Genomic DNA, 144,179 nt, shown 5'->3' with positions numbered 1-144,179 from the left:
CAGATTGTGTGTTTGTGGTTTGTTTGTTTGTTTGTTTTTGCCATTTTCTTCTCCAATGCATGAGTTCTATGAGTTCCTTATATAACTTGGATATTAACCCCTTATCAAATAGATAGATTGCAAGTATTTTCTCCTATTCTGTGGAGTGACTTTTCATTTCCTTAAAATAAAGAATTTCCTTTGGTGGTGTCACGGTTCCTTGATTTTTCATGATTCATGTGGCCTTACACTGGTGTCTGTATGTTTGAGAGGGTAAATGACTCTCAGTTTTTACGAACTGGCTTGGCAGGCAAAGCCCTAACCCGTCAGCCTGTCCAGAGATTCTGGTTGGGCCATCTGGTGGTCTGGATGGGCATTCTTGCTGCTAAAGTCCTTGGACAGGCAAGTCTGGTGCCTGTCAGTAGGTGGGCAGGCCTGGTACATGGGCACAGGGACCAGCCTGATGACTGGGTCCATGGAATAGGCTTAGTGCTAGGCCTGCACAGGAGCCTGGGTTCACAGGGGCTGATTGGGAACCTGGGGAACTTCCCAGGGCCACAGAGGCTGGGAAGTCCTGGGATATGCCAGAAGCCTAGTGGCATGAGTGAGGCCTTGGCAACCATCCAGTGCCAGAACCCAGCTGGGAGCCTGGTAACGCAGGGGTTATACAGGAACCTGAGTTTTCAAGAGCTCTGTAACCACCAGGAGCCTGGAGCTAGGGATGCTACCTGGGACTACAGGAGACACCTGGAGCTGCAGTAGCTGCCAGAGCCAACAACATGCACCAAAGTGGGGTGGGGGCTGGTTTCCCAGGAGCCTGCTGGAAGCTTACAGCAATTCTTCAACTGTTGAGAGAAACAAGCAGGTCAACCATGAAGCAAAAATTCCCTGACCTCAAGGACATTCATGTAGGTGTCCTTGTTCATTAATTAGCAAATACTGAGTGCCTCTGTGCCAGGCATTGTGCTGGGGGCAGTGGACCCAATGGTGGGCACAGTCAAGGGCAAGACTCAAGCCTCCAACAACCTCCCCATCCAGCAGACACACTGTTCACATAGCAGAGGAGTTAGTATAAGTGATCACAGTGCCACAAAAGTGTATAAAATAGGAAAGCATCCTAGTCAGAGAGGTCAGGGAAGCCTTCCCTGTGATAACATGAAATCTGAAGGATGAGTAGGAGGTGAAAGGGAAGGCAAGTGGAGCTGCAGAAAGAGCTTAATATGAGTGTATAAATAACTGTAATGCAAATGAGAATGAACAAGCATGGTAATAGACACACATAAAAGCACAATAGAACCTTTGGATCTTTTTCCTTTTTATTATATAAATCACCTGAAATTATCGTATTTCAAGCATGAACCCAGAAACCCTTGTATTAAATCTGGAGTTGCTCTCAAAGCCTGGAACACAATAAGACAAAAAATCTGCAGGACAGGAATTTGAAATAGTACTTTCAAATCAGCATATGTTAGAAGGATTCAAGATATCAAAGTGAAAAATAAAATAATGGTGTCTACTATTTCTGGAGAAAACTAGCAACAAAAAAGGAAAAAGAAAAGACCCTAAGATACTAAAATCATCACTCACAGAAAGTATTACTGCTACACTGTAGGCCAGAATCCTCTCATTCCGCACCCCCCCCAACTACTGCTGTCCTTAGTTCTATCAAAAAACTAAGAGCATCCCATTAGGCCAAAAGACCATGCAATATATGAAAAATATGGTTAAGGGCAAGTTCTCAGATTGCCCAACTGCCTCAGAATAAATCCAGGTACAAAAAATAAATATTAAACCAGCTCCACACCACCTCCTGATATGACCACCTTTCAAACTTCTCTCTATTCACCACAGTCAACCAATGTGCTCTTTTGAAAATGTAATTCTGTCCTGGGTTGCAACCCCAACCAAGAACCTTTCAATGACATCCACTGCTCACAAGGTGAAAATGCTGCTGCTGCTAAGTTACTTCAGTTGTATCTGACTCTGTGCGACCCCAGAGACGGCAGCCCACCAGGCTCCCCCATCCCTGGGATCCTCCAGGCAAGGATACTGGAGTGAGTTGCCATCTCCTTCTCCAACACGGTGAAAATATATCTCCTTAAATTAGCCTGCAGGTGTGGCCTGGTCTCGCTCCTGCCAACCTCTCCAACCCTATGCTGCACCCAACTCACTTTCTCTTTGTGCTTCCCCAATAACAGTCTTCTTTCAGTCTCTCCCACTGACCATGCTCCATGCTAACTCACAGACTTTGCACATGCTGTTTCTTCTAACTAGAATGTTCTCTTCATTCTGTCTTTCACCTACTCAGTTCCTACTCATCCTCTAGCTCTTAGCTCTTGGCCCCTATTCAAGACAAACCATCCCTGGTCTCCTTGACTACATCAACTTTCCCTATTACAAACCCAGGTAACTCTTCCTCCATGGCACCTGCAAAGATGAAATTGTATATGTGTGCATGCTAAGCTTCTTCATTTGTGGCCAACTCTGTGCAACCCTATGGACTGTAGCCTGCCAGGCTCCTCTGTCAATGGGGACTCTCCAGGCAAGAATACTGAAGTAGGTTGCCATGCCCTCCTTCAGGGGATCTTCCCAATACAGAGATCAAACCTGTGACTCTTATGTCTACTGCATTGGCAGGCAGATTCTTAATTATTTGATTAATATCTGTCAGCTCCTTAAACATAAGGGCAGAAATTTTACATGGTCTTGCTGCCTTTGTATACACGGTCCAAAGCATACTTTTGACTCATATTAAGGGCTTCACAAATATCCATGATATGAATAAAGAGGTTTCATGGAACTTGTCAGTGCCTATGGATCTTTGGTTAGCATACCACTATGCTTCCAGATCACTCTCATAAGAACAATGTATAAAGCAAATACATTTTTTAAATACCAGTATATTATATCCCTGTAAGAGGCGAGAAGGAAGGCAAACAAAAGTTGAGGAAGATTTGGTACTCTAGTCAATTAGCATATTCTAACCATCTTGGTTACTCACAAGTACAGTCCAAAGTCTTACAGTGGAAAAGAGAAGGAAATACTTATTTAGTTGTTTTAACCAAATGTTAATCAAGAGGCTTTTTAGTTCTTCTTCACTTTCTGCCTTAAGGGTGGTATCATCTGCATATCTGAGGTTATTGATATTTCTCCCAGCAATCTCAATTCCAGCTTGTGCTTCTTCCAGCCCAGCATTTCTCATGATGCACTCTGCATATAGGTTAAATAAACAGGGTGACAATATACAGCCTTGACAAACTCCTTTTCCTATTTGGAACCAGTCTGTTGTTCCATGTCCAGTTCTAACTGTTGATTCCTGACCTGCATACAGATTGCTCAAGAGGCAGGTCAGGTGCTCTGGTATTCCCATCTCTTTCAGAATTTTCCACAGTTTATTGTGATCCACACAGTCAAAGGCTTTGCATAGTCAATAAAGCAGAAATAGATGTTTTTCTGGAATTCTCTTGCTTTTTCGATGATCCAACAGATATTGGCCATTTGATCTCTGGTTCCTCTGCCTTTTCTAAAACCAGCTTGAACATCTGGAAGTTCATGGATCACATATTGCTGAAACCTGGCTTGGAGAATTTTGAGCATTACTTTACTAGCATGTGAGACGAGTGCAATTGTGCGGTAGTTTGAGCATTCTTTGGCATTGCCTTTCTTTGGGATTGGAATGAAAACTGACCTTTTCCAGTCCTATGGCCACTGCTGAGTTTTCCAAATTTGCTGGCATATTGAGTGCAGCACTTTCACAGCATCATCTTGATGAAAGTGAAAGAGGAGAGTGAAAAAGTTGGCTTAAAGCTCAACATTCAGAAAACGAAGATCATGGCATCTGGTCCCATCACTTCACAGGAAGTAGATGGGGAAACAGTGGAAACAGTGTCAAAATTTATTTTTTGGGGCTCCAAAATCACTGCAGATGGTGATTGCAGCCATGAAATTAAAAGACGCTTACTCCTTGGAAGGAAAGTTATGACCAACCTAGATAGCATATTCAAAAGCAGAGACATTACTTTGCCAACAAAGGTTTGTCTAGTCAAGGCTATGGTTTTTCCAGTGGTCATGTGTGGATGTGAGAGTTGGACTGTGAAGAAAGCTGAGCGCCGAAGAATTGATGCTTTTGAACTGTGGTGTTGGAGAAGACTCTTGAGAATCCCTTGGACTTCAAGGAGATCCAACCAGTCCATCCTAAAGGAGAACAGTCCTGGGTGTTCATTGGAAGGACTGATGCTAAAGCTGAAACTCCAATACTTTGACCACCTCATGAGAAGAGGTGACTCATTGGAAAAGACCGTGATGCTGGGAGGGATTGGGGGCAGGAGGAGAAGGGGACGACAGAGGATGAGATGGCTGGATGGCATCACCGACTCGATGGATGTGAGTCTGGGTGAACTCCGGGAGTTGGTGATGGACAGGGAGGCCTGGCATGCTGCGATTCATGGGGTCACAGAGTCAGACACAACTGAGCGACTGAACTGAACTGAATTGAATTAATCAAATAATACTCTACCTATAACTGGATGTGACAGGTTTTTCATTTAATCATAACATGTCTGAGGAATCTTTTTTCTGACATGAGAAAATACTAAGTTCTTCCTATAAAGGACAAAGAAAGTAAAGAAGATAACAGTGGGATTCCAGAAGGGCCTTTGCTGCTAATAATTTACATTTTAGACTAGTGTTTGTTTTCCTCTTTTATAAAATTAAACATAATTATCTGTAGTCCTCACCTGTCCCATTGGGAGTTTGGTGGAATTAATGAGATGATGTTTGTGAAGTGCTCAGAGCCCCTTAGATACACTATTATTAGAACTGTTCAGCAAAACATTGCCTCTGATAATCCATGGGGTGACTTCCAGATGAGCAAGGCTGACACCAGAAAAAAACAAAAGTGAAACATTAAAGGCAAAATTTCTATTTGGTGATTTTTCAGTAATGAAAATCATCGCTTCTTTCTGAACTCCTAATAGCACTCTAATCCAATAGCCACTAGCTACCTATGGCCATTTCATATAAACCAAGGAAATACATTTTAAATTAATTTTTTTTTGAAGGTGAGATTTTATTTATTTTTTTATAGTTTTTCTTAATACATAATTATGATTTTAATAGATTTCCTCTAGTTTTTTCTTTTTTTAATTTTATTTTATTTTTAAATTTTACATAATTTTATTAGTTTTGCCAAATATCAAAATGAATCCACCACAGGTATACATAAAATGGCAATAACCTCATGTGCATCTTCCTCATCGGCTAGTACAAATGTAGAACATTTCCATCATTGAAGAAAATTCTGTTGGACAGAGCCATGAATCTAGGAGGGTTGTTTCCTTTCAACTCTTTGCCTGGGACTCCTGTTATTTCACACTTTTTTAACCCTTAACCCAGAGTAGTGATTTGGAACTTTATCAGCCAGAAGAGACATTACTCCTAAAGCTGAAGAAAGATCATTCTTGAAAGACAAATGGTTTCCTTTCAAAATCATTTGTTTTACCTTTTTTTGTGCTGCCATTGCCTGGTTAGTGCTAAGACTATCAGCAGAGTAGGATGAGTTAAATGTTGCTCATTTTCCCCTCTCATATTTCTCAGTGTCCAGAGAGGACAATAAGTGCTGAAGTCTAGGTAGAGAGTCAACAATCTGAGTGACCATGAAAACAGAGTTTCATAGCTAGAACCTGCTATGTTTGGTTATCCATAAGCTAAAATACAGGTCACTAACATGTCCTCATAAGGAACAAATCCCCTCTTGCATGAAATGTGGCAGCCTTTCATTTTTCTCCGTATACTATTTTAATCTTGTTGGATTGGGGGGTGGGGGTGGGGTAGGGAACAGAAATGAGCCCAATGCATTCTAACTTTGTGTGGGTGTCTCTCTCTGGCTTGGTTACCAAAGAAACCATTATGTTCCATACTATTCAAATAATGGCTTTACTAGTGCTCTAAATACTTTCTTCTTTTCTAACCTGACTGCACTGCAGATTTAGAGTCACCATCTGTTTGGTAGCCAAAGAGAAGGGTTTCTGGAAATGCTATGGCCCTTTCCACACTGTTTTAAACCTGGGTCTCAAGATTCCAACCTGAGAAGTCGGCTTCCAAGGCCAATATTTCCCCAGCAAACCCAGGCCAGCGTCTCCATGCACCACTGCACTGCCAAACTGCGGAAGTGAGAGGTATTTGCCGATGTCCCATTAGGCTGCCAAGCCTCCGGCCACCCATGCTGTGAGGTTCCTGTCTTGCTGCAGTTACAAGAGCAGTGCAGCTCTGGCCCAGAAGTGTGGAGGGGAGCTGGTTGTCACAAATGTCTGTCTGTCACTCTTGGCACTGGACTCAATCATGTCTTCCACCCATGGATCTGATTTCCAGAGTAATCAGTGCATAGAGCAGCTGAGGCCACCTCTCCTCTTAGCTGCCAGGTTGTGACCTCCAGAACCTCTAATGCCACAGCAGAATTCCACAAGGAGCCCAGGAAGCTTATGCCCTCGTGAGGGGTTTTGTAGAAAAGTACTTGGTTTTTACCCTCTATCGACATTTGCCCTTCCCCACCCATATTTTCCCCTAAGTTTATTGAGATGTAATTGACATAACACTGGGTAAGTTTAAGGTGTGCAATGTGATGATGTACATGTACAACAATATGTACAACATGTACATATTGTGAAATGATTACTGCATTGTTAACACCTCCATCACCTCACATATGTAAACTTTTGGGGAGATGGGGGCATGAAAACATGTAAGATTTACTCTCTGAATAAATTCCAAGTATATAATACAGTATTGTTAACTATAATCATCATGCTATACCCGAGGTCCCCAGAGCTTATTCATCTTATGACTGCAAATTTGTATCCTGTGACCAACTCTTTATGTGGATAGAGGCACAATGCATTTAGCAAATTTCCTATGAATCTGATGCAACCAGAAACTAAGGAATGAGGTCTTCTTGCAAATCTCCAGGTCTTTGCAACAAAGGGTTCTAAGTTTCTCTTCCAAGCAGCCTGGCTTCGCTTTTGGAGATTTTACATAGATATTAAAGGGCTTCCAAATTTCTCTCCCTTGGGCATCCAAGTATAAATCTGGTGAAATTTTTTAGTTGGTCCAACCACAAGAGTGTTATTGATTGCAAATTAAAAATACGCAAGCTTGAGGCTTTCCCAGTGGTCCAGGAGCTAACACCCCACACTCCCAAAGCAGGGGGCCTAGTTTCCATCCCTGATGAGGGAACTAGATCCCACATGCTGTAACTAAGAGTTTGCATGCCTCAATGAAAATTGAAGATCCCATGTACTGAAACAAAGACCTGACACATCCAAATAAATAAATAAATATTTGCTTTAAATAAAAATAAGCAAGTTTTCCTAAGGCTAGTAGCTATTTCCACTAAGACTAGTAGTTATTTCCACTAAGACAAACCCACACTACCACCACCCCTTTCTAAAAGAGTAATTTAAGCCAGGGGTCTCCAAACTACTTGGATCAAGCATACAAAAATTGTTTACACAGTGTGGGCTTCCCTGGTGGCTCATCTGGTAAAGAATACACCTGCAATGGAGGAGACCTGGGTTCAATCTCTTGGTCAGGAAGATACTCTGGAGAAGGAAATGGCAACCCACTCCAGTATTCTTGCCTGGAGAATCCCATGGACAGAGGAGCCTGGTGGGCTATAGTCTTTGGGGTCGCAAAGAGTCAGACATGACTGAGCAACTAACACTTTCACTTTCAAGTATGGTGGTGGTTTAGTTACTAAGTCATGCTTAAGTATATGTACCTTTATTTATAAAGTACTTATACTAATATATTATCACATTGCAAAGCAGGCTCCCAAAATGTAAATATTAAAAGAATTAAAAATGAAAATGCAATGTTATTTTAAAATGAAGCTCAATTTTGTTTCATTTATTAAAAGTACAAAAGTTGCTTTTGCTATTACTGGGAAAATATGAAAATTTGGGGAGCAATATGATCAAGCACGCTTTTAAACTTTTTTTTTAATTTAGCTTAGTTCAAAAGTCTTGTGTTGAGTCCAGTTGATTTTGATACTTGGATTTTAAAGCTATGGCAGCTAAAAAAGAAGAGAGAAAGAGAAAGATTCAAAAGAGATACATAGATCCAAAGGGAAGAAATAAGAGTAACTGTATAATAAAACTTGATAATACATGCTTTTTTTTTATTTTATTTTTAAACCTCAAACACTGTATTAGTTTTGCCAAACATCAAAACGAGTCCGCCACAGGTATACATGTGCTCCCCATCCTGAACCCTCCTCCCTCCTCCCTCCCCACACCATCCCTCTAGGTCGTCCCAGTGCACCAGCCCCAAGCATCCAGTATCGTGCATCGAACCTGGACTGGCAACTCATTTCATACATGATATTTTACATGTTTCAATGCCATTCTCCCAAATCTTCCCACCCTCTCCCTCTCCCACAGAGTCCATAAGACTGTTCTATACATCAGTGTCTCTTCTGCTGTCTCGTACACAGGGTTATTGTTACCATCTTTCTAAATTCCATATATATGCGTTAGTATACTGTATTGGTGTTTTTCTTTCTGGCTTACTTCACTCTGTATAATAGGCTCCAGTTTCATCCACCTCAGTAGAACTGATTCAAATGTGTTCTTTTTAATGGCTGAGTAGTACTCCATTGTGTATATGTACCACTGCTTTCTTATCCATTCATCTGCTGATGGACATCTAGGTTGCTTCCATGTCCTGGCTGTTATAAACAGTGCTGCGATGAACATTGGGGTACACGTGTCTCTTTCCCTTCAAAAATCTAATAACTTTATAATTAAATATGTATAATAATAATACATTTAGAAAACAGATAATATCTGTAAATCCCTTAACAAGGTACATATAAATGTCAGTAAGTGACAACTCCTGAAAAAACATACATGAATCATGGGACCACTCTCAACTCCTCTTTCCTTTCAGGACATATGACAAGTGACCAAGTAACATATAGGCAGAGTGTGGGCATCTATGTCCATTTAGATATTAAATACTAGTAGAGTTGTCATATTTTGAATATAAAATTGTCAGGTGCCTAGCTAAAGTTGAATTTCAGATAAGCAACACAACTATTTTACCCCATTGGGACTTGTTTATACTAAAGAATTATTGTTTATCTGAAATTCAAATTTAACTGAGCATCCTATTTTATCTGGTAACCCTGTGTGTGTGTGTCTGTGTGTGTGCATGCGCACACGCATGTGCATGCGTGTTAGTTGCTCAGTTGTGTCCAACTCTTTGCAATCTCATGGACTATAGCCCACCAGGCTCCTCTGTCCATGGAATTCTCGAGTGGATAGCCATTCCTTTCTCCAGGAGATCTTCCCGACCCAGGGATCGAACTCAGGTCTCCTGCATTGCAGTTGGATTCTTTACCATCAGAGCCACTGAGGAAGCCCATCTGGAAACCCTAAATACTAGGAAAGCTTAATTTGTTTCTTCTTTTTTTTTTCCTTTTTTACTAGAAGTAAATAGAAATAGGAGTTCTAGCAATGGAGATCACTTCTAAGAAGCAATACCACCAGAACAAACCAGTTACCTTCCTCAAATAGCTAATACAGCCAAGTGCTAATAAGAAAAACACACCCTCCTTTCATTTAAGTTTCTAAAACTACTCCCTTCTCAATCCCTTCACTATATTTTAATAAAATCCCAGGTCAGTGGTATCACAGAAGCTTGAGCAACATGTGAGGGTACATGTGTCCTCCCTGATCCCTGACCTACATCTGGTTTACAAGGGTAGCAGCAGGCACACTCTGTCCTCTCCACCCCCACCACTGACATCCAAGATATTATCAACATTGATGGAGATCACTCTAGGAATGCAGTGATTATGGCCTGGAAAGTTAAATAGAACACATGGTTGGACAATGTGTCTTTGTGCCCTTGTACTATAAAATTCTGAAAAGTAAATTTGACATGAGTGACTTATTCACACTTTTCTGCATAGTTTGAATAAGTCTGTTCAGCATCAACAAAGATGGTACACAACATCTGACAGAGTCACTGGAAGCCAATATTTATGGCAGCATGACAGCTGATGCAGCATCATGGGTAAGGAAATAGCCAGCATTAAGGAAAGGGTTCTAGGGAGGGAACTACAGGCCAATAAGATCTAAGTTGTTCCAGTATAAACAGGTTCCAAAGAATCATGGCACTCAGAGTCTCTCTTTCTCATGAAGGGAGGAGGAGGATGGGAAGGTGATATTATCCAGACATGGTGTATCTGACAATAAAACACACTAATAGATGGTACCTAGACCTGAGCAAGTGGAGATTATAGCTGGACATGAAAAAGAATCTTCATGCATATTGATTTGACAATAAGCAAATATGTATATACTCCATTTCTACTCATTATCTTAAGTCTTCACCAATAAACTGCTATAGCTCACATGGGCCTATGAATTTTTTAAATGCTTTACTCTTTTTAAAATTTTTTACTTATTTATTTATGGCTGCACTGGGTCTTTGTTGGTACACGCAAGCTTTCTCTAGTTGTGGCGAGCGGGGGCTACTCTTTAGTTGCAGTTGAACAGGCTTCTCATTGCTGTGCATTCTCTTGTTGAGGAGCACAGGCTCTACAGTGCTCAGGAGTTGTGGTGCACGGACTTAGCTGCCTCACAGCACGTGGAATCTTCCCAGACCAGGGATTGAACCTGAGTCCCCTGCATTGGCAGGTAGATTCTCACCGGCTGGACCACCAGGGAAGTCTGGGTCTGTGAATTTTTATAAGTACATTTTACACTGAATCACTTACATAAATAGAGGTCCCCCACAAAATATCTGTCAGGGCCCCACACACTTTATGGGGGACCCTAGTGCCAGGTAGTCTCGAAATTCTCCTGTGTTGCTCCACTGTGTAACCTGGAAATGGCACACAGCCTCAGGACATTCTCATCTTCCACATTCTAAGGGTTAATACTTATTGAGTGCCAACTTTGTGCCTGGATTTGGGCTCGGGGCTATGCATACGTTAACTCATTTTATAATCTCATTAAATCATGGGAAAGAATAAGTTGCTTTCTTTTAAGCTACTACATCCCAGAATAGTGTTAAGCAAGCAATATATCATTGAAATAGGTTAATTTGAGTTTTTTGTTTGATTCATTTCCCCCAACTGCCATGCAGCAGGCAGATCTCAGACCTTTTCATCTCCCTTTTACAACTGCAATAATTGAGTCCTAAGAAGGAACAGGTGGAGAAGGCAATGGCACCCCACTCTAGTACTCTTGCCTGGAAAATCTCATGGACAGAGGAGCCTAGTAGACTGCAGTCCATGGGGTCACTAGGAGTCGGACACAACTGAGCGACTTCACTTTCACTTTTCACTTTCATGCATTGGAGAAGGAAATGGCAACCCACTCCAGTGTTCTTGCCTGGAGAATCCCAGGGACGGGGGAGCCTGGTGGGCTGCCGTCTATGGGGTCGCACAGAGTCGGACATGACTGAAGCGACTTAGCAGCAGCAGCAGCAGCAGCTATAAGCAAACCTGCCAATGTATTTTAGCCAGAATGTGACTTCTCATAATAAGACTAAGCTTTTTTTAACCAACTTAAAAGAATGGCAATTAGCCATATAGCCCAGGAAAGAAGGAGGGTAAGGTGGAAGGAGTGTTCCAGTCTACTAAATGGGCACTTTCTGTTTAAATAAGGTGATTCATAGATCAGTAGCACAACTGTGGAGCCCCTGGTACCTATGGGAGCCTATGGTTAAAGCTTTAAAGGACAGTGCCTCCAAGAGCAAGGTCACCTTCTCCCCATCACTTGGATCAATGCCCCACCCAGTTCCTATTTTGTCTTTCATCACGTCACTGACTCTGAATTTTTAAGGAACCCTAAAGTTCCCCGTCCAACACTTGAATCCCCCATCAACATTCCAAAAAGATTTCCATTCAGGAGTTCACACTAAAAACCTAGGAGTAATATGGATTTCTCTTTCTCTAATGACACCCAACCTCCAAAAAGCATTCACAAAACATCATTTCTTTTCCTCCTGGTATATAGCTGGATTACCATTAGGAGGGACTGGATCATTAAGTTCTTGATAATGAAATGTTAATGGAAGTGATCTATACCACAAGACAGAAGGGAACTAGATCCCTGAACAACTGAGTGGAGAACAGTCACCAACACTCCCTACCTGAGTTGGAATGTGACATGAGTGAGAAATAAACTCTCGAAGTAAGCCACTGAGATTTTCTAAATGGTTTGTTTTGACACTTATCCTATCTTGATTTATACCGAGAATAAAATAAAGACCTTGTGATACTAATACTGTTAAATTTTCAAAGACAGACAATTCAACTTTCGGCAATCTCAGCCATTTTGGGCTGTTACAAATTATGTAGTTTTAACATCAGTGGGTGACAAGCAAAAAGCTAGCGGCTTCTTAGATGACATAAACATACTGTATTTGCTTTTCAAGTGCTGGAAATGTTTCTAACTAAAACATGAAAGAAATATCTTAACAGGCTGACTTGGGGAAAATGTTCAACATGAAGAGACCAAAATGTTTTCTAAAAAGGGAAACAACTCAATATGGTCCCAAAGCCCTGCCCGGGCTTTAATAGAGGGGCATCCAAAGTAAAGTAAAATAGCTGAAACTTAAGGGAAATTTTCTCATGAGGGTAGGATGTTATTATCATTTAATTTAATATTTATTTTTCTAAAGTGATTTTTTTTTTAAATTAAGGGAACTCTCCAAAGTCTCTATCGTGACCTCCTGGGGATTCATAGGATGAAACTGAATCACTCTTCTACACCACCACCCTTCAGCTATTTCTTGCTAACACTATGTATTCAGGCCATTACATCTTCCTAATAATCAGGAGACATTTTTTTCTGTGTAATTTTAGTTTTTCCTACCTTGGATTCCTCTCTATATATTAAGAAAAGTAGTAATTAACGGTAATACTAATGGCATCTGCAGTGGACATTATACTTGACAGAAAGCTTTCACCTCCATTATCAACTTATAATACTTGGTAATTCTCAAAATAATCCATTTCTTTCTATAGTCTACATGTGGCATTTATAAAATTGCAGTTTCCCGCTTCCTAATGTTCCCTGAACTACCACAGTCCTACTAATTATATACAGTAGTTAGATGCATTATAATGTATTTTATTTGTAAAATATGGATATGTTTTACCAGAAAAACAAAAGGATCAATTATCTCTAACAAAACTGAACTTGGACTATTTTCTAAACACACTCATCACAATCCTACAGATCCATTTCTTTAAATCTTTTGTTTCTCTTATCATTTTCATTATGCCCCATTCTCTCATGCAATAGTCTCAAGTTTCCAGGTTTCCAGCTTCATGGATTTCTGGTTTGAAATCCACGGCCTGTAAATGTTTTAACTAAAGCAGAACTATAGAAAAATATACTAAATGGATACAGATGAGAAGATTGTCTTTGGGTAGTGTGATGGCTTTCTGGTAAGTGTTCATCTGGGCTTTCTAAGTTTTTGGCATGGAGCATATAATTCATTTTGTAATTAGAGAAAAAGTGAAAAATTAACAGACATAAAGTATTTCTTTCAGTCATTTAGCTTTTGATACATAATTATATATAAAAATGGGTTTTGGTTCATAGTGGTTTTAGGAGTCTCTTGTCCTCAACTTCATATTGAAAACAGTGATACAGCAAAATGCACTATATCAAGTGGAATTCTTCCCCTCTAAAGAAGACTGTTTAGAAATGAACATCTTCTTGAGGCACCTGTTCCCTTTCAACGGGGATGACAGATAAAGTTTGATCGAGAGAAATGCCAATTGTGTTATGAGGCAGATGGATTAACTTTCTAATGTTTCTTTCCTGACAGTAAATCTCCAGTTTTACTCCTATGCTTAGCAAAATATTTTTAGAAATATCATTTGTTCAATAGAGATGATGCATTTTACTACTTCTTAGAGCAAATCATTGATCCCTATCACCATGGCATTAGGTAGGCCTCACAAATCACCCAAGCATGTGCTCTTAGCCTCAAATAAATCACTGACAGAGCAGTAAAGAAAAAGGAAATGCCAGTCAGAACTAGGTCCGAGTCAAGAGGAAAAGATTTTACGCTATCTCTATTTATGACATTTCCTTTCTCTTAAAGACTTTGCTTATTCTAATTTTTTTTTTTTTTTTTTTTTTTGCAATTTCCTCTTGAGGATCTCCCTCATGAAGTGTATTTTAGCCTAGGACAAATTTTCCTGGCAGGTTCTTGAAAAATTCTATGTTGAATATCATCCAAGGTGTCTTTGAAATTAATAGGTCAAGCAATGATAAAATGTATAAAATATACCCACATACACACACACACACACACACACACACACATATATATACCTACACTGGTGGGCTTCCCTGGTGGCTCAGAGGTTAAAGCGTCTGCCTGCAAGGCGGGAGACATGGGTTCAGTCCCTGGGTCGGGAAGATCCCCTGGAGAAGGAAATGGCAACCCACTCCAGTATTCTTGCCTGGAGAATCCCATAGACAGAGGACCCTGGTGGGCTACAGTCCACGGGGTCGCAAAGAGTCAGACACGACTGAGCGACTTCACTTTCACTTTCATACCTACACACCTCTCAGCATGTAATGATTCAATTTTAAAGTTCCTATTTTGAAAAACTATCAATTCTCCAACCTAAAAATTCTCATCTACTTTGTTTACATTCATTTTATTATCAAGGAGAAGAGATCCAGCTGAAGTTGCAATCTTTCTCACCCCCCACTAGTACCTTGCTGTTGAGACTTCCTTACTAAGCTGGTGGCCCTCTTGGAGGATATCAACAAGAAAGTTTATGTTCTAGCCATCTTCTGTGGTACCCCCTCAGGTACAGAGAAAGGCCAACACTCTTGTCATGCCAAAGGGTGGGAATGCTGGCTGCACTTGACACTCTGCCTCTCAGTTCCAACTTTTCACCCTTGCCATTACTGTGTGCCCAGAAACAGCAGCCCAGCACATCATGCACCCTGCCAGCTGGGTGGCTCAGCAATCTTGGTACAGCAGATAATCTTATAGTCAGATTTGATAGCAGTTCTGCTACCTTCAATCTTGTAGAAGGATAGATAAGTTACATGCCCCACAGGAAGGGGAGGGGGAGGGGATGATCATCACTCCATGAATCTCTAATCCTCCCCCACAAGATGGCTTCACATTCTATAGTCACACTGTACTTGAAGGAGGGGGAGGCAAGCACATGGGGAGGAATGGTGGTGCCTGTTATGCTGAAATGGTACCTCTCAGCAGGCAGGCTCAGGAGGGATATGACTGAGCCTACAGATTGGCAATTCTCTGAACTTAAAATGCAGGGGACTTGCGACTTTTGTTCTCAGATGTGAGTTCTAGTCAAAATTTCATGCAAAGCCTACTTTGCACTTCACACCATGACTCTAAAATGATTTCTTTGTCAACTGAAGCTTTGACATTTTGGAGCATTTTAACTTGATTTCTGGCTGCCTAATCGGTGGGGTATCTCCGAAAGAAAGATAACATTCCCTTATCAAAAACACTAACTATTCTGGACATATCATTTCTACCATCCCATCCAGGAAAATCACAGCAAAAAAACAAAATTTAGAGCATTTTTACTCTTGAAGTCTTATCTGGGATAAATGTAGAAACTGCTATGTATTTTCCATGTGCTTAGCATGTGCTTAGAAATGATATGAAAGAATAGCATTAAAACATGTATATTACCATATGTAAAATAGATGACCAGTGCAAGTTTGATGCATGAAGCAGGGCACTCAAAGCTGGTGCTCTGGGACAACCGAGAGGGATGGGGTAGGGAAGGAGGTGGGAGAGGGGTTCAGGATGGGGGGACACCTGTACACTCGTGGCTGATTCATGTTGATGGTGAAAACCACCACAACACTGTAAAGTAATTAGCCCACAATTAAAGTAAATACATTTTTTAAAAAAGAATGAGTCTCATTTTATAGATAAAGAAAATGCTTAAGGAAATGTATTTGTTTAAGTTTACACAGCAAGTAAATGTAATAATCTGTTTTAAAACTTAAAAAAAAGAAAATGTCATTGAATTGAGCTAAATTATTTTGAAGAAATGAGGCTTTTAATTGCTCTATATAATTTTACTATCAACTCTCCCCACCGCCAGTCCTTTGGGAAGATACTTGCTTTAAAAATGTGTTAATACTTTGCTCCAAAATAGGGTCTAGGAAACCCCAAGTGGGGTCCAAAATCTGAGGGTCTAATCAGAATTTCTTTGGGAAATGCCCATTTTATAGAATAACATGGAATGGAACAGATAAACACATCCCTTCCACATAGACACACAATATATTGGGTTGTCCAAAAAGTTAATATGTATTTTTCTGTACAATGTTACAGAAAAATCTGAATGAACTTTTTGGCCAAACAAATACATGCATTCATATATTAACAATAGTTCTCTGAGTAGTAGAATTCTGTTATTTTAAGCTTTATGGCATTTCATATCTTATGAATTTCTATAATTAATATATATTAATAATGAGATGAATATTGGTAACATTTATTAAATTCTTATATTTGTCCATCACTGTGATGCACTTTTTACATATCTCTTGTTTAAACCTCAAAACAGGACAAAAAGTAGAAAAAACGATTCATTTTACTTTACTGATGGGAAAGCTACAACTTGGAGGTTTTTCACTGCACACCTGAAAAGATGGAACAACTAAGAGGGGGAAAAGTCTGTATACGAATCCATGTCTATCTGAATCTACACATGCGTTCCTGCCACTACACCATGTGATATAACTGATATGGGAGAACCTTCACTGGTCCACACATCAGAAGTGCCTCACTGTGATCAACATGTCCATGCTGATTTTCATGAGTTGGGATGTAAAATGTTGCCCACCATCTGAAGGCAGAGCAGCAGATAGGCAGAAGGCGTGTTTCCCCTAGCAAGCATATAAAGCAATGTGGAGTGAAGGGAGAGAGATGAATTCAGTACACACTCAAGACTACACGAACGCAGTTATGAATGGGAGGCCAACAATTCAAGAAAACCTCAACCCAGAGGTCCAGCTTGCAGCAGCCTCAACCAGCTGTAACCAAGGGGACCCCAAAATTAAAGGACATTTGGGTTTCACTGATACCTCAAAGAGCTATGAAGGCAATAATATTAGAAATATGTACAGATACTACTGGTCTCCTCCAGATAAGCATATGTATGAAAACAACAATGGACTAGATACAGACCACACTGAGAGCTAAAGAAAGTCTACCAGTGGCAAGGAATAAGAGATTAGCACAAAAAAATAAATAAATAAATAAATAAAAAATAAAAAAAAAAGAGATTAGCACAGAGGCAGAACAAGCAAGAGTGTCCAAGCAGAGCAGTTGGGTGAAGGTGGACATTTGGTAGAGGGACCATCTGAGTCCTCCAAGCTTCAATGGCCCCTAAAGATACTGCAATATTAGGTAAGAAAGGACACTGGAGGTTATTGACAGTCACCTTAGGACATCCCCCCCACCATTATTTGACAATGGAGTTGATAAAGTGACAAAACTACTGCTGCTAAAAATTATAATCTAAGATCATTAGGAAGAAGTAAGGATCATGTCAAAATACTATGTGTAAGAAGGCTATGGGAGACTTCCCTGGTGGCCCAGTGGCTAAGACTCCCCACTCCCAATGCAGGGGGCACAAGTTTGATCCCTGATCAGGAAATTGGATCCTGAGTGCTGCAAGACACAATAAAGCCAAATAAATACTTTTTTTAAAAAAAATTTAAAGAAGGCTACAAAAAGTAAAAATAGATGTAATGCCATTTACCCATTCAGTTCAGTTCAGTCGCTCAGTCGTGTCCGACTCTGCGACCCCATGAACTGCAGCATGCCAGGCCTCCCTGTCCATCAACAACTCCCAGAGTTCACCCAAACTCATGTTCATTGAGTCGGTGATGCCATCTCATCTTCTGTTGTCCCCTTCTCCTCCTGCCCTCAATCTTTCCCAGAATCAGGGTCTTTTCAAATGAGTCAGTTCTTTGCATCAGGTGGCCAAAGTACTGGATTTTCAGCTTCAGCATCAGTCCTTCCAATGAATATTCAGGGCTGATTTTCTTTAGGATGGACTGGTTGGATCTCCTTGCAGTCCAAGGGACTCTCAAGAGTCTTCTCCAACACCACAGTTCAAAAGCATCAATTCTTCGGCACTCAGCTTTCTTCACAGTCCAACTCTCACATTCATACATGACCACTGGAAAAACCATAGCCTTGACTAGACGGACCTTTGTTGGCAAAGTAATGTCTCTGCTTTTTAATATGCTGTCTAGGTTGATCATAACTTTCCTTCCAAGGAGTAAGTGTCTTTTAATTTCATGGCTGCAATCACCACCTGCAGTGATTTTGGAGCCCAGAAAAATAAAGTCAGCCACTGTTTCCACTGTTTCCCCATCTATTTGCCATGAAGTAATGGAACCAGATGCCATGATCTTAGTTTTCTGAATGTTGAGCTTTAAGCCAAATTTTTCACTCTCCTCTTTCACTTTCATCAAGAGGCTCTTTAGTTCTTCTATTTTCAAAAAATGTTCTTTGTGAAATATCTTATTCTCTGATGAGGTCAGATATATTTGTCATTATGATAAAACCTAGTAATAATATTAGTGGAGGACATTCAGTTTTTCTTGGTTTACCATCTCTTTTCATACCCTCCCTATGAAATTGTCAAGATAAGTATTTGGTACAATTATCCTCACTTTACAGATTTGTCTCAGTGAAGCCATTTAAGGTTGGCAAAGCCACTATTAAAACCTGGAACCTCCTAATTCACAGTTCTGGGCACTTTCTTCCATGTTTCATTGCCTGCAAGCTTCTGAGGAGATATGCTATAAAAAATAAATATCTAAGAACAGGTGGCTATGTAATATCATTTATATACTTATTTTTTTCAACAAATCAATTAGCCATTGCCACAAAAATACTAGAAAAAACACCCCAAGCTAAGTGGCTTTAAACCACAGTCATTATATTGTCACAAATTTATGTGCTGGTTTAGGGATAGATAATTTAGGACAGGTTCTTCTGGGCAGTTCTGCTGGTCTCGGGTATGGACTAACTGACCTAGCCAGGGCTTGGCTGTGGTAGTGGTTGATACAGCTCTCCTCCATAATTTTCATCCTCCTTTTGGGGCTGGAGAGCAACCCCAGGCACATATCTCTCATGGCAATAGTAGAGGTACAGGAAGATAAGCCTCATTTCCAAGTTCTTTCCAAGCTTTTGGTCTGCCCTCCAAGCCTTTGACCCACAAATATTCCATTGACCAAAGTAAGTCACATAACCAAAGTCAAAGCCAAGAGGCAGGAAAAAAGTATTCTTTGTCTTTAATGGGACATACTGCAAAGTCAGATGGAAAAGGATATGGATATGGGAGGGAAGAACTGAGCCCATGAATGTCATAGGTAAGTTTACAGTCAACCTGCTCAGTCCAGGCACTGTGCTAGGCACTGGGGAAACAGTGCTGATCATGATGGGAAACTGGCCTCCTGAAGCTTACAGTCAAAAATTCACAATTAAACATCCATCCACAGACTTCACTGCAGTCTGCTACAACTATAATCAAAATTTAACAGGGAAGGTAAATCTGTTATCCTTGTCATATCTTATACTTTTAGGAGGATTAAGTGCTTGGAGAGATTATCCATTATCCTGAAATCCTTTCACCATTGCTCCCCTTCTACTGTCATGCATATATTATATGATATATTCTTTCAAGAAAATCATTGAATTGATTTAGAGAACCAATGGAATGGCCTTTCTATGCTCTTCTAGCTATGGGTCTGTATGAGAATCTGTAGGTAGGATGAAAAACTCTTAGTTTAAGAAGCTGAGAGGAGACTTCCCTGGTGATCCAGTGGCCAAGACTCTGCACTCCCAGTGCAGAGTGTCTGGGTTCAGTCCCTGGTCAGAGAACTAGATCCCACATGCTGCAACTAAGAAAGATCCTGCATGCCACAATGAAGATAAAAGATTCCGCATGCTGCAACTAAGACTTTGTGTAGCCAAATAAATAAATACTTTAAAAAAAAAAAAAAAAAAAAAGAAGTTGAAGACCTGCATTCTTGGGCTTCATCCCTTACAAGCATCGTATTGAAATCACAAAGTTGTGACTTAATTCCAAAACATTTACTGAGAGCCATCTATGTACCAGGCTCAGTGATCAGGGTTGTTCCATTTAATGATTCATCTAATCCTCAAGATAATGCTGTGAGTAAAACTAGTAGAAAATGCTCCCTATATTCAACAAATGGTTATTAAAGCACCAATTATATGCCAGGCACCCAGCCTGCCACATGAAAAACACATATATTTCTGGCCTTCGGAGAGACAGACGTGTAAATAATACAATTAAAATATAATAAGGTAAGAGCCTTTACAGGAGACAATGCACTTTAAAACATTATGCAAATATACTGTATTATAATTAAGCATAGCTGTAGGTCTCAAAGACCGCATCCCATTTTCAGAAGTGCCTAATTTATAAACAGGGAAATCTGTGGCACTGAGATGATTTGAAGTGAATGGAGGAATATCCTGACCCCATGTGCCACCACTGTTTCCATCATCCTGAGAAAATCCAATTAAAAGAGGGGGAAAGCATGATATTTGCCAGCCCAGCAGTAAAGTAAGAATCTTTGCAGATTCAAAAGAATACTGAAGAAATATATGTGCCCAGGACAGGAGTAAACACTTCAAAATTTATATAGATAGAGGGAACTCAGGGCATAAACGTAAACACTGAGAGTGTGGAGTGATCTTATTTAGGCATTGGTTCCAACTGCCTTGATATGAAATCAATGTCCATGAGTTCCAGACACAAAAAGAGTTTATCAGCTTCAGTACTTCACAAAAACTTGTTTAAGCAGATAATTAACCTAAATATGTATCCATCTCCCTATAAACTTTTTCTCTACTTCCTTCCTTCCCCAAATATTTTCTAAAGTGGAAGTGAAAGTAGCTCAGTCGTGTAGCTCTTTGCAGTCCATGGAATTCTCCAGGCCAGAATACTGGAGAGAGTAGCCTTTCCCTTCTCCAGGGGGATCTTCTCAACCCAGGGATCGAACCCAGGTCTCCCACATTGCAGTCGGATTCTTTACTAGCTTAGCTACCAGGGAAGCCCATTTCCTAAAGTAAAGCATGCTAAGTTCTGGAAGGCACATGATGACATCAGCCACTGAGTTGGCTTATCTTACCAAAACTTTCACTGACAAATAGAAAATATTTTTCATAAAACATGTACCCTCAGACATAAAAGGAGTTATTTATCACAAATTTAAAAGCCCCATAAAGCCCAATCACTGATGACTAGAGATGTTATTGTACTTAGAATATCAGGACCTTGATCTCAATACTGCTTTCATTAAATGCTTTAGCCAAAGCTATGAAACCTTCATAATTCCATGAAAAATGGGTGTCTCTAACAATACCATATATAATTAAGTATATATTGCTGTGCAGTTGGAAAATTCCATTGTCACCTGCATCAGCCTCAAAGACCAATTTGCATACACAGATCAAAGGGACCCTTACAGCTTGCTGGTTCATTTAAAAGTGAACCAGAACAATTTTAAGACCTTATTAAATCCCTCAAATTAATCAGAATAAGAATGCTTTGACATGTAAACAGCAAAGTACTTTATGAGGGATTATGAAGGAGATGTACTCATCTATTGCTTGAGTTGAACTTTTCTGATGTGTTCATTTTCATTCCTGGTCTCTCTCAAGCCTCAGTATTCTTGAATCTTGTTTCACATTCATGATATATTTTAAAGTCAAATCAAATTTGTATTATTCTATTCAATTAAACATCCAAAGCTTGGGCTGGTCCTCCAGCAATGCAGGAGTGGAAAAAATATTGTTGACATAAAGTAGAAACCGAAGCCCCTCACATCTTCATGTTGTACAACATCCTTCCATGGGGACCAAGCAAGGGACAAGCCAGGCTGGGGAGTTCTTCATGGCCAGGATAGAGGGAGGGAATGGAAAGCAGAGACCAGGGTCAAGGACAAGGGCCCACTTCTATGGATGATAGAGGGACACTGGGACTGTCCTCTACCTATTGTTCCTCAGCTCTAAGATCACCTTTCTGTGAACCTGGAGCTTTGAAAACCACAGTTTCCCAGATCCCTTGCTAGCTGGCTTCCTGTCCAGTTCTGCCAGTGGGAGACGATGGGACAGGAGCTTCTGGAGAAATATAGAACGTGGGAGGAGGAGAAAGGGGACTTCCTACTTCTTCTCCAGTGTCTATCAGCATCACTCCAACAGCAGCCTCACCCTGCACCTTCAGAGGTGGCAGGAGCGGCTGGAGGATCAGTCGTCTGTGCTTTGTCACCCCCTGGGCCATGCTACTCTAGGCTATCAGAGCACCCAGAGGACCATCCCCTGCCTGGCCAAGTACCAGAGGCAGTGGGGCACCTGCTCCACAGAGGTCCAGGCACCAGTCCCGACCTGTTTCCTTTTCCATGCCCCTGGCTCTAAGCCACCCCTTCCCCCTCTTGACCTCCCACCCGGGAACTGCTCCTGAAGCTGTTCATCTCAAGCCTTCCAGGCTTCTTCTTTCGCTCAGTAGCCTTCCAAACCCCACGTAACCAATTCCTGTATCAAATCCCTTCCAGTTAAATTCCTAGTGAAGTTTCTCTTTTCTTGCTGCTGCTGCTAAGTCGCTTCAGTCGTGTCCGACTCTGTGCGACCCCATAGACGGCAGCCCACCAGGCTCCCTTGTCCCTGGGATTCTCCAGGCAAGAACAGTGGAGTGGGTTGCCATTTCCTTCTCCAATGCATGCATGCATGCTAAGTCACTTCAGTCGTGTCCAACTCTGTGCGACCCCATGGACAGCCTCCTATCAGGCTCCCCTGTCGACAGGAGTCTCCAGGCAAGAATACTGGAGTGGGTGGCCATTTCCTTCTCCATCTCTTTTTTTGACTAGATCCTAATTGATATTCTCACCAAGGCAGCAACTGTCAATGAAGAAAGTGGATTTTTCCATCGCTGGCGAGGGATTGGGGAAAGGATCGATATGTTATTTTTAGAAGTTGTAGAGGTGATTCTGATAATATCACCATTTCCCACCATTATTCTTCCTGCCGTTCCTCCTCTTTTAACTGTAATGTGATTTCTGAGCCATCTTACAAGGGCATATTGTGTACATCTAAAGGCAGTTGCAGTAGAAGAGATCTATGGGAGTCTTCATGGAGTCTCTTTATCTATTAACCCCATCGGTAAATCCACCTACCACACAGGTGTCAACAGTGGTGATTTGTAATGATGCTAGACCATGTACCACCATACTTCTATCACGATTCCTTTTAAAGGCTGCCCTTCCTAGCCAGACATGGGAGGGGCACACAAGTCACCAACCTTCACAAGAATTATAGGTCACATATGTAATTGTGTCTGTGCTCCAGGACGAGGACACAGTCAACCCCACAGAAGAGTCAAGTAAACAGAACCTCAGCCCAGGGCTTAGAAAAAGGTTCCCAACCCTTGACATTGAACAACCTCACCAGTGACAGCATTTTCTAAACCAGACTAAACATCTTCCAGAAATAAATTCAAGCTAAAAAAAATCATTTCGAAAACTGGAAACTCTTTAGCATTGGCTTTTACACATGAATGCTATAATTATGTTCTTATATCTGTAGGGTATCTTTATTTCTCTAGTGTTTTGGTTGCATTGTATTTTGATTAAATATTAACCAACAAATATTTCAATAAATGGAGGAGGATGATTCCCTAAATAAATAACTTTGGTTTTCAAAAAGATCACTTCTAGAAATTAATGCAATGAATCAAGGTGCGTGCTTTAAAACCAAGTTCAGGCAGATGTTGACTGCAGCATTCAGCTTCCCTTTCTGAGCATCACTGAGCTCCTCATGCCCAGAGCTAATATGACCTCAAGAAAATGAAACCAGTCTTTGGCTGAGTGATTTAGAAGCAGCGGGGGGAGTTGGGAATAACTGCTAATGGTTTTCAGTCAAACCCAAAGCAAAATACAAGCCAGCCAAAGCAAATTTTTTTTTTTCTTATGCTGTCAGCTGACATTGTGTGGCAGGATAAGGCCTTACCCTGATAAATAATTTTTTGAGTTAACAGTCCCTGCTTCAGTTTACCTGTCACTGGGGGAAAAACACAGGAAATCATTGGAAGCAAACAGGATAAGATGGGTGTTTCAAAACAGTTCTACTATATTTACCAAACTCTTAGGCTAGCTGCTAGCTCATCTTAAATTTTGGTCTTTACCTCCACCTAGTCTCCACCACACAGGACACACAGCTCCTTCACAAATCAGTATTTTCTCCATTATTTACTAGTATTCTTCCCAATACTTCTTCATTATATGCCTCTTAAGTAGGGCTGGTATCATAAACCCTTGTGTACATTCAGTGTAACAGCTCTTAAACTTGTGTCAAACAGCAGAAAAAAATATTTTTGATAAGTCTATCAGTTTAAATCCACTCATCTTTTCCCTATTCATTGCTGGGAAGTTGTAGGTAAAATATGTCAAGATAAGGATGCACATTTTTCTGACAACTGTTTTGTAATGTCTTTGGTATTTCTTAAATTTGCTCCCTGCCCCCAAATCCCGCAAGTTTATCTAAGTGGCAAAATATACCAGTTTGCATTCAGAGTACACTCCTTCTTAATGTATCTAGTTTAATGTTTGTAGTTGCTGAAGATATGCCTATGCCCTGAACATTTACTACATATGATATATCCCTTATATCTGCCTTCCCTGATAGCTCAGTTGGTAAAGAATCCGCCTGCAATGCAGGAAACCCCACTTCGATCCCTGGGTTGGGAAGATCCCCTGGAGAAGGGAAAGGCTACCCACTCCAGTATTCTAGCCTGCAGAATTCCATGGACTGTATAGTCCATGGGGTCACAAAGAGTTGGACACGACTTGCTGAGCAACTTTCCCTTTTACTTTATATCTGCCTGAATTATCATCAATTGGAACCTATGAGCCTCCAGCAAAACATTACTTTCTTTTTGCCACTCCTAGCAACATGGCATAGCCGATATGGCAGAAGCTGGCTGGCACCCTGCCCACATCCTCTTACCATCCATTATTCTTTGCTTTCAATGCAAACCCCTGCCGCCCGCTGCCTGAAAGGCCCCTCTAACCAAGAAGCAGGCTCTGTCCATGCGTGGGGAAGGCCTGAAGGTCCAGGAGTTAACACCACCCCCAGTGGCTGTCAATCAATGAAGGATGAGAGTGGACGGATTCACACCCCAGCTTCCTTGTCTCTCTAGTGGAATGACTCTGAGGCATGTTGCACACAATCTTGCAGAACTGACAGTCAGTCACCTACAACACTAAGGCTCTTGTGAGCTCATCTCTTTATTGACTTCCTTCCCTTCCCTGTCTCACTTTGCCCCTTTTCTATCAGAGCTTTCTGGAATGGCTCCCAAATAAACTACTTGTATCCATATCTTGTCTTGAGGTTTGCTTATGAGGCACCCCATGTTAAAACAACTCAGCAGACGTTTTCAGTGATATGTATGGGTCTTTCTGCCCCCAAAACTTGAAAAATCAAAGGTCTCATATTTGGGAATGGAGGAATAAAAATGACTTTAGAGCTTTTTTTCTAAATACAATACTCATTCCCCCATAGGAGGTATGGACAGACACCAAAATCATACTGCATATTACTCTCAGTATCATCTTGCTTGTGACCTATAGGCTAGTGAAGCCTTTGCTAATGAAACACCTTGACTAAATCAGGGCCTGCGCCGGTAGAATTGAGCCAAAACTCTGGTAATACTGGTGGAAAAATGGTTCCTGCTTCTCAGCCCATGGATCAATTTACACCCAGGAATTAACACAGAAGCAGAGGAGTCTCTTGAAAAGAACAATGTAAGATTCCAACCCATTATGTGTGGGTTTCAACGTTATTAAAGCCACTTAATGACCCTGACCAATGGCAACCCACTCCAGTGCTCTTACCTGGAGAATCCCAGGGACGAGGGAGCCTGGTGGGCTGCCGTCTATGGGGTCGCACAGAGTCGGACATGACCGAAGCAACTTAGCAGCAGCAGCATGACCCTGACCATGACCAGATAACAGAAAAGTGTAATAAGGCCATGAGGGTGGCTGAGAGTGACAACTTGACTGGAGTTAGCAGCTAGGACTCATGATTGAAGTTGATGGTCCCTTAGAGTCCTCTCAGAGGCTGGCACTGAAATTTAACTCCACCCATAGTCCACTCCTGCTTGAGTCTAACCTGGGGGAAGACACATTCACCATTGCATCAACAACTACTCTCGTGCTTGGCAAGGCACTGGAGATTCAAAGGCGAGCAAAAGAGACATGTCCCTACCTTTGTAGAGTTTATAGTAGAGAGCAGAAGACAGATATTCAGTGAGCAGGAAAACAGGCAGACACCTACAGAAAGTGTATTTTAACAATATCAGTATTTCAGGGTGAAGGGAGCATGCTGGAGGAAATAGCATATGTCAAGGTCCTGAGGCAGCAGAGAAGGTGGGACTTTTAAGGAACAGAAAGAATGTCAATGCAGCTAAGGTGAGGGAGAGACAGGGGTAGAGGGAGAGAGAGAGAGGGAGGGAGAGAGAGGAACAGAAAGGGAATTTGGTGAAGGACAGGGAAGCCTGGCATGCTGCAGTTCATGGGATCGCAAAGAGTCAGACACAACTTAACGACTGAACAACCAATTTAACTGGGGATCTCAAACCTAGCTGCTCATTATAAATAATGATTCTTTCACATCCTCCAATCAATCAAATCAAAATGCTTAGGAGGTATGATGTGAGCCTGAGTATGTTTTAAAGCTCCCCAGTTGCTTTTCTGTGTGGCCAGCTTGAAGAACCAGGCCAACATTTCAACGTGATTTAGTTTATTACTGAACAGCTAGCCAGTCTGTCCCCAGCCCAAATGGGTTACAAGAGAGTTAGACTGAACTTGAAGTTGGGATGGGTTTGCAGAAAGCCTGCTTTGATATGGGCATTTTTCATACATTGTGCTATTCAGTATCAAAAACTTTAAAAAAAAATTTTAAGGGAATTCCCTGGCAGTCCAGTGGTCAGAACTGTACTCTTTCACCGCCAGTATGTATGTATGTGTATGTGTTAGTCGCTCAGTCGTGTCCAACTCTTTGAGACCCCATGGACTGTAGCCTGCCAGGTTCCTTTGTCCATGGGATTCTCCAGGCAAGAGTACTGGAGTGGGTTGCCATTCCACCACCAGGGTCTGGGTTAAATCCCTTATCAGGGAACTAAAATCCTGTAAGCTGTACGGTGTGGCAAAAAAAAAAAAAAAAAACTTTTTTCAAATTCAATGAGATGACTCTTTTCATCCCATTTCATAGAAGAAAAAGAACTGATACTCAGAGAAGCAAGTTGCCCAGGTCACACAACACGTAAATGGTGGGCGGGGAGGGGGGGGGGTGGTGGCCTGCAGGATTCAAGCTCCAGCCCCTTCATGTTCCAAACCCTACCATCTGTCTACTACCCCTACCTGCTTTCCAAGACAGAGGTGGATGATTGCAGCCTTGAGAAGCCAAAAAGGAGTCCGAGGAGGGGGTGGCATTGAGAAGGGTCACAGAGGGAAGAAGCAGAGGCCACAAGACAGACTTCCCATAAGTCACTCTTTTTCCCAAAGGACTGCAGACAGTGAAAAGTGGGAGAAGGTTTGAAGAAGACAGAAGGCTCCTACCCTGTTTTGGGGAATGCAAATTGGTAATAGCCAGGATAAAGGACACTATGGAGGTTCATCAAAATACTTTTAAATTGGGTTACCCTAGGACCTGGCAGTCCTCTCAGCAGTCTCCGCTCTCTCAGAAACTTCTCCCCGGGTTACTGAGGAGTCATCCCTGAAGCCACACTTTCTCTCACACCCTCAACTAACTCATCAGTTCAGTCCTACTAGCTACACTTTTAAAAGAGCTCCAGGAATCCAGCCATTTCTCACTCTCCATACCGCTACAACCCTGGACACAGTGGGCATGACTAGGAGCCCCTGTGAGCTATGGTCAAAAAGAGAAAGGAAAGCAGAGTGTGCTGATCAAGCAGGTGGCTCCCCTTCAAACCCTCCAGGGCCTTCCTATTTCCACCAGACCACAATCCTGACTCCTCACCAAGATCTGGGGGCCCTCCAAGCTCTGGGCCTGCCTATGTCATTTCTGGATCCACCTCCTGCAAGGCCCCCTGGCCCTCGCCCCAGCCTCCCACCTGTCCCGCAAGGATTGCTGCCCCTTGGGCAGCCCTACACACCATTTCTTCCCTCTGAGAGGCTGTTACCCAGACTTCTGCAGGGCTGCCTGCTTCTCCTTGTCTAGCTCTTCAGAGAAGCCTCATCTGGCCACAGGAGCAAAGGAGGGCTCGATCCACCCCCACCTTGCTGCTCATGGGCCAGGAGTTCAACAACCACTAGCTCACTGGCGTCCATGCTTTCAAAAGTGTAACTAACTGTGTCCAGGGCCAGCGGGATTGCAATTCTTTCTGGTCAGAAATTCCATTCATCACACTCTGTCTGACGAGCTCGTCAGCCTTGAACTCATTGCCTGGTCTCGTTCTCTATTTGCAAAATGAGAATAATGGTGAATGTGAGTCTTGAGGCGACCTTCTGACTGAGGATTCAACGTGTGTCAGCAATTAGATTCCCAGTACTGTGTTCCAAAAAGAGGGACAACCCACAGCCAATCCTTATCTCCTACTTCCCTTTGTGGCTGATGTTGGCTTTTCGTTTGCATTTAGCACATTCAGGGAGGAGGCAAATAAACTTTCCATTGGCTGACACTCTGTGAACACACAGCACATTCAGCCATGGCCGGAAGGCTGGGTGCAAACCGTCCCCAGAAATCCTCATGGACTTGGACCAGACTCTAAATCCATTAATCTCCTGCAAGATAACCAAGTCCACTGCCAATAAAGAATTAACAGCACCATTTCCTGGACTTGGCGTTATCTAAGAGTCCACACAGACCCAGAAAATGGAGTGTGGCTTCTACTCCAGGCCATTCACAAAAGGATGGATAGTGCCTGGAACAGGAACAAAGCTGGCCCCATGATGAGTGTCTGGGCCCCTGCTTACTCTCCCATCAACCTGCTTTTCTCCTCTTTGTGGTCAGAAGTTCTAAACCTGTGGGCCCCCATGAGGTATATGGGTAGATTTCAGGGGGTCCATGATTTGAATGGGAATATTTTTATCTTTTTGTTTTCAACCTCTTAACTGTCATGTTACATTTTGGTTGTAGAAGAGCTCGAAATACTGCGAGTGTCCATCACTACTTCAAAATTACAGCAGTTATTAGACCTAACACTAGATCTTGTTATTTCCCACATTAATAAAGAAGCACATGTACTACTCTAGCAAAATTCTGGGGTTATTTTTAGTATTCTGATAGCAGTATTTCAACATAATTGATTTCCTTTGTTATCCTATATATTTCACGTATTTAAAAATATTTTCTGAGAGGAAGGTTACAAGCTTCACCAGTCTTCCAAAGCCTAGCTCCCACCTTAGATCCTATATTAAAGTAGCCAAATCCTTGCACTGATCCTTAGAGAAGTTTTTGCCTGAGGCAACTCTGCAATGTAGATAAGTTTGTCTTTCTTGTCTCCACAATACGCCCTACTCTGCCCTGTGTCATTGTCCCTAGCAGTGTTTCTTAGCTTCTGTGGGCCGTGCCACCTTTTCATAAACATTCATGCCCACCTTTAATGCCTTCTGAAGTGCAGGACAAATTAAACACTGTGATTAGAAACCACTCAGTGGGGCAAAGTGCTGCTTTGTTTTAAATCATCACATCTACTTCGCCAGAGATCCAGATTTCTCAATCGCAACAACTGTTTAAGAGGATACCCTTGTGAGCGGACACACACTGAGAAGGCACCCTCACCCTTGACTACCCTCTCCAAGGTATTTGCCTCACTAGCACCCTTCCCCTACCAGAATCACAGGCTCAGACAGGTTGGCTTCTCCCACTCCGGGCCCAGAACATTATGAACAGGATCTCATTGGTATGATGTGGGCAACTCCTCTTTTCCTTTTGTTTTGAGATGATAATGGTAGGGTTTCTGGAAATGTTTACTAAGACACTAAAGGGAAGGGCAGAAACCATGTAGAAAATGCAGAAGTTCAGAATCGAACTTGTCTTCAGAGAACAGATTTCTTATCCCAGGGTGACTGCAGTCTGGCTTCACACTGACTGGCCTGGCATCGACCATTGGGCACTCAAGCCCCTGTTATTTTCCTCCTTTCTATCTGGCTGGGATGTGAGACTTGGCAACTCTGAACCCTACTCAGAGGGAGCTCATGGTTGGCACAGCTACCAGGCCTGGCAGGAGTCAGGCCTTGCCAATGTCAGCTTCCTGACTTGTCGCCAGGTATGAGCAGAGTGAGAAAAGAAGGGGGCCAATGACAGAATAGACAAGAAAGCCAACATTTGAGGGACAGGGCGGGGATCTGGATTCAGGGGAGCAGTATAGAAGCAACAATGGTGGAGAGGAGCCACCCCAAACAGTCAAGAAATGAGCAGTGTGGGGCCCAGCAAAGTGTTCTTCTCTTTGGTTCCCCCTTGAGGCTATTACTGGTACTGCACCTAGTCCTGCACCAGGGCACAGAAAGCCCTGCACAGGCCTGCAGGCATGCGCTTGCACACACACACACACACACACACACACACACACAGAAACCCTAGTTCCTGCTTGGTCTTCCCAACACATATTTCCTATATCCTCCATTTTCTGACAGACTTAAAACCCTAATCGCTTTCCCAACCTCTCTTGATTTTAGGAATAGTCATGTGCTACAGGTCTGACCATTCAGACATAGGGGAAATTTGCTGGGGTGCTTCTGGAGAAAACATTACTTTCTTTATTAAAGGAACAGACATAACTTTGCCCCTTTTTTCTGTCCAAAATGCATATCTCATATCCAGAATTGGGATAGTCGCATTTCAACCCTAAGGCAATAAATACAGAGGGCAAGCCAAGAGAAGGGCAGAGATGCCATCGCTAATGTTCTTGAACCACTGAACCAACACTCAGCAGCTGCTTCCAGATTTTGGATTATGCAGACAAAATCAGTCCTTTTGTGTGAAAGCCATTTTTAGTTGGGTTTTTTTTTTTACTTGTAAACAAAAGCATTCCTAACTCATAAGGCAGAATAGCCTCCTCCTTCCAATATCTACCCATCAACTCAAAGTAACAGCCCTGCTCCATTCTCCAACTCATCTGTTGTAAGGCCTACTCCCTGGCAAGCCCTGAGACTACTCAAATACTGATGCCACAGATGAGAACCCTTGGATAACACTAACTGGGTTCAGATTTAAGGCCAAATCCTTCTCTTCCGGTTAATCATATCTATCTCCTACTTAAACTAGATCTCGGGCTTGTCTTATCGCCCAATGCCCTATGCATAGCTGCAGACAGGTGAGGCATGCGCGGTTCTTGACATCAACTTTGGCTTAAACCCCACTCCTTCATGAAGTCCTTCCTCCTCACCCCAGCATGAGTAGCCTCCCCATCTTTGAATGCCACTTACACTCGCACCACGCATTTTGTGCTAAACAGTTATAACACTGTTATGCATTGGTCTTAATTATCTTCCACATCCAGGAAGCCTCCCTAACCCTCTCAGTCTGAGTTAGTCACCTCTAATACCAACTCTTGCAATGGCCTATGCATTCCTTTATTAAAGTCCTCACCAGGCTTTTGTCACCTTCTGTCACCTTCTCTACATCCTCCAGTACACTATGACCTTCTTTAGATAGGGATGGTATCTTACTCACAACATTTATTAGTTCTCCAGGTGGACAGAGGACATATTAAGTGCTTAACAAATTGATACTGAATAAATGAAGCATCGCATCTCCCCACCAAGATACCAAATTCACTGAATCTGCATTTGTGCCTCCTTCCATCCCCCTAGTAATACACATGGTGGACTTATAATAGATATTTGGTCACAAATTTGTATACAGAGACAACCATGTTTTACTTCAATAACTTCTACTTGACAACCAAGGAACATGATTTTGTTTGTATATGCACATATATTAACATGTAATTATGAACATGTATCTACACAAATATGTACAAGAGGTATATAGCTAAGAGGTGTTTAGTGAAAGCTTGACCTGACAACTTTTTTCTACCAAATTGGCTTAACTCAACCCTTCAAATGGTCCTCTATCATGTATACATTGCCTCTATTATTTTCTTACTAAAAGCTTTGCAACAAAAACAATCACCAATTAAAAGGAGCTGTTTTGTCTGTAAATGCGGTTGGTTATTGTTCTATTACCACACTGACTGGATTGACAGGTGGGTTTTGGCATCATAAGGCATAGCCCAGACTCTTTTGAGTACCAGGAGACCAAGCCAGAGGTTCTCAAATGAAGAGGTTCTCATAAGAAGCAGAGCAAGAAGAAAGAGTTTATCATAGCTAAGAGCAAACTCTGGGAAATGGTGAGGGACAGGGAGGCCTGGCATGCTGTAGTGCATGGGGTCATAAAGAGTCGGGCACAACTGGACTACTGAACAACAACAAGAACAAGTTGCCCTCTAAGGCCAGTTTTACATTGATACAAATATCCTGTGACATCACTTAGAAAAAGTCTACCAGAGCACTGCTAGTGATGTTCTCAGGGAAGAAATAACCTTACAAAGCATAATCCAACACTCACATCAAGGGCTTTCCACTTGATGGTTCTAACCTAGGCATTTAAGATATTTAAAAGGATGACCTTCAGCTCCTTTCTTCCAGATGGGAAATGGTAGCCAAGTGATTCCCACAAATCCAAACAGAAAGCCACCCAAGGGAGAGGAAGGGGTAGATGATGGCCATGGTGCTGCATGAGGAATGGGGACATTGGCAGGTAAACAGGCAACTAAGGCACATGTTTTCAAGTAAAGTAGAAGGGAAGACTCTGAAAGCATATTTGTTAAAGATATGAAAATTCACTGGGGGAATGCCTCTTGTGGGAGAGATAATTTTATAAAAATAAAAAAAGAAAATATTCATGAGTCATCTGACACAAAACTTCAAGTTGGACTGGAAAATATATAAAATATACAAAGTAGGAATTTTCTCGTGTTATAATTTTCAAGTCAAGGGGAGACCTAAAGCACTTCCAAAAAACATGGGAGAGTCACCAAAGTTTCTCTTGGACTCCAAATATTACAGTAACTTTTAGTCCCGTTCTCTCACATGTGGAGAGGAGGCATCAAGAGGGCAAGAAATGCAAAATGAGTATTTTATGTCCTTAGTGTCTAGTTATCAGTATCTAGTTATACAGCAGATTTCTACTTTGCCCTGATCTTCACCCTGAGCCACCCTATCAAAGAGCTCACAAAGACATCTGGGCCTCTGTGGAGGTGGTATTAATCTCTGTACCCTAACAGTAATCTATACTACATGTGACAGGCTGACCAGTCCACCTCCCTCCATATATTAAAGGCCTAACCCCTCAGTACCTTATTTGGAAGTAGGGTCACGGCAGATGTCATTAGTTAAGATAAAGGCATACAGAATAGAGCAGGCCTCAAATTCAACATAACTGCTGTCCTTATAAAAAGGGTGGAATCTAGAGACACACACAGCCAGCGGGATGACACTCCCCTCAGGGGTACCAAAGGTCACCATCACGCCACCAGAAGGAAAAGAGCATGGAATAGATTCTGCCGCACAGCTCTCAAAAGGAACCAAACCCTGCCCGAGACACCTTGATCTCAGACTGGCAGCCTCCAGAACTCTGAGATAGTAAATCTCTGTTGTTACCAGGTCCCCACCTCTGGGATCTAATGCCTGATGAGCTGAGATGGAGCTTATGCAATAATAATAGAAATAATGTGTACAATCAGAGTACTGTGCTTGAATCATCCTGAAACCATGGTCCCTCTCCCTGGTCTGTGGAACAATCATCTTTCATGAAACTGCTCCCTGCTGCCAAAAAAGTTGGGGACCATGGGTTTAAGTCATGCAGTTTTGGGTGTTTTGTTACAGCGACCCCAGGAATTTAACACAACAGATTCATCACTGCAGGCTCCAGTGGGTGAGCTCCCAAGGGTCAGCTCCTCCACATACTATCTTAACCACCACTAAAGAACTAACACCACCACAGTTTTCAGTTATCTTTAATTTGCCTTCTGCCTCTGGTCCCTTCTTATATATTTACTTCCTTACCATGGTTAGAAAAATCTGTGTTTACTAATTTCTAAGATGGGACTGAGGCAAAGCCATCTGTTAAACGAGAAAAATTTCCGTATATATGAGATAATCAACAAATATGGTTCCAATTAATGATTTTTAAATTACCATTTAAATATTGACTTGGACTGTGCCCATATGATATCAAAATAACCGATTTGCATGTGAATATTTCACTCAAACAATTAACTGTTTTGTCTGTATAATGCCAAGTAAATGTGGTTGGTTGTTGTTCTATTACAATATTGACTGGTGGATTTTGGCATCATAAAGCAGAGCCCAGATTCTTTTATGAGTACCTAGAGACCAAGCCAGAGATATAAAAAGGTATTTCTTTCCTTTAAACTCCCAAGGACTATTAATAATGAAATATTACAGTGGAGGGAATTTTTCACCAAGAAAGCATCACTTATTAACATGAGTTAATAGTCTTTCCTGTGGGATTCTGTCATCACCTTATTTCACCTTTATTATTCTATAGGGGAGTTCATTACCATGACTTAGGTAATACAACTGCTTTATGGAAACCAAAGTGTTATTACTTCAGGTGAGGCAAATTAAACAGAATGCCCACCAGGCTGATAATAAATAGGGAGGTGCAGAAGTAGAGGAAGGGTCATGAACACATATGTTCATATTATTCTCTTTTTCACACTCCTTGATTTTCCTCACCACCCACAGGCCAGATTGATGGGGACTGGATGGATAAATGTAGGGTAGAACTGGAAGGAGTAAATTGGGGTTAGTAGTTTCAACTGGAGAAAGGGCAAGAAGTGAATTTGACAAGTTTCCAAGTAGATTCAAACCAGACCCACTATGGTACCTCAGGCACTAATGCCTCTGGCTACCTTCAGAGCTATAAAGAATAGTTGGCACATTAGGTCTTTATGATCTCCCCACAGCTCTCTCTGAGTTTTTTATCTTCTTTTGGCCTCCCTTCTTTCTTTCTCCTTCTGATTGTAAAATGAGAGAGCAAAGATAGTGGCCCCAACTGCCATCTTTGCTGTTCCATGACTTAAAGGAATGCCCTCAGATTGGAGATTCTGTGGAGGTTTGGGCATCCCTGGTAAGATGTGGCCTGCACAATCTGAAATTCAAAATCCCCAAACAATGAGCTTCCACGTGTATCTAAGTAATACAGTAGTCCAATCTAGTGTATTTTCTAGACAATCTCATTATTTGAATTTTTCTTATGATATCATGGGGATTTTCAAGTAACATTTTGAGATGTAAAAAAAAAAAAAAAAAAAAACTCTTTCACCAAAAAGGGAGAATTTAAAAGACAGGCAAATCCAGAAAGAAATTGCAAAGGTTTTGTGAAACTACCATCTAATAATGGTCTTCCCTTGTGGCTCAGATGGTAAAGCGTCTGCCTACAGCACGGGAGACCTGGTTTCAATCCCTGGGTTGGCAAGATAACCTGGAGAAGGAAATGGCAACCCACTCCAGTACTCTTGCCTGGAAAATACGATTGTCAGAGGAGCCTGGTAGGCTATAGTCCATAGGGTCACAAAGAGTCAGACACGACTAAGCAACTTCACTCACATTCACTCACCATCTAATAAGTAGAGAAAAAACTAGCATAAATAATGATTAAAACAAACAAGCAAAGAAACAAAAAAACATTGCTGGTGCTAACGTAAAATGGTTCAAGCCCTTTGGAAAACAGTTCAGTAGTCCCTCAAAGTGTTAAGCATGGAGTTACTACATGACCCAGCTATTACATTTCTATATGTAACCAAAAAAAGAAAGAACACACATCCATACAAAAACTTGTACACAAATGTTGATAGAAGCATAACTCATAATAGGATTAAAAATATTTCATTAATATTTACAGTGCCCCCATACAGACATCAGTAAAAGAATGAAGGTCTAATACTGTAAAATATTGGTGTCTATTCTCTTCAATGTGATTGCTAATTGTATAAATTAAAGTACCCACATGTTGCCTACATGTGCATTTCCTAACAAAAATATAAGTTTCCACCAAGGAATGGGGCCTTATATTTAGGGTATGGTCTTTGGTCACCTTCAGGGATGGGTTCTAAAAGGTTATCAGAGGGGAAATCCTCAGGGGTGCACTACAAAGAAGAGAACTTAGATGAACCAAAGAGGGAGGTTTCTGGGAAATTTCACTCATGAAAGCCATATATTTTACTTTCCTCCCCACCCCCAGCACCTCCTCCTTATTTATCTCCTTTTCTTTCTCCCTGCAATGAAGTTGTCTCATTTAAGCAAACTGGCCTTAGGATATAATTCAATCCACATGAATCACCACATTATGGATTTGACCTAATTGACTTTAGCCTCCACATTGTCTCCTCCAGGTTACTGACCTCTCTTGTCCAACTCTTATGTCCAAACCATTACATTCAATCCCTACTTGGTGTAGCTTAGAGTTTAGCACAGTCCATTTTTCCCTTCTTCCCTTACCCTGGCAAGAAGCTCTGTTCTCCAAAAGAATTTGGCAAAACAAACTAAAAGTTCTAAGGTTGGATATAGTTTAGACTAGCTCTTTGGAATGAAATTGTCTTCAAAACTCATGATGCAGTGACTTAGCTCCATTCTGCAATCACATCAGTCCTATCAATTCTATCTCCCTAAAAACGTATCACTCCTTCTCTTACTCTCCATCCCACTAACCTCCACCTTACTTCAGGCATTAATCTCTTCTTGTCCTAATTATTATCATGACCTCCAATCTTGCTGTCCCTTTATCCACCTTCCACGTGGCCACTGGTATAACTTCATAAAGCATGCTGCTGCTAAGTCGCTTCAGTCATGTCCGACTTTGTGTGACCCCATAGATGGCAGCCCACCAGGCTCCCCCATCCCTGGGATTCTCCCGGCAAGAACTCTGGAATGGGTTGCCATTTCCTTCTCCAATGCATGAAACTGAAAAGGGAAAGTGAAGTCGCTCAGTCGTGTCTGACTCTTTGTGACCCCTTGGACTGCAGCCTACCAGGCTCCTCCATCCATGGGATTTTCCAGGCAAGAGTACTGGAGTGGGGTGCCACTGACTTCTCCATAAACCTAGCCATAAACTTTCCTGTTTAAAGCCCTGAAATGACTCCCCAAGACCTTCAGAATCAACACAAAGCTCTTCATCTAGGCTTATAAGTCCTTTTTTAACCCAGCTCCTCTCTACTGTTGCAAACTACTGCCCATCCATCTTGAACTATCTGTAGTTCCCACAACAGGCTATGCTTCAAGGTGAAGGAGACATAAAAACTTTCTTAGACCAAAAAAATGACAATTCACTGCCTGCAGAAGCTAAACTCTCTATGGCCACCCTTATCATTGCAAATGTTATTCTCTCTGCAGGAAATATTCTTTCCCTCCATAGTAGGTTGGCCAATTCCTTTTTTTTCCAAACAGATTTACTAAAGTATAATTTACGTACCATAAAATTCACTAGGCTTGACTAACTGCTAACCTTTGAGATTCCATTTGGATGTCATCTCCTGTTCTCAGATGGGTTCCCTCAAAGACAGATCCTGAAACCAAGATGTGGGGGTGGGTGGTTTATTTTGGATGGGATTTTCAGAAAACAGAGTGAGGGGGTGGAAAAGGGAGATAGAGAAGAGAGAAAAGGCAGTAAAGGGTGTGTTCACAATTGGGTTCTTACTGTGGGCAACTGAGGGAGGGGGTCAGTTCACTGCAGTGTCTTTGAGAGCCTGTGTGAAACACCTCTCTGAGCTGTCCTACAGAGCCTAAGACATTGGGGTATTTTTTTCCTGTCCCTCATTAATTGAGGGTCACTCCTAGAGGTGTTGGCTCTCTGGCGCTTCCAGTGTGCCTGCCGTGGTCAGAGAATATCTCAGCCAGAGAGAGGAAGCCATCAGCATATATAGGAACTATCTAGAGTGAACTTCTAGAGCAGGCCAAGAGGGTAAGCATGGAGCACCAGAGAGCAGCTCCACACACACACTCTTTGCAGCCTTTCCAAATCCTACCTCTGCCTTTCAGATTGGATTAGAGGAACCTTCTCACTGGTCCCATAGCACCAATATCCTTGCCACACTACACAATTTTCTTGTTTCACTAGTTGGCCTCTGGCCACTGTAATATAGACATCTCAAAAGCAAGGTCTTTATATGTCTTCATTCTCCATATTTAGCAAGATACCTTGGACTTATCAAGCTCAATAATGGGTATGGTTGTTTCAAAGCACTTCATATTCATTATCATGTTTTATACCCAAAAATCTCCCTGCTCTGGAGACATCATCATCTTTATTATTCTGATTTTTATGTATAGAAATCTGAAATCCAGTGATGAGACAGAGCTAGATGGAAGACCATATTTGCTGATGGCTAGGCCAGTAGCCAAACAACTTCAGTTTCTGCTGAAGGTGGACCACAGGAGGTAATGGCATTCACCCAAGGCTAAACCTTTCAACTTATGGTAGAAAAGGCTTTTCACATCTAGAATAGTCCCCTTTACAATATTCAGAAGATGCCTAAAGGTGGAAGCAAAGCAGCCCTAGAAATGCCAAGTCGTGTGCTTTGTCTGAAAAAGGATTCTTTGATTTTCTTTTCTTCTCTCATTTACACTCTCCTAGGAACTGCCTCCTGATGTAACTTTTCTACAATTCTAATATTTGTGAATATGTAAATCAGATTTTACTATTAATTCACCAGCATCATGCCATTCACTAGAAGGAAGTGATCAGCCATGGGGAACAGAATGCCTTGTAGCTCTGTATTTTTAAAAAGCAAAGTACACAAAGCAAGAAGTACACAGTTTTAATAACAGAAGGGATGAAGTGCTTTGTTCTTAGGTTATGCTCTGGAGTCCAATTTTTAAAGGGATTAAGTATATAAACATCAAAGAAAGACTTCCCTGAAGCTAAGAACTGTATCAGGAAACCCCCTGCTTTCTTATGTCCCCTATGCTCATACATAAGACAATACATCTGGTGATTATAATGGTCTCTGTTCACTTTATACAGCAAAGCAAAGGAAGAGAATTAAAGAATCTTTCCCTTTGCAGTCTAATGACTAGTGGTGAACTACTAAAAAATGGAAGAATTTCAACAGGCATAAGATCAGAGTCTTTTTGGTTGCTTTTTCTGCTATGTATTTTGGAAACCACTTGACAGTTTTCCATTTTAATATTTGAGGGATTTTCCTTGGTAGAATCCAGACAAGGACTGCAGAAGTTTTGCCATCTGCAAAAAGAGTGGGTTGCAAACACTTTGGGTTCCATAACAATATTTTTGTTGGTCCACAGAACTCCTCTAAGGAGTACCAACATCAGAAATGAATACAAACACTGAAAAACTGATTAATGGATAAGCCATTGATATTGCCACTTTACAACACTATTAAATGAATGGCAAATACAGAAAGAGCATCAAATTACTTATAATATTCAGGGCACATTATATTATCTGATTACAACGTTTCTGACTGACAGTATGATATCAAGTAAAGGTATTTTAGAAAAGGAATGAAGTGATTTTCTGCTTAAAAGAATGATTCAACAGAAAAACATGGATTTTTATATCAGATAGGCCTGAAAAGTGAAGTCGCTCAGTTGTGTCTGACTCTTTGCGACCCCATGGACTGTAGCCTACCAGACTCCTCTCTGCATGGGATTCTCCAGGCAAGAGTACTGGAGTGGGGTGCCATTTCCTTCTCCAGGGAATCTTCCCGACCCAGGGATCAAACCCGGGTTTCCCACATTCCAGGCAGACACTTTAACCTCTGAGCCACCAGAGAAGCATTCAGACAGGCCTGGGTTCTATTTATACTTCCATTACAGTACAACACTGCACAAGAGAGTTAATCTCCTTAATCCTCAATTTGCTCTCTTTAAAATGGGTTTGACAATACTTAATAGCTCACAGAGTGATTTTTGCAAATTACATAGGCTAAGCTAGGGGAAAGTGCCTAGGGTTAAACTGCACATAAAACACAGGAAAATATTTTTTTTCCCAATTTTCTATCATTCCTGTGAGTTTTCAGAATAATCACTGCTAAACTTCAAAAGATTATATTTTAGAATTAGTTCTAATGTTTTCCTTTAAATGTTACCCCTGATACAAACATATCACAAATAAATATATTATTAGGCACAATTTTAAATATGATCATATTGAATTTAGCTGTCTGTTTAAATTTATTTCCATTTTAAGTAACCTGGTTTAGAAAAAGTTATCAACTCCCTGATTATGTTAGTTCAAAGAAACTCTTTAGCTCTATAATTTCCTTAAAACCAATATGGAAGTGATAGAGGCTTGAAAAGGGAGGAGTAACTCGGTTTGAATGGATCTGTCCATGGTGCTGAAAATGAATAAAGTACCTAAACTCTCATTTAGATATAGTGGAAGGAAAGCTAGTTTAACTTAAAGAAAAACCTGAGTTGCACTGAGATTTCAACAAAGTGGCATTACTCAGGAATTCCCAGAATGAGAAGTGGTCATCTTCTTTGACCAAGCTCAAAACTTTAGGACCATTCCAAGGGAAGAGAGAAGGGGACGTCTATCAGCCTAGCCCAGCAATCAAAAGCCTATCAAAAACTCACATAATATTTACATCTCATCAACATGTAGATATCTATAACACTAGATAACAAAGAAGCTCAAAACAGCAAGATGTTAACTCTGCTGCTGCTGCTGCTGCTAAGTCGCTTCAGTCATGTCCAACTCTGTGCGACCCCATAGACGGCAGCCCACCAGGCTCCCCCGTCCCTGGGATTCTCCAGGCAAGAAAACTGGAGTGGGTTGCCATTTCCTTCTCCAATGCATGAAAGTGAAAAGTGAAAGTGAAGTCGCTCAGTCGTGTCTGACTCTTAGCGACCCCATGGACTGCAGCCCACCAGGCTCCTCCGTCCATGGGATTTTCCAGGCAAGAGTACTGGAGTGGGGTGCCATTGCCTTCTCCATGTTCACTCTAGGCTAAAAGTATTCTAAGACTGGAGACCAACTAGATATCATCTATGTCTTTTTGGTTGTGACCTCTCCTCTAAACATTTCCCTTACTCTGTTTCCTATTTTAACACTCAGTATATTTATTCAACCCATTAGACTAAAAATTTCATAACAGCAGGGAATCCCTTGCTCAGTTTCTCCTAGCTGTTGGCCACAGTAGAAACTTTCTCACTGAAATAATTCAAATAAAATTGTTCAATTGAGTTAAATTAATCAACGTTGTTTTGGCAGTCAGAAAAAGCTTATTAGATACACAAGCTAGGATTTTAAGAGAACCATGAAGGACGGAAGAATTTTGAAAGATAGAGAAAAATGTTAAGGCCATGCTTTCAGCTTTTTAGGAGGAAAAAAAAAAACGAAGCAAAGATCTGGAACCTACTGATGACATAGTGAGCCCAGACACCCAAAGAGTGTCTTCCAAAATGTTTCTTCCTGAATCAGTGCATGAAATATCATTCATTTCCTTAGCCCTGAGTCCTATGTTTATTCAAAAAAATAATTTTGCATGACTTTTTTCTTTCGTCATGATTGATCATTTTTCTAAAAGACTCATGATAGGAGAGACTACTGAGTTGGCAGGATATCCTGAAAGACTCAGATATTCAATCAGCACACTTCTGAGAGGGGATCATCTACACACAGCAGTGTACCTCTTTATCTTAAGCAACCTATTAGGACATGCCACACACAGGTTCTCTCTTCAGCTGCAAGTTTAAACTCTCTTTAGAAGTCCCCCTTTGTGTAAACTTTCTGTGAATACAGTGTTGCTTTACATAAAATTATTTTTTGGTCAAAACAGGGCTGAGTGCCAGTAGATATTTTATACAGGCATCCTCACACATACACCCACAAAACAAACAAACAAAAAAAAAAAACCTGATGTTTGCCAGGGGACATTCCAGACTCTGAAAAAAAAAGTTAGACTTTTTCCTTCCCTGCATGTGTTCCCATTCTCCAGAAATCTTACCTGGATGGCATCTTTTAGGATGGCAGAAGCACCCAACACTTAGAAATCTATCAGGGTTATTGAGATTAGGATAGCATAAAGTGATGATAAACACACTATGCTAAGAACCACCCTAAATTGCAGCCACCCAAATATCGTTTGCATGACCCTGCTATGCACAATGATTTCATGGGTGACAGAGATCAGTTTAGGTTTAAGATATATATTAATACATGAAAATATTTTGTTGTTTCTCAGGCAGAAAATGGTGGTGTGATTATTGAAAGCTGCTGCTGCTGCTAAGTCACTTCACTCGTGTCCGACTCTGTGTGACCCCATAGACGGCAGCCCACCAGGCTCCCCCGTCCCTGGGATTCTCCAGGCAAGAACACTGGAGTGGGTTGCCATTTCCTTCTCCAATGCATGAAAGTGAAAAGTGAAAGTGAAGTCGCTCATCGTGTTCTACCCTCAGGGACCCCATGGACTGCAGCCTTCCAGGCTCCTCCGCCCATGGGATTTTCCAGGCAAGAGTACTGGAGTGGGGTGCCATTGCCTTCTCTGATTGAAAGCTAGTGCTTGACATACTTGTTTCTAACCTTTTCAAACCAAAAAAACTTTTGTTTTGGGTCCACATTCCCTCCACACCATGGTCAATCCCTCTAGCATCTCTGAGCAATAGTGAGCCAAGAGACTGATTCCAGAATCTGTAGCAGATGACAGAAATTCCCAACCTTGCCCTCCAAGCAGGAATTCTTCGCTTATGTGAGCAAGGAATTTAGCTTCCCAGGTGGTTCATGGTAAAGAATCCACCTGCAAAGAAGGAGACTCGGGTTCGATCCCTGGGTCAAGAAGATTCCCTGAAGCAGGAAATGGCAACCCACTCCAGTATTCTTGCCTGGGAAATCCCATGGACAGAGAAGCCTGGCAGGCTACAGTCCATGGGGTCACAAAGAGTCAGACACAACTTAGCGACTAAACAACATGGTGTTTCCAGTAGTCATGTATGGATGTGAGAGTTGGACCATAAAGAAGGATGAGCACCAAAGAACTGATGCTTTCAAACTGTGATGTTGGAGAACACTCTTGAAAGTCACTTGGACTGCAAGGAGATCAAACCAGTCAATCCTAAAGGAAATAAATCCTGAATAATCATTGGAAGGACTGATGCTGAAGTTGAAGCTCCAATACCCTGGCTACCTGATGTGAAGAGCCGACTTATTAGAAAAGACTCTGATGCTGGGAAAGATTGAAGACAGGAGGAGAAGGGGATGACAGAGGATGAGATGGTTGGATGGCATCACTGACTCAATGGATATGAGTTTGAGCAAGCTCCAGGAGATGATGAAGGACAGGGAAGTCTGGCATGCTGCAGTCCATGGGGTTGCAAAGAGTCAAACACAACTGAGTGACCAAACAACAACAAACATTGCATATGCCTTGGCAAATCTCTCCTGCCAAAGACCACCAGGACCATGCCAGTAATTGCACAAGTTGGTTTCATATTTCTTTGCAGCCATGGAGAACTTGCACCATGGAGAACTGAAGGGCATCTCAAGAAGTAGTTGTTAGAAAGGACTTATTAGCAGATTTGAGCTCATGTTAAAGATTTGGGATAAAGTTTAAGGCAGTGGGGCTTGTTCTGGTTTCAGTGCTCTTGGGAAATTGCATAGTTTTATCACTGTGTATCTTACTGAATCTTTATCTGGAGGGACAGAAGACTAGAGCAAGGCTAAAGCTATAATGTGTTTTTCAACATGCCACAGTAGTCTCTCATATTAGCCAGGGTAGAAACATGTTTGATCATTTCTGTGGCTTGGATAAAGTTCCTGTTTTGTCCATGTTCAGACATGATTATGGAGTGTTTCTAATTTTGCCTAGATCTATCAGTTACAAAATGACCTTATCTGCCATTAGTGTTTGCGGGAATTGATATTGCTCCACAGAACACCAAAGCTTAGCTGTGAGTATCAGGACAGGTCCTAGTAACCCCAAGTCCCAGCAGATTATACCAGGCCAACTTGTGGATGGCAGGGACTGATTTTCTTTTTCCCACACGCACATATTCAGTCAGAAAAGACTAGAATGTAACAAATATCATTTACTGTTTGTGATACTCCAGCACAGTGTTAAGTGCCCTACATCTTTAATCTATTTAATCTTCACAGTGACTCTATGGAGTAAGTACAACCAATATTCCCATTTTCCAGAAGTGAAAAGTGTGGCATAAAGAGGTTAAGTTATTACCCAACATAAGCAATAGAGCAAGAATTCAACTTAGCGGCTATAGACCAACAGCTTTAACCTCTCTACCTATTGTAGAGGTTATTGTCTATGTGTACAATAAATTCTGAGCAGAGATTACCTTTTAAAGACGATGGGAGTACAGGGATACAGGTGCCTTTTTCTCTTCTCTTTCTTGTCCTTATTTTCTATATTATCTACAATTAATATGCATTCATTTTCAATCAGAAAAAGGAATAATTTACGAGTGTACTTATGGAAGCTCTGTACCCAAGCCAAGGTCACCATCCTAAGTCTTGGGTGCTGTCAAAGCTCCCCTGAATGTCTGAATCAAAAGAGAAGACATCAAATGGGGAGGAGGCAACGCCCTCTCTGCACACACGCTTTCTCTCTCTCTCTCTTACTCCAACTCAATTACTCCAACTCAATTTAGATCACATTAACTGGATTTCCCGCATTAAGAAGTGGCAGGAAGACCCACTCTGGGGCCATTCCATGTCTCTGAATTAAAGCCGGGAGAGTGGAAGTCCCCCAACATGCCCCATATACAGAAGAACAATTAGGAATTGAATTGGGAGGACTAGAACCAAATACCTTGGTCTCCAAGAGAAGACCCTTTCCTGGTGGGAGAACAACACTCCCACTCGTCAGGTGAGCTCTGCTGAGTTTGTCCCGCTCTAGGACGCAGCCCAGGCACTGAGAGCGGGACGCCAGCACTGCAGCCTGCGTGAGGGCTTACATGAAAGGGCTGAAAATTCTAGGGAGGGCAGTGAACCGAGGTTAGGCGGGAACCATTGAGAGGGACAAAGACTTCAGAATGAAAAGAGCTCTGTGGAAATGTTAAAGGCTCCCGATCAGACCTGTCGGCTGCTTTCCCTTCTCTCACTGCGCTGGCGGCAGAGCACACGAAACATCTTTGTTTGCTCCCCGCGCAGAGACCGACTTTAGGCCTCCTGAGAGGTGCCCACCCACCAGCTGCCCCTGGCTCGGCCGCAAAGAACTGGGCTCGCAGTCATTCCCGCTGCCATCGGACCCCCACCCCCCACCCCACTCCCCCGGCCCTTTCCTTCTTTCCGTCTGCCCCGGCCGAGAGCCACGAGAGGCAGCCTCCCTGCCATTTAGCACCTCGGCTGCGCAGTGGTGGGTGGTTTCCCAAAACGTGTGCCCTCGCAGCCGCTCGCGCTCGAGTCGCCGCTTGCAGGGGCACAAGTCAATGAGGCTTTTCCCTCCGCGATCATCGTGAATCAGCAAAGCGCTGCAGAGCCGCGGCGTCTCCGCGGGCAGAAATTAAGATGATGGGGGAAGGGCACAAGTGGAGTGTTGCAGGGGAATTTCTAGCCCCTCCCGGGAATGGCAGTTCGGGGTTGAAGGGTGCGTGGGGCGGGGGGGGCGATGTCAGCTGGAAGCTGCCAGAGGGAACCTTTGGAAATCGAGAGCGGTGAACCGGAGGGAGCCTTTGGAAACAGAGAGCGGTGTGGGGAAGAGTGAGGCTAAGCTGAGAAAGTGGACGGGAGTCTGGCTAGGCAGGAGGACCCCGGGAGCGCAGGCTGAGCTGAGCCGGTGCGCCCCCGGGGTAGGCAGCCCGGCCGCTGCAGGTGTTGCTGAGGGAATATAGGATGGAGGGTCTGGAGTGGGGGAAGGGAGGAGAGGAACCAAAAAAAGGAGGATTTCCCGGCCCACGACTTCCTGTTTCTAACGTGCAAGTTCCCAAGTTCAGTTGGAGAAGTGGAGGGCCGATAGGCATTTGGGGAATCTGCGATGGGAACGTTAGGGAAATACCTCCCTCAGTCGCGTTCTCCCATCCGTTCCCCTGTCCCTCTCTTCTTTCTCCTGTCTCTCTCTCTCTCTCTCTCTCTCTCTCTCCCCGGCTTCTTCCTCTTCCTCGTCCTCCTCTCCCTATCCCGTCTTCCTTCAGCTTTGATTAATATGCATGTCCATGCTCAATAGTGCGGGCCACACTCGAGGGACCGCGCCTCCTGTCACCGCCGCCTTTCGCTAGACCCTTGGCACCAAGAGGCCAAGCGGGAAAGACTGGAGGCGTGGGATGAGAAGACCGAGTGCTCAGAGCGCGAAGCCCGGGGACCCCTCTCCGCGCCCCGGTCCCCACCCCTCTAGCTGGACAGAGCGCCTCAGTGGCCCAGACACGCTCGGTCTGCGTGGCAATGGATGGATCCCGCGGCTTGGAGCGCGCAACAAACCGCGCTAAATTGTACCTGTGCGTGGCCGTTCCCGCCGCCGCCGCAGGTCTATCCCGGGCCCGAAGCCGGCGCCCGCCTTCTCGGGGAATTCTCTGGAGGGGGTGTGCGAGGGGAACCACCGTGGCCGCCTGCTAGCTCACGCCTGGCGCGCACAAGCACACGCCCAACTTTGCCGAGCTGTCGGCGCGCCCCCCCCCCGGATTCCCCCGCGCCCCCTGCGGCTCAGCACTCTCGGAGACCAGAGCTCTCCAGGTCTGAGATAAGGTGTCCCCCACTCCCACACTCTCGCATTTGACGAGAGGGCAGGGTGGAGCAGAGAAGGGAAGTAACGCTACTGACTCCCTGACCAGCTGTTCGCAAACACTCTACGCCCGCAGGGGCGTCCGCTCCAGCCCCGCCAGTTCCCCCAGACCCGCCAGTGACGACAAAGAGAGGAGGAGGAGGCAGTGCGGAGAGGCGGGAGTCCGGCAGCACCAGAGCCCTGGCGACCGGCGGCTCCACGGACTGAACACCATTATCAGCCACTTTTATTACTGGGGTCGGGGTGGGGAGGTTGAGGGGCGCACAGCAGAACTGTCTAACCCACTCTGGAGAGACCCTCATGGAAAACGAGGAGACTCTCTACAGGCGCCTTCGGAGTGGACGTGTCCCAGACGCACAAGCGGACTCTGGTCCCGCGGAAGCTGCAGTGTTGGGGATATTTTAAATGGCTCTTACTTGAGAGGAGGCGTGATTTCCACGTTCGAGCGTCTTCGCTCCCCACCCCCTCTCCGCACCAGCCAGTGCGCGCCACCACCTGAGCCTGGCGAGAGCCGGGGCGCACGCAGTCTTCAGCCTCCTCCTTTCCGCCTCTGGGGGGGATTCGGCTCTGAGCCCGTCCGCCCGACGCCCCCCGGGACAACTCTTTACTTTTTGTTTGGAAAATCAGGGCCATTTCTTTATTCGTCTCTGGGTCTCCCCGGAGGAGGACAGGGGAGGGGAGGGCGCGCGCGGCGGGCCGGGCCAGGGGAGGGGAGTGCTGGGAGGGGAGGGGACTGGGTGTAGCCTGGAATTCTCCGTCCTCGTGTTCCTAGGCTGGCGCGCAGAGTCTCCCCGCGATAGCGCCGCCGCCGCTCCCCGCGCCACGCCGTCGTTGGCTTCGGGGGTCGGGTGAGTGGGGTCATGACGCGCCGCGGGGGCCGCCCCGGGCCCCTCCCGCGCTGAGCCGGGACGCTGCCCCGCCGCGCGGAGCCCCTCGGGCGGGGAGGCGGCGGGGGGTGGGGAGGGCGCACGGGGTAGGGCGGGGTGGGGGCGGCGCGGAGGCCGCCAAGCTGGGGGGCTCTCCGGGCGGGCGCGGCCGCGGGCAGGAGGGCGTGTCTCCGGCCCGAGGGGACCCTCCCGAGGCGCGGCGCGGGACTCCCCGATGGTGGTGCCGCGGCTCCGGGAGAGCACAGGGTCTCGCCTCCGCCGCCGCCGCCGCCGCCGCCGTCGCCGCCGCGGGCGCCACCACCGCCGCCGCCGCCGCCGCCGCCGCCCGAGCCCGCGCCGAGCGTGCGCCTCGCCCTCCTCCCGCGCCCGCTCTGCTCTAGGATGCTGCGGCAGGTTCTACACAGGGGCTTGAGGACGTGTTTCTCCCGGCTCGGCCACTTCATTGCCAGTCACCCTGTCTTCTTCGCTTCGGCGCCGGTGCTCATCTCCATCCTGCTCGGCGCCAGCTTCAGCCGCTACCAGGTCGAGGAGAGCGTGGAGCACCTGCTGGCGCCCCAGCACAGCCTCGCCAAGATCGAGCGCAACCTCGTCAACAGCCTCTTCCCGGTCAACCGCTCCAAGCACCGGCTGTACTCGGACCTGCAGACCCCTGGGCGCTACGGCCGGGTCATCGTCACCTCCTTCCAGAAAGCCAACATGCTGGACCAGCATCACACCGACCTGATCTTAAAGGTGAGAGGGGGGCGGGCGCAGGCAGCCTCTGCCGGCGCCGCTGCCGCGGTGGGGCTGGCTGTGCGCCGGGGTCCGGGCTGAGAGCGCCGCCTCTCCCATCCCAGGCGACTGCCGCAGGGGCTCTGCTGCACCGCGCGCCCCTCGAAGGCCGCCCGGAGCCTCCCAGCCTCCCGGACGGGTAGTGTCCGGGCCCGGCCCGGCCCTGGCCGCCGTCGCCGCCACCCCAGCAGTCGCTGCAACAGTTGGGGCGGCGGCGGCCACCGTGCTGTGATCGGTGCGCTTGTTTTGGATGCAGTGGTCTTGGGGGCGGGGAGGCTGTGGGGTAACTGGGCCAGAAGGAGCCCAACTAGAGAAGACATTCTAGAAAGTCCTGCTACTTGAAAACAAAATACTCTCTGGGAGGGGGCCGGGGGGCGGATTCAGAGAGCCTGCTCCCCTGTCCTCGTTTCTTCTTCCTTGCTCCAGTCGGGGAGTGGAGTGTCTTGGAAAAGGCTGCTCCGAGGGGCTGTGAGTGGGCCGAGGAATGTGAAGCGGGATGGTAAAGAAGAAGTGTGTTCCCGGAAAGCAGGGGCTGCCCTCTTCCCCTCTTCCCCGGGCGAGGTGGCCATCTCTGTTTTCCCGAGTGGGAAATGATGTTTGTAATTCGCAGTCGGTTCATATTTCACAGTAGCTCCCCTCCTTCAAGATGCAAAAAGTTCTCTGGGAAAGGGGGTGGGTGGTTCACTGATTCACTTGTATGTGGGTGCGTTTGGGGGTGAGGGTGAGGGTCAGAGCAAAAGAGTAAGGACAGAAGCCAGGGCTGCGTGGCCATGACAAGAGCACAGTAAGCCGAGCAGCTGCTTAAAGGGTGACACTGGGAGAAACAGGTTGTGCCACAGCCCTAGGTGAGAATTTGGTGTAAAAAGTGAGGTCAGTGGTGATAACTTTCAGGAAGTTCCCAAGAAAAGCAGAAGAGTGAGGACTAGAGATGGAAAAGTGAATACCTTAGGAAAGAAAAGCCAAGATAGGTTAGAATGTTCCATCCCAGTCCTGGTGGGGATTCTGGGTCTTGTTTACTGAAGGTCCTCCTCTGGGGAGGGCACACAGGAACCAGTCTGGCTGGAGCCCTGGGGTGGAGGGGTGGAAGGTGCTGGTCTTGTGTGGGTCCAGATCTAGGATTGGAGGCTGGGTAGATTTCTAATCTACTTCTCCCACCAGGAGTCAGCCAGTGAGCCCAGGGAACTCTTTCCTTTCTTCTCTTTCCCTCTGCAGGCAACCCCCTAGAGACAAGCTCTTTTTCCTCTATAGTTCTCCACCGTCTTTTGTTGATATCAATCAGTAATTAGTAGTGAGGGGAATCTGAGTAGAGACTCAATGGAATTAGGACCTTCCCACATTGGGTGGCTTGTGATATTTTTAAGGACACACACATCATCACACATACTCATCACAGAACCTTAGTAACATCAGTCCTGAGTTGTTTGCTTTTCTGATGATTACACTCCCAACATCAAAGTGTTTCCCCCCGCCATGCTTCAGTTAATGTATTTTGACACACACATAAATACTGCTACAAATGCTTTTCCCAGAAAATATGGAATAATTTCACCATAGGCTTAAGGAAACTATACTTTAGCCAGTCCTGACAGTTAGAAAACTGCTCCATTTTTTGATATATGATCTATTTAAATGATGTTTCTCTTCGTTTTTATTTTATTTTTTGAGGTGATGGTTCCACTGGCTCTTTATTTCCCCTAACAATCCATCACGCAACCGTGATGGGCAGTCACCAGTTACGTTCACTCTCAAGGTTAATGAGACATCAACAGGCACGTCAGATCTCTTTTCAACTGGATTGTTTCTCTCGGATTTGATTTTGATCTGTTCAGGACAGAAAACCGTATTAGACGAGAAAGTTGGGAATGGAGAGACAGGGAGGCTGGCTTTGCTTCATACCTAAAGGGCAACTTTAAAGGACTGCGGTCTTGTGAGTGAATTGTTTTAAGAAATTGGGTGTTTTTTCATGCTGTAGGTTTCTGGGGAAGATCAGTCCAAGTAGACTAGTGGTGAGAACTCATTTCTAGCTGATGGCTCTCTGGTGAAAATGAATTCACAGAGCTTATGAAAACCCAGACTCAGGCAACTGAGGGAATTGCCTTCAATTTTATATATCCATTGTTTTCTTCTTATATCCAACCTCTCTATGTGATAGGTGTGGAGCCAGGGGCCAGAAAAATGGACCCTTGGTAGTCATGGTAATGTAAAGTGTAGGAACAAGCACTCACTTTCTTCCTCTCTTTTTCTATAAGAGACATGAAAGATTAGTCCTTTACAAAAGGTGTTAGGAGTGAGAGTCACCGTTTTCTACCCTTTCTGGTGTTTCTCTGATACTTTGTTGCTGCCATCAAGGAGACCTGACACTTAACATTGTACACACCACCAGCTGGCCCCTGCCTGTTTTATCACATCACAGGGGAAGTAAAGTGGACAAAGCAGAACCAGGCTTTGAGGCTTTCTCAGGCCCCATGACAAAACTGAAGAAGTAGCTCCCAGGGTTGTGTCATTTACTCCTCCTCAGGCTCTGGGGGTGTACCTATGCAATGAAGGCGAGCCTGCTTGGAATATTAGTCCAGCTACTTTCTGATCCAAAACAGACTGAGGAAGGGATGATGACAAACAGTGAACACCCGTTTGATGTTTTTTAAAATATTGGGCTGGCCCATAAGTTCATTTGGGTTTTCAGCATGCTACTACAAGAAAACCCAAATGAACTTTTTGGCCAACCCAATATAATTGGGAGTATCACAGAAAAAAAAAATAATCCACATTTGCAAATTCAGCTCATCTGCCTTGGAGGAGCTTTCTCAAATTCGTGCAAGTGACATGACTTGCATACACTGACCACTGACCTCTGCAGTGTAGAATCTGATCACAAACTACAAGAAGAGGGATTCTCCCTAGCAATGGTTTCCTCTGAAGGCTACAAAGCAAAGATGTAATTTGGGGTGAAAGTAGGTGGGGCCTGATAATGCTGGTAAGAGGCCAGCCATTAATTTTTGAACCCTTTTAAATACATGTTGATCTTCAAAAGTCTTCATTTTTGCTAGAAGATTAAATTTAGCTCATTATTATATCTTAACAGAAAATCCAGGATGTTCATCTCAGAGCAAATTTCAGAGTAGTGCCTCACAGGCTTATATGGACATGCTTCTTTCTGATCACCTAAAGTGAAGTGTGAGCAAGACCTAGTTGATAACTGATCTGGCTGTGACTACGACAGTACTTGATTTCTTCCAGGATCATCTGTGTAAAGAACCAGTTCAGCTTACTCCTTCTAATAATGATATCACCTTTATAACAGCTTAGTTATAAACCTGTAATACATTTAAATACAGCAAACACCAAAGGGTAGGCAGGCAGGAAAAATGGTGTGGTTCCATTATATAGTTGAGAAAACTGCTCCTTAGAAATTAACTGACATACTATAGAAAAAATAAAAAACTAAGGACAGAACCAGGACTGTGACCCAGGGTTTTGACTCCCAGCCCACTGCTCTTCTCACTATCATATACTAAACTCCTTGAGTGATTTAAAATGTACATTTTTGGTATCCAAATATATTTGATCAAAATCTCATCCCCATCTAACAGCAACAGTAGAATCATAAGGACATTCTCTTGACTGACACTGCCCGTGTCAATGGAAATCCACTAATAGAAAGTCCATGTGCCCAAAGTAATACATTTATCATTAACAATATACAAAGAATATTTTAGGGGAAAAAATCTCTGGATGATTGAACAGCGATTTCCTGTTTGAGTGCTGTCCACAGGCCAGGTCAGGGTGGATTGAACCCCAGTGCTCACTAACACAGTCCCCAGCACATGACAGACCTTCAGTAACTGTCTAAGGGATCTGCCCCCATCTGCTCAGACGTTTACGTGATGGGCAAAGACAATGCCACCAGAACTACTCTGAAAGGTATTTTCAAAATGACATTTTTATGTTTACAACTTTATAGGCAGCTTCCAAGGCTTTTCTTCTTCCAAGATACCATCCTTCCTTTCTCTTTTTCCAAGATCACCCGTGTAGTCATATCAAAAACCATCTCAATTTTGAGATTGGGTAGGGGCGTCTCCTTCACATCTTGTCCTCTTCTTCAGAAGAACCTCATAGGCTGTTTGACTCCAAACCAAGGGGAGGTCACGTACTCACTCTGCAGACATTCTTTCTTTTACTGGGGAATCTCATTTTGTTCAAATATCGAGTGTCTATGTTATGTAAACTTTTTATGTTTAAATATACTAAGGAGAAAAAAAGTTGTGAAATGAGATTAACAGAATTTAACTTGGAACTGTTTAACTCAAGCTTTCCACGAAGGGCAGCACAACTGCTAGCTCAGGGTCACAGAGACCTGGTAGCTGGATCAAGATCTCAGTTTTTCCAAATACTGTCTCAGCACTTTCAATCATTACAGGAAGCGCCATCATTTCTTTCTCTCCAGTCTAAGGATCGGCAAATGCCAGCCTTTTTTTGAGCTTAGGCATTTTTACATTTTTAAAAAATTGTAACAAAAACAAAGAATAATATGAGACAGAGATAGTCCATGTCTCTCAAAGCCTAAAATATTTACTTATAATATTTACATAAAGAAGTTCCTCTACTGTATTCCAAACCTTCTATACTGTATTCCAAATCTCCCTGACTGGAAAAATTTCAGAAGTTAATGCTGTTAAATCATCTCTAAGGCAGTGGTTCTGAACCAGGGGGTACTGTGCCCTGCAGGGGACATTTAGCAATGGTTGGAGACATTTTAGCTCACATCTAGGGGTGACTTGCTCCTGGTGTTTAGTGGGTGGAGGTCATGGATGCTGTTAAACATCCTCTGAGTGCAGAATAGCCCCCCACCACTTCCCACAGCAAAGAATGATTTGGTCCCAAGTCCTGCCTGAAAGGGTTCATTTGTATATTTCTTTTGTTCTGTCAGGATTTTTTCATCTGCATTGATTATGTAAAATGAAAAAATGCCAAAGAGACGTTCACATCCAAAAATTTTATAGAAGTTTGACTGGGGACAAATAGTACAACCTCTGAGGACATGCTCGTATGGGTGGTGAGGCAAAGACCAGATTTGCCAGCGTTAACATTCCCCAAGAGACAGCTATCTTGCTCTCGTACAGCTCTGTCATTTATGGTCCAAATTCCACTCCAGAGGAACCCAGGAAACTGAATACAGTCTAACTGCCTGAATGGTAAAGCTGGCCTTGAAACTGGTCAGAGTGTCTATTACTGGCAGGCCTGGCCCCCAGTCCTGGCCGTCACCCACTAGGCCCGGCTTCTCCTGATGGTACATAAGCTCCCACTGTAAGCAGTGGCCTGCCGAGGAGGCAGAAGGTGGCACTTTATTGCCTGGCCTAGCTGCTTTGCTTTGCTGAACATTAAGTGACAAAGGAAGGGCTTGTATCCAGAGGACAGAGATGGAAGACCCTTGGGTTTGGAAAGCACCTTAAAGGTCACCTCCACTGACACTGGAATGTACTCTTAGAATCTCAGGGTGCTTTGTCTGGTGACAGGTACTACGATGCTTTGGGTAGCCCAAGTCCCTTCAATGAGTGACCCAAGTGGCAGGTACTCTTAGAGAAGACTGAGGCCAGGCCTGAAAGAGTGTTGTGTGTGTGTGTCGGCTGCACCAGGAGCAAAGTAAGGGGAGGGTGAGATCTCGTTTCATTCTCTTTGCATTTCATAGAAGGTGCATCCAAAAAATCCAAGTTCAGTGTCATTCTAGGGTTGTCTGACTTCTAAGCACATGTCATGTGTGTGAATAGCATCCTCCAGTGCCCACGCTGTTTGTCTCATTTAGATTTGAGGTGCCATCTTTTACTCTCCTGTGTAGATAAGCATTGGGGCCAAACTTTGGGTAAACTGCTAATTTAAACTGGAATTTAAATATAAAGCTGTCATGTGAGAGGAAGCCCACCTTTTTAATGGCTCAGAGTATCTTGACAGATGCCACATTAGAGTTAGAGAAGGAGGCTTTTTTTTTTTTTTTTTTTTTTTTAACAAACACAAAGACTGAACCTCTCAGGATTCACCAGACTTACAACCCTACTATAGCAGCTGAGCATTTAGCCGGTGACTTCCTATGATAATAACTAAGAGAAGGAGAAGAAAGCTAACAGAAGTTATTTGCTTCCTGCCTGAGAGGTTGCAGCATCCCTGGCACACGAGCTCGGGGATCTAATCAGCTGTGACTCTGTGGTATATGCCATCTGGTACCTGACTTTGGGGCTCAGTGTGAGCCCCAAGTGATACCTGAGATAGGCTTGAAGCAGACCTTTGAAGTCACCTGCTTGCTAGCACATCACAGCAAGCAGGCCTGTCTGCAGCCCTGCCTGTGCTGCCGCCACATGCCCGGAAGGCCACAGAACTTCCGAGGAATCCTGCCAGACTGATTTAATGACCAGCAGGGGAGGTGAGTAATCTCTAACCTTTAAAAGACAAAAAAAAAAAAAAAAAAGGAAATCAACACCAGTTGTTATTTCATATGGGAAGCCCTGAATAATATGTCATACCTTCGACTCCAGAAGTCATATTTTGAACAAAAGAAGGCAGTGAGAGAACAGGGAAGCTATTTTTATCTTCGTGCTCTCTAAGAAGTCCTCCTGAGAATATTGTTTTTGGGTATTTTGAATGAGCCTCTTTGTTAGGTCTTCTACTTTAGGTTTACCCTGTGGGCTTCAGATACGGTCAAGGTGAGGACTGGAGTGCTGCCTTGGGATGCGATATCCCAAAACATTGGCAAAGAAGTGAGGACATGAAGTAGAGAGTAGTGGGAAGCCAGTCAAGGGAATGTTCTCAAACAAGCATCCACTGTGAGCACCTGGTGCCCAGCCTCACTGGGGAACTCTGGGAGATGCTGGATAACTTCTGTACAACTTATCCCAGCTATGGGTAAAGGACCTGGCTGTTCACCACCCTCCCCCCATCCCCAGCCACGTCTCCAGCCACCATTAGTTGATCTGGGACATGAAATAGTCTCTAGCGATCCCAGATGCCACATGTGTCCCTGTAATCAGAATTGTTTTTGTGGTTGCTCTTTTATGAAAGTGAAAAGAAAGTGAAAGTGAAGTCGCTCAGTCATGTCTGACTCTTTGCGACCCCGTGGGCTGTAGCCCACCAGGCTCCTCTGTCCATGGGATTCTCCAGGCAAGAATACTGGAGTGGGTTGCCATTTCCTTCCCCAGGGGATCTTCCCGACCCAGGGGTCAAACCCAGATCTCCCGCATTGCAGGCAGACGCTTTAACCAAGGCACAGGCAAAGAGCTGCAGGCGTTTCTGGTGAGTGGCCTTGACCTGTAGAGGTGAGTGAGAGGAGAGAATGTGGGTGGGACTCCGAGAGCATCTCCACCCATCTAGAGACAGACAGCCAGGAGTGTAGGGCCTGCATTGCTAAGGGGTGTTCCTCGCTTCTGGGCAAGAATCATCTAGCATAGCTGTTCACTTATTCCTGAATTTTGATAGGTAACTGCCATTTTCAGTTTTGCCACTGGATGGTGGTAAAGAGGATTCCAGGCTGGACCTGGACACTACCTGGATGTGTGGTTTTATAAGGCAGGCCCCCACACTTGAGTGGCCGGTGTCCAGCCCCTCTTTCCCTCCCACAGTCCCCTTCTTCACACATGTACCTACCTTGTTCTCTCTCCTAGAAATGCATTCACTCCTTATCATGAGGTCAGACTTACATGCCTACTTTATGAGGCCTTCCCAAATTCAGGGCTCCCTCCCTCCCTTAAATCCATCTGTCTTTCAGTTGTATCCACATTCTTTAATGCTTAATTAGATAGTATTATATAATTTGTTTCCCTGATAACTCAGTTGGTAAAGAATCTGTCTGCAATGCAGGAGACCCTGGTTCAATTCCTAGGTCAGGAAGATCCCCTGGAGAAGGGACAGGCTACCCACTCCAGTATTCTTGGGCTTCCCTTGTGGCTCACCTGGTAAAGAATCTGCCTGCAGTGTGGGAGACCTGGGTTCGATCCCTGGGTTGGGAAGATCCCCTGGAGAAGGGAAAGGCTACCCACTCCAGTATTCTGGCCTGGAGAATTACATGGACTGTATAGTCCATGGGGTCACAAAGAGCCGGACATGAATGAGTGACTTTCACTTTCTTTCATATAATTTGCTGTAATGTCATGTGATACTTTCTCTTAAGCAACATCATAAAGCTCTTCAAAGGTAGCACCATGTCTTATATACCCAAATCTCTCCTAGAAACCAGTATAACATGGAGTGTGCAGCAGGTGCTTAATAAATTGTTGCTGCTTGACGGCTCATAGGATATAGAATGTGATATGCCTTCCCCATTCATTTATTTTGCTCAAATATAATTTTGCCAGATAGCATGACCATGTGATTTTTTCAGATCTGTCTTTATTTCTCATCCTTGATAAATTTTGGTTTCAAACTTGATGATAAGCAATAAGCATACATTCTGCCTCAGGATCTGCTGACACTTACTTTATATGAGGAGAAACTCATATAGAAAAACCAAGCCCAAACCCTGAACACCTCTTTTGCTTCAAGTAGTTTGGCAAGGTGTAAACTTGACCTTGGTCTCCAGGGGTCCATTCCCATTTGGGAGAGCAGAGCATTCTGCAGTTCCCAACAAACACCCTCAAAGTCAGCTCTCCACTACACACATCCTTACTTGCATAAAGTGAAGTCTCAAAAACCACTGGCTAAACCCATACTCAAATGTAAACATGAAACACATTTTTTTTTAAAATCAAGGACAAGTGGTTTTCACAGCTATTAGCACCAGAGTTCAAGAGATCACTATTGTGATGTCATTCAGCCTTTCATTTTTCAAGAGGGAGCACAGGGTAACAGAAAGACTTGTTCTTAGAGATAAACTTAAAAAATGATGCTGGTACAAAATCAGTGTATCTCTGGTGAGTTTAACAGACACACTTGTTGTTCAGTTGCTAAGGCATGTCTGACTCTGTGACACCATGGACTGCAGCACACCAGGCTTCCCTGTCCTTCACTATCTCCCGGAGTTTGCTCAAATTCACATCCATTGAGTCAGTGATACTATCCAACCATCTCACTAGAACTGTTCATTTCTCAGCATTCAAGGTGAGATTCCTTTGCCCATTCTTCCATGGGCTCCACAAATTTGTTAAATACCATGGCTTTGTCAGTTTCTTATAACTGTCTCAATTAAAATGCATCTCTACTAAACAACTAGCATAAATGCTCAAAAATTTTTTTCAGATGCTCAGTACCTTAACTTTTGGGTTCTGCATTGTTGTCTCCTGTTTTTATTCTAGTTGTGGTACAGCATGTAGGCAAGTAGTCATACTGAGTAAAGACTGGCTGCTCTTAGATGCTTTATGCCCACACAACACCTGGGCATCTCGTGAAAATACAGATTCTGATTCAGTCTGGGGTAGGAGCTGCAGTTCGGCATTTCTGACAAGCTCTCTGATGATGCTGCTGGTCAGTGGAGCACAACATTGAGGAGCAGGGCTCAGATCTGGCTGTTGTGAACAGAGCACTGGAGCTGGAAAGCCAAGCTCAGATCCCATTTCTCCTAAGGATTGTGACTTTGCGGAAGTAGCCTAACATCCGCGAGAAGCAGGTTCCTATCTGCACTGAGTGTAACAGCATCCTGCACACCCGCTCAAGGTGAAGAGTGCGGCGCGATAACGTATGTGAAGGCACTGCGTAACCATTTCCTTCTGTAAGTGTGTTACCATCATTTGTATTTACTTTGAAAATGGCTGTTATTTCTGCATATATGCCAGCTCTTTCAGAGCCATTATTGCCTGTTGAGTAAATACACATAGGCATTTTTTTCCTTTGATCCAAGAGGCAATAATGGGTGCTCAATCTACATTCTCAATACTCACACTGGCAATTTGTTGGTCTTTAATGACTCCATCTGAGTCATTATACATGATTGGATTCATCGTATGCTGAGCATACAGCTCCTAAGTTCGCTGGTGGGCAGAGCCTGTCAGTGGAGATGGGCAGATTGCATCTCAGCTCATTGAGGTGGTTTCTCAGGGCTCAGAACCTCTTCTTGACGCTTGCCAGGGCTTTGCACAAAAAGGAAGCATTCACTTCCTGTCCAGAAGTACCTTTGGAATGAAAACCTCTGGGAGGCTGAGGGGTCCTGTGTCAAGGTTCTCTTCACTATTTTTCATAGGCCGCATGCTAGAAAGGGATTGTCCAGAAACATAGGTGAGAGAGTCAGTAACTCTCCCCTCTCATTTAATTTACATGACTACAGTGCTTCCCTGGGATCTTGCTCACATAAGTAGATCTGCAAGCACTTCAAAGGGAGGAGTGTGTCAGAATGGCCAGAGACCAGGAGAACCAGGCAAAGTGATAATTCTGAAGCCCTTTGAAACTGTGAAATGGAAAATTTTGCTGACTACGGGTTTTAGCCATTTAGGTCAGTGCATTTCCCCATCTTCCCTTTTCTACAATTTCTTTTCAAAGGGTTAGGAAAGAAATCTACAATTATTTAGGATCAAAATTGAATCCACCAAAGAAAACATCTCAGCCTTCCTGATTCTCTACACCTAAACTCTTCAAATGAAACTAACCTCAGGTTAAGAGAAGATGAGCAATTCTTCTCAAATTTGAATATGCTTTCAAATTTCCTGGGAATTTTATTAATGTTCATATTCTGATTCAATAGGTCTGAGACAATAGGCCTGACCTTCTGCATTCTGAACACACTCTCAGCGCTGCTGCTGCTGCTGGTCTGAGAGCCATGCTGACTAGATCAGTGAATTGGTGGACCTGAAGAAGAGCCTTTGTGTATCCTGACTAACTAGTACCATTTAACTGCCTCCATACTCTGAAGCAGTGGTTCCTCACCTTGAGTGGACATCCCATGGAGGGCTTGTCCAAACAGATTTCAGATCTCATCCCAGAGTTTCCAATTCTTTGGGTCTGGAGTGGGGCCTGAGAACATGCATTTCAAACAGGTTCACAAGGTGATGCTGTACCTGCTGGTCCAAGGACCACAGTTTGAGAACCACTGATATAAAGCATCCGAGTAATTAGCTGCCAGGACTAAACCTAAAAATGCCATTTCTCTCTCAGTTGAAACCTGGACAACATATACAGCAGGGTGAAAGAGTTATTTGTTCAGCTGTTAATTCTGGGTGATGTTGTCATAGCTAGTATGCAAAGGATACTGTTTAAGCCTGAACCTTGAAGCTGGCAGTTTAACGCATGCATATTGAACAGAGGGACCTGTCCCTGCTGTCTGTCTCCAGGAGCTGGAGTTTAGGAGAAAGGGGCTGAGTAGAAGAAAAGATGCTCAGAGATGAGGGAGAGAGAGAGCCCCCACTTCACACATATACAGTGTGGATGGTGTTGCTACCATCACTGTATGATTCCCAAAGCTTCCTTCCTTCCAGAAGCTTCCCACACAGGGCCACCTGCCATTTGCTGTTGCAGAAACATAATTTACATCAGACCAGAAGGCAGAGCAGGTACAAATAGGAGCTACATGCTGTGTTTCTAAGACAAGGGCCCAGCTCTGTGGTTGCCAGAGGTGAAGGGTTCATGGGGAGGGCCCTGGAAGCTACTGTTCAGTTTCGACTACTGACTGATGTCAGGTGCAGTTAGAGAGAGGTGAAGTCGAGCTGGAGCGAAGGTTAGTGAGTACTGATTTTGGAACGGTGGAATTAGCATTGTTTCAGAGCCCTGAAGTTCTGTGTTTGACGCTATGAACCATCAAAGTGTCCATGATAAAGTCATTTATCCTCCCTGGGGTCTTAATTTCCTCACCCATAAAACTGGATCGGCAATATCATCATCATCATGTTGGAAGAGAGAAGGAGACACAATGTGTGTAAACAAACTGTAAAGTGCAGCATGCTTCTAAAGCCACACAAATCTCCCGGCAGCTGCACTGAATGCACACGTGTTTGTCTGGGGCAAGAATACAAGCTCCTGGGGATTCCTAGGGGAGACGACTAACCACCTTAGTCACTCAGCTGACACATTCCACATTACCATCTCCTTTTATAAAAAGTGCCTTTACCATCAGTGACTGCCTTTTACTAACCAGAAGCTTTGTTGACATGGCCTCATGCTCCCAGATGATGTAATATTACATTAGTCTGTGTTGTTACTTTGAATTACCCAAGGAGAATTTTAAAATAGCATATCTGATCATCCATCATCTACACTTCTAAAGCCTTCGACCTACACTGTCCAATTGAGAAGCCACTAGCGATGTGGCGCTATCTGATTTAAATTTAAATTAGCTAAGATGAGAAATTCATTTCCTCACTTGCACTAGCCACTTTTCAAATGCTCAATAGCCCCATGTTTCTGTAATAGAGAGAACAGGTAACATTTTCATCACCAGAGAAGTTCTACTTGACAGTGTTGCTTTTCACCAATGAAAAACTGATACATCACATAATCTAACAAACAAGCAGAGGAGTCCAGCAGACTTCGAAAGAATCATTAAAAAATAACTACCCCAGACTGCCCCCATGAAATAGAGAAACAGACAAGTAAGGCATGGCTCCTTGTGTTGGATGGCCTTGAAATAATATTTCAGTTAGTAGCAGAGTCAGCTGAAGCTTTCAGTTTCAACATGTAAAGAGCTTGGAAGTTGTCATCCCCATCCTTACAAAGGGAAAACTCTAGATAAACTGAAAATAAATGATTTTTCTTGAGCACATCGGAGAACTGAGGTCATGGGGCAAACTGACATCCCAAAATCTGCAGAGGCAGTCACGTCCATAGATATAAAGAAACGATCTGCTTACCTGGAACACATGTCACTGGTAGAAACACTTAAATGGTAATTTTGACAAAGTGCACGAACCTTAGGGTGGAGTAACAGGAGAGTGGGTTACAGTCTCTGAGGGATGAGGGAGCTTATACTTTCTTAAGCTTCCCCTCCAGAAACCCCACCAAGGAAAAGATCTGGCAAGAAGTGGAAGAGAAGTCATCCTCCTGAAATTCACCCATCTTCTCCATAACAAAGGGCTACACTCTAGGGAAGAGGACTCTGTCAGAGCATAATTCTAAAACTTTATCCTAAGTTTCTCCTTCCCACAGAAGCCCCTGTAGCTTTTCTGTCTCAGATAAGTTGAAGATGAGGAGTTCACAGGTGTCAGGAATTTAAGGAAATAGATGCTGCAGCCAGGAAAAGGAGTAGAAGGCAAGGGAAGAATACTATACCACTGGAGAAATATCTGTGAAGGCCGTAGCCCCAGGGCAAGGCCCACTTAAAGACCGAGATCTCTTCAAAAGATTACAAAGCATTTCCCTTCCCAGCACCCTACCACCACAGCAACAGGACTCCAGTGTAAAAACAGTGAGTTACAGGTGAAGAGCTGCAAGACACAGATTCTCTCTGAGAAGGAGTACTTAGGGAAGACAGAGTTAAGAAAAGAGACAAAAAGAATAACAATAGAGAAATTTGAAGCTCCTGGCACTTAGAGTCACAAGAAACATTAAATACATCCAACCTCATAGATTAGCGTAAGTCTTTACTATAAAACTCTATATAACTCTATTTACCTCAGTTCCCACGGACTGATACAACATGTCCAGCTTTGGGAAAAAATTACAAGACATGCGAAAAAGAAAAAAATATAGTCTGAAGAGACGAAGCATCAGAACTATACTCAGATATAATACAGATGTTTGCATTATCAGACAAGAAATTTAACTACAATATATCATGAACTTTAATGGAAAAAGGAGACAGCATCAAGAACAGATAGATGCTATAAGCAGAGAGATGGAAACTCTCCAGATGAATCAAAAGGAAATGCTAGAAATCAAAAGTGTAACAAAAATGAAGAATGGCTTTGATTGGCTATCATCAGTACACTCAATACAGCCCAAAAAAGAATCATTCTATTTTAATCATATATTAAAACCAAACAAGGCAAAAAAGTAAAGGGGAAAAAATAATGAACAAATGCAACAAATAGAGAATAGTTACAACTATGGTAGATATTAATCCAACCATATCAATAATTATTTTAAACATGAATGGTATAAATATACCAATTAAAAGGCAGTGATTATCAGAGTGGATCAAGAGAAAACAAGACCCAATTCAGTGCTGTCTACAAGGAACCTACTTTAAATATAAAGACTCAGGTTAAAAAATGAAGGGATAGAGAAATTTGTATGTATCTTGCTAACACTAATGAAAAGAAAGCTAGAGTAGCTGTATTAATTTCAGGTACAGCTGACTTCAGAACAAGGAAAATTATCAGGAATAAAAAGGGGCATTACATAATGATAAAGAGGTTAATTCTCCAAGAAGATATTAACAATCCTAAACACATATACACTTAAAAAACAGTATTAAAATACATGAGGGAAGAACTAAAAGGAGAGACAAACCCACTGTTATAGCTAGAGACTTCAACATTTCTCTGTTAGTAACTGACAGAGCAAGCAGGCAGAAAATCAGTAAGGATATGGATGACTGTGACAGAAGTAAGGGCCAGGATGTCTAATACTCTGGGGAGAGTCATGACCCAAATTTTATAAGGATAGTTCTTACAGAAGTATAGGGGTTAAGTTGGAGAGGCAACATGTTAGGGGGCGATCTGCTCCTCCACCCATGAGAGTTAATGTAAGTTTGTAAGTAAGAGGCTTTGAGTAGAATAACTGCAGAAGGAGAAAAATGGGGCTAGATTAGACCACCATTTTCCAAAATGTGTTTAGTAAAATCTTCTGTGATACTGCAAAAAAAAAATTGGGTTCTGTGACCAAATAACTCTGGGAGACAATGCATGTAGTAGCCTATATCAGATGGCCATATTGAATGCATATTAACATATCAAAAGCTTTTAAAAGTTCCTTTGTAAAGAAATCTATTTAACTCTACCCAGTTCAGCATTTCTGAAATTTGTTTTGATCATGGATACTTTTTGCATTTTTGGTGACCCTTATTAATATCCCAAGGAACTAATGTGCTTCTGAATATAGACTGAAAATACCATCCCCAAAATAGGGAGATGGAATCAATAGGATTTGACATTCACTGGATCTGTGTATTGTTGTTGTTCAGTTGCTAAGTCGTGTCCAACTCTTTGCAGCCCCATGGACTGTAGCATGCCAGGCTTCCCTGTCCTTCACTATCTCCTGGAGTCTGCTCAAACTCATGTCCATTGAGTTAATGATGCCATCCAGCCATCTCATCCTCTGTTACCCCCTTCTCCTCCTGCCCTCAACCTTTCCCAGCATCAGGGTATATAAAAAAGGGAAAAGGATAATATCGGCTTAGAAGTTTCGTAACTGGCTAAGGAGAAAGAGGAGAAGGATGTTAACCATAACAGGAAACAGATGAAAAAATTTGCAGGAAAAGATTCAGCTGTTGGATATATGCCAGTTGAAATATTGCTGTAATATGTATTTGCAAATCTTTAGAAGGCAGATGGAAATTCAGATTAGGAGTTTGGAAGAGAGGGGAAGTATTGATGTGAACTAAGGATTGGTCAGCATAAAGATGACAAGCCAAACTGTGAGATGGAACTCACTGCCCAAGAAGAGTTTATGAAGGTGACAAGATCAGAAGTGCTAGAGATAGAATCTTGAGTAATATTAAATTTACAAAGTATATCTTCAGTTAGGTAGATACTGGAAAGCCAGGTTGAGAGGTAGGAGGAGAGGATAAAGTTGTACTCATCATGGAACTCATCATAGGAGAGAGGGAAGGTTTTGGTCAAACCACACATATTGAGCACCTTTGTCTGCCAGATACATAGTCAAGGATATAGCAGTGAGGAAACCAAGCCCATGCCTTAATGGGGCCTACTGGATTCACATGAAAACCTCAAAATGCTTAACCATCTTAAGTATGTTGAAAATACTATTTAGACTCTACATGATTGACTTCACTGTGTATATCTGCTGAGAGTTTAGGAAAATGAGGACTGAAAAGTTGTCATTGGATTTACCTGCTTTGAAGTCATCGTGGACTTTGGTAGAGTGCTGGGACAGAGTCCAGAATGGAGTGGTTTGAGAAGTGAGTGGGAGGTGAGGAAATGAAGTTAGCGAGCATGAATCACTCTTTCAAGTGCAGTAAGAGACAGCAAGTGTAAAGAGCTTCTTAAAGGAGAGCTATGGCAAGAGTTGGAAGGGGAGTGGGGTCAATGAGGCTTTTTTAATATGGGAAAAGACATAAGCACATTTCAAAGCTCACGGGAAAGAACTAGTAGAAAAAGCTTGAGGACACAGGAGAAGAGATGAGCAATACTAGGAAGAAGGAAAGGAAAGCCAGAACCCAATGGAAGCAACTGCTCTTAGAGGGAGGGTCATGGCCTTGATTTTCACATGCGAGGAGGAGAGAAACGGACGGATGTGGGTATTTTTAGAGACAGTGGCAGCCAGTTGTGGATAATTTCCATTTGATGGCTTGGGATTTTCTCTGCAAGATACTCAAGGTCAGCAGCTGAAAGTCTTGTCAAATGCTGAAGAAAGTGAGCCTCTGCCATAATAACTATGGGCTTGGAGGCCAGTCGACAAGGGAATGAAGAGACAAAGTGGTAAATTGGAGGCAGTCTGTCTGGAATTTGGGTATGAAAGTAAAGGGACTATCTCTTCCTCCCTTTTTCTTGAGATGGGCAAAAAGTATTGGGTTGGTGAAAAAGTTTGTTCAGGTTTTTCTGTAACATCTCATGGAAAAACTCACACGAAATTTTTGGACAGGCCAATATAAAGAAGAAATTAAAGTGCAAGTGAGAGGCAAGTTGAGAGAGCTCACACTGTTGGTGGTATTAGTCTCTTAGTCATGTCAGACTCTGTGACCCCATGGACTGTAGCCTGCCAGGCTCCTCTGTCCATGGGATTTCCCAAGCAACAATACTGGAGTGGGTAGCCATTCCCTTCTTCCAGGGGATCTTCCTGACCCAGGGATGGAACCTGCATCTCCTGCATTGCAGGCAGCTTCTTTACTGTTTGAGCCACCAGGTAGGTTAGAATTCACACTGAGTACATTTAAATTTCAGAAGAATATGAATCATATAAAAGCAAGGATTTCTTAACTCCAAGAGTTGTCTGGCATTTGAATGGCTCATCAGAGGAGATTGAAATGACCCTGAATGGTTCAAACAGAGATTGGGATGGTGTGATCTCCAAGGGTGATATGGCCTTAGAATTCCATCACATATCTCAGTGGTTTTCAGCACTGACTACATGGTAGAATCCTGGAGGAATTCACATATACCATGCCTAGGTCTCACACCCAGGGATTCTCATTCCACTGGTCTGAAAACAGGGTGGCCTACTCGAAATGTGGTCTACATACTGACAGCAACAGCAGCAGCAGCATCTGGGACTTTGTTAGGTCTGCCGACGCCACCAAGGCTCCACCCAACCTACAAGACCTGAATCTGTGTTGTTACAAGACCCCAGCTGAGTTGTGTACATATTAAACTCTGAGAAACGCTGGATTGAAGCATGGTATAGAGCAGGGCCAGTCATGGGTCCTTTTTAAATTCCCCTAGGAATTTCTAATGTCCAACCAGACTTGAGCACCACTGCTACATACAAAATGAGATTCTTTTTGCCACTCTTAATTAAGCTCACATGATAAAATGGCATAGTATTACACACACACACACACACACACACACACACACACAAAGAGTATATGTAAAAACTGGTGAAATCCAAACATCTGTAGTTAACAGACTTGTACCAAATCTGTTTCATGCCTTTTATCGTATACTCTGGTTATGTAAGATGTTTTCATTAGGGGGAAGCTGAGTGATGGATACATAGGAACTCTGAACTGTAGCTACAACTTCTTGTGAGTCTTAAATGACTTTAAAATAAAAAGTTAAAGAGAAAGCATTTTAAGCTAAGAGAAAGCCTGCCTAGGATAAGAAGCAGCTGTTCTCCATCATCATCTAAGAAATAAACAGGCTCCATCATTCACTCGGAGCGGAGCCATTAGAGGATTTAAAGCGGAGGGATGACAGGTTGGGATTTGTGTTCTAGAAAAATAAATCTGGTGGCAGTTTGGAGGATTGACTAAAAGCAAAAAAGATGAGTTAGGAACCTGTTTCTGTCATTCAGATAGGTGATAAGGGCTAGAACCAAATCAGGAGCAATGGAAATAGAGCACGTGAGGATGGACTGGAGAGACTGGGAGGGAAGATCAGCAGGATTTGATGAATGGTTCTAGGATTGTCAACCTTGGCTGCGTGTACCCGCCCTGGGAAGCTTTTTCAGATAGAGATACCCAAGCCTTTGCCAAGGGGTGCTGATGGAAAGGTGTGAGGGGAGCCCAGGCATGTGAGTTTGTGGACTCCACAGGTGGTTCAGATGGGCAGGGCTGAGAGCAGCTGGCTCCGACTGAGGAGGCGGGAAGTGCAGGGTAAACCTCACAGGTTTTCAATCCAGTCGTGCTGGAACCAACAGAGGATGAGGAGGAGGCAGCAGAGAGACAGCCAGGATAAATTAGGGAGGTAGTCCGTCCTCTCCCGTTTGTTTTGAGTAAAATTTGTAAAACGCTTGAGTTAAAATGTGTAAAGCCATTATCCTTGCAACCTAGCTGTCTTCCCATGGCATATCTAAGCATATGCTTTTAAATGAAAATAAAACCTTAGTTCAGTCATTTCTGCCATCCAAACATAACTTTGGCTTATTTAAAAACGACAACAGCAGAAATTAACATAGTGTTGTACATCAATTATACTTCGGTTAAAAAGAAAAACCAACGACAACAGCAACATTCTCTGAAGGATTTATACAAACAAATCTTCAGGAAGCTAGGCTCAATGCTTTGAGAACAAGGTGAGAGTCCTTGTCTTAACTGCTAGTGGCCTGTCTACATATTCTGGAATGCCCCTCCCCACCTTTCTCCCAAATCTTTGCAGATACCGCTCTCATTTTCTTCTGAACAAGTCTCTCCTTTGGGGTTGGCGTTTGGGGTTGGTGCGGCTGTTTTTTGGAATTCACCCAAACACTCACTCCTCCTCCCCCCCCCCAATCTCCTGGGCCAACAGGGCAGCAGGTGCATTGAAGCCTCTGCAGTCAGCACTCACTGCTAATAAACCCCAGATTCCAGGGACGGGCTTCAAGTGGCACTCACTGTGCCCTCAGAGCTTCGAGTCAGAAGCAGCCAATGGCTAATGGTTTATCTTTTTCAGGGTGACCCCCCCCAAAGCCACCAGTCCCCACCTCACATAAACAATCTGGGGTTTCCCCCCTGAGAGTCCCTTGCTCCCTACTGGGAGCTCTCTGTCTTCATAAACTTGTGTGCAAAACACCATGAATACGTTTCCATCTCAAAACAGTCTTTTTTTTTTTTTTTTAGCATTTCTACTTTCCCCATTAAGATATTTCTGCCCCTTTTTTTAACTTAAAAAGTTACAAAGCTCACTACTATCCAAAGCTCACTATTATTCTATAATAATGCAGAAGCACTTCGTAACATATAAGACGCACACTGTGGAGTATAATAGTTATTTAAATGGTTAATGTGAGATAGAAAACACTAAGGTGGCATTTACAGGGCTACTACTGTGTTTATGTCTCAGCTTTCTACTAACTATGTTATTTACAAGGTAACAGAGTAATGCCTAAGTTTATGCATTTTTTAAATGAACCCAAACTTAGTTTGAGATCTGAAGGCTATTTTATATTGATTCTGATGCAGCCACTTCAGCTTGAAAAAGGAGAGAGGAAATGATAGACTGAGAATTTAAAATCTCTTTATTCCTAATTCCAATATCCTATTCTTTCTAGAACTGCCTTTATTAATAACTGCCTGGGTATTCCCTTGAGAGCTGGGCTGGAAAGGCATTACCAGTGCTGTTTTGTTTTGTGTTTAAATTGTCACAGCATCTTTACTTTTAGACATAAAAGTACATATACTCATTGTAACAGTCATCATCTCTCCCCACATGTTCTGGTTCCTCTTGCTGTGTGTTTGCCTTTCTGTTTGTTTTCTTTTTTCCCGCTGAGTATTTGAGAACTAGGTAGTTCTTCTGCTTGATCACTTCTCAATATTTAACTAGGTTTCAGGCCATGCAAATGGAAGCTGTTTAATGCATGCTAGTGATGCCAAGGCGATTGGACACAGTGTGTTGGCTTGTCCGGAACACCTCTGTCTTGAGTACTGTGTGCCTGCACTGTGTGGGGCATGGGGCTGCAACAAAGAATAAAACTCAAAGAGCAGAAAGAAGACAGATGTGTCCACACGCAGGGGGACCAGAGAGGACCTCATCTCATTTCCAAGGCAGGCTTCCTGGAGGAGGTGATGCAGGAGCTAAGCCCATCACCCCTCCGAGAAGGGAGGACTGGGGACCACGACCAGGCTGCTTGCTCACTCTGCAGCCCTTTCCAAATCAGCCTCACTTGCTTATTTATTATTCCTGCTCCGCGGCAACTTCTCCCCCTAAACAGAGTATTGCTCTAAAAAGTGCCCTGCAGATGCTTCCCGCCTCACATCAAATAAAGCATGGTAGAATATTATGTTTAGTAAACCTTGCCATCATGCCTCCCACAAAAAGAGAAATGCTATTTCTCACAAAGAATTAAACCCTACATCAAGAGACAGGTGGTAGCTCTATGACAGGAACACTACTAGACAGCCAGGAAGAACATGGGATTTCTAGGCATTAAAACCATCACATGCCTCATGAATAGAAGCTCACAGGTTAAGATGCCAGATTCACATTCTGATTGAGATGTGTTGAACTCTTAGAGGTTCCAACACTAAGAACCTGTGATATGTATCTCTGCCAGGCACTCTGTCTTCATTGTCCCATTCAGAAATCAACAACACTCTAGATAGTAAGCCCATTTTGATGATGTTGAAACTGAGGCTCAAGAAGGAGATATGCTCAGCATTGTCAAGTGGTCACCAATTTGGCTGGATATGAACACATGTCTGTATGACCCCAATGTCAGGCTCTTTTTAGCATGCCAGGCTGCCCCTGGAGCACTTCTTTTTGGCTTTCTTTACAGCTAGCCCCACTTGTCTTGAACTTAGATATTCTCTTACAAATCAATAAAGATACAACAACCCAATAACCAAAGGGACAAACAACTTGAAGGGACACTTTGGGAAAGCGTATAGCCACATGGCTAGTGAGCATATGCAGAGGTGCTCGGCTTCAGACATCATGGAAATGTACCTTAAACCAAAGTGAGATACCACTACACATACCCACCAGAATGATACAACTTTTAAAGACTGGGAATCCAAGTGTTGCTGAGGAAATAGGGCAACTGGAACCTATATACATTGATGGTGGGAATGTAAAATCATACAGTCACTTTGGAAGACTTCAACTAAATATATGCCTACTCTCCCATTCTGAACTTCCACTCCTGGGTCTCTATACCCAGTGGTATGCTGAGGCTGGCTCCTAAAAGCTAACTGAGCACTTCTCTTCCTACATCCTACATCCCCCTGACATTGGCCATGGTGGGGGTTGTTTACTAATGGTACAAGTCAGAGCTATTTTTGTTAGAGAACTTACTTTTTCACATCTACTAACATGCCACTGTGTATACCTGAGAGAAATGAGTGCAGATGTCCACAAAAGGACTTTACAAGAATGGCCATTACAGTTGTATTGATAACAACCCTAAAGGTCCACTAATGAGAGAATGAAACAAATGCATTTTTTCATGCAATAAAATACTCTGCAGTAAAAATTAAACTGTAAGCTATAAACACAATATGGATGAATCTTAGGCCACGGTCTGAGTCAAAGAAGGCAGACACAAAAGAGTACAGTTGACCTTTGAACAACACAGGGATTAGGGACACCGACCCTCAGCATGATTGAAAATCCATATATAACTTTACAGTTTGACCTCCCAAAGTCATGGTTCGCCATCCACAGATTCAGCCAACCACAGGTCATGCAGTACTATAGAATGTATTGATATTTCCTGAAAAAAAAGCCTGAATGTATGTGGATCCATGCAGTTCAAACCTATGTTATTCAGGGGTCAGCTGTACATAATGCCTGATTCCATTTATTGGAAACTCAAGAATAAGCAAAGGTAATCAATGTTGATAGAAGTCAGAATAACTTTCCTCCGGGGGTTTGTGCAGGTACTGACCAGAAGGGGCACAAGGGGGCCTTCTGGGTGCTGTGGATGTTCAGTGTCTTGATCCGAGCAATGTTTATATAGGTAGGCATATATAAAATTCATTGAGCTGTCCACTTAGGATTTGTGCCCATCCCTGTATACACGTTATGCCTCAATAATGAACAGTGAACACAGATACACATTTTATTCAGTGACCCTGTTAATTAAGGCAGACGTGACCACCCTCCCAGCAGTGCAGAGTGTTCCCCAGTGGTGAGGACCGACATGAAGGAAAGCTGTCTGAATCTTGGCAGACCAATCAGCTCAGTTTTACTGACATCCAACATGCCGCCATCATGGAGGCTTTCAACACCTGTCCTGGCAGCGTTGCCAATGCATGAAGAATTTGCCTCCACCAGCACATCACTGCCTGGGAAGGAATCCAGTGAACACATCAGCTGTCTCTCCCACACACCTACCTCTGTGAGAGCAGAAATCCAGAAATGTAAAGATAGGGACTCTCATCCAACTTGGGCAATATTCCAGCACTTGCTGTCAACAGAGAACACTGAAGCCCAAGACCTTACCTGCTAAGATGTTCTAGAAGGATGCAAAGAGGCTGTTAACTGTGTCTCTGAGTGGTCTTTTTTTTTTTTTTTTTTCAAATAAAGAAATGCCTGCTTCCTTTATCATCAGCAAGAAGAAAGATGAGAGAGCATGTCATCTCATAGCTCTCCATTCCTGGCAGGATGCAGGCCTTGTCCTTTCTTGAGGAGTTATGGTGCATTCTTGTCATCAATATACCTTGGACTCAACCTTAATGAAAAGACTGGACTATGCCCCAGACAAGGGAGAAGTGCTGTTGGCAGCATCCAGACATTGACATTTATGAACACAGCAGAGCCCCTTGAGAAATGTTTGCTGCATACCTACTGCACACAAGTTGCCAACATTGAAGAAATGTTTCCACCATCAAAAGACAATATGAAGAGAAGCTCAAAAGATCATAAATTTACTCCCTAAGGGTTGAGTTTTGACACAACCAATTCTTGAATACACAAGAAACTGGGGATTGGGTGGTTTTAGAATGGTGCAGTGTTTTGAGGATATTCAGTTCAGTTCCGTCGCTCAGTCATGTCTGACTCTTTGCGACCCCATGAATCGCAGCACGCCAGGCCTCCCTGTCCATCACCAACTCCCGGAGTTCACTCAGACTCGCAGCCATCGAGTCAGTGATGCCATCCAGCCATCTCATCCTCTGTCGTCCCCTTCTCCTCCTGCCCCCAATCCCTCCCAGCATCAGAGTCTTTCCCAATGAGTCAACTCTTCGCATGAGGTGGCCAAAGTACTGGAGTTTCAGCTTTAGCATCATTCCTTCCAAAGAAATCCCAGGGCTGATCTCCTTCAGAATGGACTGGTTGGATCTCCTTGCAGTCCAAGGGACTCTCGAGAGTTTTCTCCAACACCACAGTTCAAAAGCATCAATTGTTCGGCACTCAGCCTTCTTCACAGTCCAACTCTCACATCCATACATGACCACTAGAAAAACCATAGCCTTGACTAGACAGACCTTTGTTGGCAAAGTAATGCCTCTGCTTTTGAATATGCTATCTAGGTTGGTCATAACTTTCCTTCCAAGGAGTAAGCGTCTTTTAATTTCATGGTTGCAGTCACCATCTGCAGTGATTTTGGAGCCCCAAAAAATAAAGTCTGACACTGTTTCCACCGTTTCCCCATCTATTTCCCATGAAGTGATGGGACCGGATGCCATGATCTTTGTTTTCTGAATGTTGAGCTTTAAGCCAACTTTTTCACTCTCCTCTTTCATTTTCATCAAGATGCTTTTTAGTTCCTCTTCACTTTCTGCCAAAAGGGTGGTATCATCTGCATAGCTGAGGTTTTTGATATTTCTCCCAGCAATCTTGATTCCAGCTTGTGCTTCTTCCAGCCCATCGTTTCTCATGATGTACTCTGCATATAAGTTAAATAAGCAGGGTGACAATATACAGCCTTGACATACTCCTTTTCCTATTTGGAACCAGTCTGTTGTTCCATGTCCAGTTCTAACTGTTGCTTCCTGACCCGCGTATAGGTTTCTCAAGAGGCAGGTCAGGTGGTCTGGTATTCCCATCTCTTTCAGAATTTTCCACAGTTTATTGTGATCCACACAGTCAAAGGCTTTGGCACAGTCAATAAAGCAGAAATAGATGTTTTTCTGGAACTCTCTTGCTTTTTCCATGATCCAAGGGATGTTGGCAATTTGATCTCTGGTTCCTCTGCCTTTTCTAAAACCAGCTTGAACATCAGGAAGTTCACAGTTCATGTATTGCTGAAACCTGGCTTGGAGAATTTTAAGCATTTTACTAGCGTGTGAGATGAGTGCAATTGTGCGGTAGTTTGAGCATTCTTTGGCATTGCCTTTCTTTGGGATTGCAATGAAAGCTGACCTTTTCCTGTCCTGTGGCCACTGCTGAGTTTTCCAAATTTGCTGGCATATTGAGTGCAGCACTTTCACAGCATCATCTTTCAGGATTTGAAATAGCTCAACTGGAATTCCATCATCTCCACTAGCTTTGTTCATAGCGATGCTTTCTAAGGCCCACTTGACTTCACATTCCAGGATATCTGACTCTAGGTCAGTGATCACATCATTGTGATTATCTGGGTCATGAAGATTTTTTTGTACAGTTCTTCTGTGTATTCTTGCCACCTCTTCTTGATATCTTCTGCTTCTGTTAGGTCCATACCATTTCTGTCCTTTATCGAGCCCATCTTTGCATGAAATGTTCCCTTGGTATCTCTAATTTTCTTGAAGAGATCCCTAGTCTTTCCCATTCTGTTGTTTTCCTCTATTTCTTTGCATTGATCGCTGAAGAAGGCTTTCTTATCTCTTCTTGCTATTCTTTGGAACTCTGCATTCAGATGCTTATATCTTTCCTTTTCTCCTTTGCTTTTCGCTTCTCTTCTTTTCACAGCTATTTGTAAGGCCTCCCCAGACAGCCATTTTGCTTTTTTGCATTTCTTTTCCATGGGGATGGTCTTGATCCCTGTCTCCTGTACAATGTCACGAACCTCATTCCATAGTTCATCAGGCACTCTATCTATCAGATCTAGGCCCTTAAATCTATTTCTCACTTCCACTGTATAATCATAAGGGATTTGATTTCGGTCATACCTGAATGGTCTAGTGGTTTTCCCTACTTTCTTCAATTTAAGTCTGAATTTGGTATATTAGAAAACATTAATTCCAAAGGCTTTGAGCATTATTAGGATTGCTCTGTCTTCTTGAAGGATTTTGGGGTTTTTTTTTGGCAGTGCAATGTGGCATCTGGGACTCCCTCCCCCTAACCAGGGATCAAACCCATGCCCCCTACATTGGAAGTGTAGAATTTTAGCCACTTGACCACCAGCTAAGTCACTTTGAGCATTATTAGATGTCTTGGTTTGGGGTCCCCCAGAAGCAGACCTTAAAATAAATCAAGTTGTTTTTGTTGTTTTTCTTGTTCAGTCACTCAGTTGTGTCCAGCTTTTTGTGACCCTATGGACTGTAGCACGGCAGGCTTCCCTGTCCTTCACTATCTCCTGGAGTTTGCTCAAACTCATGTCCATTGAGTTGGTGATGCTATCTAACCATCTCATCCTCTGTCATCCCCTTCTCCTCCTGCCTTCAATCTTTCCCAGAATCAGAGTCTTTTCCAGTGAGTCAGATCTTCACATTAGGTGGTCAAAGTATTGGAAATCAAGTAATCAAGTAAAGGTAGTTTATTTGGGAGTTACAGGGCAGCCAGAAGGGATGCAGGGTAGTGAGACAAAGGGGAAGGAGATTCAAAGGGCATGTGATCCAGAAGATCATGGCAGGTTCTTTACCACTGAGCCACCTGGGAGAGGTGCCCTGCCCTTAATATCCAGTATTTCCCACATCCTAGAACTCCATGCAGATTTTGTTATTGCCTCACTGCTTGTCTGTATCTCCCATAGGGCGGATGTTCTGTGAGGGGAAAGCCATATCTATCTGGTGTCAGCAAGGTTCGTGTAGGTTGTTGTTGTTATTCAGTCACTCAGTCGTGTCTGACTCTTTTTAACCCCATGGACTGTAGCTCACCAGGCTCCTCTGTCCATGGGGATTCTCCAGGCAAGAATACTGGAGTAGGTTGCCATTTCTTTCTCCAAGGTATCTTCCCAACCCAGGGATTGAACCCATGTCTCTTGTGTCTCCTGCATTGGCAGGCATGGATGAAGCCATATCTATCTTGTTCACATAGCTTGATGTAAGATTTACTAACAGTGACTAACACATATGCATTAAATGGTTGAATGGGAAGATCCTTCATCATCTGGCCCATCTCCTCTCCATATTTGTATTTCATTGACCCCCCACCATGGCTACACACAAATAAATACACACACCCCAACATGTTAGATTCCCTATACCCCTGTTACATCCTTTGGCTACTCCTATCACAGAATTTTAACACTTCATTCTCCTAACCAATTCTAAGAATCTATCTAAAGTCCCTCCACTAGACTCTAAGTTTATTGAGGGTAAAACTACATCATAATATTCTTTACCTCCCCAGGGCTTATATTAATGTCCAGCATAGTGTGGAGACTTAGTACCTGTTGAGTAGATGGCCCACTGCTCTAATTGGTGATCAAATGCCTAAGACTTTCTCTCTATGACCTCTAACTCCCAACAAAGCAAAAATTCTCTGGCCTCCCACCTGCCACCTGCCTGAGACTCATCACAGACTTCACATCTGGGAGCCTTTAAGAAACTTTTTCAGCCAAGTCTGTGAGCCACTGTTGGCATATTACATCAAGATAGAATCACCCAGAGTGACACCTTTGGATGTAAAAGCAACCTCTGCTCCTGGCTGGATGAAGCCACATGTCACTGAGACAACCAAAGGGAAGTGCTCTGTGGATTCCAGCAAGGTCAGTGTGCTCAGGGCAGGTGGATGGAATGTTCTAAAGGTGCTGTGGATGCACTCTGCCTCTGCAGTAGTGAAAAGAACTGGGCTACATGAGAGCTGAATCTTGTAAAACATCAGAGCCTTGATGTGGATGGAAGGAAGTCGCAATGCTGGGAAGGGAGGTGTGATTGAAAGTAGTTAAGAGACAGAAGGAGTTTCTTCAGATTCCCAGAGGCCTGTCTGATGACAGGGTAGCATCACATGCAACAGTCTAGGTTCCATCAGCAGTGATGGGTCTGCAAACCAAAGGACTTCCATCTCAGTACTTCCCTTGAGGTCCAGTGGTTAACAGTCTGCTTTCCAATGCAGGGAAAATGGGTCCAATCCCTCGTCAGGGAACTAAAATCCCATATGCCGCAGGGCAACTCTACCTGCATGCTACACCTCCTGAACCCACGCACTCTAGAGCCTGTGCTCTGCAACAAGAGAAGCCACTGCAATGAGAAGCCTACGTGCTTCAATGAAGGGCTCATGCACCACAATGAAGACCCAACAGAGCCAAAACAAAAAACCAAAGGACTGCCATTTTACAGCCACCATGAGGCATAAATAGATGAGGTAACATCAATGCTCACATCCTCTGAGACTGCACAAGTAGGGAGAACATTCTGCTTTGCTTATGATGATCCCACTCTGTGCCTGGTGTTGCTATGAAATTACTGCCCCTCTCTTGCACTCTCAAAAGTGTTCCAGTTTGCATGATAAATTATATGGTCACCCTACCCATGGACAGCATTAACAGCAGGCAGAATCTTCGAACAGACATGACACCGGATATAGGTACATGGGAGTTTTTTATATTAGTCTCTAAACTTTTCTGTGTTTTAAAAAAAACTTTTCCCTCTCCAAAAAAAGAAATCCAACAAATAAAAACACTAGAAAAACTTCAAACTACTCTATAATTAAGCATAACACATAATTATTTCAGAACCCAATCTCTCCTACCTAAATTGTTTCTCTGCGTTTGTATTTTGTAGATTATAGTCTAACCATATCCATTTGTCTAATGAGGTCAGCCATTTGTCTGCAGTGTGTAAGTGACAGGATTAAATTCAATGTCATCTGTTTATTTAAGATGGAAATGATATGCATGTAGCACAGTAGCCTTTGGGTACAAATGAAGTATCATTCAATGTCACCAGAGAAAATATAAATCATCAAGAAGGAACAAACATTGAAGGCTCAGGTGGCATGGCTTTGCTGGGCTTCCTCTATGTGCCAGGGAGACAGGATGGAGCGAAACAGAGTCCCTGCCCTCACGGAGCATTTATATTCTGATGTTAAACTGCCTTTGGGGAGGGATGATACCCAAATCCTGTAGGAACCCCCAGCTGCAACCTGATGTTTTGCAATAAATCCCCAAATTGCCAGCTCTTTCCACAAATATGTCCTGTAATACATTTTTTTCTTTTTCCCTGTGTGTGTGTGTGTGTGTATGGGGTAGGGGTGGGATCACACAGAAAACATACAGGATGCAAAAGATGCTATCTGGACTGATGAGACGCTTGCTTCATCATACACCTGTGGTGCTCATCTCCAGCTCAGGGCAATGTGCCTGTAACTAGGACCAAGAATGCAGCTTCCCTCTGAGGTCTCTGTCACAGATACCTGGCATTCGCTGGGCCTCACTGGTCAGTAAACATTGGGATCCTGGTGCTCAGTCATGTTTGACCCCTTGACTTTGTTACATCATCACCACTTTTAATTCATAGCTGCTGCTAACCATGTCATCCTGTGGCTTGACTGTGCTTAGGCCTAATACCACCAAACAGGTTTATCAATATTCAGATGGTCAAAGCAGAGATAAGAGGGGCAAAGTCTTGACACTGTCAAAAGAACTCCCATGAGGGGACAATCTTCTGAGCCCAGGATTTCAATCTGGGCTGATCCTCTTATTAAATGTGTGCATGTGTGCTCAATCATGTCCAACTCTTTGTGACTCCTGGATTATAGCCTGCCAATCCATGAGTCCTCTGTCCATGGCATTTTCCAGGTAACAATACTGGAGTGGGTTGCCATTCCCTTCACCAGAGGATCTTCCCGATCCTGTGTATCCTGCATTGGCAGGCGGATTCTTTACCACTAAGCCACCTAGGAAGCCTTACTAAATGTGTGACTGTGAGCAAGTTACATAAGTTCCTTGAGGCTCAGTTTCCTCACCTGTAAATGCAGTATAACAGTGACCTCTTACAAAGCCCAACCCTTTGCAGGCAATTAACACCTTTTAGGTTCCTTCTTTTGCCCACCTGCCATAGAGCCTAGTCGGATGCTCATGGTAATCTAACTGGGAGCTAACATGGAAAAGGTTGAGTGGTTTTAGGCTGGGAGCTTATCTGGAATTAGGGAGTGCTAACTTATAAACATGTACCATCCAGGTCTTCTCTTAAGATATTTGTACTGATGTACTATTAACCCTGTTTACTCTTTAGTCTCTCAGTACAGATGTGAGCAAAAATCTGTCACCTATACATTTCCTTGACTATATTGGGTTGGCCAAAAAGTCCCTTTGGTTTTAAATAAAAATAAAAGACATTTTTTTGTGTTCACCAAGAACTTCATTGAACAATATATTCAGTAACTGAATGAACGTTTTGGCCAACTTTTCAAGAACAACTGAGAAAGTTCTATGGGTTAAAGAAAAATATTAAGGGAGACAAGTCAAACCAGAGGATAGAAAAGGGGTTTTTCGCTGGCTCATTTTCATTTTTGCTAACAAACCTCTACTGGGTACCACTTGTGTGTCAGAGACCAAATTGAGTAGTTTATATTCAGTTTCTCACTTTTCCTCTAGCAACCATAAGGAGATGGGTCCTGTGACTGACCCCATTTTACTGATGAGGAAGCTAAGGCACAGAAAGAGCTACTAACAGCTTAGTGTTCAGGATCCCACATCTACTAAGAGTCACGGCTGGCAATTGCACCCACACTAGGCCACCAACATTCACACCTCCCAGAAAGGTCAAAGCCCTGGCAAGCTGAATCATAGAAACTGTCATGGCATCAACCATTTGCTCTGTAGGACCTCTTTTCAGATCCCAAAAAGGAAGGCAGCAGCTGAAACACCCCTGTGACTTTTAAGGTCAGTAGCTTTGTAAGGTCAGCAGATTGGAAGACAGAGAAAAAACATTTCAGGAAGAAAAACTGCTATCAAGTAACACACTCTTTTATGAACTAAATCAAGTACTCACTCTGGTCCACCATTCAGGAGTGCCATCACCATGTCATAAGGTGGAACTTCTTCCTTGCTCCGTGCCCCTTAGAAACAGTGAATCCTTTGAAGGAGAAAAACAATTGTCAAAGATCTCATCTGATAGAGACACTTGCTCATCATTTTGTAGATTTAATGTTGTTATTAATTATCTGCAGTTTCAAATATTTCAAGGGTGTGGGTTATGTGGCATTTTTTCTCTTAAGATAAATCTGCTAAAAGCATGCATTGCAGTTGTATGCAGGGACTCATAGCCACAATATCTGCAAGCCTCACTCCCTTGTAAAAGGGAATGAGTTGATATTCTACCCAGAATTGTTGTCTTTTTCCTAAAAGCCTGTCCGCGACCACCAAACTGGCCCTTGGAAACCAAATATAAATCTGTTCCTCCCACCCCACAGGGAGCTCTGGTTCTGACAGGACTTTTGGAAAGGAGGAGGGGCTAGAATGGGGAAAGAACAGACCCTCACTGAAGCTTAGTGAGCCACATAAAATTGCCAACACTGACCCACTCTTTTACCTATAGAAGTGGCAACTTCATATGGTTTAACCCAATATTGAATGCTAGATCAGACACCTTTTATATGTTATCACATTTGATCTTCACAATGATCCTATGAGATCAGGTTTATCCCCCCTTTACAGATAATGAAACTGAATTAAATGCCTGAAGCTTAGTTTGGGTTACCCCCAAAGTTGTCGCAGAGTCAAGAAATTGATGTGAGTAGTATCTTGGAATACAACTTTGTGAAGCTCTGGTCAGAGAATGGCCACATAAGACAGGGAAGGGAAGAGGTGAGTTAAGGGGACACTGTCCAGCTGGTGGCTCTGTGGGCAACTGGGGCTCAATCCCACTGGGGAACTCCAGGAGCCAATGAGGAACATATGCCACAGAGTCAACCCACCTTGGGGACAAGGGAGCTGGGCTATTTATACACAAACTGTTTTTAGTCATCAATCCAGGCCTCTTGGGATTGGGACAGTATGTTAATACCTCATTATTTCCACATCAGGCTGGAAAGAGGGCTGGTGTGCACTGAAGTGGTAAGGAGACAGGGCAGCTATCTGTGTTGGCTATGGTCTCATAGCTAGAACAATAGACAGGGTTTGAACTGGTGGTTTTCTGACCTCATGTCCTTCCCACTAAAGCACAAGATGTCAAATCACAGGAAATATCACAAGCTCCAGGAAAACTGGGAATCAACTTTAGGGTTGTATCTGGACAGCTAGAAGACACTCACCACTCCATGCTTCCCTGCTGAAGAATAACTACATGTGTGTGGCCCTCCAGAGTTTACAAAATGCATGCAGATCTATCACCTCATGGACCCTCATCATGACCATGAGACAGACTAAAATCTACTCACTCACAAGATTATTATAGTCACATGTATACTATATAACTATTGAGTATACGTTCCAGGAACTATCCTACATAATAGAGAGGTAGAAGTGGACCAAAGAGATAAACACTCCAGCATGGTAAAACACCGATTCTAGTGGGGCCAGCAGAAAAAAGAAACAAAGAGGTGCATCATGGAATGCCATATCATAACAGGTGTCATGAAAAACTTAAGCCAAGATAGTGATGGCCAGGGACTTTTTTTTTTTTAATTCAGGCTGAGGTCAGAGAAGATGATTAAATTTGAGGAGGGAAGTGAAAGAAAGATGTTCCAGGCAGAGTTATGACAAAGGCCATATAACTAGGGCACCATAAGATACGAATCCGGAGAAATCACCTAGGGCAATGCCTCATCTTGCTGGCTACAGTCGGGACTTGAATTTTTGCTCTCAGCATGATGAGGAATCACTGGAGAATTGAGGGCAGCGAAGTGGCATGGTATATGTTTTCAAAAGTTCATTTTTTATTTATCTCTAACTCATGGTCCCCAACCCAGAATGGGGATGAACCCAAATGGAATTCTTCTGATTCCCAATCCAGTGGTTTTTCCACTTAGGTTCACAGTTGTTCTCCATACCTAGATGTCCTTGGTGTTCTTTTTGTTTTCCTGTCCCTTGCATAGTTATTTGTGATCTCCTGACCAAATCCTAACACTGTTGTTGCCAGTTCCCCAGGCATTTGGCTCTTTGGGACTTCTCTTTGCCTCTTAGCCAATCAGCGTTAACATTCTCCCATTTCTGAGAGTGCCCTGTTCTCTTAGAGTTACCTAGCAAAACTCATGACCCACAAACTTGCTCAAGCAGAGTTTAAGCTTGACCATGAAAGTCAAGTAAGAACAGCAGGATTCAAAAATAACCACTCTTATCAGAAAGTTTAACTTTAGAGATTTCCAGGATTCTTCCTATCAAGGAATTTTAATAGTCAAGTACAAATCAAATTTCTTCCCAGGCTATGGGGAAAAAAGAGAGTATTGAACCTGTGGTTCATCATATTCTTTCTCATCCAGAGCAACATGGAGTCAGGCAAAAGTCACAATGAGATATTGCAGTTGTCTTTTCCTTCGTCATGACTATATTTTGTTTTGAAAATCTCAGATTTATTTGCTTCAAATCCAGAGCTACAGTGTCTTTCCAGTCAGAACTGCAAAGACAAAACAACCTGTTCAGGGAATTATAATGTGGGGCTTTTAAAAGTGTCAGTACCCACAGTACAGTGTTTACCCCCTGGTAAAACAAGGAGAAAAACAGAAACATTCCACTCTCTCAGACCTGCACTGGCTCTGCAGTACTGACAAAGGTGACCATTTGTCTCCTGTCACTGGAGCAGGTCAGCATGACAGCGGGCACACATGGGTAGAGGAAGCGTGTGGATAGACAGTCATTTGTTTAGCTATATCCACAGCTTAAATTCGGTATCCTCTGAACATGTTATGTTTCAAAGGCAGAATGATATTTCTGTTCACTTATTAAGGGATGACTAACTTGCTTTTGGCTGCACTACAAATGAATCACAGTAACAATCCCCAACTTGCGACTGATGTTCTGATGTAATGCATTTCTATTAAAAGAAGAGGAAAGAGAGTGGGTGAGAGTGAGATCATGCAGCTACAGAACAGAACTAGCGTAATTGATGAACTGCAACGACCAGACCCATCCACTTCAAGGTGTTTTCTTGTGTCCTGGGGGAGAACACCTTGCCAGTCTGTTCCTACCCCCTCAACAGGGGCAGAATATCAACCCTGATCAAGGCATGGAATCTGGAGGGGTTCAGTGAATAAAACGCTTCACTTAGGGGTGAAATCCTGATATTCCTTGAAAGCATTCTGAAGCAGTTTTGATCTCATGTCACTTCAAAGGAAGTATTTGGGGGCAAATAATGTAGGTTAGGTTAGACAAGCAAACCAACAATTTCCCCTTTTCAACTGTTTTCCCATGAGCAGCTTATTTGGGAGTAGCAAAAGGAGGGAACGGCAAGGTAAGATAGGGAAAGGAAGGCAGCCCATAAAGGTGGTGTCACCAGACTGATACCCCTGGGGACCTGCACCCTCCTCACAGCCTCAGTGCAGCTGAGCTTTCTGGAGGATAGCAGAGGGTGTTAATTGCCCTGCCTGGCAGGATGGCCTTCCACCTTTATCTGTCCCCCCTTTTCAACATGAAACAAATACAAAAAAAGCTGGAAGGTGTCGGAAGAGCTCTTCTGAACCCACAGGTATTTTTCCTATGTTAATTACCACTCAGGAGCAGACACTTCCTCCTGGATCCCTCTGTACTCTCCTCGACAAGGTGCCCCTGCTGTCTTCTGAGGAAGATCTGCCTGTGCCAAGGAGAGGCAGAGAGGAAATGAGACTCTGGCCTGTCGTGCCCAGCAGCCCACACTGGCTTTGTCCCAGGCTCTGGCAGAAGGGGATTATAAAAGTCAGTGCCTCCCCAGCCCGGGAAATCACTCAGAGGAGGGAATCTTTTTGTTTTTTTTTTTTCTCTCCAGTAAACCTATTTTTCCCTACCATGTGGTTTTCTTTCTGGGTTTCATCTACTATTAGATATGTCATTGACCTAAAAAGTACTTCAGTGTGTTGAAAAAGCATACTTCAAGCAGCTGTAATAAATCTCAAATTGATATTTATGGAGTTAACTTTCTCTTGCTGAGGATCTGATTGTATACTTTGTGGATGTCACTCATCTTAGAATTATGTCATGTTAGAACCAAACGGTCTGTCCTCAGAGATTAGTGGGACCAACCTCCGTTTTTTACTGAAAAATCTGAGATATGAAGTAGAGTGACATTCCTAGGGTCTCTGACATTCCTATCTCAGCAGCAAAAGCCAGATTTCAACTCAAAACTTATTACTGAATTCCATTATGCCCACAGTCTCTTTGCTTGGTAAGTCTGTTTTAAAAGTTTTCTTTGGCAACTGAAGAGGCTGGATGGAGAATAAGCAAAGTCAGTAAGTTCAAACCCATCCTTTATTACTTGTTCACATCAGCATGTTCCGTTGCTGCCTAAACATGAAGTTGGCTCTTTGGATTATTTCTGGTCTCTCTCAATGGACCCCATAAACCCAGGTGCAGCTGCCCCGCAGCTCAGTCACATCAAGGCTGGTCATGTAAACCAGGTGGGCAGACAATTCTTCATTCTTCTCCACATCCTCTTCATCCTTACTAAAGTTCTAAAGCTGTCCTGGTCTAGATTCTCTAGGCCTCAGTTGTTCCAATTATATCATGGAAATAATGATTTAACCATTTCCATAGGGTCTTGTATTGAATAAAATTGAAAACTGTATAGAGAGTACTAAGCAGACTAGTTACTATTACTATCATCATTCTTAACCTGAAGGGTAATGAGAGCAAAGAATATAACAATGTAAACAGAGCCTTAGAATGAATCTCAATTTAACATTCAGTCTGGCCTCTTTGAGGGGCTTCCCAGGTGGCTCAGTGCTAAAGAATCCGCCTGCCAATGCAGTATATATGGGTTTGACCCTGGGTCGGGAAGATCCCCTGAAGAAGAAAATGGCAACCCACTATTCTTCCCTGGGAAATCCCATGGACAGAGGAGCCCAGTGGGCTACAGTTCATAGGATCACAAGAGTCAGATGCAACTGAGCATACACATGTACAAACACTGGCCTCTTTGGCAGCAAATACAATAAACATATTGTGATCAAGACTGACACTGGATTATGCTTTGCTAGAGTGCTCAGCATTGTCTACTGTTAGGATCATTCCTTTGTTTTGGACATCAGATCTTTTATGTGATTTTCCATATGTAAGTGTGAGCACCCTAAATTCATGGAATTTATCCTACTATTGACAATACAGTAGATTTGATGAGTACTTATTGAATGTGTGTTGAGTGAATAATCTAAAAATCTATAGAGTTATAGAAACATGGATTCTATGTTGAGCCACATGACAGATCCAGACTGTATTAAGGGTCAGGACTATTACTTCACGATGTTTCCCTCTCCTTTCCTTTCCAAGGGTCTGTAACTAATAATAAGCTTGCAGCAATTGAGACTGTCCATTCTGTAGACTGAGGTGTGTTGGTAACCATTTCACTATCACGCTTTGATGTTTTCCTATCTTTCTTTCCCCCTTCTGCCCCTAAGAGCAAAAATTTATTTAAAGGCTAAGATGAAGTCACTGTAAACTAACTTGTCATCATTTTCATCTTGCTTTTCTTTTCCAGTACAGAAATTTAAAGTAAGTATAGACCAATGACGACAACACATAGCCATGATCTCTGGTTTCCATTTTCCCCTGTAAATGGACTAAGATCATCTACTAATGTGTCTGCTGTCCTGAGTGGGGCTCCTTTAGGAAAGTAAATCTGGGCATTCTAAAACGCTATACAGGAAGAAGTCCAAAGTAGCATGTGCAGAGTGTGTGCCCATGGCTCCCTGAAGAGCCACACCCACTCCAGAAGTCCCAGGAGGGAATCTCCACTCTCCTTTTCCAAGCCTCTCACTATCCACTCCCCTTTTACCCCCAGGAGAATCACGCAGACTCCCCCTGCCAGGTGGGTGGCTTCAGCCAACACCCCATCTCTGGCTGTTTTGTCACCCAGCATCTCCCTGCCACTGAGAAGCGAGAGTGACACATGTTCTACCCACCTGACCTTCAGAAATTCAAAGCAGGTGAATCCCGCAGCAGCTCTGGTACTGAGAGTTAAGGAACCTCCACTCTCTAACTTCACTGAGGTTCTCACTTTCCAAGCCTCCCTCGTATGTGCTGGTGGTACAGGGGTTAACAGCATGTCTGCTTTCTTTGGTCTGTGGTCTCAAGGGTTCCAGCAGTAGATCTACAGGGCTGCCAGATCACTAAATGGTTTACAACTCCCCACCCAGCGTGGCATGGTCGCCTCAGAGAATGGATGGAAAATATCCCCTTGCTATAATTGGGTTCAGCCCTGTGGCTTAACACCATCTTATTTGGCAATCTTTTTCTCTTGACATATTTAGTAATCACTCCAAGGGAGATTTATTAGACCGTTCATGGGAACAAACAATGCACTAAATATTACACATATGCATGCTTCCAATACCACTCCTTTTCTAGCCTATTCTGAATCTTTCCCCCAAAGTCTTTCTTTTAACTCTCTCTTGTCACTAAACTCCTCTTGGTTCTTCCCTCTTCCACAGTAACCTTTCATATTTTGGAATTTTCTTTTATAGTTAGGAGTTCTTTTAATCAAAACTCACTGGACCAAGCTTAGAACACACTCTTGGTGTGTCTAAACACACTCTCAGTGTTTAAAACCATTAGAGTCATTCTGCTCCTCATCAATCCCAAAGCATCAAAACAAAAATTTAGCATATGGTTAGAGTTTGGTGAAAACAGTCTCCTAGGTATCTCTGGGACATCAACTCTGCATGTGTGTGTAAGTGTGTGTGTGTAGGAAAGGACACAGAATATTTCAGCCAAATGTAATACAGTGAAGTGTTTCCTGAACCTCAGGGTTGTGGCCTATGAGGAGATGTGAGGGAGGAGCCACTGAGAATTAGGATTAACAACTCATGCTCTGCACAAACTAAAGGACTTTGACAGCTGGTGCCCCTCAGACATTTTCTAAAACCATAATCAATATCCCATTCACCCTGGCACAGGCATGCACAGCAAAATGTCTTAGCAAATAAACCAGCTACAGCAGATTTCAAAGCAAATCTATCGGGGTCATGGAGACACTCAGAAGGTTATGAATCACAATGGTGCAGCACCATTGTGCTGCAAGTCTGGGTGTGAGGCTTTCATTCCCTTTCTGTGGGGAGTGTTCTCCACTCACCAGGTGTGGAACAGTGGCCAGCTCTGCTCAGGAGAGTGCTCTGCGCTCGGCACGGCCCTAGGTGTGCTCGTGTAATTCACATGGCCACCACTGGCCTCATTTTGGAGACTGGCCTCATTTCACAGGGAGAAGGCCTTACTTTCTCACCTTAGAACACAGAATACACATGTTCTTACATATCTGAACTTGATGGAGCACTTGTAATTTCTTAGGGGTGGGGTGGTGAAAGCCCCAAATCAGGATTTATCCAGCTGTTGGCACTGCCAACCTGCAGGTGTCTGGCGAGGAGCTAGGAGGACAAGTGCTGGAGCCAGACTGCCTGGGACAGCCCAGCTCTGTGTGACTTTGGGCAGGTGACTTGGCCTGCCTGTGCCTTAGTTTCCTCATTTGTAACACAAGGTGGGTACTTGTACCTACTGCAGTTTCTTGTAAGGATTAAATGACATAATCTGTATGAAGGGCATGGAACTGTGCCGGGTATGTAGTAGGTGATGTTACATGAGTGTCTGTATTCCCATGGGCACCTGGATCACAGGCATACAGAACCAGGGCATGGCAAATTTGGCTTAGGGCAAGCTTCAGAGAATAAATCCTGCTGCACTTCCTTAGCACGACTGCCCTGTACCCCAGCCAAGCTCTGCAGCTACAGCCCCCTTCCTGCAGAAGCAGGACTAAGGATCCTCAAGGTGAACTGCTTGTCTTATATGCCTCAGAGTGATTGCACTGAATGGGGAAATCACTTCACTGCCCTCCAAATCAGCCACAAGGGATGAGCCTACATAGGACCTCTGTGCTTGGACTTGTGCTTTAGTTCACTTTTGCCATTATATTTTCAAGGAGGAGACTGAATGGTAGACCTGTTGAGATTCTCAGATAGTTACAGACCCACTGAATCACACTTAAAGAACACAACATCCAACTTTAGCTGTATCGGCCTCCCTTGGAGGGTTTGTGAAAACCCAGATTCCTAGGCCCCACCCCAGAGAGTGTGACTTACCAGGTCTTAGATGGGGCCTGGGAATTTTCATTTCTGACAAGTCCCCAGGTGGTGCTGATGCTGCTGGTCCAGGGACCACGCTAGGAGGCCCTCGAGTCAGATGGGTGTCCTACATCCTTACTACTCAGTTCTGATGTAAGGTCCTAACATTTCATTTGAACTCTTTAGCTTGGAGATAGCATGAGTGACTCCCTTTCCCTTCCCCTACAAAAAAATAGAGACCTTTGGATCCACAGAGCTGTCAGTTAGGAATGTCTTATTTTTGGTCATCAACACTGACTTTCATTTTTTTCCCCATAGTTGCATGCTGCTGTAACCAGGATCCAGGTTCCAAGGCCTGGATTTAATTACACATTTGCTCACATCTGTATCCTGAATAACGATAAGACTTGCATTGTGGACGACATCGTGCATGTCCTAGAGGAGCTAAAGAATGCTCGGGCCACCAACCGGACCAATTTTGCTATCACGTACCCGATCACTCACTTAAAAGATGGGAGGGCAGTTTATAATGGGCACCAGCTGGGAGGCGTCACTGTGCACAGCAAGGATCGAGTGAAATCTGCAGAGGCCGTCCAGCTCACCTACTACCTGCAGTCCATCAACAGTCTCAATGACATGGTGGCGGAGAGGTGGGAGTCCAGCTTCTGTGACACCGTCCGACTGTTCCAGAAATCTAACAGCAAAGTCAAAATGTACCCTTACACATCCTCCTCGCTGAGGGAAGACTTCCAGAAGACCAGCCGTGTATCGGAACGTTACCTGGTCACCAGCCTGATCCTGGTGGTCACCATGGCCATCCTCTGCTGCTCCATGCAAGACTGCGTCCGCAGCAAACCCTGGCTGGGCCTGCTCGGGCTGGTGACCATAAGCCTTGCCACCCTCACCGCGGCTGGGATCATCAATCTGACTGGTGGGAAATACAATTCCACCTTCCTGGGAGTCCCTTTCGTCATGCTAGGTAATTACTGTCCTTTTTTTTCCCTTCTATTTCCTTCTTCTTATGGTGGTGACAGGGTTCCTGAAAGGCCAAGAGCAGCTGTCTAACAATTTTGTTTCATTTATAGCATCTTCTTTTAGTCCAGAAGCCCTGAGACCAATTCTGTAAGGTGGTGCTGGGTCTCAAGAAGCAACCGTATCTGGTTGATATGCCGGAAGCCCAAAGCCCTGCCTTCTAGCCCTGGCCCTCCATGAAGTAGCTGTAGATATTAATTTAAATTCAGCAGATATTAATCTCTGTGCACCAGTGTTTTAGGTCGGGCCTCCCCAGGAGCAGACCCTGAGACAAGGATCTGGATACAAATAGTTTTTTGGGGAGGTTAGCCCGGGAGACCACAACCTGGAAGCAGGGACATGAGACAGGGAAGGAAGACGATCCGGGGTTATGTTAATCAGCAGGTTACCACTGTGGGCATCTGTGGTTCAGTCCCACTAGGGACCTTGGAGAGACCTCAGAGGTGTCCTTGAGGGGTGAGGACTCTTTAAGCTGCAGTATGGACCCAGAAACCCTATGTATGATTCACTGAGGGTTCTTCCCTGGGTCATTAACTCCCCAGCACTTGCCGGGGAAGACTGATCACATTCCTGAAGCTGGAGAAATCTCTCAGATTACCAGTATTTGGAGTAAGAAGGCTTCTGTGAGCTCAAGAATGAGGACTTGGAGGGCCACAAGTGGGGCACCAACAGTGTCCACCAGCCCATGGTTTCCCTATCCAATGGGCAGGGTGGACACGAACATCACACAGAAGGATATGGTCAATAGACAAGAACTCTGAAGGCAACAAGTGAGACATAAATAGGAAGGTAACTTTTTCTTGTCTTTGCTATGAACTCAGGAGAATATTTTAAAATGAATCCTATTATGTAGTCTCTTGGGGGCTGCAGAAATTTCCTCATGGAGATTCTGGTATACGTAAAGCCATAGTGCTCATAATATAACGTCAGTTGCTCTGTCCATCTGATATTGATGATGGCAGAGGTCCAGCAAGCCTAGTACTGAGTTTCTAATGAGCCAAGGACCCAAACACTTAGATTCTCCCTCTTCTTTGGCAACTTCTCATCAATTCCTTTAGCAAAATTAAAATGTCATTTGGAATCAGATACTGACATGACAAATGAAGTGGCATTTCTCACTGGCTGAGAAATAACTGTGATTGAGTTCATCAGTATGCCTGATGCCCTGTTTAGAGGTAGTAGGAAAAAAAGGAATTTACTCAGGCCATCTTAGCTGCATGATGGTTAAATGATAATATGCAGGGGCTGGTGGGGCCACAGAATTATGTGCTGCCCTCCATGCTCTTCTCTGGTAGCTCAGCTGGTAAAGAATTCGCCTGCAATGCAGAAGACCTCGGTTCAATCCCTGGGTCGGGAAGATCTCCTGGAGAAGGGATAGGCTACCCACTCCAGTATTCTTGGGCTTCCCTGGTGGCTCAGCCAGTAAAGAATCAGCCTGCAATGCAGGAAACCTGGGTTTGATCCCTGGGTTGGGAAGATTCCCTCAAGAAGGGAATGGCTACCCATTCCAATATTCTGGCATGGAGAATTGCATTGACGGAGAAGCCTGGCAGGCTACAGTCCATGGGGTCACAAAGAGTTGGACACAACAAAGAGCGACTTTCACTTTCACTTTTACTCCATGCTCTGCAGGAACTGCAGAGAAGGCAATGGCAACCCACTCCAGTACTCTTGCCTGGAAAATCCCATAGATGGAGGAGCCTGGTAGGCTGCAGTCCATGGGGTCGCTAAGAGTCGGACACAACTGAGCGACTTCACTTTCACTTTTCATTTTCATGCATTGCAGAAGGAAATGGCAACCCACTTTAGTGTTCTTGCCTGGAGAATCCCAAGGATGGCGGAGCCTGATGGGCTGCCATCTATGGGGTCGCACAGAGTCAGACACGACTGAAGTGACTTAGCAGCAGCAGCAGCAGCTGCAGGACCTGAGACCCAAGCAATAAACATATACTAGTAGCTTTTGTAGAAAAGTGGGGCACTGTGCGGAGACTGAGAGAGCTGTGAATTTACCAGATCGGTTTACTCATCTTTGCTGAACACAGCAGAGGAGGAGGCTGCTATACTTCCTCCTGAATTCAGTCTGCTAAGATGGCAGCATAACTTGCCTCTTTAAAATAACCTCAAGATGATGTGGGTCAATGGTGGAATACAGGGCGGTTCCTTGCAGCCTGAGTAAGGAGTGGCTGTGAGGAGCTCCCATGGAGGGTTGAGTCAAGATTTAAATTAAGATGTTTTGCTCATGATTAGTCACATGCTTGGGGTGTTTTTTTTTTAGCTTTTCATTTTAAAAATACAGTGTTTTTTGCTGTGATTGTTTCTGTGGGAGGAAGATAAACAGGGATAAGGGTTCACAGGAAACTGAAGGGAGACAGGTTCTTAAGTGAGGAAAAAAGATGTTAGGGCTAGAAAAAGAAATATCATTCCTGGTTTTTGACACTCTTAAGTAATTATCATGAGCTCAAAGAAGGGTACAATATTTAAAACTTCCTAAAAACTAATTGCATTAAGTAAAACTACAATATTTAGAGCTTCTTAAAATTAATTTTTAAGCAAAACACAACAGTAACATTCAAAACTTCTTCCCATTAATTTCACTAAAAATATTTCATTGTAAGTAAAAATGAAATTAAATATTCAAAACATCTTGAATTTTATTAAGTAAAAGAAATCACAGTATTTCAAATCTCTTAAAATTGATTTTTGTCCTTTTTAAAGAAGTTTTAAATATTGTAAGCAAAACTCAATGCAAAAAGGAATACACCAGACAGTACTGGTATGGGGAGGGATAGAAGAGATGGAAAGATGCTGTTATCCAGGGAGCATCTTTAAAAGACAAATTCAGAAAGATTAGTGCCACAACTCCACCAAGACCTAGTATCAGTGAATTTCACATGAATTCAACTCAGAAAAACCTAGCATCTGTAGCGAAAGAGACCAAGCGCTGCAGTGCCCAAAAAACCCTTGTTTGTAATTTGTGAGGAATGTCACATGCATTGATTTGATGGCAGTTTTCCCTGCTGACAGTCAACAGACAACCTTTCTGTACATTTTCAGCTCAAAGAGATCTCAAATTACTTAGTCACAACATGAAAGGAAGCGACGTGTTTTAGTAGCTGAGGCCCATTTGCAATAAATACTTTGCACCATGTAATGGGTGCTTAATACGCTTGTAAAGCCAGCAGCACCTGGATTTAGGATGGCTGCCCTTCTGTATTTCTCAGATAAACTCATCGTTCTCAGATTTGATTGTAAAATGAAATCTAAGCAAGAGCACGTTCATAAATGTTGTGTTCAGGACCAATGTTTAATTCTGTTTTTTTGATGACCAGTCCTAAAACGCCAATAAATATTTCAAATGACCAAGAAGAAATGTGGTGCTAAGGGTTTTGCAGTGTGTGACTCACTAAACTTGTCCAGTTTCTAAATTTGCCCGTCTATAGCATCAAATGGTTATGCTTAAACTAAGAAGATTTAAGTAAAACTTCTTGATTTTCTGTGGTATTAATATACAGTCAAATAAAACTAAAAAAATATATGGCTTCTTTTAGAAGGAAAGGTATCTTAGAAAAAAATCTTAGTCCTTTCCAGACGAAATTTCCTTGGCCGACAATAGGTCTATAATGTGATACACAATTATAGATTTAAAATTCAACAAACTAAACATTCTCAGTGTGATGCCGGTCACTTAAGGCCAGACCCAGCCAAATGCCAAAATGGCAGCAGATTTAGAATGGAAAATTTTAAGACCACGTGTGTCAAACCGTATTAACCTGACAAAATTCCAGAATAGGAAAGGATTTGGATAAACTCTGAGAGTTCACCATAATGGGATGTGACTGTGTGTTTGTAGCCAAGACGATACGTGACATCTCTGGCAATAAGAATATATCCTACACAGATGAATCATTTGGGCAATGATGTAAGCATAGATACATCAGGATTTAGAATGTTTTTAATCAGTGTCAGGCATATTAGACAGCCCTACTTCTGCCAAAACCCCTGTCCATGAGTCAGATCAGTTTATTTAGAGCTGAAATTCTTAAAGGTCTACAGTATCATAAATGCTCATTGACATTTTTTAGTTATTATACTTTGGAGAGGAGCTTATTTCATCCACACCCTTTGTGTGTAAAGTAATATCCTTTCTTTCCAAACCATATTAACACCAGGCATCGAGGTACTTGAACCGCCATTTGTAAACATTTGACACTCATCATGTTAATCCATTATGGAATTTCCTTTAAAGGATGAGGATTTACAACATTGCCCAGCAGTTGGGTATGATTTAAGAAATTGGCACAGGTTTTGTACATGCCAGCTCTCCTTACAGGCTTAATATTTCCACAGCTTTGCTGATCAGACACAAATCAGGAAAGGAATGGAATGTTGGGAAATATAGAAGGGAACAGAAGGAAGGTTTCTTCCTTCTTCATCTGATAGGTTTGGTGTTTCATGTACATTCTGTACAGCTAAAAGGGGAAAATTGAAGTTGTGGTGAAAGGTATTTTGAATATTAGTTTGTATATGGTAATCTAATTTATAAGGGTAGCTTTGCATTTATTAAGATATAAAATCCTCAAAGATCAGATGAGATGAAAAATATTCTTCAAGAAAAATGTTCTTCAAGCCCTTTAAAATGTTTGGGATTTTGAGAAGGTCTAATGTCAGATCCAAGGTTCCCTCTTCCTTCTAAATTATCCAGCCAGGCCATTCAAATTCAAGGATAGGAAAGAAGCAAGGATGTGATTAAATGCTAGGAAGAGACTAATAGCAAGGATGTTTGGCTTCCTTCAGGTATACATCCTAAGATTATCTGTATTTAACAGAAACCAGAAGATAAGTTTCAGTTCTCTGAGAAATTGTTTTTATTTGCTGCCAACTGGAATGTGATGCAGTATACGGAGCTCAGGCTTACAAAGAGGTAAAGGTCCAGTGCAAGAAATTTAGTTCTAAGAAACTGGAACTCTTAATTATCTTGGCTCTAAATTTAAGCAAACCTGCAAAGTTGTGCTTGCCTGATGACTATTCTGGTATATTTCTAAAGTCATGAGAAATGTGGGGGAATAAATCAGCCAGATAATAATAAAGTTCAAAGCAAATACAAAATTGTCAATATTCAACCATTCTTCACCTATGAAATTGGTGCCAATATGTGGCTATTTTTGATCTCCAAAAGCAGTAATTTCTTATGATTCAACCTCCTACATTATGGTATACGTTCATTACTTGCAACAATATGACAGTCTACATGAGAAGTAAAAGTATGTTAAGAATGCTGTGGAAATACTCTGCTTAGGTATAAATTACTAACAGGTTCCATGGTGTCTAGAAAAAAAAAACTGATTTATAGGTGTTTTGTTGTTCCCATTGTTGCTTACATCTGATTTGAAATAAGAGAGTAATTCCATATACTATTTTCAAAGTGTTTTGTCCCTAAATATCCTTTTTATAATGCTCTATGATCACTGTGGGACTAATTTAAAAGGATACTGTGTTATTTTGTGTCTAGTTTTCATCTTTTTATTCTTATCTTCCACCAGTCATACTACAATGCAAGGAGGATTGGGAGAAATAGGTCTGAGAGGATGGATCAGACATGTTTTATTGTTCTATCCTTAACCACAAAGGATGGCAAGAATGGGACTAGGGGCACAGGTCCAGGGAGGCAGAGAACAATCAGGCAGAGGAATGCAAAGGTATTCATCTCTGACCCAGGTCTCCTGGGAATCCTCTGGATGGTTTTGCCAGCTAGTCTAGGGAATAAGGGGTGGCCAATTCCATGAAGGTATGGCAGCTGAAATCAAGGACACTGAGCTGGTTTAAAAAAAAAAAAAAAACAGAAGGAGGGACACCTAGTTGGTTGTTGCATTTGGATTAACATCTCCGAAAGTCATTGGTGGGGCCAGGTAGTGTTGACCAGATGGATTTGCAGTAGTTCATGATGCAAGCAGATGCATAGTCATTATCAAGGAAACCCTGCATTTCACCTAGACTATTTCACCAGCCATGAATCAAAATGTAGATGGAACCTAAGGGAGGGATTCTAGCCCCTTCTCTGCACTGACTGGTGCAACAACACTAACATTTCTCTTCCTCACCAGTAAAATAAATTGCACATCAACCTACTAGTCATTTTGTGTATATATCTGTGTGTGTGTGTGTGTGTGTGTGTGTGTGTGTATAATCTGGGTGTATAATATATATTATATATCACATTACCTATATTATATGTAATGTGATATATTATGTAATAAGTTCATGTTGTGTATATATATTTTATGTGTTTATAACATATTATGTATACATATTGTTTGAATGTTTGAAGAGAAATACAGTATATTTCTCTCTGTATTATACAGTATATATTCACACATTTTATATGTAAATATATAAAATGTATTTGAATAAGATATGCCACATATATAAATACTACATATGTCTTCTGTATGAAGAGATATCACACAGTGACCGTAGCCTATATTATGAGCTTCAGTTGTGCACATTGATTTTATATAGTGCGTGTGTGTGCACGCACACATACACACAGAGTATGTAAATACTTTATCTTTAAACACAAAACAGCTATTCATTTCCTGGACTTTTATTTGCAGCTCTTGAGCAAAGGAAATCATTTCTCAGATTAAAACACAATGCTGTGATTAGAATTACCAAAATGTGACAAGCCTCTAGTAGAAGGAGTTTAGCTGTATGTATTCGCCCTGATGTGAGCGTCTGTCTTAGCTTAAGCAAAGTACACCTTTACTCTCACTCTTAACTGTGAGACAAAACAGGCTGTGATAAACCAAACAACTCAGCACAGAAAGTAAATGTTTATAACAGGAAAAGTGTAAATGTAACCCAATTAATGAACTTCTCTCTAAAAACAAATGTTACTCAAGCCAGACACATACACACTTTAAATTTCTTTTCAAAAAAAAACCATGAATTTATGTGGATGTCATGGAAGGAAAAGCTTTTTATAAACATGAGCTACTTAGTGGAGCTTGTCTAAGAATAAAATATGTTTTAAGCAGATTTTGCTCATGCATTCATTATACTCTATGGATTTTCTAGAAGAATGTAGTAATTTTATTTTCATATAGGAAATCTGGCACTGCCCAGGCATGCTATAAATGGCTTTATTATCTCCTGATATTAAATGTTTTCACATTGAAACTCAAAGCCATCCCATTTCCCCTCCCCATCTTCTCAGTTATTCCTTACTTGTAGGAACTCAGGATGAGGAAATCCTGCTAGGATTAAAGGATTAAAATACGAGGAGAGCCCAAAGGCATTAGCCTCTGTGCTGTGGCTCTGTGTGCTGGAGAAGGCAGGAGGTTCTGGGCCTCAAGAAAAATCTGCCTTACAAAATCCCAGTGTACCAAGTAGATTGATTTGCCTATGATATTCATTGACAAAAAATAAAAATAAACAAATCACCCAGATTGCCTCTGATAGCAAAACCATTAAATACATTAAAAATATCATTGACTTTATTAATAACTTTCCAGATGTGTATCTACTGGGTAAAGTTATGTTAACTCTACACTATTCATTTGTCAATTCCTGGGTCAGTGGATTGTAAACAATCCTGAAGGCTTCAGTCAGGTCCCAGAAAAGAGTCTGGGTAAGAGTGAGATTTTATTTAATTTGTGAGTATTCCTGAGACTCACTCTAAATGATTGGAGGATTTTCCACCATTAGTATTATTTATCATCTGTGCTGTCTTTTCATTGCCTCCAAAATCTGAAAGGTAACTGCACAAAAAGATAGAAAATTCTTTGGAAAAGAAGAAAACTGATTAGCCTAAACCCTTTAGTATTTGATTTTACTAGATGAAAATCCCAAAGTCTACTGCTAATAAAATTTAAATTGCATTCGTAGTACAAACTGTGTCTGAACACCAGTGAAGAGCTCTACTGTCCTTATCCCAGGGCCTGGCTAAAAGCCTGTGCTGCCAGAAAGCAGTCACTCATGAATAATTAGAACTTGGACTGGTGTGTTTATGTCTTGACGCACACTGATAGACATGTGTTCATATGCATTTAACTCTACAGACATGCACTGAACCAAAACAGAAACAAACATCTTGAATGTACTTTTCAAAGACTAACTGAATGCTTTCAAGTCTTCTTTACCTTCAGAATTTGATAGCATCAGTATGTGTGGTTTAACAGTTCCCTCTGGCAACTCTTCAGCTTTAAGTAGTGACCAAAAGAGAGGAGGGTCCCTGGGTGCTGGGAGGCAGCTGCTGAGAGAAGAAAGTGGAGAGGAACAGAATCTCCTCAAATCTTTCCTCCCTGCCTTTCCTTGGTTTTCACTGGCCCAGTTTCTGACACGGATATAAAAATGAAGCCCAGGGCTGGCTGCAGGAAACACTGTGAAGGAGTTAAGTCTCTGTGAGATCCTCTTACCTGTGATGTCTCTGCCCTCCCTCCCCATCTCCCTTCTTTGTCCCACTCCCCAGAGTGAAGGGAAGTGGCTTCAATCGACAACTATTGCACAGGGGGTTGCATTTAAAAGAATCCCGCGGATTCGTTTTGATGTTTGGCAAAACTAATACATTGTTTGAGGTTTAAAAATAAAATAAAATTAAAAAAAAAAAAAAAGAATCCCGTGAAGGTCAAACCAAAGGGAATTCAGCTGTGGTGACAGACAGAGCAGGCCTTCTTGGGGAACAGGGCATTCTTCAAGTCCTACAACTTATGGAACATGTCTCCCTGGAGTCCAGGCCAGAGAACAGGAGCCCCACAGTTGAGCTTTCCATTACAGTAACAGGCTAACCTCTTCAACATAAGTGCCCAGCTGTGAATCAGGTCTGGTGCTAGCTAGGCACTCCAAGCTATTCTTCCCTGGGAGGCACTGGCAGCCATGTTGGTATGCCCTCCCCCCTTGACTGACTGAGCTCCAGTGAGGAGGCCCAGATAAAGTATTACCAGTTGTCCCTGAAATCCAAAGAGTTCTCTAAAGACAATGCACAACTGGAATTTGGAGTTGAGGGTATAGGCATCTGCTAGTGGGAAGGTGTGCTTGAGAAACAAGAGTCTGGCCTATCAGAAGTAATGGTGCAGGCCTCAGCACTGGGCCAACAACAACTACCAACAAAGTCTGAATGATCAGGTAAAACAGATTCTTTCTCAGGGCCTCCTCTTCTGGCCTCTATAAGTCATGCAGGCACAGCCCTGAGAGGAATGAAGGAGAAGCAGAGTTTCCAAAAGCCCCTATGAGTAAAATCTGAATCTTCTGGAACTGCCCCCAGAACCAAGAACGTGTCATGTGCCATGAAAGGGATCAAACTCAGAAGGACAAGGCATTTAAGATGCAGCAGCCATGTGGCTGAGTCCCCTTGCCGTTCACCTGAAACTATCACAACACTGTTAATCAGTTACACTCCAATATGAAACAAAAAGGTAAAAAAAATAAAGTCAGCTGATTAGGAGATTTCCCGATATAAACATCTTTGATATGGTATGATATTCTTTTAATATTGTATTGAATTTTTTGCTATAATATTAAAATTTTGTAGCAGTATTCAAAAAAATGCAGCAACAGAACTCAAGAGACATGCTAACAGCCTACTTCCACATTCCTTGAGTTTATTTTCATTCAGGACCCTCAGAGGTCTTACTCTTTTTACCTAATAGCTCTGTTAATTCAAAATCCTTTTCTCAATTAGCTTCTAAGATTATTCAATACCAAGGTAATAAAGGAATTCTTATTGTATTTTCCAACAAGAGTCAGGGTCAGATAATGTCATTATAAAACACACCCATTGTAAAAAGGGCTGCAAAACTGATTTAATTTAAATCCTACCATACCAGTAATTCTAATCCTGCTTTATGCATCTTTATTTTCTTACCATATTTAATGACTCAGCACCAAAGCCTTGTTTTAAAAATTCTTTTTCTTTCTAGAAAGAAAACACTTATACGATTCCATTTGCCTTTTCAGTGAAACTCTAAAGTGTGTTTGTCTATCAGAATTTATTCTCTCTGGCCCCAGATGAAATGGTCAGTACTGTTTCCCCAGGGGGCAGGTGCCTCAGAGATACTTTCTTTACCCTCATTTCAAGGGATCAGTTATTTTAATCAAAGGTTGGCTGATCCTTCCAGAGAACCCAGTGGAAACAAACTTAATAAACAGTTTTCCCTCTTAAGACTAGATGTTAACTATCTAAAACATAATTTAAAACAGTATGCCAGTCAACGAGTGGACTTTTTACTTCTTGTCTAGGGAGTTTAGGTGTCTTCACTTTAATAGGGGTCATGGTGCCAGTTATCAAATTGACAGTCTTGACCTGACCTCTAAAAGTGGCTGTAAAATGATGCCCAGTAAATTAAGATAAATGCCAAATTCCTCTGAGGAAACAGGCCTATATCATGACTGTGAAATGGGTGTGCGGGTTTGAGGCCAAGACTTCACAATAAGTATATAAATACCAGCCTGGGCACGAGGGCAGACAAGCGCTCAGTTATTGTACACACAAGAGCACAGTGACTCACTTCACTCAGCATTACGCTTGGCTGGAGATTTTAAATTCCTTTTTAAAAACAAGACGATTGTACCACAGGGTAAAGATTTTATTGTCCTCAATAATGGGATTGAATATGCCAAGGCAGAGAAGCAGAAAATGAGATCTGCAGATCCCAGTGCCAAGACAGGGCTGAGAGAAAGCCACAACAGGTCACTTTGGGGGGGGGGGTTTCAATGTTATGGTGGCCTAGAAACCCAGGGAAGCCCCTCTGGGAAATGTCTGGCTCCCACCAAGAGAGATTAGAGAAGTTAAACTAGATCTAGTTGCAGGCAGTAAAGTCAAACAGGAGCACTTACTGTAAGTCGGCTGTTGCAGGGTTACTGGAATACTAACCAAGGAGGAAGGGCATTAAGTAGTTCGGGAGAGAGGTTACTGATCCGGCCCTGGCCCTCAGAGGCCGTTGCCAAGTAGTGTAAAGAAGCCAGCAGTCACCACTAGCTTGAGACATCATCCAACCCAAATGGGGCAGACAGGTCCCTGAAGACCAGAGACAAGCCATAAACCTTCAAACTGAATTCATTTTTATCCACTGCAGGGAGAGTTCCTGTGAATCTTGTTCCTTCTTCCATCCTTCCTATTCACACAAACTTGTCCCTACTTATTTTGTTCCCCTCTGTTTCTCAGATTTATTGCATCCTGCATTGATTCTTGGAGAAGAAGGAAAAAAAAAAGAGGCTGTGATTTAGTTCCTGTCAAGGCTCAGATTAAATACAGCACTTCTTTCTCCCTAAAGCTTTCCACTTGGCCAAACTTAAATGAGGTGATGAGACACTAACTCAGACCCCTCTGCCCACTGCCTTCCGCTGTGCTAACCTCCAGCCTTGTGGGGATGACAAGCCAAATGCTGAGTGGCCAGGCATCCTCTCTGGAGTGTTCCACCAACGAAATACTCTGAAAACTGCAACCACAGTCCTAAACCATCAGTGTGCATAAGCCCCAAGAGACACAGGTGCAAGTCTACTCAGATCTCATAGGCTAAAGTCCACCCAGCTTTCTTCAGCCAGAAGGAAGCATGAAGATCTTAGCTCCTCTATCTGCCCTCTCTCCCTTAACATGTCTGACTCACCAAAACACAAGTCTGGTCTCCTCAGGAGAAATCACTGACATTGACCTGTCACCGCTAGGATGGGTTACATTTCCTTTGACCCAGTTGTTCCCCAGAACCAAGTCAGTTCCCCTCTTTAGAGACCTTAGTATTTTAAACTTTTGATCTGGTCTTTTTCTGCCCCCTCAGGTCATGGATTATATGGGACTTTTGAAATGTTATCCTCCTGGAGGAAAACTAGAGAAGACCAACATGTTAAAGAGAGAACTGCAGCAGTCTATGCAGACTCCATGCTCTCCTTTTCTCTCACCACTGCCATGTACCTGGTCACCTTCGGCATAGGGGCCAGCCCTTTCACGAACATTGAGGCAGCCAGGATTTTCTGCTGCAATTCTTGTATCGCAATTTTCTTCAACTACCTCTATGTACTCTCGTTTTATGGTTCCAGCCTGGTATTCACTGGCTACATAGAAAACAATTACCAGCATAGTATCTTCTGTAGGAAAGTCCCAAAGCCGGAGGCATTGCAGGAGAAGCCGGCATGGTACAGGTTTCTCCTGACGGCCAGATTCAGTGAGGACACTGCGGATGGTGAGGAAGCGAACACTTACGAGAGTCACCTATTGGTATGTTTCCTCAAACGCTATTACTGTGACTGGATAACCAACACCTATGTCAAGCCTTTTGTAGTTCTCTTTTACCTTATTTATATTTCCTTTGCCTTAATGGGCTATCTGCAGGTCAGTGAAGGGTCAGACCTTAGTAACATCGTAGCAACGGCGACACAAACCATTGAGTACACTACTGCCCAGCAAAAGTACTTTAGCAACTACAGTCCGGTGATTGGATTTTACATATACGAGTCTATAGAATACTGGAACACTAGTGTCCAAGAAGACGTGCTAGAATACACCAAGGGGTTTGTGCGAATATCCTGGTTTGAGAGCTACTTAAATTACCTTCGGAAACTCAATGTGTCCACTGGCTTGCCTAAGAAAAACTTCACAGACATGTTGAGAAATTCCTTCCTGAAAGCCCCCCAATTTTCCCATTTTCAAGAGGACATAATCTTCTCTAAAAAGTATAATGATGAGGTTGACGTAGTGGCCTCCAGAATGTTCTTGGTGGCCAAGACCATGGAAACGAACAGAGAAGAACTCTATGATCTCCTGGAGACCCTGAGGAGACTTTCCGTCACCTCCAAGGTGAAGTTCATTGTCTTCAACCCGTCCTTCGTGTACATGGATCGATACGCCTCCTCCCTGGGAGCCCCCCTGCACAACTCCTGCATCAGTGCTTTGTTCCTGCTCTTCTTCTCGGCATTCCTGGTGGCAGACTCTCTGATTAACGTCTGGCTCACTCTAACGGTTGTGTCCGTGGAGTTTGGAGTTATAGGTTTCATGACATTATGGAAAGTGCAACTGGACTGCATTTCCGTGCTATGCTTAATATATGGAATTAACTACACAATTGACAACTGTGCTCCACTCTTATCCACCTTTGTTCTGGGCAAGGATTTCACAAGAACGAAGTGGGTAAAAAATGCCCTGGAAGTGCATGGGGTAGCGATTTTACAGAGTTACCTCTGCTATCTTGTTGGTCTGATTCCTCTTGCAGCTGTGCCTTCAAATCTGACCTGTACACTGTTCAGGTGCTTGTTTTTAATAGCGTTGGTCACCTTCTTTCACTGCTTTGCCATTTTACCTGTGATACTGACTTTCCTGCCACCCTCTAAGAAAAAAAGGAAAGAGAAGAAAAATCCTGAAAATCGGGAGGAAATTGAGTGTGTCGAAATGGTGGATATCGATAGCACCCGAGTGGTTGACCAGATTACAACAGTGTGAGGGCAACTGCTTGTTACAGTTTCACCCTAGGTCTTATCAAGAGCAAAGGGATGATGTTCATGGCAACACATTTAAAGTTGTTTTTTGATTTTTAAGGATAAGAAACAGACATTACCAAAAACAGTAAAGGACCAGGGGAAATGGGGAAATTGTCAACCTTTAAAACAAAAGGTTGTCATCAGAGAGAATTTACTTACACACACACACACACACACACACACACAAACACACACACACCCACCCTAGGAGACTCATAGTCTCTTAAACTAAGATCAAATAAGAGAAAGCTTATTAGCAAGCAGAATCCTATTTTATTCACACTGCAGATGTTGCTGGTATGGTGACAAAACCCTTCTGATTGAAAGGTCAGCTGCCAAGGCAGAAATAGCTTTGAGTACTGTTCAAACAATAAGGCTTCCAGAACTTTTGCAAAGCAGTAGCTCCAAGCAGGGTCTATGGTTTAAGGTCTTCACCATCTCATCTAGCTCCCCAACACCCCAAGGAGATGCTTGTGAAAGTTCTGGCCAGCAAAAGCAGCCAGAACCTCAGAAACTGACACGCAGTGGAATGGCCATCACCCATGGGCTGAAACTGAGTCAACTCTAAAGTCACCCGGGTGAGGCAGTTTTCTTGTCGAGAGTTAATTTATCATACCCCCCACGTACCCACCATCAATACACTTTTAATGTTTGTATGATTTGGTCAATATACCTTTAAACCAGTGACAGCTTCAGTAATGCAAAGTTAAGGCCAGTCTATTTTGGAATATTTTGTCACTTGTCACCAAATGGATCTGCAATAGTAATTGCAGCTTTTGGCAGGAGGCTCTGAGTACCCAGAACCACAGAGCCAAACCCAAATACCTGGCATGATGGAGAAAAAGCAGGTGTCTAAATGAACCCAGAGACAGTGTTTCCATTTTAACAACAAAAAATGGCCAGCTGGTACAGCTGTTTGTGGTTTGGCCCTACATGCATTTTTTGCATGGATGCCCAGAAACAACATCTGCCCATGCATAGCTGAGGAAGGAAAAGTTATCGGCCACAGCTTGCCACTTGTAGTGCCAGTCCACCTTTGCTCAGGAGACCTGCCTGCTCAGAGACACAGAGAAGAAAAGTCCTGAAACTTTGTAAGTCCTGAAACTGAGAACTTCAGGCAAAGACACAAAGGGCTGAAAATGACATAAATGGAACTGATGGGAAGATGTAATCACCAATATAAATCTATCAATGATGACAGTCAAGCTTTCCTGCTCACCCGGCTGCACTTTAATCCTCCTGGCCCCCCTACACCTTCGTTGGTGCCCCCTCTCCTTCCGTGCACGGCCTTTCTGTACATTATCAAGCCTAGATGTTTATACTGTGGACTTGCAGTATCTACAGGATCTAAACAGAAATGGTTTGATCTGAAGAGGCTGTGTATGTCACCCCAGATCCCTGCATTTCTTTCAGTCTATAAAAATGAAGCTAAAACCTGGTCACACTTGAGGCAAATGTCTACAGTATTTTTCCCTTTTAGAGACGTAGCTTATTTAGACATCTGTAGTGATAAGCATTTCCCCAAAGCACCTTGCCTTTCTGGACCTTAGCGGACGTACTGTGCAACTTACCCATCCCTGCAGAGGAGGAAACTGAGACCTAGGAGAATAAAGCGACTCACCCAGGGTCACACCACTGGAGGGTTTCCATCATTTCAGCATGCCTAAGATAGGGCAGGCCAATTTTAGATCTTCTCATAAGAGGGCTATTACTCCCTTCAAAGTACATTTCCAAGGAAGAAACATAGGACTTATTGGCCACAAGGCAGACTTTTTTTTTTTTAATGTCTGGGTAATGTTTGGGATTTAGGTTTACCATTGTCTTTCCAGACAGCAAAAATGCCCAAATGATTCAGATGTAACTACACCAAGTGCAAACCTGTGCTTTCTATTTCATGTACTGTTGTTCACACAGTTCTAAATATATGTGCAGGGGATCATAGCTAGTGCATTACACACTTGTTCAATCTCTCCTGCAAACACACTAAGTGATCATACCAACGTGTTATGCACTCAACTAGAAGATAATGAGCTTTAATCTAAGGACAAATGCAATCCTCGAAAAAGGGCAAGTTCTCATAATAGATCTGCGATCAATTCTCTCTCCAAGGGGCCTGCAACTAGGCGGTTACTGATAAAACACAGCTGAAGAGGGGATTGGTTTTATTCCTAAATCATATGTTGCTAAATCATTTTCTGAAAAATGTGTTCTAAATCAGCCATTGATTTAGTGTTGGCCACGTGGAGTACCTTGGGTTACAGTGACTCCATAAAATTGATACAACACACACACCAATTAAGTGTATTTTGTTGAGAATTTAAGCATTCAATTGGGTCAACCAGAATGACTTACTGTGGAACTTTATTTTATGACAGATAGTAGTTTTCCAACTTGACTGGGTCTCTGTATACCTTGGGATATTGTATTTTTAAATGAAGGGCATTTTAAAACTTGTCAACTTCTCTTTTCAGCACTTGAAATCAAAGCTTATGGAATTCTGATTGTGGAAAGAATGAATTATTTTTACTGGGGGACTCTGCATGCCAAGATTTACTACTTATTATTTATTGTGAGATCATTATTAATTTGTTAATATTGATTATTAATAATTGCTCTAATAACATTGGTTTAGCCCCACCATGGATAAGACATTTTAGAAATAGCTCAGAATCACATCTCCTGCAAATTTAAGTCCTTACTTCATGAAGTTTTACTTTTATAATTGCTATCAAGAGGGAGGGAACGATCCTAGCAAACACTTGCAAAAGTTTTCTTTTTCAATTAATTCCAACCAAGACATTAATGTTCACTTTACCAAAGAAACTGATTTGGTTGGTTTTGAGTTGCTATTTATTGTTTGTTTACCAAAGAAAATATTCCATCCATCAGAAATATTTCTCCTGCTTAACTAAAAGAAAAAAACTGTGATACTTGGGCTTTCTTGGCCATTCATAAGGAAAAAAAAGAAAAATCAGGGTAAGGGTGATATTCTTTCAATGAGTGAAACAGCAGAAGGTGTAAATTCACAAGAAACTTGGGGTTTGCAAGAAAGAAAATGATACTTGAAATAGGGTGTTATTGTTAGTCCTATAGCAATGGCCCAGCAAACAGCATGAGGGCTCCTCAGGCTAAAAAGAGTATGTCTGTTCCACAGGAAAAAAAAGAAGATAAATGCCAATGAAAGTCCTTCTCCACTGTTACAGCTCATAAGTTTTGTTTTGGGTTTGGGGGTTTGGGGATTTTAAGATTTGGGGGGGGTTGTTTTGCTTTGGCTGTGATGTTTGTGTTAGCTTGTTTTCCTCCTGCCTGCCCTACCATTTTTATTCCCTCAATTTTCAGGCAGAAGTGAGATAATCCCATCTGATGCCATCCTCCATGGCTACAGTTACTTATGCAATATGCTGCTCTGAACAAGGCCCTTGATAACTCTTTTATTTTAACTAACCACCACCGAATTGTTCTAAGTGGCATTCTGGGACCATGACATCACTTTCCTCCAGCCCCAGCAATGAAGCGTGGCTGTGTCTATCTCAAGAACGGGTGGACTGGGCAGCCGCCCTGGGGGGTGTGGTGTGAGGCAGAACCTCTTGGACACAAATGATATCCTCCTCCAAATGGCTTTTTATTCCTTCGGATCCTATTAAAGCAGCCCTGCAGCTTATAATAGTGTTTGATTTCTGTGAATCTGTTTTCTCATTTGTAAAATGGCGATAATACAGTAACTATCTTTCAATGCATCAAATACTTACAGAGTGCCTAATATCACCCAGGTACTGTTCTGGAGACTGTGGACAGCAGTGAACTAATGAGACTGTTAAAAAATCTGCCCTCGAGAGTGTACATTTGAGTGATGTTGCGGACTTACTGAAAGGATTAAATAAGAAGGTGTTCGGAAAGCACTTGTGGCAAGGCCTGGTGTAAAGAAGGAACTCAAGATATTATTATTTGTAATTTGTCCATTCCACACAGTAGCACTTGAGCTCAGGATGTAAAGCTACAGAGAAGTGGATTTCTGTAGGCTGGAGCCCAGGATTCGGGCTATATAAAAATGCAATGAATTGTCCTGGTCATTTTAAGACATTCAAAATTTGGCTAGATCATCACTTAGTGGGGCGAGTGGGAAGGGGGCACAGGCTCTAGATGGTGGAGTTGGATGGTAATCCTTGAAAGAAAGAGGCACAGGCAGTCCGGGATGGAGTTGTGGGGGGGGGGGGCACATATTTCATTACTGTGCCTGGCTTGTCTGAAGACACTCCTTTACGGTAATTTGCTTTTGAGTCTTAGCTACATAAAAAGCATCAGGTATTTGAAGACAAAGTTCCCATTTTCCACACGGAAGGAAAACATTAAATTAGTACTACTGGATTCTCTGGCAAAGAACTGAGAATTGCTTCAGCCAACACATTGCAGAGTTCCTCCCTGTGGTGGTTACAACTGTTTATTTCTGTTTCATGCCAGTCCAGGAGAAAGCAAAGAGGAAAGTGAATGAGCTAAAATCCATTCACCTGAATAGGCAGTGTCAGGATGTCCTCCCCAGCCTGTTTCTCACCTGCCCCACTGCTGCCCAGGTGATGTGTTTGAAGTCCTCTTTGATATCTGTGAGGGCGCCACGCAAGGAAGGCGAAGTGAGGGAGCAGAGCTCTCTGGCCTGTGTGTCGATTTTCAGGTTAGATTAAAATTAGCGTGGCAAAGTTTTGGAGAAGTTGATCTGGAGAAAGAAGGCTTCTTTTCAAAGTACAAAAAAAGTAATGTGCACCAAGGAGGCAACCAATGAAGGGCCCTTTGTGGATGGAATGCTGTTGCTGTAGGATGCACCAGCCTCTCCTCCCTCCAAAATGTTGACATGAGATAAACCTTTGGAGAGAATCAAGCTTACTCTCCTGTTTCTCACTTAAGAAAATGGAAAGCTGGAGAAGTGAAATGACATGCACAGAGCTAGTTAGAAGCAGATACAGGGCTGTGACTGCAGTCTCCTAGTTCCTAGCCTCACTCCTTTCTCTACTCTGATACTTTACTGCCAAATTCTGTATGTCTATATCATGGGGTCTTCACCTGGGGGCATAGATGAGTTGGTGGGAGGGTGGACTCTGCATTCCCTAAAATTAAATTATATGCAAAAACGTGTGTATATGTTCCCTATGTGCATTTTCCTAAAGAGAGTTCATAGTTGTCATCAGATTTCAAAAGAGGTCTACGACCCAAAAAGAGTGAAGAACCACTGTCCTAAATTAATAAAGACCTCATTGTGGGTGTCATCCTGGTATCCTCATTTTGGCTAATGGGCAATCAAGAATTTCTCAACCATCTTTTCTCCAAGGAGCCAAAACTGCTTCTAGGTATTGGTCTCTTCATGCCCAGTGAAGTGCCTATCACTACTCCTTTTTTCCTCATTCATTCATTCATTTAATCAGCATACATTTTCATTGTCCAATTCATGTTCCAGCACCAGTTAAACACACTCCAGGGCAAGACAGGTAAAGGACCCCTCTTTATCATGCTGTCATTGGCAGAAAGAATACATGTGGACGTGGGAGAAGAAAGAGCTGAGCAACCTATTTCTGAGCTTTCTAGGTCTATGCTTGTGGCAGCAGCATGCCACAGCCTTGAAGGGCTGCTCCCAAGTGATCCTGGTTCAAGATAGGGAGAGAATGTGTCTCATTCATCTTGGAGATATTTGCAGTGAACAAACAGGAAATCATGGCCATGGGCATATGGTTCCACTTAAGGACAGATGTATGTGCAAATTGAAGCTCAGTTCTCTTGACTGTCAACCGTAAGTTAGATGTAGTGGCCATTGATGGAGCAAGCTGAAGAATAAATGACTCTACTCGTACTGTTTGTTGTGCTTCTTCTGGAATGATTTTAGGCACAGCAGAATGCAGCTGGGTTGTCCAAAGGGCCAGGCTGGGGGAACACTGCTTGGCCCTTCCTGAAGCAGAGAGGTGGCACTGGTGACATTTACACAGTCCTCTGTCCAGCCATGACAAGGGAAGTCTTCTGATGAGGGGGAAGAATATGAGCCCCACTTTGTAGCATGTGATTTGAATCCTGAAGGCTTTGCTCACTGAGATCTATAAAATGCTTTGTTTAATTCTTACAAAATGGCAAAGATTCAGCCCCTTTCCATTACCTATTCCAGGTTCATCCTGGGGAAAACCCATAGGATTCTCTTTAGCAAAACAATGTATTTAATTTCCAGGGTGAAACTTCAACATGTTTGGCTCAGACTTTCATATCTTTATTCTTCAAATTAACATTCTGCCAAAATTGCCTTTGCCCCCTTCTAGAATCACCAAGGCAGATTCCTCCTGCCTCCCAGGACCACAGGTGACTGGCCAAAATTAGTAATGACCTGTCAGCGCTGCTACACACACACACACACACACACACACACACACACACAGTGCATGTACATTAGCAGGCCCAGTGCTGTGGTTCTGTGGGGTCTGGCAAGCCAAAGGCTTCAGCTATCTTAGGAAACCATAAAAAAAAATTATCTTCCCCTTTTATATGTTTCCTGTACATGAGCATGTCTGAGACCAGCCAGATAATACAGCTTAAAAAAAAAAAAAGAAACCCAAGGAAGTGAATGTTTCTTGGAATTTACAGAGTGCTAACTAACAACTTTCTAGTGGAAAACTGCATTTGATGGAAGTTTTCTAAGTCACAGGTGAGAATAGCAGTAACCCAAAACCATAGAGATCTCTCCCAAAGCCTGGAATTGTGGAACTCTATCTAGAATTTCTCCTTTGCAATTCAGATAAAGACAAAAGGAGTGGAAAGGAAGGGAGAAGGACATATGGGGTGGTCAATCTGTTTTGGCAATTCGTAGTTTTAAGGCAGCATGGGCATTTCCCATTTATCTATAGTATTAGTTTAATGGGAATATCAGTGCCTTTCATCCACCTCAAGGAAAGCAGGTGTCACCCAGGAAAACCTAGTGATAAGAAACCTCAGTTGGGAGAAAAGTCACACAAGTAACAAACTATCCAAGACCAGAAACGTTTAGACCCCCCCCCCAGCCCCCACAAACACAAACACAGGGAGTGGACATTAACAGAAGTTGGGGAGAGGAGCCCTAGCACAGTTCCTAAGATTTGGGCAGAGTGTGGCAGGAAAAAAAGGTAATTATTATGAAAGAGAAATGAATCAAATCTGTGTGCAGTGAATAAAATTATGAGCTGAGAATAATGGAGCTGTTTGGGAACCTCTATAACATAAAGATATGGAGACTGAATCTATACTTTTTAAATAAAAGGACCCCACATTTTCTTTTGAATTCTCGACTTACAATTTCTCCTTAGTAACTTGATGAGAACACACTCAGGTTCTATTTCTATTGTCTATGATTCCATAATTCAACCACCCACGGCTACATATTCACACTCCAGCTTAGCTGCTCTGAGGAGAGTTGTTGAATGCTAGGCCCAAACAAGGAAGATTTCAGCTTCGGTTTAATAATTCCTTGGCCAAATTTATCTCATTCCTCTAAACGCACAAATGTTTCAAAGCTATAAAAAGTGTGTCTAGATAGCCAATGCATTTCACTTTTTTAACATCAAAGATAACTCCTGCCAACAATTATTAACAATGAAATAGTCATAACAGCTGAATGTTCCTTTAGCAGTCCAATTTCAGTGTGTGACAAGAGGGAAGAGTCTGTATCAAACATTTAGTGATGCTGGAAAAGATCCTCACCCTAGACATACTATAGTGTAGACAGCAGAAGATGGTCCCTCTCTTATTGTCATCACTAACGAAAGAAGTTCCTGAAACTGCATATATTAGTCTGTAAAGTTTTGGGCTAAATCACAATGACTTTTAAAGTTGGATCCATGGCAACTGATCAAAAGATGACAACTTGTCAGTCAGATTAATCATTCAATGCAGCATTCAGAAGTCTTGTCTATTTCTCCAAGAGACCCCAGTGTTATATTGTTTCCCACTCTTTTAGCTGAGTTTCTTCACAATAGGAAAGTAGGTGATTCTGGAGGTAATAAAATTTTTTAAACTAAAAAGGAATGTTCAAATCCTAAAGCACATAATTAGTTTATATTGGTCAGATCTGAGACAGATAAGCATCAGACCCTACAGAGCAAACTACTACAGTTGCACCCTGCACTTGACAGGGTGTGAGTCACACCACTTTGACCTATGACGGGCAACACCTGCTCAGAATGAATTGAAAACTTGCCCAGAAAAATTTCCCACAAAGAGTTAAAACACTTGTGTACTGAGATTTAATCAACTACACTGTTTACCTAAAGTCAAGACATTTCAAAGATGTTTAAAGAAAATCAGGAATAAAAAATGACTAGCTCCTTCAGGAAAAAAAAATGATGTCCTATATTCTGTACCACTTGAGTTTCTCTGACACCTAAAATATGTATTGACGTCATCCCACACCTACACAAAAACAAAATCAGCAGGGCAAACCATCCCACTGATGATTGGCAACCCCACAGTTCCTCTCCATCTGACCAGCTTTCACCAGAGGGCAATACTTCAGGCTTCCACATGGAATTTCTAGGCTGCAGCAGCCCTGGGAACACTTAGCACACTAGCCCTGGGAAATGCCTCATGCCAAATACTTCGAGTCCTGAGTTGACTGCCCTTTCATATTGAAATCCCATCTTCCCATAAAGCATCCTGCTTTCAATCCTGTTATCAGATTCCCAGACTTCAAACTTCTTGCTTTCACTCAGATTTCTAATCCTCTCACAGACACACCCCAAAGAGTGAAATGGCAATGAACCAGAGAAATGTCTGCAGTTTTACTTTTTTTTTTTTACCTTTCTTTTCTTTTCTTTTCTTAATTTGGATATTTCTGAGCTTTTTAACAGCAGTTAGTATGCATTCTTTTTTGTTATTTTGTTTTTTCCAGATGAGCAATCAAAAAAGTTTCTATGACTTAATGTCTTATAGATACAGGTTTGGGTTTTTTGTTTAGCAGCAGATGTCTTTCTAGAAAACCTTGCATATGGTGCCTTCTTTGGCTTTAATGGTCACCATGTTACATTTCTGTCTCTGGAGAAAGAAAAGAAAAACCCATTTGCTGGCTTCAGTTTAATATATAAATATATATAAATAGAGGAATAAAATTGTTGCAGGAAGATTCCTATGCACATACATGTCTGGGCATAGAAGAACTCAATAGAGGCCAAAGCAAACTACAGTTTTGGCTTCTTTATTCCATAGAATCTTGATCTTCCACAGGCATTTAGAGTGGAGGAGGAAATGCTCTCTATGTTAGTTATAGGTCAATAACCTGTATGGAGAGGGAGTAGAAGAGCTTGAGAGGGGAGTGACAAAGCAGTATATAAGCATGCAATGTCCAGTCAATTGTTGGAGGAGGTAAGGGGGCTTTTAGTATATTTCACAGGGCTAACAATGGATGCATGATTTCACTGTCACAAAGAAAGTTTGAATCCAAAATTATATATCACAGGTACCAAATTACAATACTGACCTTGTAAAAAATGTAACGGATTTGGTTGATTTCAAATTCTCTCTCAGTAGTTCTGAGCTGGGAATAGCGAAGAAGTTGCACTCATACTCCTGTCTGTTAAAGTCCTTATTTAGCCCATTTCCATGGAAACTGAAATCAGTTCTCTCTCACTGCCCCTCACCCTCTCTTTCCCTTCCTTCCTCCCTCCCTCCCTCCCTCTCTCTCTCTCTCTCTCTCTCTCACACACACACACACACACACACGGGAAAAGCTACCTAGAGTTTGGTGGGTATCATGTGTGTGTGTGTGTGTGTCTGTGTGTGTGTGTAAGTAAACATTCATAGGCTAATATCTGTGTGGACACTCTCTTATCTGTCTCTCATCTGTGTTAACTTTCCAACCAATGGAATAAAGGCCAGAATGGCTTCCTTCTTTAGAAGCCAACCTGCACAGATAAAAATCTTGAGGTTCAGAAAACTAAGCATATCACATCAGGCCTTCACTAGCAAATCCTTGAAGAATTCCATTTCACAACTGCATGTTCAATTAATTTAGTTAAGTAACTTGGAAATATTTTGTGCTAGAAAGACATACATAAGAACTAAATTTAATCCCTTGGATTTCTGCCCACTTTGCTTTTACTCTCAAGTATCGACATTTCCCTAAAATAGCCCAGAAAGTGAGGACCAAGAGAAAAGAGAAAATGAATGAGCTCATTTTAATATTTCAACATATACTCAGTTAAGTTTCCACCCTAATGCAAATAATACGTGCACATTCCAGGCTTATGGAGATATTTAGTAAACGATTCTTAGTCCAAATCTCCCTTGAAGACAGGCCAACACTCAAGCTGCTGCCTATAAAAGGGCACTGCTGAAACCTACAGAAAGGTTGGAAGAAGAACGAATACTGACTGGCCCTCTCCATACTCCTGCAACGATGTCATCAGGCAAACTGGGTGCCTTCTATACATGGACAATTGTCTGATAGAGGGAGATATTTTACTTTCCATCTCTGTCTTTTTCTCCATAGGAAAAAATAAAATGGGTTTTATTTTTAAAGAATTTCCCTTAAACATGAGATTTTTGCTTTCAACCTCACTCACCATATTCTCCTTTGTGCTTAATGCTTGAAAGAGTAGTCTGAAACAGGGCTGAGGGTGCTGACCATCTGTAATCAAAACCTGAGGGGAGTGGGCAATGATTTTAAAATGGAAAAGTCATTTTTGTAGGATAAAAAGATACTCAGGAGTAAGGGGTGGAAAACTATAATTTCTTGTCACCAAGGCATGACTCAAGATGCCAGCCCCTCCCCCGGCTTGGGAACCACTGTTATCTTCCCCAGGCTATTATGTAGAGATGATATTTCATCATCTACATGAAAATCTTCATTTCTGCAGAGAGCATCACTGATTCACAAGAATATAAAAACACAAATTCCCTTGAGTCATAGCACTTCAGTCACCAAAATCAAGAGCATCCAATGAGAGGGAGCCCTAAGAGAATGTGTAATAAATTATTTATCACAACAGCTTGAACAAGATACAAGTGTGGAATTGGTAAGAATGTTGAGTCGCATGAACTGGAGGTCATCAAATGAAAGACCCCAGACTGTAATATTGTCTGCATTTCTGAAAATTAAGAAATGTGAAGTGTTGGCAAATGGGCCCACTTATTCTTTCACTTCAGTTGACCTTGTATTGTAGAAAAATGACCAGAAGAAGAAGAAACCCTGGAAGTAGTGATGAATGTTGTTAACAGGCCTTGCCAATTGACCTCCCATGGTTAAAATGTGAATTTTAGAGGGAATCAGTACTCGAATAATTTTTATAAATATACATACTGAATCCAATGCTTAAACTTGAAATAACTGTAGTGTTGTAGTCTGAGATTTGTACCCCTGCATGCCTCTCATGAATGCAAAAAGAAAATTCTCCCCATTCCTCACTCTTTTACTGTTTTAGATGTTCCAGAAATAGCCCTAAACTTGAGCCAGTGTGGCTCGAATACTCCCCCAACAAACTTTTGCAAGTGTAAGCACTCAGGGGTTCCATTAAAGCTTCTGGATGAATCGTATCCTAAAAGTTATAGAATTATGCATCAACAGCTAAAGGACACAATTATAAGCTGAAATATTGTGACACACTGTGTAATGCCACACGATCAATGCAATGTTCAGTAAATGTATATCTTTTTGTCATTTTGTATTCATTTATACAGAATTAAAAATAAAGCACAGGACTAAAACCAAGGATGTGTGTGCGCCTTTTCCTTTATTTTGATGATAGCAAAGGAAAAACAACAAGCAACACTGCAAAAAGGTTTGGTCCTCACACAGTATTTAAAATAAGGATATGTCAAGCTGAACCGTTATTAATATGTGATGTGCCATCCAAGAATCTTCTTATTCAGGTATGATAACTCAATAACTTTTCAGAATATGGGGCAAAAGTTCCTTCCATTCTGTTGGTGGCATAAAAATGAGGGAGATGAGTGTCTTAGGTTGGTTCTTCCCCAGAATCAGACACAGGGACAAGGATGTGGGTACAAGTATTTTATTTAGGAGGTGATCCCAGGAGCAACAGCGGGAGGGGGAGTGGAGGGAAAGTGATGCAGAAAAGGAAGGTGATGGGGATATGCAGACGAACCACTCACCACTATATGCAACAGGGATCAGTCCCCTGGAGACTTCTGGGATATGGTTGTGGGAAATGTACCAGACTTGTTGCACTGGAGGAATGAGGAAGGTGAAGTATTTAACTGACAACTGCCATCAAACACTGGACTGCAGGTGTTCTGCAGATGCTGTTGGCATATACTAAACTAGTGCATGTCACAGGATATGAATAGAGCACCAGCAACATCTGCTATGAGAAGGAATATTCTTCAAGATATACACAGATAATGAACAGAATCTTGTCTAATTCTCTGAGACATCATGGGTGTTAGGGCTTTACAGCCATAAGCCAGGACTCTAGGCAAAATGAGGCCTAGTTAAGGTCTCCAGCAGTTACACCATCAAGGGCAAAATAAAAACTGGTGAAGGATATGGAAGAACAAAGGCCATAGGGATGGTTAATGCAGATAAAGATCATGGCCCAGCAGGTGCCATGGAAGCTGAGTCATCCTGAAGTATGAATAAAGTTAAGAAACTGGATGACTTCAGAGAAACCAGGTCTTCAGTGTTAGGACCAAGAACAGCCCCAATTCTACCTTTATCTTTGTATACACAAGATGCCTCATATCCAGTGGCATGCTGAGAAACTTTAACAACTGGCTTTCTGGGGAAATGTATGTGGATGATGGTGGAGCAGGCATAGCCAATTTCAAGCTAGTCACAATTTAGTGACTAGCTCAAAAATTCTTAAAAAGTCAATAATTGTCTCACAAGCTGGCATGAGCCCATCCCAGGACACCACTGCTTATTGCTCTCCACCCAACATCCAGCCATTGTTTGAAGTTTGAAGGGCTAACCACTAAAATGGATCCAGATCCTAATGTCAGAGGTTATGCCTGTAACTACCCCAGTACCATTGTGGGTAGATGATACTACTGATTTGGGCCATGGGGTTACTCAGAGGAGACTCTTCTCTGAGGGGTACCCCAGAGAGGGGTGCTGTCTGATTCCCCCTCATTGTTATCTTCCTTAGAGCCTTTGAAACCTTTTGCGGCTGGAATTAAGATGCTGGCAGAAGTGCCTCCGGGTCAGACTGTGGCAGTCCTTTACTCCAACTTGCACATGGGCATCTATTGATATACTGTATCTATTTCATTCCACGTCTATTCCCATAGCTTCTTCCCTAACATTTACACCATGTATTTATAAGAAAAGCAATCTATACTCATATCCAAAGGCAGAAGAACCTGGGACTGGCATGAGTACTTAAGTTAATGAACTCTTACTGCCACAGCCTTGTGCATAGCCCTCTTCTGGATATTGTAGTTGATGCAGATTTTGTCTGCCCCAAACCATGAACAAAATGTTGCACATGCAATTCAACAGAGAGGCATGTTCAGTTCACACAATGTCTAGCTTCTACCTCACAGAGAGGTCAAGGACTCCTGTCTCTCCCCATCACCAGTCACTGTCAACTTAAATGCTTCTGCACAGCAAAGGAACCCATAAACAAAATGAAAAGACAACCTACAGACTGGGAGAAAATATTTGTAAATGATGGTACCAACAAGGGATTAATTTCCAAAATATACAAATAGTTCATATAGCTTAATATAAAAAAACAAACAACCCAATCAACAAATGGATAGAAGACCTAAATAGATACTTCTCCAAAGAAGATATACAAATGGCCAACAGGCACATGAAAAGATGCTCAATAGTGGTAATTATCAGAGAAGTGCAAGGCAAAACTACAATGAGGGTATCACCTCACACCGTTCAGAATGGCCAACATCAAAAAGTTTACAAATAATAAATGCTGGAGAAGATGTAGAGAAAAGGGAATCCTCCTACATTATTGGTAGGAATGTAAACTGGTGCAACCACTATGGAGAACAGTATGAGGTTCCTTAAAAAACTAAGAATAGAGTTACCGTATGATCTAGCAATCCTACTCCCGGGCATACATGCATCCCAATGTTCATAGCAGAACTATTTACAATGGCCAAGACATGGAAGTAACCTAAACGCTCACTGACAGATAAATGGATGAAGAAGATATAGTACGTTTATATACACACACACACACAGAACCATAAAAAAGAATGAAATAATGCCACTTGCAGCAACATAGATGAACCTAGATATTACCATATTAAGTGAAGTAAGCCAAAGACAAGTATCATATGATAGGCCTTAGAAGTGAAAGCTAAAAAAAATGACATGAGTGAACTTATTTACAAAACAGACTCACAGACTTGCAAAACAAACTTATGGCTAACAAAGGGAATAGCAGGGTGGGGGTGGGGGTAGACAAATTAGATGTTTGGGATTAATAGATACACAACACTATATATAAAACAGACAACAAGGGCCTACTGTATAGCACAGGGAACAATATTCAGTATAATAACCTATAACAGAAAAGAATCTAAAATATATATATATATATATATATGTGTGTGTGTGTGTGCATAACTGAATCACTTTGCTGTACACCTGAAGCTAATACAATATTGTAAATTAACTATAGTTCAATTTTTAAAATGGTAAAAAAAAAAAAAAAGACCACTTTTCAAACAATGGCTTGAACAGACGCATGCCACTAATTGGCATTGACCATAGCTTTCATACTTTAAAATAATTATTGACTCTCAAGTAATTTATATCACCAAAAACCTATGTTTCTTTAACTATTAAGTTCTACATTTTTATAAACTCCCTGAGAGCCATGGCAGTTCTGCTCTGGATTCATGCTGAACTGTGTTCCAATTTCTTGGTTGTTTCTCCCCCACACTGAAAGATCTATTTCAAAGTAAAACATTCCCCTTCCTCTGTCTGTCTCTGGTCTTACATAAGTTTCAAGTTACTAAGACACCTCTCACAGACTCTTCAGATTTCTTTGCACCTCAGTAAATTCTCCCTACACCTCTCCCCTGCTAAGGTGGCAGACTGGAGTTAAATTCTTCTATTCCCATGTTTTATGACAAAGAACTTTTAAATTATGTCTATTGGAGTATTATATGATAAAAGCATACAAAGCTCCAATTATTTGTACACTGATGCTTTGCAATTTCTAGCATTCAGAAGGCATCTCAAGAAAGGCCTGGAAAGGAAGGCACCATCTAGTTCACAATTCTTTATCTGTTTAGGGCTTCTCTACGTGGTAGCTGCCCCTTGCTTTTGACCAAGAGTATGATTTTAAACTCCTTTGTATAATTTTCTACTCTCATCTGAAGCTGAGTAGCAGAAAATAGCAATGTCAATCACAAGAACTTTTCAATTCAGTTTCAACATTTCCTCAAGATGTATTCAAAGAGAAGTATTTCTTTACTATTACCTGGCAGATTTGCCTTTGGAAAAGCTGTGACCTATAAAACATTTCATTTTCCACTACATATTTCCCATCCTTCTGTCCCCAGCAGCCAGATAGTTCTTATTAGTCAAAGAAATAATCAGATAAGAACAACTGGACTTTGAACAATGAGAAATACTGCCTGACATATTTTTCTCTAGTACTCATTCTTGGTTTCAGGTAGCAAGAATGTGTCAGCTTAACATTTCCCAGCATCTTAGGTAATGTTTCTAAACCCTCAGCTTCATCTCAAAACTGAACTAAACTCAAATTACATGATAGGATTCAAGTCAGAAAGCTGTCACTTAGGAATCACCCCAGGACTGGAGTATCTGAATGGGCAAAAGGAGATAAGACAGGGGGGTGGAGCTGGGAAGAGAAGAGTGCCTAATCTGTATTTAAATGAACTTTGTTATTTTCTTAATATGGTATTTTTACAGTATTTTTTCTCATCAGGTGTTTGGCTGTTTGGAGCTCTCATTTCTAGCTATCCTAGAACTCATCAATTGGTGGAAGAATACCTTTGTAAAAAATACATAATATTATTAAAATATACCTAATTTTTTTTAGGTGAAGGGGATTGAGAGGCATAGACTACTAGGTATAAAATAAATAAGTTACAAGAATGTAATACACAGCACAGGGAATATAGTTAATATTTTATGGTAACCTTATAGGGAATATCGGAGAAGGCAATGGCACCCCACTCCAGTGCTCTTGCCTGGAAAATCCCATGGACGGAGGAGCCTGGTAGGCTGCAGTCCATGGGGTCGCTAAGAGTCTGACACGACTGAGCGACTTCACTTTCACTTTTCACTTTCATGCACTGGAGAGGGAAATGGCAACCCACTCCAGTGTTCTTGCCTGGAGAATCCCAGGGATGGGGGAGCCTGATGGGCTGCCTATGGGGTCGCACAGAGTTGGACACGACTGAAGTGACTTAGCAGTATAGGGAATATAATCTATAAATAAATACTATGTTGTTCATTGGAACTAATAAAATATTGTAAGTCAACTACACATTAATAAAAAAATATCTAAATGGATTTTTTCTACTGAAACCCTGATGATTAATTTATCATTCCAGAAGGTTTTTTCTTAATTTCAAATTAATTTTCAATTAAGATCCTCTTGGGTTTAAACTGTTCTGCCCACCAGTCTTTTGACTAATGATTGCCAAATAAATTCCTTAATGAACTAGGGCTTCCCAGGTGGTGCTAGTGGTAAAGAATCCAGCTACGAAGGCAGGAACCACAGGAGACACAGGTTCAATCCCTGGGGATGGGAAGATCCCCTGGAATAGAAAATGGGAACCCACTCCAGTATTTTTGCCTGGGAAATCCAATGGACAGAAGGGCCTGGTGGGCTACAGTCCAAGGGGTCACAAAGAGTCAGACACAACTGAGCACACATCATTGTTGTCTTAATGAACTAGGGAGCCTCCTACTTCATAGAACCCCTTGGTTAAATGGAATCACAACATATATCACTATAAAAGTGAAGTTCTAGGGAGTAAGGTTATTTCCCCCAACTGACAGGAAGATTAAAAAAAAAACAAAACACTTTGCTGATCTGACTACAAACTTTATATCTTAACTGATTCATGTGAAAAATATCATCTCTGGCAAAGTGGTCCTCTGTAAGGAATGAACTTGATTATTAGCTGCTGCACACAAATCATAATTTTCTGTTACTATTAATTAATAATTCCTCTTAAACTCCTTGCATCCACTCACCCATCAAACCTTCCAATCTCCTCCACAAGTCACCTAAATTTTGCTCAAATCACCCATCAAAAAAAAAAAAAAAGAAAAACCACAGAAGATACTCAGAATCTATGAGACTTGTGGGAAATTAAGTGCTATTTAAATATTTCTCATGCCCATAGTAGCTTCTAATTTACTACTAATATAATAAGTTGCTTCAGATGATGAAAAGTGAGAAATAATTCTCTGAAATAAAAAAAATGTTCATATCTCAAGGAAAAGAATATTTGTAAATTTTTGCCACTGCTGGAAAACTCCAAATATATGCTCATTTAATTGCAATAATGTTAGTTTTCATGTCTGCCATCATTTTTGAAACAATTGTATGCATTTATGAATATAATGTCAAAATAAATATTATAACAACTGAATATTTTTAACAATTTTACCTAAATTTTGTGTAAAAGCTTTCTGTTATATTTTATAAATTGTTTATCTTATATAGAAGTAAATTTATGAAAAATTCAAACCAAATGTAATTTTTTTGGATACTTCATTTATTAGAAGTCTTAAAATTGTTGCTTGCCTCTAATATAAAATAGATTACATTCATTGAAGCATTAATTTGGAGGCCTATGATATCATTTGTCTCAAAAACAGATACCAAATAATGTTTAAAGGCCGGTCTACTCGGATCGGCTACTGGCCCTATGTTGTGGTAGGGATGAGCTGTGATGGTACTCATGGCAAGGAAAAGAGGATGGGAAAGGTAATATGGAACCTCCCTCATGCAACAGAAATACATTTCAGGCATCTTACTGGCAGCAAGTATGTACTGTCAGCATCTTACAGGAGTGAAGAGTGTTTTGTTTGTTCTTGACTGGTTTTACAAAAAATGGAAGTTCCCTGATACACACGCATTCAGGAATAATGAGTATATAGTATAAGTGACACTGAAAGATGTAGGGGTCAATACAGCTCAGAAAAGAATTAAAGAGGGCAAAGGAGTGACAAAACATTTTGGAGGCAACTACAGCAAGAATGAAGGCTTAATTTGTGTTGCCTGGCCTTCCTCTGCTCTGTGGCACTATCTGTTTTCAGTGTCCTATAAAGGGTCATCACCCATAACCCCAACGAACTATTCTTCCCTAAAAAGCCCAAATGACTCAGAATCTGGTGGACTGTGTAAATATGACCTCTTTGTGACACTACTAAATAAACTAAGAAGTGAATAGAGGAGGTGTACATGCTTTCTCAGTAGCACAGCAATGGTTTCATTTCATTGTAAATGATAGTCATTGAGTATGTGCTCAATAATAGGCAGCCATGGGAGAAATGCAGCCTACAGGGGAACCTACACCTAGACAGAAAAAGAGGATGTGCACATCAATAACAGCATCTAAGAGCCTCACTCATCTCTGCAATGCCCTCTACCATCCGCTGCCCTCACCTTGAATTCTTCCACTCCCAAGACATCTCCTCTGCTTATTTGGAAGCATGGTGGAAATTTGTCTTAATTTAACCATAACCCTCAAATCCCATTTCTACTCACTATATTATAAGGATGAATTAGGTTGTCAGTAACCCAAAAGCCAACTCAAAACAATAAAATTCTTGTGTAATTTGAAAGTCTAGTGTCAGGGCATGCAGGTTTCAGGGCATGTCTGGTTCAATAGTTCAACAGTGAAATTGAAGTCCTAGGTTCTTTCCTCCATCTGTCAACTTTATCCTCAGGCTATTTCCCCTTTCTGGTCTCAAGATAACTCTAGAGACTCCTAGGGCTACATCCCCCCTTCAACATAGGGAGAGAGTCAATCTAGCTCTAAAGGGCCTGAAAGCTTCCTACCCAGGGATACTTAGTACTGTGTCACAATTTCACCTACGAACCAGTATCTATGACCAAGGAATGGGATTATTCTGAGACACACAGGCCTAAGGGACAGATCTCACCCCTAGTGCCAAAGATAGGATCCGTTTCCCCCCAAAGAAACTGAGGGAATGGAACCAAACTCTCACAGGTGAGGAACGGCTTATGCAGAAATACACTTGAAGTTACCAGGATGAAGAAGGAAGCCCACAGAGGAGCACTCTTTCCCTACAAGGAGAAGCCGCCACCCATGCTCCACCCTTCCTCATTGTTCTTCTCACACCGTAAGCATCAAGGGAGCCCAGATGAGGTGTTTTGTGTTTTGAAAGATAAGAAACAGGTAAGGGCATGGCATGTATAGGCCTGAGTTCAGAAATATTCCTTTCCTGTTGAACAAAATGAGCCACTTTTTTAAGCTAGATGATTTGAGCCAACAGTGGGTCCCAGGCCAGGCAGTGTCAGCAGGGGCTCTGACTACTACAGGCCTATGACTGTCATATCTAGCACACCAGGCAAGTCTACACACCAGTGATTTGGGGGACTATTAGCACATAGAAAGGAGCTGCCTGGTAGAATGGTTTTCAAAGAATTCGGGCACATAGGAGCGTTCTAGGGCTTCCCTGGTGGTGGTGGTGAAGAGTTCACCTGGTAATGCAGGAGACATAGGTTTTATCCCCGGTCTGGGAAGATTCCACATGCTGTGGGGCAACTGAGCCCATGCACCACAACTACTGAGCCCCTGCTCTAGAATCTGTGCTCAACAAGAGAATCCACCAAAATGAGAAGCCTGCACACTAATGAAGAGTAGTTCCTGCTCACTGCAACTAGAGAAAGCCCACATACAGCAACAAAGACCCAGTGCAATCAAAAATAAATAAATAAAATTGTTTAAAAAAAAAGAACATAGGAGAGTTCTATATCATAGCAAAGGATGGAGGCAGGCACTCTGGAAGAGTAATTCCCAGGCACTGCTTGTCTGGGAACCCACTGCTTTCATCTATGGCCACCATCTGCTCTTCACACCCTGCTATCCACACACCTTCCAGAAGTGAGGAGAACAAGAACACCCACATCAATAGAGGGGGCACCACCCTTTTGCTCTCTCATCAGTCATGGCCTCACTTTTGATATTTTAATCCTTGCACTTATTTTTTAAGCAGAAACTGGAGGACCTACAGGTGTCCCATTTCATCAATAGATGAAATTGCTGAGGAGCAAGAAGCTATAAAATCAGTCATAGGAATATGTCACTGGCAAGAAGGGGTTTCTCTTCCCTTTGTCAGACAGTAAAGAATCTGCCTGCAATGCAAGAGACCCAGGTTCAATCCCTGGGTCAAGGAAAATCCCCTGGAGAAGGAAATGGCAACCCACTCCAGTATTCTTGCCTGGGAAATCCCATGGGCAGAGGAGCCTGGCGGGCTACAGTCCATGGAGTTGCAAAGAGTCAGACACGACTAAGGGAAGCCAGCCCCTCTAGTGGTTTCTGCTCCTGACCGACATTTCTCCAGTGCCCATCATGCATACCAGGTCATACTTCCAAAATACTTCCCTCTGAAAGGAGTTGAACTAGCTGTAGTAAATGTCCAAGCCACAATTTCTGCCTGTCTAACTCTATGTCCTAGCACTGGAAAAACTACTAAAATGACCCATATCCTAGGGCAGTGACAAGGCTCACCAACAGTATCTCTCTATATGGAAGCTGACATGTTACAAGGCCATAAAAAATTTCTTCCTTTAGGGGGATTTTCTCCATGTTCTCTTCTCTGTGTCACTCCAGATCCTTGTTTCTTTCAAACTTGATAAATGGAGGGGCTTATGGTCAGAACAGTTATTTTCTATCAGCAAAATTTAATAGCACTCAGTTAATTTATAGGAAACAACAGGCTTCATTAAATGCCAACATCTGCTTGAATCACTCACCTCAGCAACAGAGGTGTGCTTGGCAGCTGATGGGTTGTTTTTGTTTTGGCTGCATGACAGCAGGCTGCGTGACTTTACATACTGCACCAAAGGAGTGCAAGCTAATTCAAGAGCATCTGCACTGGGGAGTCCAGCATGCTGTGTGTTTATGTGGTCCCACTCAGACATTTATCATGTCTGGTTTGTGAGGAAATGTTTTTATATTAATACTGTAATTCTGCAGATTACAACTGAGCATGGTTTACAGTAAAAACAACAGCACAGGCTATGTTTACCTGAACAATTAGTGATATAGCCATAAAATATTCCTGGCTAATTTTGAGAATGATGGTTCTAAAACTTACAAAGTTATGCCATCGTTTTGTTTGTTTAGTTTCCAGTGGCTCCATATTCTGCCCCAGAGTGGATTATTTAACTATATTAAAATTAATTTTGTTCTGAGGCTTACTTTTTTGAGAATTCCATAACAATCTTCAAGGTCACTGAAAGCTCCAGGACTGAAATAGAATCTAAAGTGAAGAATCAGTGATTTGGAGTTTCAAGAACTAAACAATACAAGTTTAAACTAGGCCAACATTCTTTAGGTTTTCATGGCTAAAAATAGAATTTGCCTCTTTTTTTAAAAGCATTTCTTACAAATCACCCAAATTTGGCAAGATTCTGGATTATTGGCCTTCTCAAACTTTGGCAAAAACATCACCTTGAGGGTTTGTCAAAATACAGATGAGCGTGCCTAATCCCCAGAGATTCTTCAGTAGGTTTGGGTGCAGACAAGAATTTGTGTATCTAGTAACTCCCAGTTGATGCTGTTGCTGCCAGCCCACAGATCACTTATTCTAAAGGAGTCTTCACAAAACTGAAGTCTATATTATGTGTTAAGACGAAGCCCCAAACCCTTACCTTTTCCATGAGGTATAATAAGGACCAAAAAAAGCAACTGCAATATTTGCTCTCACTGTCACTGTCACGAGAGCTATTAGGAATGCCCCTAGAGACAATGAACACAGCCACCGAGGATGTGGAAATAATGGCAAAAACTAAACTCAGGTTCCAGAATCAGCCATTTAGGTTAATACCAGAGCCCCAAGGAACAGCTGTCCATTTGGTCAGGTCAAGTTTAACTACCTACTTTACTGCCTCCAATTCACAAATTCATATTCTTTCATTTAGGGCAGGAAATTCTGTGGCCACAAGAATATTGCCTGGAAATGTGAACGTTCCCTAGGAAGAAGTAAACAAACCTAGACAATAATGCACGCAATGCGAATCCAGCCGGGTGCAGAGTGAAAAATTCAAGCAGCTGTGTGTTCACTCTCTGAGATGCTGTATACACAGGTTGATTAATTTTTTCCTTTACCAAAGCTCCACTAAATTACCTGATTAGCAGGGGTAAGGAGGTGATGAGGAAATAAGATTTTAGCTTCATTAAAATAAGCAATAGTCATGTTTTTGCTTTTGTTGTTGTTAGCGAGGCAGTAAACAAACATTTGTTAGCATCTCTAAGTACCAGCCCTGCATTCGTTCCATAAGCAGATCAGCCCAGAGGCTGGTATATTGATTATTTTCCCCATTTACTACAAGGAAATGAAGGTTCAGAATGCTTAAGTAACATGCCCAAGGTCATTATGTTACCAAAATGCAGATCTGGGTTTCAACAAAATCACGCCTTTTCCTCTACACATACTAGGCTTTCTGATGCAGCTTCTCTTACTGTGAATCACTAATATTTAAGAGCTTTCTTAGCATTTGATTCTCTTCCAATATTCTCTTCCAATACTCACAACAACAACCCTATTAGATAGGCACTAGTAGTATTTGCATTTTACACATGAGAAAGCTGAGATATGGAGAAGTTAAGTAATTTGCCCAAAGTCACTCAAGTAACCAGTGGTAGAAGTCGGACTTAGGATCTAGGCCCAGGGTCTCAACCACTACTATATTACTACACTGGACAACAGAAAAAGGAACAGCTTGGAAATGATTAAAAACAATCAGTTATCAATAATACACCATCAACTACAAAGGTGAGACTTTAGACTCTAAGTTTGACAGTGATGGAAGAGAGAGGGAGTTAATCTCAGAAGACTTTCTGAAAGGGTAAGTTTTCAGCCAGATTGAGAGAACTGAAGGACATGGTGGGTTGGGGCAAGGCTCAAAGGCAGAGGCAAGAGTGATTCACAATTGGGAAAGACACCATTCAACTTGTCTTTCTAGAGACTCTTTCTTTTCCTAAGAGGCCACTTAGCTGAATCTGCATATGTTAAGAATATGCTATGCTCTGTGCCATGATTCAAAAAAAGCAGAATCATGTTCAAAAGCTGTAAAGCAATTTGCCAGAAAGAGCACTAAGTGTCACTATCTATCTTTGGGCCCTGTGCTTTGACTGTTGATGTGCACTGATTTATCATTTCTCTCAGTCATTTTACTCCATTTACTCTGCCATCAGTTCCCAATACATACCTCAGGAATGCAGTCTCTAATCTCACTGGAGTCTTCATGGGGCAATTATCTTTTTCCCTTCACCTGCAATATTTACAACCCCTCATCTGAAATGTCCAGCTTTTGGAAGTCAGAGACTTGAATACCATAGTTCCAAGTGGTTGGAAGAGAAAATCAATACTCAATATTGATTAGAAGCAGAAGAAAGCATGCAGACACTATATTGATCGAAGGCAGAAGAAAGCATGCAGACATTATGTAATGCATACATGTGGAATAAAGATGGGACAGGAATGGCAAGTCAACTACCAGGGGACATAGCTTGTTCAATGACAAACAATTAACACCAGAATTAGGCCCTACCTCCAGCCTCACTCACACTCACAGTTCTTCCCCCGTACTAATTAACTCACCTTGTTTTCTCCTGAGTACCTCATTTGGCTTGTTCTAACACAAGCCTATGCCCGAAGAAAAGCACATACAGATTTTCAACTGGGGCAAAATGTACCTTTGTTCCAGGATCTCCTTACCATAGTCTACTGCTGTCTTCACACCTTGCCTCCATCTTGGCATCCTGTCCATTCCCCCTGCCCTGATTGCTATCCTAAGCCATTTAAAATTTTTCTTTACTTTTTTGTAAGAACCCTTTATATTTAAAGTTCTGTGTTTCAATTATTTTGCCTTCTTAGTCATAAGTTTTCTATTCTCTTTTCAAACCCCTCTTATGTGATTACTGGTCTATTAATAATCATCTCTTTAACTTTTTATGGTATTTTTCTAACCCAATTTTGATCATATTACATAAGTAGTTATGAATTTGACTTTTTCACTCAGAATTACAACATAAGCATTTTGCCATCATGGTGGTTTTAAAATATATCCACAAATTCTTTCATACTTTTCAATTCCAAGAGTAGAGCCTAACTACCTCCTCTCTCTAGAGTGCAGGCTGTATTCAGTGACTGGCTTCCAAGGAAAAGAATGTGGCAGCAAAAGGTGTAGACTATGTCAATAAAAGGCACTGTGGCTTCCTCTCTGCTCGTTCTTTCACATCACTCTTTATGAAGAAGTCAGCTGTCATGTCATGAGGATACTCAAGCAGCCCAATAAATAAGTCTCTTGACAGAACCAGTACTAACCTGCCACGCATGCAAGTGAGCTGCCTTGGAAGTTCATCCTCCACTCAGCTCCTTTCAAGGCTTCAGATGACTGTAGTCTGGGATCAACATCTTGACTTCAATCTCAAGTGAAAGTGAAAGTGAAGTCGCTCAGTCGTGTCCAACTCTTTGTGACTCCGTGGACTGTAGCCCACCAGGCTCCTCCGTCCATGGGATTCTCCAGGCAAGAATACTGGAGTGGGTTGCCATTTCCTTCTCCAGGGAAATCTTCCCGACCCAGGGATTGAACCCTGGTCTCCCGCATTGCAGGCAGACGCTTTAACCTCTGAGCCACCAGGGAAGCTCAACCTCAAGAGGGACCCTAAATCAGAAGCACACAGTTAAGCTACTGCCAGATTTCTGACCCACAAAAACCAAGTCCCACAATGTGCACTATTTTAAGCCATTAAGTTTTAGGGCCATTTGTAGATGGGCCAACAGTAGATGACGAACACAGCTATGTATGTTATAAATTTTTCACAAATGCTATTTTAATCATTGTTCTTCATATATGTTTTATATATGCATTTAAGTATACATATCTACTTTGACAGGAAGTTATCTGTTTTGACAGGAGTAATGTCAGTATGAAAAAGCAAAATAAAGTCTCATTCTAGTACCTTTTGTTTCTTCTCCAAATCAGAATACTGGAAGGGTATTTCCTAGATATTATAAAATGCTGACCTAGATCTTCAAAAGTCTCTTTATTCCCATGCTACACTTAGAAATGCAAAGAAAATTATAGTCTTCATATCAGCAAGGAGGACAAAATTAAAACAAAATGAAAAATAATTTCTCTTTTAATATATTTCTTTTATGTCATGATCAGAGAAACGATCTAGTCTTTCTATTCTCTTTTAAGAGCTGAGGAGATATACAGCTTTTTTTTTTTTTAAATTACATTGTAATCTTGACTCATTCTACTTATCCTAAAGAAGAATAAGTATGAATGATGTATATACACCAGTTTTAGAATTGCTATAGAAACATATCTGCCACACTAACTATTGGGATAAAACATTAGCTATTCATACAGTATTATCTTTGAACATTTATTTATATGATAAGATTGTGAATGTGGCAGACACATTGCTGCCATCACAAAGCTTACAGCCCAGTGTGATATGCAAATAAATAGGTTATGAAAGTACAGTGTTGGGACTTTCCTGGTGGTCCAGTGGTTAAGAATCTACCTTGCAATGCGGGAGATGCAGGTTCAACCCCTGGTCCAGGAACTAAGATCCCATGTGCCATGGAACAACTATGTGCCACAACTACTGAGCCTGTGCCACAACTATAGAGTCCATGCACTGCAATGAAAGATCTCGCATGATGCAACGAAGATCCTGAATGCTGCAACCAAGATGACACAGCCACATAAATATGCAAATAATTTTAAAATAAATAAATACAGGGTGTTGAGTATTCTAACATAGATGGAGTAGGATGCCATGAGAGCACACAGATAATGTACCTTATCCAGGCATAGCAATAAGGTAAGGCTTTCTAGGTGAAATGTCCTTTATTATTTTTTTATTTTATTTTTTAACTTTACAATATTGTATTGGTTTTGCCATATATGAACATGAATCCGCCACAGGTATACACGTGTTCCCCATCCTGAACCCTCCTCCCTCCTCCCTCCCCATACCATCCCTCTGGGTCATCCCAGTGCACCAGCCCCAAGCATCCAGTATTGTGCATCGAACCTGGACCGGTGACTCGTTTCATATATGATATTATACATGTTTCAATGCCATTCTCCGAAATCATCCCACCCTCTTCCTCTCCCACAGAGTCCAAAAGACTGTTCTATACATCAGTGTCTCTTTTGCTGTCTCGTATACAACCAAGGTAAATGCAGTGATGTCTTGGTAAAACGGCTTTCCAGGGAAAAGCCCTGATTTGCAGTGTTTGCCAGTAACTATAGTGTAAATACTCCCACCATGGTCGATTTTAAGCTATTAATGTGAAGTCACAGATCATGAAATTGAGAAGACAGGTATAGAATCAACTACCACAAATTAGTACAAGCCACTTCTAGCAAACCACTGGAAATGCCTCACGAATTATTTTATCCTCTCTTCCTTCAGCCCTCCACCCAGCCTGTGTTCAGGCCTGTATCATACCTCATCTAGATTACTGCAATAAACCCAACTGACCCAAACCATGGTTGACTCTTGGCTTTATTCCCAACCTCCTCCCAGCTGTACTCTCACCATGCCTCTTCTGTGCATAAAACATTGAGTGACTTGCCGTCTTGGTCTGTTTAACCTGCTATAACAGAATATCAGAGACTGAGTGGCTTATAAACAATAGAAATTCCTTTCTCACGGTCCAGGGAGCTGGGAGTCTGAAAGCAGAGTGCCAGCATGTTGGGTTCTGCTGAAGGCCCTGTTCAGATTGCAGATTGCTGACTTCTCACTGTTTCCTCAAGTGATGAAAACGGGCAAGGCATTTCTATGAGGTCTGTTTTATAAAGAAACTAATCTTTATTGCCTCCTACTTGCCTCCCATAGGCTTCACCTCCTATTGCCACCACCTTGGGTATTACGTTTTCAATGTATGAATTTTGCACAACAAACATTCAGATAATATGCACCACTGTATATAAATCAAGACTTCATAACAGAGCATGTAAGACTCTTCATAGTCTTGTCCTACCTGCCTGTTCAAGCTCTGCTCCTGTACCTCTTCCATGCCTGCTATGTACTAACCATGCTCAATAGTCATCACTGGCCTGTCAATCCTAAAATATACCATCTGTTCTCCCCTCTTTCTCAAGGATATTAACATAAACTAACATTTATTAAGCACCCACTGAATGCCAGGGGAGGTGCTAAACACTAGCAGTCTAGGGCTTCCCTGGTAGCTCAATCAGTAAACAATCCACCTGCAATGCAGGAGACCAGGGTTCGATAAATAAAACACAATCTGAGAACTCAGTAATCATGGGATAGCCAGACAGACATGTACATTCTTTATTACAATGCTTTGAGATGAGCACAGTACCTACAGGGATGGATACGACACATCATCAGGAACAGTAAATACAAAATGAGCCCTATAATAGAGCCTGGGAGTAGGTGCTAAATCAGTCTGTTAAATACATGAATTATTGATGTAATGCTGGAGTAGGGTACCATTTGAGTCATGTAGTACACACAAGAATTACTATAAGCATTCAGAGAAGGGAAAGCTCACTGCTAATTGGAGAGAAGAGCAAAAGCACATTTATAAAGAAGTGAGTCCTGAAAGACATCTCTAAGGGCGGCAGCAGCAGCAGCAAGGGCCTAATGAGCCTCCAGTTCTTCAAAGCTTTGCAGATATGCCATAAGCTATGGTTTCCCATGTTTGTCAGTGCTGGCTGACCATGAGAATCACCTAAGGAACATTTTTAATATTTGGCAAAACTAATACAATTATGTAAAGTTTAAAAATAAAATAAAATTTAAAAAAAAATACTATATAGCCACAAAAAAAATAATAATAATAATAATAAATAAAATAAAATAGACTCCAGCAATCCAGCCAAATCTCTTAGAGGCATTTTCTAAGCATCTTTATTTCTAAAAATCTTCCCAAACTTCTGACACACATCCCTGATTTAGAACCACTACATAGACCTTACACCTCCAAGCAAAAAGCAGCATTTTGATTATTTACTGAGAGGAGAAGTGAAGGGAGATGGAAAGACCTGGCAAGGCCAAGCTTTTGGTGACCTCTTCTCTCTGACAGAAGCTATTGACAGATATTCCCTGCAGTCAAGGCTAATCTGCGGAATGCCTCAGCCCACCAATATTTTAGGTGAGGCTTGCAGTCATTATACCTGCCTTCAACTGAAGTTAGAGTAGATTTTTTTTAAATTTTATTTTATTTTTAAACTTTACAATATTGTGTTAGTTTTGCCAAATATCAAAATGAATCCGCCACAGGTATACATATGTTCCCCATCCTGAACCCTCCTCCCTCCTCCCTCCCCATACCATCCCTCTGGGTCGTCCCAGTGCACCAGCCCCAAGCATCCAGTATCGTGCATCGAACCTGGACTAGCAACTCGTTTCATACATGATATTATACATGCTTCAATGCCATTCTCCCAAATCTTCCCACCCTTTCCCTCTCCCACGTGTACCCCAATGTTCATCGCAGCACTGTTTATAACAGCCAGGACATGGAAGCAACCTAGATGTCCATCAGCGATGAATGGATAAGAAAGCAGTGGTACATATACACAATGGAGTATTACTCAGCCATTAAAAAGAATACATTTGAATCAGTTCTAATGAGGTGGATGAAACTGGAGCCTATTATACAGAGTGAAGTAAGCCAGAAAGAAAAACACCAATACAGTATACTAACGCATATATATGGAATTTAGAAAGATGGTAACAATAACCCTGTGTACAAGACAGCAAAAGAGACACTGATGTATAGAACAGTCTTATAGAGTAGATTATTTATTCATTTTGATTCTCCAAATATGCAAAACAAGATGTTGTCCAGAGGTCCTTAAGAGGAAGGTCTCAAGTATCTGTTCTTGTTAGAATGCTACTGTTTAACAGTGTACAAAAAAAGAAGTGGAAAAATGGGGAAGTGGGAGGGAGTATGGAAGAAAGAATTCAGTTACACCTCTGAGAAAGCGCCACTATCGAGGTGTGTGTACAATACTTCAATCCAATCTGGACAAAGCTGAGTGTCCTTCAAAAGGGCTACACTCAGACAATTTTTAGTCCTTCTCCATTTTTATTTCAGTGAAGACTATTCAGGCCAAGGATTTCTGGTCTGCTTAATTTATTTACAGTGATTAAAACAAAGCCCAAGGGATCTAAGATGACTATGTAAAATGTGCATACTTTATGGAAAAGTTATTCTTAATTTTCAGTTTTACTCAACATGCAAAGCTTCAGTGTCTTTTCATAGTTCAAAGTGATATGAATTCACTGTAAAAAAATTATACAACACAAAAATGAAAAACAATGAAAGCAAAACACCATCTATTGCCTCTTCCTAACTTTTATCTGCATGAAAACTAAATATGCTTATTCCATACACACTAATCTGGAGCCTTTCTAAAAAGTACAAAGTAGACTGAGGTATTACTCCCATGTCAATGCCTGTAAGTACAGCCTGGTTTATTTGCTTAAAATAAACACCTATTTTTCTATTTTAAGAATGGACATTGGGGTTCATGCCAATCTTGCTATTCTATACAACACTGAAATAAAATACCTTTGGGACACTTACATGATCACCTCTTTAGACTAATTACCTAGTCTAATATCTGACCGAAGATAACTCTTGAGTCAAAAATGGAAAATACATTTTAATACAAGCTTGCCTTCCAAAAAGGTTAGTCAATTTAGATTGCCTACACAGTGCAGGAGACTGCCTGTTTCCTCAGACTTTCATCCAGTCTGACTATGGTCAAAATTTTCCCATTTTGACAGTATGGTAGCTGAACAAAATACCACCAAATTGTCATTTTAATTAATCTCTAAATATTGTGAAATTAAGCATATTCTCTTGTTTATCAGTCTCTATATGAATTTCTTATTTTCAAAATTGAGTATTTAAATCTTCTGTCCACTTTGCTATTTAAGGGTTTACCTGTTTCATTAATTTCTAAAATATCTTTATATAATATGTTCTTAACCCTGTGACATCTTTGTTATGGGTTTTTAAAATTTGTTTTAGTACTGTCATGTCAATGATTTTATTATTACTACTACTATTACTGTGATTACTACTATATGGTCAAAGTGATTCAACTTTTCTTTAATATGATAAAACCCTGGGGACAAACAAAGAAAATCCTTCACCCTCTCCAAAAATCTTAAATGATTTCTTAATTTTTCCTCTAATAATTATATGATGTTATTTTTCACATTTAAATATGGAATCCTTTTGGACCTTACTATTGTTAATGGTATGAGGTAAAACGTTTTCTCCCAATGGACAGTCAAATGTCCCAACACTATTTTATGAGCTAATCTCATTCTATTTTCAGAGAGGTTCATATGTTTAGCTACATTCATTGTGTAGGTAAAGATTCAACATCAGTAGATTTAGTCTCAGATTTTTTTTTCTAGTTTTAAGCTTATATCTTATGGGTTATGGGAGCCAGTAGTAAATTTAGTAAACCTACGTATCACACTGGAGAAGGCAATGGCACCCCACTCCAGTACTCTTGCCTGGAAAATTCCATGGATGGAGGAGCCTGGTAGGCTGTAGTCCATGGGGTCACTAAGAGTCAGACACGACTGAGCGACTTCCCTTTCACTTTTCACTTTCATGCATTGGAGAAGGAAATGGCAACCCGCTCCAGTGTTCTTGCCTGGAGAATCCCAGGGATGGGGGAGCCTGGTGGGCTTCCGTCTATGGGATCGCACAGAGTCGGACATGACTGAAGCGACTTAGCAGCAGCAGCAGCAGCACGTATCACACACTGAATTCTACAAAGTAAATGGTCTTATTACATAATCCATTTGCACCAGGTAATGCTCAGTAGAAACAACACTTAGAAAGGCTACTCAATTGCTTTTCAAACTGCTCAAAATATACCAGATACATAATACCGAGTAATGTAAAAGAAATTACACTGATACTAGATGCAACTGCAACACTAAACTAGCTTAAAATCAGATACTCTAATCTTTAAGTGAAAAACCTAATATTTTCTTTAACTGACATTTCTAGATAAGACTTCCCATTATCCAATATGAGACATTTTAAAGCAGGATTTGATCAAAACAAGTGTCAAAGTTCAAGTGATATTACATGGTCAGCTAGAGTATTCAGAAAATAATTCCTGAAAATAATAAAGAAGAAAATAATCACAGTACTCATTTCGTAGCTCAATCAGTAAAGAACCTGCCTCCAATGCAGGAGACCCAGGTCTGATCCCTGATGGCGGGGCAGGGGGGCAGTGGTTGAAGATTCCCTGGAGAAGGAAATGGCAACTCACTCCATATTCTTGCCTGGAGAATCCCATGGACAGAGGAGCCTGGCAGGCTATAGTCCATGGGGTTGCAAAAATCGACTAAACCACCACCACCACTCATTTCTGAACATAATGAAATATATGTGTGAGATATAAATATATATGTATATTTGAGCTTTCCCTGGTAGCTCAGACAGTAAAGAGTCTGCTTGCAATGTGGGAGACCCAGGTTCAAGCTCTGGGTTGGGAAGATCCTCTGGAGAAGGAAATGGCAACCCACTCCAGTATTCTTGCCTGGACAATCCCATGGACAGAGGAGCCTGGTAGGCAACAGTCCATGGGGTCACAAAGAGTCAGACACGACTGAGTGACTTCACTTTCTTTCTGGTTTCTGGTGGTAAAGAATCTGCCTGCAATGTGGGAGACCTGGGTTAGATCCCTGGGTTGGGAAGATCCCCTGGAGAAGGGAAAGGCTCCCCACTCCAGTATTCTGGCTTGGAGAATTCCATGGACTGTATAGTTCATGGGGTCACAAGGAGTCGGACACAGTTGAGCAGCTTTCAGTTGTACTTTTCATATACATATATACATTTTTACCCACTGCCTAGATGCCAATCTTTTTTCAGTCAATATATGAACTCAGGCCTACAGAGGAAAATCTTTCAAAAATAAATTATCAAAGGGCTTCAGAGGACTGGCCCACCAGCTCCTGAATCATATCCAATATTTTTTACATCTATAAAGACACAAAGAATTAGTTTGGTCTCTAAGACTAATGGGCCAGAGAACTTTGGGGTTCGGAGGAATAGGTATGAAGCTTCACAAATCTAAACACTTTCACGTATCTCATGGATAAAGATATTTTTCAGACATATGTAGATATTGTTTGGTTAATAAAACACATACTCATTTTAAAGCAAATGTGAAATTATAGTAGCTTTGGAGATCAAGTATTTTTCTATTAACAGATTAAGATATTTTTAATGTTAAAAGAATTAACAAATTTCACTTTAAAATGAGTTTCATTTCATCCCAAAACAATGAATTGTGAATTTCTAGATGTTCAAGCTGGTTTTAGAAAAGGCAGAAGAACCAGAGATCAAATTGCCAACATCCGATGGATCACTGAAAAAACAAGAGAGTTCCAGAAAAATATCTATTTCTGCTTTATTGATTATGCCAAAACCTTTGGCTGTGTGGATCACAATAAACTGTGGAAAATTCTGAAAGAGACATTACTTTGCCAACAAAGGTCCATCTAGTCAAAGCTACGGTTTTTCCGGTAGTCATGTATGGATGTGAGAGTTGGACTATAAAGAAAGCTTAGCACTGAAGAATTGATACTTTTGAACTGTGGTGTTGGAGAAGACTCTTGAGAGTCCTTTGGACTGCAAGGAGATCCAACCAGTCAATCCTAAACAAAAGCAGTCCTGAATACTCATTGGGAGGACTGATGCTGAAGCTGAAACTCCAATATTTTGGCCACCTGATGTAAAGAAGTGACTCATTTGAAAAGACCCTGATGCTAGGAAAGATTGAAGGCAGGAGGAGAAGCGGATGACAGAGGATGAGATAGTTGGATGGTATCACCAACTCAATGAACACGAGTTTGAATAAACTCCGGGAATGGTGATGTCAGGGAGGCATGGCATGCTGCAGTCCATGGGGTCTCAAAGAATAGGACATGACTGAGCAACTGAACTGGACACTTTAAATATATATAATTATGTTTGTCAATTTTCCTTCAATAAGTAGGTAAAATTATGGTGGCAATATGTAGTAATTTTTATACAAATAATTAAAAAATAAGCATCATAAATAGCATAGTTGGTATAATCCCTTTTAAAAATTTATATAGACAGGTAGGTACATAGGTAGAAAAATAAACCATAGACAAATGAGCAAACAGAAAGAAAGACAGTAAGAGGGAGGAATTTCTCTTGGTAGTGTATACTACCTCCACTAACTTTTTTTTCAATTAATTAATTTATTTTACTTTACAAAATTGTATTGGTTTTGCCATACATTGACTCAAATCTGCCATGGGTGTACATGTGTTCCCCATCCTGAAACCCCCTCCCACCTCCCTCCCCGTACCATCCCTCTGGGTCATCCCACTGCACCAGCCCGAGCACCCTGTATCATACATTGAACCTGGACTAGTGATTCATTTCACATACGATAATTTACATGTTTCAATGCCACTCTCCCATATCATCCAGCCCTCGCCCTCTCCCACAGAGTCCAAAAGACTGTTCAATACATCTGTGTCTTTTTTGCTGTCTCACATACAGGGATATCGTTACCACCTTTCTAAATTCCATATATATGCATTAGTATACTGTATTGGTGTTTTTCTTTCTGGCTTACTTCACTGTGTATAATAGGCTCATTTTCATCCACCTCATTAGAACTGATTTAAATGTATTCTTTTTAATGACTAAGTAATATTCCACTGTGAATATGTACCACTGCATTATTATCCATTCATCTGCTGATGAACATCTACGTTGCTTCCATGTCCAGGCTATTATAAACAGTGCTGCAATGAACATTGGGATACACGTGTCACTTTCAACTCTGGTTTCCTCAGTGTGTATGCCCAGCAGTGGGATTGCTGGGTCATAAGGCAGTTCGATTTCCAGTTTTTTAAGGAATCTCCACACTGTTCTCCATAGTGGCTGTACTAGTTTGCATTCCCACCAACAGTGTAAGAGGGTTCCCTTTTCTCCACACCCTCTCCAGCATTTATTGCTTGTAGACTTTTGGATAGCAGCCATTCTGACTGGCGTGAAATGGTACCTCACTGTGGTTTTGATTTGCATTTCTCTGATAATGAGTGATGTTGAGCATCTTTTCATGTGTTTGTTAGCCATCTGTATGTTTTCTTTGGAGAAATGTCTATTTAGTTCTTTGGCCCACTTTTTGATTGGGTCCTTTATTTTTCTGGATTTGAGCTGCAGGAGTTGCTTGTATATTTTTCAGATTAATTCTTTATCCATTGCTTCATTTGCTATTATTTTCTCCCATTCTGAAGGCTGTCTTTTCACCTTGCTTATAGTTTCCTTTGTTGTGCAGAAGCTTTTAAGTTTAATTAGGTCCCATTTGTTTACTTTTGCTTTTATTTCCAATATTCTGGGAGATGGGTCATAGAGGATCCTGCTGTGATTTATGTCAGAGAGTGTTTTGCCTATGTTCTCCTCTAGGAGTTTAATAGTTTCTGGTCTTGCATTTAGATCTTTAATCCATTTTGAGTTTATTTTTGTGTATGGTGTTACAAAGGTTCTAGTTTCATTCTTTTACAAGTGGTTGACCAGTTTTCCCAGCACCACTTGTTAAAGAGATTGTCTTTTCTCCATTCTATATTCTTGCCTCTTTTGTCAAAGATAAGGTGTCCATAGGTGCGTGGATTTATCTCTGTGCTTTCTATTTTGTTCCATTGATCTATATTTTTGTCTTTGTGCCAGTACCATACTGTCTTAATGACTGTGGCTTTGTAGTAGAGCCTGAAGTCAGGCAGGTTGATTCCTCCAGTTCCATTCTTCTTTCTCAAGATTGCTTTGGCTATTCGAGGTGGTTTTTTTGTTGTTGTTGTTGTTGTTCTTTGTTTTTTGTTTTGTATTTCCATACAAATCATGAAATTATTTGTTCTAGTTCTGTGAAAAATACCGTTGGTAGCTTGATAGGGATTGCATTGAATCTATAGATTGCTTTGTGTAGTATACTCATTTTCAATATATTGATTCTTACAATCCATGAACACAGTACATTTCTCCATCTATCTGTGTCCTCTTTGATTTCTTTTACCAGTGTTTTATAGTTTTCTATATATAGGTCTTTTGTTTCTTTAGGTAGAGATATTCCTAAGTATTGTATTCTTTTCGTTGAAATGGTGAATGGAATTATTTCCTTAATTTCTGTATTCTCATTGTTAGTGTATAGGAATGCAAGGGATTTCTGTGTGTTGATTTTATATCCTGCAACTGTACTATAGTCATTGATTAGTTCTAGTAATTTTCTGGTGGAGTCTTTAGGGTTTTCTATGTAGAGGATCATGTCATCTCCAAACAGTGAGAGTTTTACTTCTTTTCCAATCTGGATTCCTTTTATTTCTTTTTCGGCTCTGATTGCTGTGGCTAAAACTTCCAAAACTATGTTGAATAGTAGTGGTGAGAGTGGGCACCCTTGTCTTGTACCTGACTTTAGGGGAAATGATTTCAGTTTTTCACCATTGAGGATAATGTTTGCTGTGGGTTTGTCATATATAGCTTTGATTATGTTGAGGTATGTTCCTTCTATTCCTGCTTTCTGGAGAGTTTTTATCATAAATGGATGTTGAATTTTGTCAAAGGCTTTCTCTGCATCTATTGAGATAATCATATGGTTTTTATCTGTCATTTTGTTAATTTGGTGTATTACATTGATTGATTGGCGGATATTGAAGAATCCTTGCATCCCTGGGGTAAAGCCCACTTGGTCATGATGTGTGATCTTTTTAATATGTTGTTGGATTCTGTTTGCTAGAATGTTGTTAAGGATTTTTGCATCTATGTTCATCAGTGATATTGGCCTCTAGTTTTGTTTTTTTGTGGCATCTTTGTCAGGTTTTGGTATTAGGGTGATGGTGGCCTCATAGAATGAGTTTGGAAGTTTACCTTCCTCTGCAAGTTTCTGGAAGAGTTTGAGTAGGATAGCTGTTAGTTCTTCTCTAAATTTTTGGTAGAATTCAGCTGTGAAGCTGTCTGGTTCTGGGCTTTTGTTTGTTGGAAGATTTCTGATTATAGTTTCAATTTCCATGCTTGTGATGGATCTGTTAAGATTTTCTATTTCTTTCTGGTTCAATTTTAGACAGTTGTACTTTTCTAAGAATTTGTCCATTTCTTCCAAGTTGTCCATTTTATTAGCATATAGTTGCTGATAATAGTATCTTATGATCCTTTGTATTTCTGTGTTGTCTGTTGTGATCTCTCCATTTTCATTTCTAATTTTGTTGATTTGATTTTTCTCCATTTGTTTCTTGATGAGTCTGGCTAATGGTTTGTCAATTTTATTTATCTTCTCAAAGAACCAGCTTTTTTTTTTTTTTTTTTGCTGTGGTCTCTTTTGTTTCTTTTGCATTTATTTCTGTCATAATTTTTAAGATTTCTTTCTTTCTACTAATCCTGGGGTTCATAATTTCTTCCTTTTCACATTGCTTTAGGTGTAGAATTATTTATTTGACTTTTTCTTGTTTCTTGAGGTAAGCCTGTATTGCTATGAACCTTCCCCTTAGCACTGCTTTTACAGTGTCTCATGGGTTTTGGGTTTTTGTGTTTTCATTTTCATTCATTTCTATGCATATTTTGATTTCTTTTTTGATTTCTTCTGTGATTTGTTGGTTATTCAGCAGCGTGTTGTTCAGCCTCCATATGTTGGAATTTTTAATAGTTTTCCTCCTGTAATTCACATCTAATCTTACTGCATTGTGGTCAGAAAAGATGCTTGGAATGATTTCTATTTTTTTGAATTTACCAAGGCTAGCTTTATGGCCCAGGATGTGATCTATCCTGGAGAAGGTTCCGTGTGTGCTTGAGAAAAAGGTGAAATTCATTGTTTTGGGGTGAAATGTCCTGTAGATATCAATTAGGTCTAACTGGCCTATTGTATCATTTAAAGTTTCTGTTTCCTTGTTAATTTTCTGTTTAGTTGATCTATCCATAGGTGTGAGTGTGGTATTAAAGTCTCCCACTAATATTGTGTTATTGTTAATTTCCTCTTTCATACTTGTTAGCATTTGTCTTACATATTGTGGTGCTCCTATGCTGAGTTCATATATATTTATGATTGTTATATCTTCTCCTTGGATTTATCCTTTGATCATTATGTAGTGTCCTTCTTTGTCTCTTTTCACAGCCTTTATTTTAAAGTCTATTTTATCTGATATGAGTATTGCTACTCCTGCTTTCTTTTGGTCTCTATTTGCATGGAATATCTTTTTCCAGCCCTTCACTTTCAGTCTGTATGTGTCCCTTGTTTCGAGGTGGGTCTCTTGTAGACAACATATACAGGGTCTTCTTTTTGTATCCATTCAGCTAGTCTTTGTCTTTTGGTTGGGGCATTCAACCCATTTACATTTAAGGTAATTATTGATAAGTATGATCCTGTTGCCATTTACTTTATTGTTTTGGGTTTGGGTTTATACACCCTTTCTGTGTTTCCTGTCTAGAGAAGATCCTTTAGTGTTTGTTGGAGAGCTGGTTTGGTGGTGCTGAATTTTTTCACCTTTTGCCTGTCTGTAAAGCTTTTGATTTCTCCTTCATACTTGAATGAGATCCTTGTTGGGTAAAGTAATCTGGGCTGTAGATTATTTTCTTTCATCACTTTCAGTATGTCCTGCCATTCCCTTCTGGCCTATAGAGTTTCTATGGAAAGATCAGCTGCTTTCCTTATGGGAATCCCCTTGTGTGTTATTTGTTGTTTTTCCCTTGCTGCTTAATATTTGTTCTTTGTGTTTGATCTTTGTTAATTTGATTAATATGTGTCTTGGGGTGTTTCACCTTGGGTTTATCCTGTTTAGGACTCTCTGGGTTTCTTGGACTTGGGTGAATATTTCCTTCCCCATTTTACGGAAGTTTTCAACTATTATCTCCTCAAGTATTTTCTCATGGTCTTTCTTTTTGTCTTCTTCTTCTGGGACTCCTATGATTTGACTGTTTGGGCATTTAACATTGTCCTAGAGGTCTCTGAGGTTGTCCTCATTTCTTTAAATTCTTTTTTCTTTTTTCCTCTGTTTCATTTATTTCTACCATTCTATCTTCTACCTCACTTATCCTATCTTCTGCCTCAGTTATTCTACTGTTGGTTCCCTCCAGAGTGTTTTTTATCTCATTTATTGCATTATTCATTATATATTTACTCTTATTTCTTCTAGGTCCTTGTTAAACCTTTCCTGAATCTTCTTGATCCTTGTCTCCAGGCTATTTATCTGTAACTTCATTTTGTTTTCAAGATTTTGGATAATTTTCACTATCATTATTCAGAATTCTTTATCAGGTAGATTCCCTATCTCTTCCTCTTCTGTTTGGTTTGGTCGGCATTTATCCTGTTCCCTTTATCTGCTGGGTGTTTCTCTGCCTTTTCATCTAGTTTATATTGCTGTGTTTGGGGTGGCTGTTCTGTATTCTGGCAGTTGGTGGTTCCTCTTTATTGTGGAGGTTCCTCACTGTGGGTGGGGTTGGATGGTGGTTGTCAAGGTTTCCTGATTAGGGAAGCTTGTGTCGGTGTTCTGGTTGGTGGAGCTGGATTTCTCCTCTCTGAAGTGCAATGAAGTGTCCAGTAATGAGTTTTGAGATGTCAATGGGTTTGGTGTGACTTTGGGCAGCCTGTATATTGAGGCTCAGGGTTATGTTCCTGTGTTGCTGGAGAATTTGCATGGTATGTCTTGCTCTGGAGCTTGTTGGCCCTTGGGTGGTGCTTGGTTTCAGTGCAGGTATGGAGGCGTTTGATGAGCTTTTACCGATTAATGTTCCCTGGATTCAGGAGTTCTCTGGTGTTCTCAGGATTTGGACTTAAGCCTCCTGCCTCTGGTTTTCAGTCTTATTCTTACAGTACCCTCAAGACTTCTCCATCTATACAGCACTGATGATAAAAACATCTAGGTTAATGATGAAAAGTTTCTCCACAGTGAGGGACACCCGGAGAGGTACACAGAGTTACATAGAGAAGAGAAGAGGGAGGAGGGAAATAGAGGTGACCAGGAGGAAAAGAGGGGGAATCAAAAGGGAAGAGAGCAAGCTAGCCAGTAATCACTTCCCTATGTGCTCTCCACAGTCTGGATCCCTCAGAGATGTTCACGGACTTACACAGAGAAGAGAAGAGGGAGGAAGGAGACAGAGGTGGCCAGGAGGATAAAAGGGGGAATCAAAAGGAGAGAGACAGATCTAGCCAGTAATCAGTTCCCTAAGTGTTCTCCACATCCCGGAACACACAAAGAGATTCACTGAGTTGGGTAGAGAAGTAAAAGGGGAGGGGGGAGATAGAAGCAACCCATTGGGAGAAAAAGGAGAGTCAAAAGGGGGAGAGAGCAATCAGGCCAGTGATCTCACTCCCAAGTAAAAATGGGTACTGAAGATTGGGTTCTTAAAGGTACAAAGTTGATAACAAATACCACAAAGCAAAGATTAAAAATCTAGAGTAGAGGTTAGATTCTCAAAATTACAATATTAAAAAAAAAACAAAGTCACAAAAATTATAAAATATATATATATATATGTGAAGTTTGCTTTAAAAATAGGGTCTTTCTTTTTTTGCAAGGTAATAGTAGGTTATAAAAATGAAAATTAAAGGAGTAATGGAGACTTAAAAATAATAAAAAAATAAAATAAAATAATTTTTTTAATTTAAAAAATGATAATAGTAAAAATATATCTAAGACTTTCTCTGGAGCTGTTGCAGACAGTGTGGGGTCAGTTCATTTTCAGATAGTTATTTGGTCCAGCTTGTACTTCTCAAGGTCTATAGGCCCCTTCCTATGTAGTCGGTGCTAACTACAGGGTTTTAATCTATTGTACCTGTCACTTCCAAAGCAGTTCCCTCTGTTTATTTTAGCTTCTTCTGTTTGCTGGTCTCTTCAGTGTCTAATTTCCACCCTAACACAAAGGGCGCGGTGGTGGTCACTTTTTTTAGGCTCGCTTGTTCAGTCGTGCTTTGGGGAGAGAGGAACACTGCAAACAAATATCACTGGCGTGTGCTCACAGTGATTCAGCCACACTGGGTTTGCCCCCACTCATGGCGTGTGTGCTTTCCCAGTCTACACTGCTCAGACTCTAGGTTGCCCTGCTGGGAACTGTCTGATGCGGGCCCTGGTTTGCATGCACTTCCCAGGTCTAAGTCACTCAGGTTCAGGTTCTCGGGTACTCCATAAAGGCACAGACTTGGCTGGGCCTGCATTTTGTGCCGGTCCCAAGCCCAAGCAGCTCAGGTGACCAGGTGTTTGGCACGCGTAGATGCTCCCAGTTGAAGGCTGCAGCTTATCCCCTCCCCCGCCCCAGCCGCTAGGTTTTCTGGGTGTACAACGGGCGTGCCTTCTCAGGTGTGCCATGTGTCTCTTCTGGGGAGCTGATCTCTGGCTGCGACCCTCCCGGCAGATGTTGACCATCCAGAATCCCAAGAAGTCTTGGTTAGCAACGAAGTCTGCTTGCAGTTTGGTAGATGATGCCTCTCTGGGGCCACGATTGCCCCCTTTCGGCTCTGGCTGCCCTAGCCTGCCTGTCTCCGGCAGGAAATGGACCGGTCTGCAGCCAGCTAGCTCTGCTCAGTCCTTTGTTCTGTGAGTGTGCCTGGCGGTGTTTTAGGTTAGGGCTTTTCGCAGGGTAGCTGTCCCACAGTCTGGGTTGCTATCTCAAGCTAGTTTCCTCAGACTGCCCTCAGGGCATTCAGGCCCGGTCCTTACCCTAAGCAATGCAGCCCACTCTTCCCTCTCCCTACTCCGCTTGCTAGTGGGAGATGCAAGCATCTGGGAGTTGTTGTCAGGCACGTAATCTGTGGGTTTTAATTATTTATTTTTCCTCCCAGTTATTTTGCCCTCTGAGATTCCAATGCTCACCACAGACCCGCCGGAAAGAGTGTTTCCTGGTATTTGGAAACCCCTCTTTTTTAAGACTCCCTTCCTGGGAGAAGGAAATGGCAATCCACTCCAGCACTCTTGCCTGGAAAATCCCATGGACAGAGGAGCCTGATAGGCTACAGTCCATGGGGTCGCAAAGAGTCAGACACGACTGAGTGACTTCACTTCCTGGGACTGATCTCCATCCCTACCTCTTTTGTCTCTCTTTTTAAACTTTTATATTTTGTCCTATCTCCTTTCAAAGACAATGGGCTGCCTTTCTGGGTGCCTGATGTCCTCTGCCAGCATTCAGAAGTTATTCTGTATAATTTGCTCGGCATTCAAATGTTCTTTTGATGAATTTGTGGGGGAGAAAGTGGTCTCCCCGTCCTATTCCTCCACCATCTTAGGACCACCCCCCTAACTTTTTACAAGCTCTTTCTACACCCATAAGCAACACTCAAATTGCCTCTTCTTTAAAAAAAAAATTCCTCATTCAAATAGAACTACCATCTGTCCTGGCAATTCAACTTCTGGGAATATCTGCTTAGAAAATAAAATCATTATGTCAAAGACACACCTGTACCCTCGTGCTCATCCCAGAGTTAACTACAATAGCCAAGATATAGAAAAAAGGCATCTAAGTGTCTATCAATGGATGAATGGATAAAATACATGCAAACGACCCTAGGCAGAAACTCAAATATAATAGGCATTTGAAAAACAAAAACAAATTCATGATCATCCCCAAAGAAATGATCATTTTCTCTCTCCTTTTCTTCAAAATCCACTAAGATTCAAAGAAAGTGTAATATACAATCACTTTCAGCACATCAGCACCTTTCATTCACTTTTTGGTGATAGTTTCCACACCTACCACCCCAGAAAAACAGCTCTTGTTTCAGTCAACCTTTCTGAGCCTCTGACACTAGTGATTCTGCTTATCTGACTATGGTCCTCCCTGGTTTTCCTTCCTTCCTCTTTAGTTACACCATTTTACTTGGTTTTCAAAGCCTGCTCTTTACATGCCTCTATCTTGAATATTTGTTTTTCTAGGGGCATTAATCTTGGCCCCTGAGGGGACAGTTGTCATTCTTTCTGGCTTATCTTTCCCCTCAATCATCTGAATACAGCCTCACTTCAGGTATGCATTCTGAACATGCCAGTGGCTTGCTTCCCCAAGTTCCCTAGAAACCACATCATGGTTAAATAATCATTTGAACTGGAAGCTCTGCTCAGTATTCACATTTACCTCTCTGGATCCATTTCCCACCCTTCTCTGTGTGCTCAAGAAGTAGACACTATATCCCTTGGGCCCTCCTTGCCAGCATCCATCCCATTAAGTTTGGCCAATGAAATATACTAGCAAGAGATAAGAGGGCCAGAGGAGAGTGAAGCTGAGCTATCTATTACCTCTGTCTCTTCCTCACTGAGATGTAATTTGGCAATGGCTGTTTTCCTCTAGCTTAGGCCACGGGTTCTCTCCTATAGTACCAGATCCTGCTGGGTTCTTGTAACTGCTCCCTTCCATTTCCCTACAGACCCAGGGGTGCCGTTGCTAGCTCCCGAGTGCTTCACTGTCCCTTCTTGTTCCTTTACAAATATCTAGTCCCTTCTTCAAATTCCCTTCTGTGACCCTTTTGAGCATGCCATCTATTTCCTGTTAGAACCCTGCCTGGTATAAAAACGAGTAACAGAATAAAGCAGGAACCCTGCTAAATCTATCCTGGTAAAAAGTGGCTTAGAGTTGGTGAAATCTATGATACTAACAGCAATGGGATCTGCAGCGAAAGAGTCATCTGGCATGATTTGCAGCACTCATCCTAGTTAGCAAAC

At 42.1% G+C, this 144,179-nt stretch overlaps 1 protein-coding gene and 1 long non-coding RNA gene across 2 annotated transcripts; one reads left to right on the top strand and one right to left on the bottom strand.

Moving 5' to 3' along the window:
• The first annotated feature begins 48,072 nt into the window (after positions 1–48,072).
• Positions 48,073–101,271, top strand: PTCHD1 (patched domain containing 1). The gene is made up of 3 exons (XM_055562917.1): positions 48,073–48,423; positions 87,135–87,795; positions 99,617–101,271. Exons 1-3 carry the CDS (start codon positions 48,073–48,075, stop codon positions 101,269–101,271), a joined length of 2,667 nt encoding a protein of 888 aa, XP_055418892.1.
• Positions 50,140–82,374, bottom strand: LOC129638468 (uncharacterized). Its single transcript, XR_008707846.1, has 3 exons — positions 82,287–82,374; positions 78,635–78,718; positions 50,140–50,283 (listed from the first exon to the last, which is right to left on the bottom strand). It is a non-coding gene; the product is annotated as an uncharacterized LOC129638468 (long non-coding RNA).
• Positions 101,272–144,179: the final 42,908 nt, after the last annotated feature.

The sequence above is a fragment of the Bubalus kerabau genome, chromosome X (assembly GCF_029407905.1).
Source record: "Bubalus kerabau isolate K-KA32 ecotype Philippines breed swamp buffalo chromosome X, PCC_UOA_SB_1v2, whole genome shotgun sequence".
Taxonomy (NCBI): Eukaryota; Metazoa; Chordata; class Mammalia; order Artiodactyla; family Bovidae; genus Bubalus; species Bubalus kerabau.
The sequence above is the reverse complement of the archived record's forward strand: the minus strand, read 5'-3'. Positions and strand labels throughout refer to the sequence as shown.

What these genes read in the sequence shown, in the direction of transcription:
- PTCHD1 (XM_055562917.1), top strand. Translation starts at nt 48,073, where the DNA reads ATGCTGCGGCAGGTTCTACACAGGGGCTTGAGGACGTGTTTCTCCCGG. An exon ending in ACACCGACCTGATCTTAAAG is followed by an intron (nt 48,424 to 87,134) that starts GTGAGAGGGGGG and finishes TTTTCCCCATAG; the next exon opens with TTGCATGCTGCTGTAACCAG. An exon ending in AGTCCCTTTCGTCATGCTAG is followed by an intron (nt 87,796 to 99,616) that starts GTAATTACTGTC and finishes CTGCCCCCTCAG; the next exon opens with GTCATGGATTATATGGGACT.